This window comes from Agelaius tricolor, unplaced genomic scaffold (genome assembly GCF_023055355.1).
Source record: "Agelaius tricolor isolate 1412-34295 unplaced genomic scaffold, bAgeTri1.0.p SCAF_2, whole genome shotgun sequence".
NCBI classification, from domain to species: domain Eukaryota; kingdom Metazoa; phylum Chordata; class Aves; order Passeriformes; family Icteridae; genus Agelaius; species Agelaius tricolor.
Genome location: NW_027269262.1, coordinates 40,730,450 through 40,874,628, shown reverse-complemented (window position 1 = coordinate 40,874,628; position 144,179 = coordinate 40,730,450). Strand labels below are relative to the sequence as shown.

The 144,179-nt window shown below is 35.4% G+C and overlaps 1 protein-coding gene across 4 annotated transcripts; it reads right to left on the bottom strand.

Annotated features, from left to right (window-relative positions):
* Positions 1-25,944: 25,944 nt before the first annotated feature.
* On the bottom strand, positions 25,945-136,854 carry LOC139605209 (cadherin-19-like). 4 transcript variants are annotated; one of them, XM_071456573.1, is made up of 13 exons: positions 136,714-136,834; positions 134,949-135,038; positions 61,688-61,914; positions 58,093-58,387; positions 51,384-51,503; positions 50,584-50,748; positions 49,428-49,612; positions 48,123-48,376; positions 45,575-45,711; positions 40,194-40,315; positions 31,978-32,095; positions 29,764-30,015; positions 25,945-27,416 (listed from the first exon to the last, which is right to left on the bottom strand). In XM_071456573.1, the coding sequence occupies exons 3-13, from the start codon at positions 61,883-61,885 to the stop codon at positions 26,920-26,922; spliced, it is 2,343 nt and encodes a 780-aa protein (XP_071312674.1). In that variant the 5' UTR covers positions 61,886-61,914; positions 134,949-135,038; positions 136,714-136,834; the 3' UTR covers positions 25,945-26,919. The 4 variants fall into 4 exon arrangements, with proteins under 4 accessions (XP_071312674.1, XP_071312655.1, XP_071312664.1 ...); XM_071456554.1 differs by lacking the exon at positions 134,949-135,038 and having other exon boundaries at positions 136,714-136,854; XM_071456563.1 differs by lacking the exons at positions 134,949-135,038; positions 136,714-136,834 and adding an exon at positions 88,254-88,423.
* Between the last annotated feature and the right edge of the window lie 7,325 nt (positions 136,855-144,179).

The following is a 144,179-nucleotide window of genomic DNA, read 5'->3' as shown; positions in this document are numbered from 1 at the left end:
CCCAGACAAATACTGAAAAAAAATATTTTTGTCTGGATATGTGCACTCATTTTTCTTGTCTTTCTTGCACCAAAATATATGTAAATGTGAATGAAAAAATACAAAATGCAATTCTAGTTTCATCTAAGCTGGTAACAAAACTTTTGATTTTATTTGGGCTGCTTTCTGTGACAAATATAATAAATATAATTTAATGTAGAGCATATTTTATTACAAAAATTATACTGCAACTGCATCAAGTACATTAAAATATAGCCAAAACACACTTCCTTGTCTTCGCTTAAGTTTTAGATGAATTCTGAGACCTTAAAATGCAGTTGTAATTTTCTTCACCATAGCAGCAGATGTCTTTCACATGTCTTGCAGCCTATCCAATCAGTAGTCCAAAGTAAACAGCCTTTGTTTCTGATGCAATTTCTGGGAAAAATCAATTGCCTTGAAACGAAAGAAAATAAGGCCAGTTTCTTTACTCAAAGAGTAATCTGCCATGGACAAATATTTGTAAACAGAAGTAAACCCTAGACAAAGTTAAAAAACAAAGTAGCTCGGGTTATCAAGTAGATACCTAAGCAAACCTGACACACTATGTCCATAGGCCAGGCAGGATGCTTCCACAAAGGATTAGAGAGCTAACTGATGTAATTTCATGGTCACTTTCAATAAGATTTGAATGATCCTAATGAATGGGAGAGGTTCCTAATGAATCAAGGCTCAAGGATATTAATTTGAGTTTTGAGATATCTTAAAAATGCCCCATGAAGCTGGATCATCCAGTGTGCTTAATTTATACACTCAACAGCATATGAGACCTTGTTTATGCTCTTAGTGTCAGTGTTACTTTTATAGTTTAGATAGGCTGGAATGGGATATTTAATTTTAACTTGTTGCTGAGGATTATCAGATCCTGAAAGGTCAGTGTGGATTTCATAAAGCATGCAAATTTATACCAGCTAAGACAATAGCCCATTGGCACTAAAACCCCTGCTTTTCTTGTGTTTCCATATCCTGCTGAGTGAAGAAGGTTAGCTTGTCATTGCCTGGATCATTAACTTTTTGGAGAGAGATTTTTGAATGCTCTCATACATAAATTTACATGGCAAGATGAACTTCTCAACTCCATAAAGTAGACACTTCAGAATCTCGCAAGGACAGCATTTGGAAATCAGCATTTTGATGAGCAAGTGGGTTTTTTTCAGAATGTAATTTTGAAATGGCACTGAAATACTATTACTGAGGTATAGGGATGATGGATGCATGAGGTAAACAGAGAAGAAAAATTCTGTTTTCTTCATGAAAAGGATCACACTCCCCAAAGACAAATTTGTTTAACATGTGTGGAGTGACAGGCTACAAATAGTTGCTACCTTTTTTTTTGAAGTCTGTTTTGAAAGAAAAGTGTAATGGAAAAAAGAATGAAATCCTACCATGACTATTTTGTTTGTATTCAAATAATGTCATAGAAGCTCAATGCAACTGTGTACTGTCATAATTTTCCCACATTTTACCTATTCTATCCTACTGTCCTGTAAACTTCAACAGCACTATGCATCTGCAGCTACGTGCACCAGCTTTTTGACAGCAATTAAACTTGGCATGTAGAGGCATTCTGAGATGAAATCTTATAATTGACAGGCTGAGACACTAGCCAAAGGGGTATTCATTTGGGTAATCCCTGGGCTGAAACACTGCTGGTTTGTCAGCCTCTGAAATTATTGGCAATCTCATAGACTGTATCTAGCAGCTGAGAGGAAGCTGTGCCAACTGGTGGCAGGCTTCAATAGGTTTAGAAACGCCATCAGTGTAATTGTCATCTTTAACACTGAAAAGTGCTTATCTGCCATTGTGATAAGTGTGATAGAAACTGTGTAAATAGAAAAGAGCCAGCAGAGTCTTGGAAAAGGCATTCTGCATTTACTGTCCCCCGCTGCTTTGAGCTGCCTGCAAACAGAAACTTTAAAACAACAGACAAATATCACATCCCATCAAGTACAAAGCATTATGAGAATGACCTCGTTGAATTTCTCTAATGCATTGTGCTGCATGGCAACAGGGGGATGAGGGCAAGAGCTGGCAGTTCTCTGGATCAGACAAATGCAAGATGGGACTGTGTCTCTGTTCCTGACACTGAGAGAGCCAAAAAGCATGGGGGGTGGATAAACACTTGCTGGAGAGTTTTGAGCTATTGTTAGTTTGCTTTATTCAGGGGAGGACAAAAACCCCACCATATTCTCAAAGCTTTAAGTATTTCAGTACGAGGGCCTTTGAACCAGCACAGAAATATTAAAGCTATATCAGTCATGCTACATAGTGTGAGGCTGATAAAATTTTTCAGGTATATTTTGCTGGTTTTCTTTTAACAACAAACCAGTCACTTCTTTCATTGTACAGGATGGTTGTATGTTGATGAATGGAAAACAATCCTATCATCTAAAAGCCTGTAAGTGTTAAGGCATGATGTTAGAAAAAGTATGGATAGTTTTGAACTAATTTCATTGTTAAGTGCCATAGCACTAACAACAATAAAGGCAAGAGAGAAGCAGGTGAAAGTTATTCTAAAGCAAATAATCTGGAAGAGGTTGTCCTTGTGTATTGACTATTTATTTTAAAACAACCAAATTGAAACAAGACTAATTCTGACTTTTTGAAAAAGTGATTTATTTCCTGCTTTTTCTGAATGATGTAACATATGCACACACTTGTACACATGTAGAGGAACGCTATTATCTGTCAAACAGAAATGTGTATAATGCTTTTCAGCTTCTCTTACCCCAGTACTTTACCCGTTGAGAGAACAACACAGCCTGGTTACATGAAATGTCATTTTAGGGAAAATATCTTTACTTTTTCTTGATTTATAGTGTGGGGATTTTTTCAAGCTAAAAGAGAATATTTTGTTTGTTGTGTAAAATGTATTGGTCAGCACAAATATACTATTGGTCAGCACAAATATACTAAGTAAAATCAAATTAAGGGTTTTCTTCTTTTTTTTTTAATATGCTAAAAATAAAATTTATGGGGAATTTTATAAGCATTCTCCTTAGTGGAATCCTTCACCAAGGATTATGGGCCCATTAGGAACCCACTGTGTCACTGTTGGCCTGTTTGTACACAGTCCTCATTCAAGTGTTACATGTCCGTCAAAAAATTAATTTTGAAAAGCATTTGAGTCTTCTGCATGGCATTTTCTGAGGTGCCTGTGTCTCTGTTTCAAGGCAAGCTTGAATTTTTTTATCTCAGGCTCAAGAAGGGGTTTGTTCTTACAAGTGGGTGTGCTGATGGCTGCTGAGTCTGGCCCTATCCAAATTGCAGCAGAAGCTAATGCCTCCTTTCACAGAGAGCTGTTCAAAGAGCCATGGATTATTGGAAGAGGCCTCCAGCCCAGCTGGAGAGAGAGTTATGCTGAATTTGCTACTCTGGCACTTCAAATAGCCTCTAGAGAAGTGTGATAAAAATCAAGGCAAAGGGACCCAACCAGGTAGAAAAAGAGTCCTCAGAATGAAATGAGGTAATTCCATTAAGTAATGCTATAGACATTCCTTAGAATGGAATTAGAATGAGTCAAGGGTGATGCTGCAACTTTTAGAGTAGACTCCTCTATCTGAGGAGCTACAGGGCTGTGTTTGTGTGAGTCTGCTCTTCAAGCCAGCGTGGTTCAGTTGGTGGCACAGCTTGACAATCTAGCTCTGAGACTGGGCTGGCTAACACCATCTTCACATGAGGTCAGGAAAATCCAACCGGAATTTGTATCTAGACAAGGATTCCCCACATGTTAAACCTACACACCTTCAAACCTCCATATCTCTAAGGAGTTAAATATGCTGAAAACCTCCCCAGATCCAAAGGTGGGAGTTCCTCTCCTGATGTGCAAAATAAGAGGGTAAACTGGGACAGTATGTATGTTATTATTTAGGAAAAAATAAAAAAGAAAAGCACATTTTCATATTCACTTGTATGGGAGAATGTCTTTATAAAACTACCTAATAAATCTCTTATAAATTTATGTTGTTAAAATAAAACACATTTTTTAAAAAGTATTTCTTTCCAATGTCTTTTCTGCTCTGCCAAGAGAAGGATGAATAATGAGCATTTGAAGACAAAACATGATCAGCACAGGGCATACACTGAACAGTTAGTAAGATTGCAGATAGCAGAGCCTTTTTAGATCTCTTTGATTAGTAAAGTGAAGCTTTTCCTTTGTACACATAATGTTCCACCATGTATTTACACAATAAATGGAGATGAATCAACATCTTATCTCTAAAGGAGATTAAAGCATCTCATTCATAAAATAACAACTCAGAAGCATCTGCTTACACATCCTTATTTAGACAATATGATGCACAGTTTGGTTGCTTGTAGAAATATAGCACATGTGAAATAGCACCAGTGGCATTCCTGTATTTTACAGACTTGCATAAAATTATAATGGGCTACCACACAATACTGAAATTATTCTAATGCAACTGCAAGTAAATATGGTTTTTTCAGTGTTTCTCTAAGATTATAGTTTTTTTTACACTTCATACAAATAAGGATAATGAGGTTCGCTACTTTAGTAACCTCTTTTTCTAATTTCAGAAATATTTGCCACCAGCCACTTAGTGTAGATTCGCTATTTGGTGAATATGCAAATAGTGCTTTTCCCTTGTATTCACTTTCAGGAAGGACCTGAAATATTTAGGTTTTATTTGTAATGAGTTTCAATTTTCCACAGGAAAAGGCTTTTATAAAATAAACCCACAAATTGCACTGCACTATTCATGGCCAGCCTTGGATGCTTTCGTTTTATTGATATTGGTCAAGTTAAGCACCACTGTTTTGCCCTTAAATATATTCAGTGTAAAGCCAGGGAGCACGTGTAACATTTGAAATTTTTATTTAATGCCTACAGAACAAGCATAATCACCTATAGGTTCAGAGGAAGGCTGTGCTGTAGGTACTCTAACCTGCATACAGAAATGTGCTGTAGGTAGTCTAACCTGCATGTTTTTGTGGCAAGTGAAGATTCATTAACAAAAAAAAAATACATACTCTATTAATTTAAAGATATTCTGACCTTACTATCCTGCTTTTTTTTCTTCAAAGGCAGTTGTTCTTAACTAAGATACTTCTCAGCAGTGTAGATAAGCTCTGATTTTCTAATGAAAATTAGAATTATTTGGAGAATTATTTGGACAATATTTTCTTCTAATGATCTGAAAAGCCCAAAAAAGTGCCATAAAAAGAATAAAATTGTTGAGTGCATTTTATTGTAATTGCCTACCACAGGTTTTCCACTCTTTATTAACTTTTAATAGGCATTTTTTTAAATCCCTAGTAGGATCTACTTAAGAAAAAAATCATTTATTTAGCACAATGAAGCATGTGTCCTTGTGTGTTCTGAATAATGAAATCACAGAATCATATTATAATAGTTTTGGTTGGAAGGGACCTTAAAGACTACTCAGCCAGGGCCAGGGGCTAGATGTCACCTTCCAAGAAAAGGTGGCATGAAGTCTTATCTAACCTGGCCAGTTTCCCTGAGCAACCTCTTCCAGTGTCCCAGCACCCTCACAGTTATGGATTTCTTCCTAATATCTTATCTAAACCAATCCTTTTTCAGTTTGAATCTATTACCTCTTGTCCTGTCCCTGCAAAACATTGCAAAGCATGCCTTTTTTTCTTTTAGGTCCATTTAGGTACTGGAAGATCGCTGTAAAGTCTCTCCAGAGCTTTTTATTCTCCAGGCTGAACAACTCCAACTCTCTCAGCCTGTCATCATAGGAAAAGCACTCCAGCCCTGTGACCATCTTCATGGCTCTTCTCTGGACCCACTCCAACAGGTGGAGTTCCACATCATTCTCATGTTGCAGGTCCCAGAGCTGGATGCAGTACTCTGGTGGGGTTTTACCAGAACAAAGTAAAGGGGCAAAATCACCTCCCTCTTCCTGCTGCCCACACTGCTTTTGATGTAGCGAGGTTACTGTTATAGCTTTCTGGTATGCAAGAACCTGTTGTTGGCTGATATTGGGCTTCTCCTCAACTAAGAAAAATTCCTCTCCTCAGGGCTCTTCTTGATCCATTCTTTCTACAGCCTGTATTTGTACTTAGTAGTGCTTCAAACCAAGCACAGGACTTTAAACTTGGTTTTGCTGAGCCTAATGAGGTTTGCATATGCCTATCTCTCAAGCTTGTCAGGGTCCCTTCTTTGCATGGCACAGCTCAGTGCTGTCAGAAAGAACATACTGAGAGTGCACTCAATTGCACTGTCCATGTCACTGACAAAGATGTTAAACAGCACCAGTACCAATACTGACCCCTGGGGAATCATTCATCACTGGTCCCCACTTGGACATCGACCTGTTTGCTGCAAATATTGAGTGTGACCATCTAGCCAGTTCCTTATCTACTGAGCAGTGCATTCGTCAAAACCATGTCTCTTCAGTTTAGATACAGAGATGATGTGCAGGATAGTGTCAAATTCTCTGCATAAGTCCAGGTAGATGCCATTGGTCACTCCCTCCTCATCCACCAACACCATAATCTCATTGCAGAAGATGTCCAAAATTGACTGGCATGATTTTGCCTTGGTGAAGCCACATCAGCTGTCATTCTCATTTTTTATAGTTTCAAAGATGATCTGCCCCATGATCTTGCCAGGTACCAGTGTGAGACTGACCAAGGTGTGTGGTTTCCCAAGTCCTCCTTATTTCCCTTTTTGAAGATGAGGGTTATGTTTCTCCTTTTCCTGTCAGTAGGAACGTCATTGTATTGTCACGACTTCTCAAATATGATGGATAGTTACTTAGCCACTTCATCCACCAGTGCCTTCTAGATCCATGGATACACCTCATCAACTCCCAAGGATCTGTGCACCTTCAGGTTTTTTAAATTGTCTCAGACCTGATCTTCAGTGGTTACTGGTTTTCCCTGCCTTGCTGTCTGTAACCTGGGCAGTGTGGCTGCAGCAATTGCTGGTGAAGACTGTAGCAAATCTGTCATTGACTACCTCAGCCTTCATCACACACCAGGGTGGTCAGATCTCCCATTTCCTTTCAGAGACAGTCCACATTATCCCTAGTCTTTATTTCATCACCAGTATACCTACAGCAGATTTTATTGCTATCCATGATATCCCTGTCCAAATTTTATTCTGCCTAGGCTTTAGCTTTCCTAATCTGATCCTTGCCTGTTCAGACAACTTCCCTGTATTTCTCCAGGGTTACCTGTACCTCCCACCCTCTGTAGGCTTCTTTTTTGTGCTCTTGAATTTGTCCAGGAGCTTTTTATTCATCCATTCTGGTCTGCCAGAGTTTTTTTTGCCCGACTTCCTCTTTTTTGGGATGCATTGTTCTTGAGCTTGGATAAACTTGAATATTAACTGGCTTTCTGGGGCCTTTCTTCCCTTAATAAGCTTGTTTTCTTCACAAACAAATGAAAGGTATATCATATAATGGATGAAATACCATAGATTACAAAGGTCAGTCATCTCCTCTGAATTCCTAATACCCAAAACCTGTTTGCTATCCATTTTCTCATATGCTGCAGCACAGGTAGTATAAGGACAGTCTTACAAAAATAGATAGAACTGTATCCAAGGAATGTAGAGGAGGACTGTTCAGCTGGTTTTGTAATTTTTTTTAACTTTATATGCTTTTCAGCAGTGACTATTAAGGATTTATCTTTGTAAGATATGCTTTAAGGAAGTAAATGGCTGAATTCAATATGCATTGAAGACCCAGACTTTTCTCAGGCATAGTCTCAGAGTAATGCTAAATAATTTTTTCCCTTGCAAACAGAAAGAAAATCCTAGGAAAATTCAGGAATAATTACCTAACCAAAATATATGCAAAACAACCTAACCAAGAAAAAAAAAGTAAGCCTCTTTTGGAGGCTTTTGGAATTCTTTTGGAATTCAGTTTACTTTGTAAACCCTGCTGTGTTCCATCCTGGAAAGAAAGAGATGGGCAAAATAACCTAAAAGAATCAGATGTCTCAACACAGCTTAGTATTTATCAGAGCAAAAAATAAAATAAATAAGCATGAAAAGGAAATTAGAAGATCAATTTTATGTGAGCAATAAACAGCAATGTTTTTTTGAAATGTCAGCTCAGAAAAGGAAGAATAATAAATAACAAGAGCATTTACATTAACAAGAATAGTGATAAGCCAAAATGATTACAGTATTTTGCAGATTGTTTTGAGGCACTTTCTTCCCTTTATATGTTAGAATAAAACCTATAATCTTTTGCCAGCAAATGAGAAAACAACAATTTTAAGCTATTTGACACAAAACTGGTTGATATAAAAACCAAAAGTGCTGTGAATGGCGATGAGAAGTTTCATGACTGCATTTTATAATGTTGAGGTCATTCAGTGAACACATGTATGTAGCATATATAAGTGGGAGAAAAAAATTCAATGCAGGCACAAAATACAGTCAAAATCTTCTTGTTATTACTGTTATAATTTTCCAAATGAATTCTCTGTTGAATGTTGATCTATGCTGGATCTGGCTGCTTTTAATTTTTTTTTACAATACATAATTAAACATTCCTGATACCAATGCAGCTTGTTAATGAGTATATTATTCTGAACTTTGTGGTAGTTAGGGGCTATGGCAGTCATTTCAGATAAACTAGAAACAAATAATTGAAAGTAATTGACCTTGTTAAAATGGACACTCAGGATGAAGTAAAGTAAATGATTATGAGTTTTGTTGAATAATAAGAGATTGCTGAATCTCTTGGTCTAGGCTTCATCTGCAATGTAAAATTTTGAAGTCATTAAATCAGATTTTATCCATGTCTCATGACTTCCTATCAGCTGAGGGAATGATTATCTATCATGCTTACATTTCTGTTAATGTAAGCATGAAATTAATTATTTAATTAATCTATCATGCTTACATTGCTTTTAATTTCATTCTCACACAAATAAAACATAGTTTGGACAAATTCTTTGCTATCTGGTGTTTCAGGTGGACAATATTGTAAACTATAATTAATTTTGCAATTTTCTTATTATATTCTTATTGCCTCTATTCATGTTGCTTTGCTGTGTGTGGTTGTTTTGTTTTCCTGAGACCTTTACATATTGCCTATCTTAATCACATAGGTTAGAATGTGTCTTTCTTAAAATCAGTTGGCCCAGATTTCATAGTGATGAAGCTAAAAGTGAATTACTGAGTTGAATAAATACATTGTCTTGTATTTCAATCATTCAGGATGGAATAGACTTTTATTAAAAAGTTAGAAGACAGACTGGTTTAATTCCTATGGTACTTTAAAAAAAAACCCAAAAACCCAAGTCAAAATACTTAGTCTAGAGCATTTTTGATTTTGAAAGTGTTCCATTTGGAAAAAAAAGTAATTTATTTGTTTGATTGACAAACTTATCATGAACACAGTGGTCCTGTGAAATTCACTGAGAATTTTTTGAAACTGATAACAACGCTGGTTTCAGGAAGGCTGCTGGAGAAGGCAGGTGAGAGGGGCGAAATCCTGAGGTGGTTCCTACACTTCACATACTCAGTCCCAGTGTCTCACATGTCTGCTGGAGAGTTCAGAGGGTTCTCAAGCACCTTGTACCATAGGAGAAAGATACCTGCAGCTACTGTATGACAAGACATTTTATAACTTTAGAGAAATCTGGGTAATTTATAAATGTTCACAGGATGGATACTTAATTGCAGCTAGGATTGGGCACCTCTCATATGTTAGGGTTTCCTTTTGTTAGAGCTATGATGCTCTGATGTGTTTACCATGTGACATATGAAGTGATTGGCATATTGCAAAACTGAATATTTAGGGGATGGTTGAGTTTGTTTCAGGTTCAGCTGGAAAGTCATTGAATTCAAATTACCAAATATATTCCATCATTTTTAGCTGTTGATATCTTTTAGCTACAAGAAATTGCCTCAGAACATCTGAACTGAATGGAAGATATACAGTCAAGAACCTTAGATTCATTAAAAAATTACATGTTATTGTCTTTAAATTTTCCTATCTCAATGTACATTTTAATATAGGCATGCAAGGCACCTAAGAGCTTACTTTGCATATATCATAAAGTATAGCATAAAACTGCAGGAACTTCAGCACAAGCACTTTAAATAATTTTTCGAAGTTCACCTCACAAACCAGGAAGATCCAGAATCAAAACCTAAATCTGCTTACAAACCTCTTTCTTTTAGTAAGGTAAAAGATTTTTTTTCTGATGTTCTTTCTCAGTGAAGTAACATACTCCTCATTAATTTTAAATAAAAGATAAAATCTTTATGTCTTTTCATACTGTGGTACAAAAGAAAGCATTAAGAAAATACAATCTAGAAGGGAAACATAACATTAGAAGCAATACTTTAGCTACAGGGCCTTCCTTGAGCTTTAACCAAATATTGAACAACATTAGATTAGTTTCCTTCTAATCTTTTACTTCTCCCCCCATTCCTGACCCACCCAACCCCAACCTATTTAAAATTCCAAATTCCAGGAGTGTGGGCATTTGGTCTTTTCAGTCAAACAAAGAGGTACAATGCCATTAATAATACGAAATTTCTAGCCTTTTACTCAAAACTAATTTTAGTCTAGATTTAAGTGTTCCTACCAAAAAGGAAAAAAGGAAACATTCATGCTCTAGAAAAAAAATGTAAGTATATGCTGAAATTTGAAATAAATTTTATAAAACAGCATTTTTTTTTTCCCTGAAGGCTGGATATATGTTACCTTCAAAATATTTTCCAAGCTGAGTTTATCCATTCTGGCTGGACAAAAATAATCCTTAAGAGACAGACTTAGGGAAAATTTCCATACACATTTTGTAGAACACAGAATGATAATTTTGTATAAGACCAAACCCAAAATATAAAAAATACATCATTTAAAAAACAACATAAAAGCAACATAAAGAATGATAAGCAAGGTGGTATCTTTAGAAGGAGAAGTAGTTTCTAAAATGCCAGAAAAAAAATCTCAGTACTGTTGATGCATAATCTGACTAACAGAGCAATCCTTATCAGAGAGACACAATCATTTTCCTTGGCTCACACTGAATTATTTTTAAATTATGAATTGAAACTTGAAATAAGAAAAAAATAGATATTAAATTTACCTAATTTATTTTTCTATCAATTTGGAAAGCCCAAGTTCACATATGTGGCAGTCATGTTGAATTTTAAATTTTCCAGGATTTTTGCAACATAGCTTACTTTCATGGAAAAAGAGTCATATTCTTCTCCTGTTCTGCAATTTTATATATAAAAAAGCAAAGAAGGAAGCCTGTTTTCCAAATTCACTAGCTCTTTCCTTGTTGGTGCTTTGCACCATTTCATTTACCCTAAAAGTGAAATCTAGACCTAAACAAAAGAAAAAGACCCCTCCGAACAGGAAATGTCACCAAAAGGTTCATAAGGTACAACCAACAGTTTGTCTCTCTTCCCTGAAGTCCTTGCATGTAGATAACCCATGTTTCTGGGGTTTTTTTTTATCATTGTTAACCTGTGAAGTCTTTGAAGCAAATAAGATCATTTGGATCACAATTTTTTCACTCCTAAGTGCAAAAGAGACTCATCCATGACTGGCTCTCTAGGAGGTATGATAAGGCATTTAAAAGTACACTTATAAAATTAAATTTAAAATTAAAATTAAAATTAAAATGTATCTCTGCAAATGGATCATAAAACTAGCTCTGCAGAGAACACACTTTCCTACACATGAAGTGTTAGCAGAATGTTGAAAATAATGTCAAATGCAGATTAAAATCCACAGCATTAAAATGCAACACATTTTTTACTTGGAAAGAAAAAAAAAAAGGTGTGTACTCAAGTTTAACATGGTAGGTACCAATTAATTAATTCTGAAAATAAGAAGTTAAAGTTTTCTTATTTATTTTTGACAGTTTATTCCTCAAATAGTTAATGTATTAGCTATTACAGAGTAATTTTAGTGATGCCAATCAAGATATCTTTAGAGTAATAGCTACTATTGCTTACAAGTGTCAGATGTTTTATTGTAAACCAGGAGAGAAAAAAACCCAGCAAACAACAAGCCAACAAGTAACACCCACCAACCACTCATTTCCAGAAAATAAAAATCCTCTCTGCCATCATTATTTGTGATTGTGGATGGACAAAAAAAATGGAGCACTTCAAAATAGACAATTTTAATAGAAGCCACTATTTTATATGAAAAGTGAACACTGACAAGCCTTCCATCAAATTAATTATCTTCCAGAAATTTGTAAATAAATTTCTGGAAGCTTCCCAAGTTCTCTGTAGTTTAGTGATGTCCTTTGGTTCTCATGTTTACAATTCAATGCTTAAAATTTATTGCCAACCTGAATTTGGAAGCTAGCCTATGAAATCAATGCCTTTATAAAAGACTGGAAAGACATTTCAATGAATGACAAGTTCAAGCTAATAATTTTCTGTCTCTGAAATCCCAGATAATTTTCTATGATTCTGTTAAACTTGGAATAATACATTTCACCTGTTTAGAAGCTACAGACAATTGTTTTGTAAATGTACCATTTTTAATGTGTTTTGCATTATTTTAATCTATTCTTGAGTCAAATTGTAAAATAAATTAAGTGATGAAAGATTGAGAAAGAATTTTCACTTGCCTAGATATATTAGAAAAAAAAAGCCACCTGGATTTTACAGAACATTTTAAATTCAGGAGCCAGTTAAAAAAAAAATCTGTTTCATACAAAGCAGTAAAATACTACTTAGTCTATTTTACGAGTAAAAAAATCAATCAAGATTGTCTCAAAGTCACTAATATTCCAGGGGTTTGAACATTGGTTTCATTGAGATTCTGATGCAAGATTGGCACTCAAATGCAGTAGAACATAGGTCATAAACAAAAGGTGAAATCCTAGAATAACTAAATCTGGAAACCATTTCCAGGCACATAATGGACAAGAAGTTGGTTAAAAATGATCAGCAAGGATTTGCAAAGGAGAAGCCATGTTTGACTACATGTGAGAGTCTTCTACAATTGAATGACTCAGTGGGTAGATGTGGGGAGAGCAGTGGACATTGGATACCTCATCCTGTGGAAGGCTTTTGGCTCTGTCTCATGTAAGATCTTAAAAGACAAGTTGCTGAAGTATGGGCTGGATAAGCATGGAGGTGGATTGAAAACTTTTGAGCAGCTGAGCCCAAAACATTGTGATCAGTGGCATAAAGTCTAGTACCAGTCAGTGTATCTCAAGGATACATACTGACTCCAGTCCTCTTCAAGATCTTATTAATGATCTAGGGGAAATTCTGAAAAAATTCACATTCTGTTCCACAAAACAGATATTTGGCTTGTGGAGAGGTAAGAGGGCAAACCTAGGACCCCCTGCCAACGCTAGATATGGCAATGCAGGTCAACGATAACTTGTGTGACTCTCATAAGGAATCATCTACATAATAAATAACTTTCTCAAAAAAAAGTCATTCAAAGAAATAGTAGAGTGAAAAGTTATGACCAGAGAAGCTATTACTGAATGAAAAAAAGTTTCACTACTTTGACAGCTGATTCCTACAGATGGATGTTAATATATAACAGAACAAAAATACATTTTAAAAGCAATTCCAATTGAAACAATAAGACAACAACTGAGGAGGAAGTTAATACTAAAAAGAATGCTTGAGAGATTAGAATGTACAGAAGAGAAACAAAGCAAAACAACCATTTTTATAGACTAAGACAGCCTTGTTTTAGTCTCGGCTCATGCTGGAGTCCCAGCATACCTGACAAACTCAAATCAATGTCATGACATTGCCTCAAAAGTTCATCAGTAATATATATATATTATATATATATCTTTATATATTGTATATATTTATACACACATATATGGAGCTGATAAAATGGTTGTAAAATATCTTACTCCTGAATCTTCTACCAGGAAGTGTAATGAAAAAGAAAAACAGAAGAAATGAAAAAAAGAAAAAAAAAAATCAATGAAACTGAATGAGCAAGTATTATCAGCTGTGATAGCTGGTGTCACATATTGAACAATCAGAATTTGTCATTCTTACTTGGTGCCAACTCTCTTCCCTGGCATCCTCGCCAAGAACTTGATGGTCAATAGAACCTTCATGCAAATTTTATAAAACAAGTTAAGGTGAAATATACCAGCTGCATGGGAGCTTCTATCTGAATTGCCTTTTGTGGCAATTAGGAATATGTGGGAACTTTTTCATGCCCCTTGCACAGACAAAGCGTGTCATGCCTTAGCATAGTTCATTCTAGAACCACGTACCTTCTGGCTTTCAGTTTAACTTTTTGGGTACCTTAGATTTAATCATCAAGCCTAACTTACCATTAGCTGACCATGCTGCTTAGAGTGAGGCGCTTTGTCTAAGTTCTGACCTCATTACCAACGAGGAGGATGAGATGGGTGCCCCTTGCTTTTCCTAAGCTCTGGCTTCTTTAAGGGAATGCTGGTTGTTTCATCAACAGCTCCCTTTCCTGGTCTCCGACTCTCCTACAGAAACCACTGCAGTCCCTGAACAGCAAGAGACCTATCATGGTGGAGAAACAAAGGAAGCTCAGTCCATAAAACATTCTACAATTTCCTTTTTCTATTATTTTATAAGAATTCTTGCTTTATTCTTTTTCTTAGAGATCTTTTCATATAATGCTCTCGCTTGGCCTGATTCTTCAGTATGTGCAGTATTTCAAAGCTTTCATTTAAAGCAATAACATTTCTCCATTGGCAGGTATTGCTTATTTTTCGTTCTTAAAACAATAATAATGTCAAAACAAAACAAACATCTGCTCAACTGCAGTAAATTATCCGGCTTTCCTTTCTCTGTGCAGAGCAAAAATAGCTGAAGTTTATTTCATAAACTGAATGTTTTCAGGCTGTAGCATGCCTGACATGAGTACTGCTCAAAGGCAGAATTTAACCTTTCATATCTGGTTTAAAGTGCTCAACTATTCTCCCATAATTTCCAGCAATTTTTGGCCCTGAGTTTCTATAAGTCTTACATGATCAATTAATTAGAAAACAGAGCATCACATGAAAAAACAAGTGATTTCTAATGGAAGGTCCACTTCTGTAATTTGCAATGTTACTGGACTCTGTTAAAATAGTTAACCCACAAAATACTGATGCCTGTTGCCCTGCGAATCTGCTCTTTTGAATTTGACCCCCACAGTAAAATAAACATCACGCCAAATCCTCATGCCAAAATTAGTCAGGATGAGGCTAATATTAGATCACCTCTTTGCAGAGAAGTGCAGGTGTAGATAGGTCAGGGCAGGCACATGTAAACCTGTTGTGATTTCAGAGCTGCATAGTGGAGCTGCTTTTAGAACAAGTTAGCACAATTTCTTTCTAATAAGGGTTTATTTATGGGCTTGAATGATAATATGGTTTCTATAGCTACAGCTGGCTGGCATCTGGACAGCTCAGGGGATGGTGGGACTATTCACAGTGCTCTTTTTTTTCACACATACAGACACATGAACCAGAGTGACAGGAGCAGAACAACTCCAGTGCAGATCTTCTTTGTGACACCTTTCTTTTGCCACTTTTCCAGCCACATCGCATAAAGCAGAGCATGCTCCATGACTCCATATGCTGCATTGGGTACCACTTTTCACAGCATTTTTGGTGAACCCATCAAGCATTCCTAGTCTCTTGCACAGAAACTCTTATTGTCTGTATGCAGCTAAGTAAATAATTTTGAGCTGTTGAAGGATGGGGATCAAGATCCAGACTAACAATTTGTTTTTATATTTAGATTTACTATGTTTTAGAAATCAGAAGTAAAAAAGTTCATGAGGCAGAAAGATGCTGTACATGAAGAGGCTTAGATAAGAAAATCAAACAAACAAATAAAGGATGCTAGTTTGTATACCTATAATCAAATTAAATTTATGGTTGTTTCTGAGACAAAATATCACTGCATGGAGTATCAGCTGCATGGAATTATATATGTCTTAAGAGCTCTACAATACATACATGCTTATCACAAGAATATCAAATACTTTAGTATTTCTTATACAGAAGAGCAATAAAAATATTTATTATTTTTCTACTCTCCTCTTGGAGCTGAATCCATATAGGTAAGACACAAATAAGCCTGATTTGTTTACCAGTGGATTTTGCATTACCAGTTACATGTTATTTGATAGAAAAATCACTTGGAAAATAAAATAACTGAAATATTAGCATTCAAAAGCCTTGTGTGAATCTATGATGAAGTGAATCCTTTAAGAAAGAATTAGAATTATTTGCAAAATTGGTTTACAAGAAGCTGAAAAAGAGGAAGTAGAATAAAAGCATTTTATGTGGAAATAGTGTATTTCTAACTAAAGTGTTCAACTGATAAGTGACATAAACTTATTAAAACCTAGAATTAAAAATCCCATTCTGTTGCCACTGAAAAGTTAATCACAGTGTGAAGCTAATCCTGGATATCAGGATTTTCCCACCAATAAGCTCCACAGTATATAAAGTAGGCCCTACAGTAGCACATCTATGCTTTACATGCTAAAACTTGAGCCCATACGAACCATCTTAAGTAAAAAAAAAAATAAATAAATGAAAAGAAAGAAAGAAAATGAAAAAGAACCACAATAATCAGCATTTAAGTTAATATAGGAGCATGAAAGGATGTATATAATCATCTACTTAGTGGCAGCTGCTTGTGCAGTAATTCTCAATAAGTACTGGATCTTTGGGTCTTCTGTAAAGCAGAATTGCTTAAATAGAGGAAAAAACTGTTTTCTGCAACCATCAGAAAAATAAACTAAAAAAGCCAGCAGACCTAGCTATATTTCACTAGGATTGTTTCAGTAGCTTTGCAAGATAACTTCAGTTGATGGAAGGTTTTAACACCACAAATACTCTGCTTCAACAACAAAGATGTGTTAGAGTAGTAGTTCATACCTCAGGAGCTTAGTTCTAGTCCTTTACTCAAAATTTTTGCAGTAAGGCGCAGAAACCTAATGAACCAATATTAAGGTACTTAGTGAAGTGTTTAGGCTAGCCGAGAAATTCAGAATACCACTTATATAAAAAGGTTGGGCAAACGTTTTCAGGATTTTTTCAATGGTATAACATTGTATAAAACTTCTCATTGTTAAAGTATATGAGCATAGCCTTAATGAGTCAGAGTGCTTCTACAGGCACCCAGAATTTCCAGCAGGGCAACTGTTTAGTGATCTTCTTCCCATCCATTAGTCTAAGCAAATCTGCATGAAGCATAACCCCAGTAAATGTCTCCACACTTTAAAAAAAAAATCAACACTATACATATCCCCAAAATGACACTATTTTAAGGACTTTTTAAATATGGTTTCTCAGTGTATGGACAATTGATTGTTCCAGCCAAAAATCCTCTCAGTAAAAATAAAAATACCTTCCAAGAAAATCAGTAGACACTGTTTATTTTTTACTTGTTTTATATAAGACTAGGTTAGGACCTCAGAATATCAGTTTCAGGTGGTAGGAATTTAGAAAATGTGTTGTAAATTGGATAGTTTTTTTTTAATTAGCTGTTTTGATGAGGAAGCATGCACAGTCAAAAAAGGCATCTGAGAGCAGAAGAAGAAAGTTTTTGAAAGTTATATTGTCAGATTGAGCTGGACTGCTGCCTGGAATGTACTCGAAGATTAGCCTAAAAGCTCAAAGTGTAAATAGCATTGAAGAAAATAGTTTTTCTGTCAGAAAATTATGTTTTCCTCTCTTTATACTGTTGCCACATATGTACTTGAAAACTCAAAGGGTGGTTCAAGGTACAGTGTCATTTTAAAACAATCACAAAGGAAAGAAAATTGATGTTTCTCTCTCAGGTTCATCTTTAAATCTTGCCTTTTAATGGCTTTTCAAGGTCTGAGTTTTTTCTGATTTCTTTGTTTTTATACTTTGTTATAGAATATGAGTTATGGCTTAATTTTCTTAATTTGATTTTGAGATGCATGGCATTTGTTTTCTTTCTTGTCCTCACACATTCTTCTCTAAGGTACAGGTTGCAGACCTTCCCTTCAACTACTATGAAAGATAGCAGTAAATGCGTAGGAATACAAGAAGGCCTTTGGGTATGCCTAGGTTCAATCTAACATTTTTTGGGGCATGCCAGCTTCTGGAAAATGGCAGGGAATATTAAATTCCCAGGAAGTCAGAATCAATCAAACATATGCAAATTACCTAACTGTGATCAAAGAAAGAAATAAGCAAGAATTGTTGGGATTAAGATGATGTTATTTATCTAAAAAGCCAATATGCTTTCTCTACCTACATAATACGGTTTTCACCTCTTAAAAAAAAAAAAACAAAAAAATACCCAACAGATTTTGGGGTGGTTGAAGTCCCCTTCAAGAACCAATGGAACTTGTCTGATTCTTTCTTGTTTGTTTGTTTTCTTGTTTTGGTTTTTTTTTTATTTTTTAAAGTTTGTTTTGTTTTGTGCAAATTGACATAAAGATATTATTAACTCTTCCTTAAACATTACCTGTAGACAAGGAGCACTCATTCTTGGACTGTTAAACCACCAGACTTCAGAGGTCACCTTTCATACATGAAAAGGTAATAATAATAAAAATCAAAGGAATATGAGATCAGATAGTTTTTGTTTAGTGATCCAGATTACATCTTTGAAATTTTTCCCATTTTCAACTCCCAAGTAAGGATTATAAAAATGCTTCTCACCACACTATCATGAATTTAAAATCTACAGTGAAATATCCATAGTATATCACTCTAAGGCAAAAACATAATGGAAAGCATTTCTAATGTCTTAGGTCTCTGCAATAGAAGGAGTGCTGTTAAGCATCAATAAACATATTTTGCATCCTAAAAAGATAAAAAAAGGCTGAAATTCTTATTTTATTACAGCTAAATACAGTTGTAAAACTCCCAGTAGGTTCCATTTCTGATTGTCTTTCCAACTCCATTCCACAATGACACTTTTACATGCCTGCTGAGGTTTTGGTCCCCTCCTGCTCCTTTTTTTTTTCTCTCTCTTCTTTCTTTTTTTCCTTTTTTTTTTTTCTCCATTTAAAGGTAAGCATTAAAGAAACATCAAGAAAATGCTCAGAGCAAAAAGTGCGCACTTGTCAGAATCCTACAAGCCAGTAAATCAATAAGGAGGAGAGACATGGAAAGCAAAAATTGTTCTGCATGATCTTTGGAGAAAACCAATATACAAATGCAATGTGTATTTTGCAAGGAATGTCAGGAACAGTTAATTTATGTCCTGGATAATGCAAAGGAAAAATTAGAAATATGGTACAAACTGGATTTAATTTTCAGTGCCAAGAAATTGTTTGTTTCCATTTACACTTCTATTTAGTATCAACCCAATATATTAACTACACTAATAGCCTGAAAACATCTGCTTTATCCCTGAGGAATGAAGACTCCAGAGACCTCTGCTGCAACAGCTGTTTGGTGCATTTGGCTGTCCCTACAATGACTTGCATTACAAAGTTCTTTGCTTGGACAGCAGAAAAAGCAAACAGGAAAACATCAGCCAAGTATATTTTTTGAAATTTTGCTGTTCCAAAATCAGCAATCAGTTTGTGGATCTTTTTTACAGGACTGCTCCTCTAATCATTGCGTTCTCCTTGTCTCTGCCACTCTCCAATAATAATGGAAAATAAATATTTCAATCATGTTGCGATAAATCTTGAAAACTGCTTGTGGTTGGTTGCTTGCTTAGTTGGTTGGTTGCTTGGGTTTTTTATTGAATCCAAGCCATCTATCACATAGGAGCAGTGAGACAGCAGAAGACCAACAAATTTTCTGTTGGATGAATTAATAAAAATGTGGAGAACAATTAGGAATTTCATATTACAAATATACTCTGAAGAAATAGCAGGGATGAAACTACATTTCTGACAAATACATACAAATTATAATGTTCTAATATTGTTTACTTTTTCTCTGGTAATGCAGACCAACAGAAAGGTAAGGGAGATCACCTCCTTTCAGGGAAATTCCTCTTCCAGAAATACTTGAAATTTTAGGAGATTAATTCTCAGTTACTTAATGTGTTTTCCCTTTGAAAACATTCCAGTGATTTTAGATGTGTAGGTAGTAACTATGCAGATGTTCGTGTTTGTGAGTGGCTTGGTATTAAGATAACATAGGCCAGCTATTCTCTGGATTTATCTTGGCCTGAGAGAAGAAGTTATGACTTGCTTAAACATAAAGAATTACATAACCATCAGGTAACTATTATCTGATTTGTTTCAGACCTGTTTAGCTTTATGTAATCATATGGTGTAACTATATTTCTGTATTTGTATTTCTGCAGTTTTTTGAAAGAGTTATTTGCTGTAGAATGAACCTATGATCTTAAAATAAAATCCAGACTATAGTAAAGTAATAAAATGAGAAGAGGCCTTGAAAATATTGTTCCAGGATTCTTCCATTGGAATAAGAGGCTACAAGGTGCAAACAGCTTACTAGCGCTTAGTTTCTGATCACTGAATGGATGCAATATTGAAACCTGGTTAAAATGAGCTTTAGAATAAAGAAGTATTCAATCTATGTAGAACAAACCATATAAAACATATTCAGACTTGTAGACCAGCAAATAAAGATTAATGAGTAAAAAATTCTAGCAAACATATAAAATGTCCTCCAGCAAATATTTTGGTCACAAGCCAAACATTTTTTTCCCAGTGACCTACAAAACCAGAACTGACCAACTCAGGTGGATATAGAGTTTTTATATGAAATGTTGTGGTTTAAAACTAGCTGGGAATTAAATTCCAAATGAACTGTGCCCCCTTCGCTGTGCCCCCTTCTGGTAAGAGAGGGACAAAGGCAGAGCCTATGGCTTGAGATAAAAATTTACTGAAAACAAACATTAATGGGATGAGAAATGAACAGTAACAACAATATTAATAACAAAAGTATACAAAAGAGAGGGTGATTTACTCATAAACCAGATGCTCACCACCTTGACTCCACATGGTCACTGAGACAAAGAAAATTGAAGGACAATATTTCAGGATCTACAAGTTTTTTCCAGCTCAGTAGCTAAACAACTACAGGAATCATTTGACCTCTTTTGGACTTGATTTCATGCATCTTTCTCTGTATTTCCTGAAATTTGTGATATCAAAATAACTATTTCCACAAGGAGCTAACTTGGAAACCTTTAGCTGTTAGCAGGAAAATATAAAGCAATAATAATCATTCAAGACTGACAGGAACTATCATCAAAGAAAAAACATGGAGTTTTTAAAAACAAATCCAAATGTACATGAAGGTAAAAGGACTTAGATATGTCCTTATACCACTATCAGTTTGGAGAAAGTAGATGAAGCTTTGGGAGTCATTATCAGTGAGTTAGTGTCCACAGTGAGATGAAGGAAAGGTTTTAGGAGGAATTCTTTGCTGTGGAAGGTCTACTGTGTCTAAGCCTTTCCCATAAGGAAAGATGCCTCTGTTATTTTGAGGTCCTGGAGAGTCCAGCCTGCCTTGAATTTCTATGATGTCTGAGGCAGTGGCAGCACAGGATGGGGAGGAAGTTGAATAACTCCTGATTTTTAGGTGTCTGAGGTTGAGTGAGATGTACCACAGGGGATGCGAGTGCTTATAGAAACTGTCTAGGATGTTTTTACATTCAATGGTGGAAAAGCAGAGCAAGACTTTTGTGATAACAAGATACAGAAAGAACCTGGGAGATGTATTACTTTAGACACTAATCTTTGAGAATTCTTATAAAATAATTGTAAAGTAATTGTACTAATACTTTGAAGTCATAACTGATCTGAGTAAATTGTCATTTGCAACCAATGAAATGAGGTTCATCAGACAACAATGAAAGGTGGGCATATTGAATTAGGCTGTTGAAAGTCTAGAAGGAGATGTTTAAAGATAACTTATTTCATCACCTTTTTAATATATCTTGGACACCTTATCTTGGTTTACCAAAGTGTTTGTACATTTTCAATAAATCATAAATTAGATACTAGATTTTTTGTCCTATGAAAACATTTTATAGTAATATTGGGTCAATTTTTGGCATACTGTTTAAATGAATGGGTGAATTTCAGAAACAATACTAGTGTGGCTGGTCAGAGTCTGAAAAACAGTATGAGCTGTCAAGTAATTAAACAGTGGGGTAGTCTATTATTGATTTAGCTTCATAGTCACCATTTTATATTACCTATTGTATTGTACAGGTGTTGTTCATATTTGATTTTTTTTCTTTTTCTGGAATGAATGTTGTTGTCATTTCATAGTTATTTTAGCCGCTAGACTAACCTTGTCCTGTTTAATTGCCTACTGGATTAGTGCCCAGTATAAGAGCAGATTTTTATTTTTTTGAGTACTATTTCTAGAGCGGATGATATTTATTTTTGTCCATACATTTTACCAATTTTCTGTTTTTCTTTCTTCAGGGTCATCCAATTTTTGTTTATCTCTCAGGTGTCCCCACTATTAATAATGCAGGATATTTTTTGACATTTTTAAGTCCAATTTACTGAATCAGTACATAAAAAATTCCTTTTCCAGCTCCTAAGCTACTAAAATTCGTCGAAGATGTCCTTTTTAAAGTCTTTTCAGAGGAATTTCTAATGACAGAGACTGATTTACTTACAACAGTTTCAGAAGTAATGCGTCATATATTATTTTGTATTTATATATATGTATATATTCCTATGGGTAAGTCTGTATCCTTTTAAACTTTATTGTAATAGCTTTTGTACCATCCATTTGGTCAGATACATGTATGCAGACTTTATTGTCTCTCTACAAATCAAATCTATTTGAATCACCATATGTGGAGCATTACTTAAATTATAAACTTTAATATTATGAAAGTATTATCTAAATAATAATTAAAACATATGGGGAATTAAGATCCTTTGATATCCTGCTTCAGTTTCTGCTATTTGAGAGGTTTTTGAAGCACTGATGTTTTCTAATTCTATTTATTAGGTTTTGCTCTTTGTGCTGTATATCTAACTGCCTTTGCTGGCAAACTTCCTGTTCAGTCCTATACATATTTCTGACAAATGTTATTATCTGTTTGCTGCAGGTAAGGTGTTTCATACTGATGCAAGCAATTTCTCTGTATGCATGTTTTAGCCTTCTCTAGATATCAGAGTTAAATGTTACTGTTCCTTGAACTCCATGTATGATACAGAAGGCTGATATAAGATCATGCATGTAGAATTTGTCTTTTCCCAAAAAAATACAGAAGCAAGCAATTTATTATTTCAAAATGTGTCATTTTTTTAATGAATATTAATTCTCTCACTTTTTCTTTATAAGGCACAGGTTTATCAGTTTTCTGCTAGAAAAATGTTGCGGGCTTTACTAATAGCTACTAGTTTTTTCATATAAATTCTATTCTATTTTTTTTTTTTATCTGGATCAAGGTGAAATACCTTCTTTTCCAGAGTGAAAAATCACATAAACTCCTCCACTTTTACTCCTTAGAGAGCATATAGTAGATCTGATTTTCAAGCATAAAATGTGCACTGTCATTTCAAACAAGTGTTACCCTCATCTGACTGGCTGACCCCTTATAATTCAGAATGATGGTTAAAATAACCAGATTTCCAATGCAGATTTTGAAAGCAAAGCTAGGTGTGTAATGACAATACCTGTGAGAAAAAATGAGGAAGGAAAATTATGTGAATTGAAGACTAAGACTTCCCACAGTAATGTGCACAATTTCTTCCCGGTGTTATGATAATAAAAAAACCTGCATTGGGATGTATGAAGTCAAAACGAAACTGAAACTTTATTTTGGTTTAATTGATAAAAAAATATAGTTTTCTACTCACAGCAATGAGTCTGAAGCTGTAATATGCTATTAAGTGATTTGCATATTTTTTTTTTAGTTTTAGACATCTGAATGCTAATTATTATTAGTATTATATATGCGTCGTGTTTATTTCCTTGTTTTTTGTACGATAAAGCAAAGCCCACAACACTCAGTGGGTTTGGTCTGAATCTTTATGAGTCAGAGTGAAACAGGAAGCCAATCTTTTGTCTGGTATTTCACCAGTTCTTAAACTCTCTTTTGCCAGGTTACAGAAAAAGGCACCTGTAGGAATATCTCTTCAAAGTATTCATACAGAAAAGCAGTCTGTGTGATGCTTCCTTTCACCATAAGGAATCCTCAAGCAATTAAGTCTTCGTTATATTCCCTTGGGCAGGTCATGAACAGCTGAATATTTATTTATCATCTGTCACCCTACCTGCACTCTTCAGTTCAGCCAATAACATAGTGAATTCTAGCTAGTAATCAAATTTTGAAAGATAAAGATAGTGGAAGATTCTATTGGGAAAACCATGCTACAATTTAATAGATTTCATCATCAGAAACTCCAACTTATAACTTATCCTTTATTAATTTCATGTTACTCATGATTGTGATCTCTTATATGATATTTTTTTTAGAATGTTTACTTCTTTCAAATAACAAGAGAATTCTAAAAAATCGTTTTCTACTAATTTTTCAGCAAACTTGAAGAAAGTGTGAAGTTAAAGTGTGAAGTAAGTTCAGTGGTTCTTTTCTCACATGTGAAAATTGACAAGGCTGAGTTAGATTGAATACTAGGAACCTAATAAGATGTGGTCCAGTAACAGCTAGGAATAAATTCTTGTTTCAGAGCAAAACATGCCCTTTGGCTGTTATGTAAACATGATCTAAGGCTTTTTCAGCTAAAAATCATTTAAGATCCTTTACAGGCCATCATTCTTTTTACATAGAAATTACTGACAGTGGCCTACATGGGGTTAAAAAAACTATGTTAGTGGTATGCACTACTTACAAAAATTATTTGTTGTTAAAATAGCTCACAGTAAAGACAGGAAATTATAAACATAATGGTTTAGTGTTGAAGGCTATTTCCCACATAAATGGACAAAATCTCTGGATTGAGAAAGGATCAGACACTGTTATCCTTTTTGTACCAAATACAACCTGAAAGCACAGAGAATTCTCTTAAAGCCACTGGGACCATCTGTGAAATAAAGATTTGTTTAGGGTATAACCCACATAAATCTATAGACCTAATCCTAAACATGTAGTTTTCACTGTTGTCAACAACTAGTGGTGTATAGTCTTTCTCTCTCCATGAAGCAAATTATTAATATGTAAAATATTTTCTCAAATAAAAGTAATTTTGCCACGTGTGTTTGAAAGCCATTGGTGTAAAAGGTTGAAGTCATTAACACAAGGTTTTAACTTTTAAAGCTCGTTTGTAGCTACTCATTCACACTGGCATCCTACCATGAGATTGGGAAGAATCTTTTTTCTTTCTTATGAAAACAGGTGCTGCTTCATCTGCCTCTGGTCAGATGGCCACCCTGTCCCTTACCCCCCTACCCATAATTTTTCAGCTATGAATATAATGACTAATATTTCTGTTCTTACCAGACCTCACACTAGAAATCTCCCCTTATTTTCAAACACCTCCATGTTTTATTTTTAGGTAACAGGAATTTAAACTGCACTAGCACTTTTCCACTTAGCCTACATACCTTGGTTTTCTTCAGTAAATAGCAACTGTAGTAAACATTGCAGAATTTGTTTGTTGGGGCTGGTTTATTTGTTTTCTTCTTCCTTGCATAAGCTTTCCTGAATCTGTAATTCAGTTTCACTTACCTAAAATTTTACTTAGAAAAAGAAAGAAAAAAAAAAGGAAAATTGAAAGAAATATGTTGCATAATTTGGTTTATCATGATGCCAGATTTTAGGTGATTGAATGAGTTGATTGCAGGATATTATTTCTGTAAGATGAGCCCTCAGTGAAAGAGAAGTGAGTAAAATACAGATGGGTTGTTTTTTTTCAGACAGACCATTTTGAAAACATTTGATGACCTCAGTTCCAAAATTGCTGCTGGGTAGTGGTTTCAGTAAAGAATTGTTCTGGGATAGCTATATATTTGTTATGGAATGGTTGGAAAAAAATACAGTGTGAAATGAATTTTGAAATCTTACTTGAGTCTTGCAGAATGATTCAGGATCATTTTCAAAGTGGATTAACATTTAAAGCATTTTATTATCTTATTATCTAATGTCATACATAAAGTTTTATAACCATCAGTTTAGCATTTTAAAGATTCTTAATATTGTTATAATAAAACTGACTACTGCAGCTAATTTTATATTCCATAATAAAAAAATAAATCTGTGCTGGTAAATCAGTCATCCTTTAAACTCTTAATAAAAGGAAAAAATGCCTGTATTTGGACAGCATTTTGTACTAAGTGCAGTAATATATAATGTGGTTGATTGCAGTATTTAAGTTAAATATTGATTCTTTTTCCTATCTTATTTGCTAAATTAAGTATTGGTTTACACATTTTCCAATAGCTTCATTAAAAACTAAAATGGCAGCAAATACTTGCTGATGTCGTAATGTGCTTTAATTTTTCTCATAGGAAAAGACATTTGTTTTAGTTTTATCATCCTAAGAACAATAAATAGATGATCTTGTAAGCACTTTTGACAATGGTATTAGAATATCTAGGGTCTACTTTTTCACAGAATTATATTTATATAATGAAGCATTATACAAATATGTGTGTTTAACTTTGGTTAATGTATGTGTTCAACCGCAACAATATAAGTCTGTCAGCTTTGGAAACCGTTTAAAGCTTATGGATGACAGAATGCTTACAACATCCATTTATGGCTTCTATTCCTCCTTTTATCCTAGCAAGATCCAGATTTTCAGCATCCAGAAGAGGATCTAGATATCCAAAGCAGCAAGGTTTGCATTTAAGCACTTAGATTTCCACAAGGTTTTCAAACTATAACCTCCATCCCTTCATGCAGTAACACCCCTGGTGTGTTTTATCCTTTCAAGAGGTTTCCACATCCAAAACTTTCCATATTAAATCCTTTGGGCTTTTATTTCTCCTGTTTAATGTGGGATGACCTCCTTTTTAAAAATCCACAGTTGCATTTGGTTGCTGAGACTTAGGAAAACAAAAGAACAATTCAGAAAGTGCCTAATCCCCCACAGTTCTGTGGGAAGAATACATGCCTGCAAGCTGCTTAAAGTGAGGTCCCCAGTCTGCAAGGTAGTCATAGCTCTGATCCATGTCTGAGGTGTTTGAACCCAAGGAGCTAAGGGATCCTGCCAAGGAGCCAGTCCCCTCAAACGCGTAGGTCTGAAGTGAGTCATAGGGAGGAACGCTAGGATCCGTATTTGCTTCTTCGAGCTTTTCTGCAATGAATTGCCTGAAGATTGCGCTGTCTGGGCCAACCTGCAGAGACTGTCTGTAGAGGCTCTGGATTTCCGAGGCCATCTTCCTCCGAGGTTTGTGCGTTCGCATGACAGTGCGTGTCCTCAGTGCTGAAATATCAAAGGCTTCTGTGTCCTCCTCGCCCCCTCCTTCATCATCATAACTGACAATGTTCTCTCTGAATTCTTCCATCTTCTCTGAAAAGGGAGGCTTCTTCTGCTGCTGCTGCCGCCTTATGGTTACAATTGCCAAAAAGAACACTGACAAAATAAAAAGAAAAGAGAAGGGACAAGAGAAAAAATTAAGCAGAACTAGATACTATGAATGTGCTTGGAAATATTTAAAAAATCGTTTCTTATCTTAGTATCAAGGCTGTTGAATAGTGAAGCTATCTTAACAAATTTATAGAGCTGTAATTTTTATGCATTTCATGGTTTTGAGATGAGCAATGGGTGTGTTGGAAAATGGCTACAAAGGGATTTATAAAAAAAGCGAATTAAATGGAGCAGTTCTTTTGGTAGATGCAAATTTGAAACTGAAACAGGTTATGCTTTTTGAAAGTGCTTTTTTTATCACATTCATTTTTTTATCACATTCACAGATATCCATTTCACATTCAGAATTTACATTCTTAATCTCTATCAGTCTCTCTGATAAAAGCCCCATCAAGATCAAATGAAAAATGAGACAATGAGCAAGATATCCTCCTCACCTGGTTGAATCATTCAGTTCCACAGACTGTGCTGAATGGTGTTCAACTATTTCTGTTGTGCTGATTTTAAAATTTGAAGACTCACTAAATTCTGCGTCATTTTACTGTCAAGCCTATGAATCCAATGATCTTATTTCTTTAATATGTGAAAAGTTTCTTACATTTTCTGTTAAAGAATTATTTTTTAATCCCACATAATTTCATTTTAACTGAACAATCCCTTTGAATTGGTCTATGACTTTCAAAGAAATTAATTCTTTCACTTTTAACTATATCTTGCTGCTGTTCTATGTAACAAGTATTTTGTGGACTGTAATGTTTTTACTCAGAACATAAAAGGATACAACTATCAAGAAATATAGCATTTTACTTAGAACTTGAGGAACCTGAAGCAGTTCTGTTTCTACCTAGAATAGTTTACAATATATATTCTATTTGCATGGGAGATACCAATACAAGACTTGAAAGCATGGAAAACAAGAATTTTTACTGTGTATTCACAAAACAGGTGGTTTTCCAAATGCTTTGACTGGTGAACTCTTCTGATGGTATACTTTCTACTTGAAAATTAAATTTTCAGATATAAATGGCAAACATTATATAGAGAACATTTTATTATTTAATTTTAAATAATTTCAAAAATACATTCAAAGAATTAAGGAATTTAAAATATATGTATTTGTTAAGAGTGTAGTAGATTAGGTTTTTTCTTCTTTTGGACTAATATATTTATCTATATTCCTGCTTTGACCTTGGTGATATGAATAGGTCCAGTAGATGCCATGGGTTAATCAACCTGGAGACAAAACTTTTCTGCAAGAACCCAAGAAATCATCAATTAATAATTCCCATGATGGCCTGGATAATGCAGCGGTACAATTTGCCTGAGCCATAGATCCTGACCTCAATAGCACAAAGTGAACCTATTCAGATACCCTGCAACCATCAATCAAAACTTGAAATGCACACTGACCTGTAAGCTTAAACTGACCAAAAGACATAAGGCAGATATCTAAGCTCAGATTTAAATAAGACAACTCTGGAGGTGCAGGCAAGCCTAGAAAAAACAAATTCATTGTATGTTCCCACATCTTCAATTGGAAGCCAGGGCATGGATGTAGGAAATATAATGCATCCCTGGGCTTTTCTATGGAGTCAAGAAATGGCTGATGTCTAGAATGGCCAGCCTTGAGTTGTCGGTTTGGCTATGAATGCTGTTTGTCAGCTGTGCACGACCCTTTACAGAGGTACTAGAAAAACTTATGCGTATTTGAACCACTCTCAATCCCAGTTTTCACATCCACAAATTCCCAAATGAATTGGAGGTTAAGCTGGTGTCTCCTGAAAGGAAAAAGGAGATGTCCAACATTTGGAGAAAATGCTGTCTGGAGATGAAACCTTAACTGGGAAAGAAACTCCCTGTGTCTGGAACTTTCTGGCTGATGTCAGATTCCCTGTTTCTTTTATTATTCATAATTGATCTCAGTTCTACATTTGCCATTCCTAAGGCAGAATAAGTAGGGTGCTACTTCTTTTAATATATTCCTACACTAGCAAATTTTCTTGAATAATGCTGTCTTCAGCTTTACCTGTGATCAATACAAACTTTGGGCTCTGAAATCTTTGTTATTTCACTGCCAGGAGAGTTAAGAGGACCATGACTCAACTACACCCAACTTTTAGGAAATTATGTTAGAATTCAAATTTTACTGAAAACTGGGGAAAGGAAGGGAGAAATTATAGTTAAGAAAACAGGAAAGAAATGAAACATTTGCCTTATTTCAGTTTTTACCAATGGCTCAGAACTTCCAGTCTTCGAGTGAAGGGTCCATCTTTGTTACTTAAGCAACCCCTCTGTAATAGGAAGCAAAGTCATTTTTCTTACTTGTACTTACCTAGGAATATTAAGATGCAAGCCAAAACAGCAACTAAAGCCTCTGTGCTGAGGCCCAAGGAATACATGAAAGCTCCGTATCGGCAGTAGAAGGTGTTAACTTCAGTGTCACAGTCGCAGACAGTGACAGTGAGAGTATTTGTGCTCGTCAGCGGTGGGGTTCCATTATCCTGAATTAAGATTGGCAAGTAGAAAAAAAACTGCTCTTGCCTGCTGAAGCCACTTTTTCCTGTGAAAATTCCAGCTGTGTTATCTAGAAGATAAATTATTATGATGATATGCATGTATGTATCTTGTAACCACAACAATAATATTTAGTGCTATCTGACCTATTTAAAAGCAATCATACTCTGCAAAGCTACACATTAGCAAAAGTCAAAAACATAAAAGCAGGCACTGACATTTGGTGCATATTTTGTCAATTGTGAATAAATTGTATTTAGTTTTGATATATTTACTCCAGGGGCAATAATAAAATTTGACTGAGGAGCTCTGGTTTTAATGTTCAGAGCTATAGAAATTAACATCTTCTTCAGTACCTGGCACCTGCTCAGACTGATTAATTGGTTCTTAAAATGGTTCCATGTATCCAGCTGCTACCAAGCCAGAAGTTCACAGATAAAGTACAGACAGTTTGTGAATCAAAAAGGTTAAAAAGTATTTCTAGCAGCACATTGTGAAAACAGGTGGCAAGGGAAAGAAGAAAAAGCAAGAAAAAAGTCCACTAAAATGGTCTTTTATTTAGTTCCCTGGCACATAAAACTCGAGCTAGCTGGACTTTTACTGCCTAAAATAGCAAAAAAAATTAGATGCTTTCAATTTGCTTTGTATTTAAGTATGAGTGTTTAGAAATCTGTTCTGTAAAAAACACAGTAAACAGTTTAAATTCAGGTCCTCCTGCATATCAGTTAGAGTATGTAACTTAGATTGCTGCAAAACAAAATAGTCCTGTCTACATACATGTGTAATGAAAAGAGGAAAAAAGAATCTAGAAATATTTCTATGTCAGAACTTTTTCGCATGGCAGAGTGAAAGACTGCACGTGTGTATATGTAGAAGTAGGGAAAAAAGGGTTTCTACCATTATTTGCACAATACATCTATACAAACAGTCTACTGAAGTTAACCCCCTCACATATAAGTTGTTCTAGGTTTCTATCACAGTTCAGAAAGTAACTCTGAGATAAAATACTAGAGATCTACAGTCTCTTTTTCTCTTCCTTAGGGCTATCAGAATTCAACCAGCCATTTCTGTTGGACGTGGCAGAAAGAGGCAGGATGATATCTTATTGCATCATATTTCAAAAAGTTTTTTTTTCCCCATTAGTAGCCATCAAAAGGAACTGAATGGGTTGCTTTGTGTGAGGGTCTGCTTGGGTTTTGGGCAGAAAGAGGAAAGGTGGGAAAGGCTCATGGCTTGTGCACAATTTCACCTTAATATAATGACTTATCTCTTCCTCGAAGGGAGTGAGAGATGAAGATGGGAACTGAAATTCTTATTGATACATTGACTAACTTTGACGATAATTGAGAAGTAGTTTTGCATTTAATGTATTTGGAGCTCCCCAAAAGTCATTTCCATTGATTTGCTCCCTTAGCCAGAACATTCAAATAATTACCATGGTCAATAAGAACGATGTGCGCTTTAGCTTAGTCCGACAAAGTTTTATTTCGTAGTCTCAGCAGACTGACTATGAATGGTCACCTCCTTGAAATTCCATCAGTTATCACACCTGTGTTTTCATCTCAGTCTGTTTTTGCTTGATATTATATATTATAAATAACATTCCATTCCTAGTTATCTGTTTTTATAATGTTGGTCTTGCTGAATTAATGAAATAACAATCTTCTTATATCAATCTTCTGTTTCTAATGGTCTTATTTTTCAGGAAAATAATTTTAACAAGAAAGTTGGAAATGACCACCATATTCAGCATTAAGAAAAAAATTTTTAAGAAATATCAGTGTATTTTTCATCTCAGCTGTTTTTTCTTTCCCTGAAATAAAACTGCCTTTTGCTGTTTATATTATTCACTTGAAAAAGAAAATGCACTTTTTGATACTATTAAATTATTGTTTTGAAGTGGACCTCAGAACATATTTAATTTTTATGACAAAAATTTGTCTTTAAATGGAAAATTTTAAGAAATTAAGAACCGGTTGGAAGCATGCATCTTCCATAGGAGGGTCTTAAAAAGCTGCATGACTGACACTACCTTGATTGTCTTTGACAGTAAAATGTGAGCTGTTTGAGTCCTCCTGAGCCAATGAGAAATAAAAATGGTGACCTTCTTCTGAGTCATCTTTATCCACTGCACTGATCCTTTGAATTAGCTGGAAAAATAAGAGAACAGAGTTGTTTAGAGTAAAAGAATTTCCTTGTCCTTTAAAGCAATAAAAAGGATATAAAAGATATGTTAAAATTAAACTATTGATGTTGAAGTTGTGATCCGGGAATCTGTGTTGAGTGAATAATATGCAAATATTCACCAAACACCCAAATAGGCTTATTGAGACTTATATTCTGCAAGTACTCTGCTTTAAGTTTTCATCCATTTGAGACAGGCAGGCATTGAAATCTTGAGAAAACTTAAAATGCTTTCCAGATCAAAGGACCAGGAGCAAATGAAGTCTCCATAAATCTAAAAAAATTATATAAAGAATGTTTTGTTCCTTTTTTTTTTTTAATCCAAAGTGAAGAGTACATCATTCTGCATTTGAAGAAATCTTTCTATGCAAAACCCATTCCTTTTGAGTCCACAAACACATTGTCATCATTCAACTGGTATATTGTGGCTCCAGTAAGTTACATACATTGACAAGTTCACATGCTGAATTGTTGATTCTGGATATTATGACAGATTGATTATGGAAATTTTTGGCTGCTTTTTCTCAAGAAAATGAAATAGTCTTCATTTAGAAATCTGTCAAACCAGACAGTCATTGCAAGATAAAATAAAAAGTAACAGCATTCAAAAGAATGTTTTTCATCTCTGTAAATAAACAACCACATAGTTAACATAATTAGCAGTATTTCTTTTTAAAAAGTCTATATTTCTTATATTTATCGGTAAATATTTAATTATCAGCATATATTAGTGAACATCCTTGCTGATCAGGAGGAAAGCAAACTGCTGGAAGTTGACCGATTTTCAGAAAAGAGAGGGTCAAATTTGAACTTTGGCTCAATTTCATCAGTTATTTCATGCTCTGTATGTATTTGAACACAAGAACTTGAACCCTCAACTTTTCCCAAACCACAGATCACCTGAATGATACAAGCAGGGCTTTAAGTCAGTGGAAGTGGCTACTGCTGGTTTCCATCTGTGCCTTTGACAACTCTTTTCTGGTTAGATCCTTTTTCGAAGATCCAGAACTTCAACACACATTCTTTTTCTTTTTAAGCAAGCCAGGTTTGGTGAAATCATCACAGCAGAGTGCAAAATGTGGCTTACACACCAAAAGCTTTGTATTCTTAACACTGTTCCCTCTTCATATGTGAAATTTATTTTAAATCTATTTTCTTTCTATTGAAACATGAGGACCTTTGAGGTTTTTAGGTTTGGTTTGTTTGTTTGTTTTATTGCCATTAGTGTGAGGAATAGCTTCTCAGTGATGCCATGGCATACAAGGGAGAGAGATTCTCGAGGGATTTTTTTTTTCTTTCCTCAGAACTAACAAAATAAGTGAGGTGATGCAAATACAGGTAGAAAAAATTCAGGTCAAGAAATCAGTGAGGATAAACTGACAGCTATCATTTCCTTGACTACCACAGGCATAATTTTTATAAGAAAATGTAATTCCCAGAATATGCTCAACATGAATAGAAATAGGGTACAAAGTTTAATGTCCAGTCTAAATTGCAAAGAAGGACACACTTTATAATATTTTGCCACCTACCTCAAAAAAACTAAGAGACCATACTGGCTTTTCTTGAAAATTTGCTGGTTACATGTCACAGATGAGGATAAATCTCGGTATGAATGTATGCCTGTTCTTAAAATTCAGGGTCTATTAAGATATGTAGAATAAAATAATGATCTACAAAGACATCTTGGCCACATTTAGTTTGTTTTATTTTAAACCAAGATGTTTTGGTTTTAGTTCAGTTACTTGGTAGATAAAAATTACCTACCAAAAACTAAAAAAAAAATGTCATTACCAGGCATTACCAATATCTTTTGAAAACATTTTTAAGAGTATATAATGTGTGAAGATCATAAAGTTACAGCAGTTGTGAATTAGATACTGTTTTGCTATTTCATTATTGACTTCCATATGGTACATATGGAATGTATTTGGCTCTGTACATTTTATCTATATCTGATTCAATCAATAAAATTCTAAGGAGAATGTGGCTAACTGAAAAAAAACCCAAACCACTTTTCCTTGCTTTGATCTGTGCTGTCTCATTCTGCACAAACTTAAGATACCCATGTTTGTTCTAGATATAAATATAGACACTTATAGATACATGCCTTTAAGGATTCACCTTAACAGCAGGGGAAAATTTGGAACATAAGGACAGGACAAATTCTTATTGTTTACTTCTTGCCGTAGCACTTCTACTAAGATTCAACAAAGCTCACATTATGCTACAAAATATGCAGAGAGCAATAAGTACCTCTGATTTTACTGACTCAGAAGGAAAAATCACACAGAGTGAAGGAAATCCCTTTTTTTTCTGATTTCCTAGGTTTTTGTACATCTAACCTAGGAGATTCTAACCTCGTACCAAGGGAACTGGCATCACATTCTGCAATTACTGCTTGTGGGTTGAGGCTTACACTTTATACTTTAGTGTATAAAAAATAAAATATGAATGATTTGTTGCTTTTGCAAGGTTATGTCAGTTGTTGTGTTGATTTGGCTGAAATTTAATTGCTTCAAAAACTCTTATTTCAAGTCTTATTAATGTAGAAGCTTTAAAGATCCATCAGTTCATTTAAAATGGGTATTTCTTTGAAACAGATTGATTCACTTGATTATTTTCAAAAAACTGATTTAAATTTATGATGGCTTTTGAGGACTTAAAGAATGCAGTGAAATATCTCAGTATGCTAGCAAAGAAGAAAGCTTTCATAAGATCAGCCACCAGAAGCATAGATGGGAAACATGAACATGCTCATTTTAGGCCTAAATGGAAGTGAAGGTTTGGAATCTGAACATTGGACAAAATTCCCCTGTGAGAACTTGTCATAACTGTAGAAGGCAACAACAGGAGAATACCAGGAGTGGTAAATCAGTTGTGAGTGATCTATCTGAACAAATATTCCCACCCTGGCAAACTGAAAGAGGAAGAAATTCCTTATACACATGCCAGCATGTCAGCCCAGGTTGTCTGAATGGCATTTTGTAAATAAATTATTTATTATATTTGATTGCATTTATTCATCTTGTAAATAAAAACCTGTGGATTATGGGATAGTTGACTGCCAGGTAAGCTTGATAAAACTTAATTGGAAATGTATTTCCGGAACTCCAAATGGTTTTACTTTATTGGAATTATGGAGAGGTCCAAAAGGAAAGGTCAAATCTTCTTTGTTGCAGTCCTTTCTGCTTCTATTGGCTTTCAAACAAGTTAAATTTAAGACATAAATTGTCTATCTGAACAACAGTACTCCTTATTTTGATGCTAGAGAACTCTGAATGTAGAATTTTGAGTCCTTTATGTGTTAGTCTACCAATCCCATTAGAGAAATGGAGGGAATTAGAAACATTTACCACCTCTCTCTTTCCACTTCAGTTTCTTTGTTTTGTTTTCCACAAAACATCCTTCGATAGGAGTTCTGCTGTGGATTATAAGATGAAGGAGACCTAATCACCCATTTTTTTAGGGAGTACAGAACTGATTTTGCTTAAATTGGCAGACGTCTTATAAGCAGTAAGATATTTCTCAGTCTCATAAAACTTACTGATCATCAGAGTTTAGAGCAGGTAAAAGATTAAAGTGTTGATTACTAGTCAGCGCTACATGTTCCAGGTAGAGCTTTTACCTCAAGAGCCAGGTTCTCCTGTTGACTGCTTCTGTTTTGAAAAGCAAATTGGCACAGTATTCAACTGATTTATCTGGGTCTACTGTAAATGCTTCTGCTCAACTATAAATAAAATTGTGTACTTACCTGCAAAGAATTAACAATTACAAAGCTCATGCCGTGACACTGAGGTGCTTTTTTTATGTTTGCTCACATATGCTAATAAACTTCTCCCACCTGTGCCATTTTGCTAAGAGATAATGTTGTGGAATCATGGTCCACGTAAAGCAGAAAAAGGAATTTTCCATGGGTCAATGTGCCCCCTGTTTCAAAACATCATGTTACACTCAGTGCATCTGCAGGTATAGTTCAGAGTAAGAGTCTGTTATATTATACATTGCTTTCACAGCTTCATCATGTTTTTACACTCTAAAGGATGCATTCATTGTTGAGGATTTTTTAACTTTTTATTTTCTTATCATTATTGCTCAGATTATCATTATTATTATCATTATTATCATTATATGTTTTTTGTAAATGTTGAAGAAAACATGCAATATGAAATAATAAACAGTCTTACCTCTCACTTTCATTTCTCTGCTAGGAAAAACAATTTTGCATCATGATTTGCTAGAAAGTATCTGTTTTAGCAAACTACTCATTTTTAACATTAATCATATGCTCATAGGATTTGTTTAACGATTTCCTCTCTTTTCTTCTGTCAAAATTTCATTATGCAGAGAAGTAATAGCAAATGAGTACTTTTCACTTACACTGTAACTGATTATTATTTTATTATGTGCCAAGTACTGAGTAAATAAATTTAGTTTTTTTCTTATCTCTGACTGAAAGTCAATCACTTCTTTGAATCTAATAAAAATTGCTAAGCAAGCTGTAATATCAAAATCACTTCATATGTGATGCCCAAATTAAAGGAACTCAGAATTTCCAGAATAAATATGCATTAGAGATGACAGATTAATTCAGATTATAGGTAGTTCAGTATAGTTTATCTTCAGCAGAAATCAGCTTTCTCTCTGATAGGAAGAAAGATCAATATTCGCAAAAGGGCTGAAATTACCATGCATAGGTACATTATGGACAGTCAGCTTGCTCACATATAATATAAGGATTTTTATACAGTCTACATCAATCTTTCAAGCTGCATCATCCAGATGAGTTAATTTGTTAATATCTTGGAAATTAGGCTTTTTTTTTGAGATTCATTCTTGATGAGATGTCTCTAGTGCTACCTTTGGGGTGGATTTGGTCATCTTGGTGTTTTGACTATTTGGAAAGCATATTTCCTTGGAAGTTCAAAGGATTGTACTTACTGTACACACCCATAAATGGTAAATATAAACAATTTATAGAACATTGTGGTCATAATTTACAGTGTTTACATGCAGTTATAAAGTCAAAAAGTCTAATCAAAAGGTAATCACAGGTTTGAATGCCTTAATAATTTTGTTCTATTTTATCTGATGATAACTATAGCTGTAGTGGAACAGAAGGCTATTTAACAATGCAACTTTCATGTTCGATTCATTTGGAAAACAGTTTATACAATGGTGGTGGTGCAGTGAAAGTGTTTTTCAATGTTTTACAGAAAACCTGAGTTGTGGTGTAGTATACAGCTGACTTCTGTATTATAGGACAGTAGTAAACGATAACATTAAATGGATAGTGAAAATTCCATTCAAGATGTCTAATAAACACGATGAATGCATTCAGTATGATGCCAAAAACACCTATCTATCCATTTTTTATATCCATTTTTTATTGTCAAATTTGGATTATAGTCCCACAGACTGAAATCTAATCCTTTTGTTTGAATGACTTTTGGAGGCTAAGCTAAACATAGCTGTAACTTGCACAAAAACACTGTGCAGGGGGTTGAAGGTCAGCACTTAGTCGATAAAAGCAGACCAAGAATTTTCATAGTTTTTCAGAAAATCCAAAGCTTCAAAGCAAGCTCTCTCATCTAGACTGAAGTTATTATTAACTGTGTCTGAGTCTGGATAATTAGGACAACAATTATTTTTACTCATGATGTGTTTTATATTCTATATCACAAATCAGCATACTCTTTGGCTATGTAAAAATAACTTAATTGGGATCTCATTCTAAATTACTTTTATAGTAAACCTAGCTGACACCAAGATAAAGTCTAGATTGAATAAGACAATTCATTTTTTGGTGGTATCTTTCCCTCCACAGTGGCTTTCCTTCCTTTTCCCCTAAACATTGTAAACTCGTGCAAACGTGTTTTGGAATTTCCCATGAAATGAGACACAATTCAGCTCAGATCAGGGTAAGAAGTGAATTGCAGAAGTGCAGAATATCTCTGAAAACATCTCTCAGCACAGTGATTCCAGCTAAAATGATAGATAGGTGTTGTGACAGTGTAGCTACACAATCTTTAATCTCAACTTAACACGTAAGCAGATTCCATAGCTGCTTGAAACTGATTGCAGAAATATGGTTAAGATAAAAAGGTATGTAATATCCTGAATAAGTCCTTTAATTGTTTATACTAATTCTTCTGAAATGTAAATTTTCTTATTCATTGGACAACCAGGCCACCTATAAAACACATTTGAATATTTTGTTTTCTTGCTGAGAAAAAAAAAAGGATATTTTTTCTGGGAGTAAAAATTAAAAAAAAAAAATTAACAAGGAAGACACATCAGCTAACAATTTTGTTTTAATCTTAAACGCTGAATAAAATATCATAAACTCTGACAGTGATAATTATGCACTTCAGTAGCATTTTCCTGTTGTTCTTCCTAAGACAATTTGTTAATGAGAAAATTATTTAACATTACTGTCGCAGTCTCAACAGGCTAAACTAAAGATGCCTGTGATTCTCAAAAAACCTATAACAATGAAAACAATGAAAAAAAAAGTAACATTTTTTTGTAAAAAAAAGTAACATTTGCTTTTCTGTAAGGTGAGAAAAACATCACATTCATCCCTCATTCATATATTGCAATGTCAAAGAAGAATTATTCAGTGTACTATAATTAAAGAATTTATTATTACTTTTAATACTGCTATTCTTTGTAGAACAGTTTTATCCAGCGATTCTCAAAATACTTAATATATATATATATATATATATATAATTGACATTAAAAAGTAGCTATTGATAGGTTAGCATACAGATATTATTTATTAGTGGAATACTAAAAACCTTGATAAATAAATCACCTGGGTTTTTATCTTGTAGGCAAGTCTAAGACATGGATAACAAATATCCATGTTATAAGCTTCCATATTTAATTCATGGTGTCTTGAAGCCAAGGTACATAAAGTGCAGCTGATTTCATGCCTGCACTTTAAACTGTCAATGAGATACCCAAAGACCAATAGAAATGGCTTGCTACAAATACCTCCTAAACAGAGGTGGCCTTTGCAGACAGGAAGATTTCCAAATGCAGAACAATGTAGTTTCTGATAGAGAAATATATAAATGGTAATAAAGAAATCATTTGAGCAACAGGAAAAGCTTTATTTAACCGCAGAGTAATTGAGGTCAAAATAAACCAAAATGGCATAAAAAGAGAGATGGTTTGACTGAGAAACCAACACAACAAAACGTTTGAACAGGACCATCATATATATCCTAAAGGTCTTTTTTTTTAATGTCCAAATAATTCTTTAGAGTGGTGGAAAAACATAGAGATGATTTTCTTCTTATAGACCTTTATTTGTTTGGTTGGGTATTTTTGGATGTTGTTTATGTCACATATTTTTCTTTAAAAAAGATCCAAACTGACCAATCAAAAAAAAAAAAAAGCCATTTTTTGAACATCCTGTTTTTTTTTTTTTTTACAGGAGGAAAATGGAAAGACAGCAGTGTAACTGGGAATTGGGGTAGCTGACTGATGATACCCCATTCATGTGGATATCAAGTAGGAAATGGAAAATAACCTCCTGGGAAGGATGTTAAATATAACAATAAATTAAGCTGCCAGCTAGAGAAGGTGTTGTGAGGGCTGTGTCTCAAACATTTTAAGACTTGCACTGAACTAGTCAGGATTTGAATTCAGTTCACAGTAAAAGATTTTTACCTGAAGGACACAATGGATCTGGTTTGAAATTGGTGTAAGCCTGGATCTTATGTTGTTGGTGAAGTTACCAGCCACAGGTTTTTTAACTGTGACCCTAACATGAAAAAAATTTGTGTCCTATATTTTTTTCAGAAGTCTCTGCCTGCACTTTATTGCATTTTTTAAATACAAAAAAGATATACAGATTTTCTTTTAAAGGGGAAAAAATACGCATCACTGTACAGAAATTTAAATTTCATATTATGCATATATCAACAGAACTAACTTTGAAAGAGAAAAAATACCGTCTGTACTCACAGAACTGAAAGAATCAACGCTAAACATCTCAGAACAAATCTTCATTGTAGTGAGAAAAATGATGACTAACTACTTCATGCTCACCTGTCCAGAAACTGCATTTTCACAAACAAATGTTTCATAATTTTTAGGGAATTCTGGTGCATTATCATTAACATCACGAACTTGAACATACACATTTGCTTCTGAAATTTTTTCAGGATTTCCTAATGGTTGAAAAAAGACAGAAATAAAAAAAAAAGTTATGAATAATCTTCCACATATTTCAAAGTAATATAAAGATTAGAAAATTTTAACTATATTCTGCAGGGAAGAAAGTAATTAGAAAGACCTATGGACATATTTTTATACTATTACAAATAATACAGTACCATTATAATTGTATGTCTTGAAATAAGATAGTTCATGTAAAATTTTGGATTCATTCATGCTTTCCTTTACCCAATCAGAAACTGATTTAAATGTAAAAATGAAACCTGATCAGGAAAAATTGAATAATGTTTTGTTGATTAAGAAAAATTTACTGTACAAGCCATATCTAAGGTTATGTGGTAGGAAAGTGTTGACTCTTCTAAGGGCATCTGGTCATTTTCCAGTGAAACAGGAGTTAATAAGACAAAGAGGAAGCCATGAACAACATACTGGATCAAAAACCTGAGGGACAAGTGATAAAAAGAGGGGATGATGAGGACATAACCTGGTCAGTTATACTAATTCATGTGGGCACCTGAAGTGTGACAATGTTTTTTCCATCAGATGAGTGGCCTTAACAATTGATAAACCAGTGGAGAAAAAGGGGAAAACAGACACAAAACCAAGAAACAGACCTGACAAAATAAACACAGAGACTATGATAAGGAACAAACCTAATGATAATTGATGGGTTATCCAGAAAACACAGGACAACAATCCCAGCTAGATCAACTTGGACTTTGTAACTGGCAAGACTTTAAATGAGAGGTAACCCAGATCTGGGGAAGTGGGGACTCAGTTGAGATGTATGGACCCATGGGATACATGCAGAGAGGAACAAAGAGAGTTCAGCTAGAAAAGGGTATAGAAGGGGCTGGTTGTGTGCAAAACAGGGCCAGACAGTGCATTTGTCTGGCTTAGCCTTGCACCTGACCACCAGCCTGTTCTATCAATTTACATCTTCTTAATAAACATTTTCTTAGCCATGTTTCTGCATAATCCCACCCTTTCTCTCTGCATATGTATGTGTGCTGCAAGGACTAAGTTACTGGTGTGACCTGCATATGTGTGAATGAAAATTGGTTCAAGATACTGGAATGGGATGGGGTCTGTGATGCCAGCTACTGACTCAGGAGCACAGGGGACAATTGTCTGTGCCCTCCTCAGACTTGGCATGCATGGGGTTCATGTATGTTTTTACTGACAAACTTTAAACTGGACTCAACAATGGTTAGGGATCCTTGGGTCCAGGAGAAGTGCTTGGGAGGCTCATACTTAGGGAGGACTTGCAAATCTGGGGTGCATGAGGGATTAGTATGTGAGTTCTGTGAGTTTCAAGTAAGCACCAAGGGTGCACTGGCTCGTGAGCTGGGGACCTGTGAATTAGATAAGATGACTTGGGATTCAGGAAGGGGTGTTGGGCAAACAGATACTGAAGGGATCCGTGAGTGTGTTTGTGCTTGTGAATCTGAAGAGTGCTGTGCATGTGGGTATATGTCTGCATTAGTGATCTTCTGCCTTCCCAGAAGAAGAGGGGAGTGGACTGCTTGTGCTTGTAGACAGGGGGAGTCCTGTATCTAAGTGCTGCTGAAGGCAAAGCCTTGTCTGTCAAGGCTTGAAGGCAAAGGGACCTGTATTATTAAATTGAAAATAAAAGCAATGATCATCTCTAGACACAAAACAGAATTCATTATATGCAGGGGATTAAAGAAAGCTTACATTGACATCAGACAAGTGAACATAAACCTTTAATGATAACAATAATACTAGCACTACTACTAACAAAAAATGCTATCTTCATAATTTATGTTTTTATGGCATGACTATCATTTATGCTAAGGCAAATTTCTTTACTTCCTAAAAGAAATGAACCTAAACAGTTTTTTTAAGAAAGGACTATTCCAAAAAGTTAAAAGCTTATCAACAAAAATATATATGTGACCAAGGCAGGGTGACATTCAATTTTAAATTTATATTATCCATACTGAAATTATCACAGAACTTCAGTCCTGTATCCAGGTCTGGAAACCCCCATGAAAGGACACCTTCAAGAATCAGACCTAAAATGACTCTTGTCTGTTTTGAGTTAATTTTGTTGGGACTGACAGTATTAAGTAAAACTGATCACAGAATCATAGATAATTGAGGTTGGAAAAGATTTTTCACTTAATTAAGTCAAAATGTCAACTTAACTCTGCCATGTTCACCACTAAACCATGACCCCAGGTTGTAGCATCCCATGAATTCTCCCCCCTTGGTCAGTCCTCAAGCCCTCAGCCCTGGAAACATTAACTACTTATCATAGAGTCATCCCTCCCAAAGAGAAAAACAGTCTCCCCCATGGTGTCACAACTTCCTTGGATTTCTCCTTCCCTGGTCACTGGCTTGGTACCCCTGGTGGCCACCCTCCTACCCCTGGTGGCCAGACCCCTCTGCCCACCCCTTATCTCCACCCCCCACCCCCTCCCCTTTATAAGCTGCATGCTCCACAGGGTTGATCCTCTTTTCCTGGGTTTGTCTTTCGGTAGCAGTGTTACTCTGCTGGAATAAAACCTTACAAAAGAGCCTTTCTTGCCTCTATCGCTGAGCCAGCTGCCGTGAGTGTTGAGTGGAGGTTTGACTGCATTGCCTGAGTGTTAACTCAGCTTGCCTTTCGACAGGAGAGGCTTGCTGGGGACAAGAGATAGGCAGCTGCACCTACCACTTTAACACCTGCATTTTTACCAGGTATCACATCCACAGGTTTTTTTGAACGCTTCCAGGGAAGGTGATTCATTTACTTCCCTGGGAAACTTATTCCAATGCTAGACAACCCTATTGCAGAAAAAAAAAATCACTAGTATCTAATTAAACTTTCCCTGGTACAGCCTGAGGCCCTTTCCTCTTGTCATCTTACTTGTTACATGACAGAGAAGACTGACCCCTACTTCCCTGCAGCTTTCTTTCAAGTACTTGTAGACAATGTTCCCTCCCAGCCTCCTTTTCTCCAATCCAAACAACCCCAACTCCCTGAGCTGCTTCTCACAGGACTTGTGCTCCAAATCCTTTACTCTCTCTGTTGTTCTCTCCTGGATATGCTCCAGGACCTTCTGGCCACTCTGCTCCTGGCCTGTAGTGCCATGCAGGGTTGTTGTGACCCAAGTGCAGGACCTGGAACTTGTTGGATTTCATACAACTGGCCTTGGTCCATCAATCCAGCCTGCCCACATCTCTCTGAGGAGCTTTTATATCCTTCAACAGAGGAACCTCCCACAGCCCAGCTTGGTGCCATAGCTAAGCTGACTGATAGTGCACTCAGTCCAATCATCCAGATCATTGATAAAGCATATTGAACAGAACTGATCCCAGTACTGAGCTTAGGGAAAACCAGTACTGGCTGTCTGTCAATTGGATAGTAAGGATTTAAAAGTTTCTTGCTGTCAGGCAAAATTAGAATGCCATTGTTTGTGCTTCAGCTTTGTACTTGGTGAAAGTTTCTTACAACCAAGTAAAAACTTATGAAAGGAAACTTGACTTTTCTCGAGCTTTAGGCATAAAGTGTAGAGTCAAAAGATTGCAAGTTCTCCCTGCTCACATTTAAGTTCCCACAAATTAACATTAGGCCCTAATTCTGAATACTTCTAAAACATGCTCCCTCAATGTCATAAGGATAGGATAATCCACATCACAGGTCCAGAATAACAGAGTCAAGCCTCTCTCACTAATCTCTGATCCCTGCAATCGTTGCAATGGACTCAAAAGTCTTGTGTAGTGTACGAATGTCAGGGCATATCAACAGGCTCCTGGGGCCTGTTGTAACACAGTTTCAATACTTGACTAAGGTACAATGAACATCTTATTTGGATGAACTCTAATGACATTTTGACTGTGCTTTGGTGGAGCCACAATGTCATCCACCAAATGTCTCATGCACACAGTACATAAAACTATATTTCAAGGAATAATATACTGCTAGTTCCTGATAAAAATCCTTTCAGATGTGCCCAGACCAAGGTGACCTAACTTCAGACCTTTTGAACATATCGTTATAGACAGTGACCTTATCATCATTAAAGAAATAAAGAATAAGAATTTGAACATAATGGGGTCTCCACTTCTCTATAATAACTTTCATTACCGTGAAAGTCTCACTTTCTTTTGCTGCAAGAGACAGTTATTCATTTGTAACATTTGGTTCTCTCCTGTTTTATTGTTTAACTAAACAAAAAAGTCTAGGCCAAAGTTGTCCTGCTGTGTTTCCATAGAGCTGTTCAAGACATGCCAGAGATCAAATTTGCTAACACCTGTCATCTGCCCAACAACATGAGAATGAAATTCATGCTTAAAATCTCACAGAGAGGCTGAAAAGGAAGATAGTACCATCAATTCCTAAATAAAAGTTAAAGACTTCAATGAAAATTGATACTGAGTATCCTATAGTAGACTTCCAGCAGTAATGTTCTACAGGGAAGTCCCCTTTTTGGCAACACTGAAGTTGAATAATATGTGTTTAAAGTGGTCATAGCAGTAAATGACATTTAACTGAGATTCGGGAGTAAAGAACTGGTGCTAAGATTATATGGCAAAATAGGTCTGATTTATTGATTTTACTCTAGTTTAATATTGTTTTTCTCCTTCCTGAGAATGAATGGGAATAGTTTTTAAATAATATCCCAGTAATATTGTTAAACTGCCTTATAAATGAGGTGCTATTAAATTTCTAGTGCTGTCCCAGATTGAGGAGAACCAGATCACCAAAAACACAAACAGAGGTAATTTGCATTTGACTTTCAAACAAAATTGACAGGTGAAAGCTATATAAAGGGTGCTTCAAGGCTCTAATTGTCCCTGAATAGACGTCTAGATGATTTAGGCCTTAACATTCACAATTAATTTGAGCCACAGGTTTCTGACTGGTGTTAAATTAGACCCTGGCTAATTTCACACTAGTCAAAAATCTGGTGTGAAATTAACCAGGGTCTAATTTAACATAAGATCTTGCATTGCAGGAGGAATTCTTATGCTTCAGTGTAACTTGAAAGCATTACACTCTCGATCCTATTACAATTTCTTTTTTCATAAGGTCATCTTTTATGAAAAAGCACAGGACCTTGGAGCTCAAATACATTCCACTTTTATTTAACTAATCATTTTAATAATGCTCCTTAGTGTAGCAAGCAACAGTAATATAATCAGAAAGAAGAATGTATTCTCCACTTAAAAGAAGGCACATACAGAGGATAATTACAGTTCACAGTATAAGAACCCCAGCGTTCCTTACATTTCTTACTCACTTGTTTCTGTGGCTGTAACAGTTATGTTGTGCCAAGAAGCTATCTCTCGGTCCAGAGGTTCAGTGGTAATGATTGCTCCGTTGTGCTCATTGATGCTGAACAGTCTCTTTAAATGACTGCTGTGGACAATAGAGTACCTGCACCAAAAAAAGGAAAGACATTCTGTAGTACTGAAAAGTTCCATCAGAGGCAAGGATATAGAAAGCTATTGTCAGCTGAGAAAACAGAGCTGTGCATATATGCATATAAATGTGTGCTGCAACAACTCGGAAATCATGAAAAATGTACATGTATAAACATTTAAAATTCACTGCTGCCAAGATCAAAGCTCTTCTTTTTATAAAACTAAATACATCTCAGATCTATATTAATATGAACTGAATCCGAAATGCATTATTCATTCTTACTTCTAAGTCAGTCTCCCAGCAGGTGAATGACTTCATTGAAAAGAAACAGCAAAATTGCCACTTGTGAAATGAATAACACCAACATCTAAGTGGAGGTATAATAGCAAATCTATTTTATCATTGCTGACATGCTCTGATGCCAAGGGAAGGGGCACTATAAAGACAGACAACTATCTGTAATGAGGTGACACTAAGGCAGAGTACAAAATCCTGCTGCGGGAGATTGCAGGAAAGACTCAGTGCTCCTGAGTCTTTTCCAAAAAGGATCTGGATGCTGTGGATATGTGGATATGTACATGTGCACATACATAAACACATGCTGCTCAAGCTGTTAAAGTCTAACGGCTTGTCACAGGACAAAGATGAACTGAAATAGCAACCAAAGATATTGCAATTGAAATGGCAACCAAAGATAATGCAAAATATATTTACTGCTGTTTTTAATGGTCTACAAAGCAAAAGACCATATGATGCAGTTGCTAATAAAGTCTATTTCATGGAAATAAAACCTGTTTGAATAATTGAAAGATTCTTTCCACTCCAATTTGGAATGCCCACATGCAACTTTTCCTTTTTATTGTACCTTTAATTATTCTGGACAAAGCCTTTCTGTTTCCTGTTGACACTTAGGACTCCAGCTCAGACAATGTGTCAGCAGTTAAATGACTCTCTAGTTTGTTATTTATAGCTACATTTTGTCTGTTTTAAAAAACAGTAAGAAAATAAATTGAAGAACCAGCACAATACTATAAGTGAAAGCTCTTATAATTTGAAGCAAAGTTTGGATACTTACAAATTTCTATTTAAGGTATTTATAGTTTTTCTGATATAGTCGTTTTTTCTGGGCAATTTTTTGGTAATCTGATTCTTGATAAAAAAATTTCAGAAAAAATATATTAGGTATTTGTTATTTTTTATTTTTTATTACTAACATAGTGAGGTTTTGTACATCTTTTTTAATTTTTTTGTTTGAAACCTGGAGTCCACAAAGCAACACAAGTTGTTTTCTATATTATAAGTACTGCTGTCATTTATGATAGGAATGGTTTCAAAATTAGATTCATTTTCATGGCACTTAGCAAAAAACCATATCTTTATATAAGAAGTGATATACTCTATTCTAAAATAACTCATTGATGTATCACTGTTTTGGGACTATGTGGACATATTCAATTTGAAGCCAGTTCCTCCAGAACATTTCTGACTAACAAGTTATAGATATGTGTTAATGTTTAATTGTTCCACAGGAGATATTGAAGTCATCTAATCAAATCACCAAATGAGCCCTCTTAAAGGGGGGAACAAAAAAAATCTATGTACATTTTTTTTTCTTATTAGTTTAATCTATTATTAGTCTAATAAATAACAGTAAATTAATGGAAAATCATTACAAATCACCACTTACAGCTCTGAAGCTGTAGCATAATATATATGTATTTCTCGTATTAGAAATCTCTACACCATAAATTATTTTGTGTCTCAACCATTTGTCACTGTATCCTTCTTTGTCTAAATTGCATAGTACACAGTGATGTCAGGCAATTCAAGAAGCTATTTTAATTTTAAATCCCATGGTAAAGATAATTACCTGGTTTCTCCCTTAAGAGACAGCAAAATTATTTATCATGGATAGTATAAAAAGAAGAATCTGCTGTTGTTGGGTTGAGTGGCTAGGTGTCAATTGGCTTGTGGTGAGAAATGGTTTTGGGTCTTTTTGCATGACTGGTTTTTTTTTCCTTGGGGATTTGTTGTAGATTTGGGATTTTCCCATCTCTTATTTTCTTTGATATTATTATTATTATTATTATTATTATCATTATTATTATTATTATTATTATTAATATTATTTCAATAAAATAATAATTAACAACTGTCTTTATTTGAATTGATTTTATTTATGAGTTCTTACAACTTTACGCTTTCATCTCTCTTTTGCATCCCCGTGGCTGTGGGAGAGAGCAAGTGCCTGCGGGGTCCTTACCTGCCGATGTGGGTTAAACCACGACAAACGCAATAACCTTGGCTATTACAGTAAAAGCACAATTAACTGTAATTGTGAGCTGTGGTAAGGAACAGAAATATCCTTTGGAAATACCAACTACATTTGCATTTGAGGCCTGTTCACATTTTAAGACAGGTACCTGACTGGACTCTCATCAGCATCTGGATCTCTGGCAGTTACAACCCCAACAAGTGTGCCCCTCATAGCGCCTTCAACAATCTCCATCACATAGTTCTCCAAGGTGAAAACTGGAGGTTCATCAGCATCTTCCACATTGATTTTGACAATGGTTGTGTCTTCAAATGGTCCTTCTTCCAAAAAACGCTCATCAATGTATCTATTTACAGCTTTTACTTGAATACTGTATCTCCTTTGGCTCTCATAATCCACTCTCTGTTAAGAAAGAAAGTGAGATTTGGAATATTTATTTCTTCATATTTAAATTATATATAGTTCTATAAATGGTGTGAGATTAAAGACAAAGTAGTGTTATACTTCTTTTAAGATTGTTTAAAAAAAAGGTTACGACTAGAAGTTAATTCTAAGGTTTCCTCTTTATGTTAAAAACACTTTCAAATTCAAATGTGCTTGTTTGCTTTCATATTTCATACTGGTTTTAATGCTGCAGTCAAGCAACACTGTAAAAAAGAATTCCCATGGAATGTCACCCCTGATGTCATATTGTTTCACTACAATTTTAGATAGTCTTTTTCTTCTGAATTAATTAAATAAATAAATATATAAACAAAAAAATCTACTAAATAAATATCTTCCCAAACTAAAAAAAAAAAAAAAACCAAACCACAAAACAAACAAAAAAAACTTTCACACTTAAAGCATTCAATTCTTCAGGGGCCTACATTTCACTAGGCTATTGAACTCTATCTTCATTTCAGATGATCCCTGAGATGACTGAGAAATCTTTCTGAGTGATTCCAAAATAAATTGCACAGTATCAAAGAATATTAATTTTCTCTAATTCATAAACTGGTCTTTTTTGATTGTACTTAGTAGCTTTTTAAAACTATGTCCCAACAAAAAATCCACTATCTAATATATTAATAAATTCTTGTTTCAGTTAACAGGAGATGTTGGAAGTGAGGTGAGATTGCTTTCAATTTATTAATAAATATTTTACAGGGAATGCACAGAAGAGATAGAACATTTTCTCACAAGGGAATACACTGTGTGGCACAGTTAGGCATAACATTAAGGTTTATCTGACTGTCACTATTATATCCAGCAGTAATAGGAATGAGTGAAAAATGTCAACAGAAAGAAAAGCATTTTCTTTTTTATCCCTCATAATATTCCAATCAAATCACAAACCCTAAATAAAAAAGAATAAGAGAATCCAAAGCAGGAGGCATTTTTTGCACATCCAGCTTGCTTGAGGATTTTCTTTCAATTATTAGAGATTTTTTTAAAGTTTCTGAGATCTCACCTTTTTTAGTAAGATAATTCCTTCTTGAGTTTCATCATTGGTAATGATGTTAAAAACATCTGAGCTATCTGCTTCAATGAAATAGTCCATGGCTGCATTGTCCCCAATGTCTCTGTCTTCTGCGGAGACTTTGCCTACAGTGGTGCCCACGGGAGCCTCTTCGGAGACACTCATGTAGTAGAGTCCTAAAGAAAAAAAAACTGACAAAATGTATCTTGAGGTTTTCAGAGAGTGGGGAAAAGTCCCAGCTTCTACCGGAGCAATTGATGTGATCTGGCATTGTATAGATTTTGGGTGCAGGGCAGGACAATCTTTTCCCTTGAGAGCCCTTCGCTCTCAGCCCTACTTCATCAGTGTATAGAGCAAAGGACTAAAAAAAAACCAAAACAGCTCATGGTTTTAAACTGAAGGAGGGAAGGGTTAGATTAGATATAAGAAAAGAGTATAAGAGTATAAGAGTTTTTTACTCTGTGGGTAATGAAACACCAACACAAGTTGCCTAAAGACAAGGTGAATGTTCCATTCCTGAAAAATTTTAGGTCACTTTGAATGCAGCTCTGAGCATCCCTGCCCAAGGAGGGTTGGACTAGATGACATTTAAAGATCCATTCCAATACAAACTATTATAGGCTTCTATGACTGAACATGGTGAAAAAACAGCCAAGGACACACTTTCCAACAGTGCAGTTTTTTCCTGATGGCCCAATGAGCAGCTCCCACATCTGCTAGAAACTATCTGGACAGAGAGGTTCACATCATTTGCCAAAAACTCTCTAGCATGTGTCAGAAAAAAATGAAGAGAGGAAAAGAAGAAAGAAGGTGAGTGAAAATGATGCTAAATATCCTGCTTTCCATATGTTAGGCTGAGGTTGTGCAAATTATAGGGAAAGCAGTTAAACTATTTGTCTCCAGAGTCTATTAATAAGTGAAACCAGCAGACTTGAGATTTTTGAAATGATAGATTTTCTTTTCCTCTTGTTTTTTGAGCTTTTGTGAGATCTTTGGGGGTTTTTTTTCCACTATTTTATTTTTTAAAGCTGTATGCTAAAGTCAAAGCACAGCCCTGTTCTAAAAAGACCTACCTGCAAACCTAACAGAGACACAGTAGAGCTAAACTTCCTCAAGACTTCCATTACTGTAATTAGCTTCTACTCACGCTGCTGAAACTCAGGTGGATTGTCATTGACATCAGAGAGATTGATGGTAACAGTGGCTGTTGCAGAAAGTGCTCCTGGTTGCCCAACCATATCTTTGGCTTGAATGATGACCAAATACTGATCTTTTGTTTCTCTATCCATTTGGGAAGCCATTCTAATGACCCCTAAAAATAAAAAGAATAATACAATGGCATATAAGTCTCATTTTTTTCTCAACATCTGACATGGGTTTATAATAAAGTATGCATATAACATGTATCACTGCATCCAGTTATGAATTTTCATTCTAAACTGTGCATTAGCACAACTGTTCTTATACTAGGTATTAGTAGTCCTCATGGTAGCAAGTACACTGTACGTCAAACCCATTCTGTATATTTAGAGTTCTGGGGAGCAGAATACTCCATATATTTCCTCTAACATATAGAAACGTCTCTATTACTCAGAAATTAGGTTTTTGGAGGGATGTCACATATCTGTCGTTTCTCAACATACATAGTAATATCACATGATGTGCCATAGAGGTGTTGATTCAGAATTGTTCCTAGATTAATTTATAAAGTGTGATATTCAGAGTCTAGCTCTAACAAGATAATTTTCTAATAAAGTTTGGATTTGCTAGAGAGAAAGAATTTCATCTTCCTAAGGGAAAGAAAAGTTGATTTTTTTCAGCTCTAGGAGCTATGCAGAGATGTAAGAGTATAGAGTGATGTCAGTTGATCTTTGTTAAAATCAAGAAAGACAGTTTTGCTTGCATCCATTTTATGAGTTTATGAATGTACAAATGCACTTGTAGTACCTGTCTTCGGCTCCACAGAGAAATAAGGCTGTCCCTCAACAAGACTGTAAAGCAGACGAGCACTATTCCCATACGAAGGATCATCAGCATCTGTAGCTGTTACCTGTGTAACCGAAGTACCTCAAGGAAAAATAAAATAGATTATGTTTGTTTTCTTCTTGTATAAATTGTCTCATAATTACAAAATATAAATTCTTTAAAAACCTTTTAATATACCAGTTATACTAATAAACAGTCCTAAAAATTTACAGGAGCAAATGGCATCTATTAAATTTACCATTAAAAAGGGAAAATATTTCCTCAGCAGCTGTTCTTGTTGCATTCAAAATTTCAATTAAAACAAAAATAAACCGTATGTTTTTTCAACACTACATTTATATTGCTTAAAATGCTACATATATCATGCCTATTTTCTAATATGTCAGTGGAGTAAAGCAAATTGTTTCTCCTCCTCTCCTTCAAAGTATTTTACAGAATTTTCCCACAGGAATAAGAAAACACAGTCACTTTATCACCAGTAGGCCCACTGGTGATAAAAAAATTAATTGTTAACAAGCAAAGCAACCAATAAGTATAACAAGGCTCTGATAAAATTTTTTATTCTTGAGTCTTTAATGAGCTTGTCCCAGCTCAAAACTTGTGGCAGAAATCCCAGTGCAAAAACACAGTGGAATCAAACTGCAAAGCTTGGTTTCTTCTTTGATGGGAAGCTGTTCATATCCTAGATAGAAGATTGACAGTAATCTCATGGCACCTTGTCTAATGACTGTCCTTTAAAAAAAATATCCACAGTAACATCATTTTTTAAGGTAATCATTATTTTTATCTTTTTTTCCTCACCTAGATTCTGCATTAGAAAACAAATATCACTTCTTGTGAGGAACAGCAGGAAATCAAGCTACTTTCTAAAAATTTCTGGCATACATTCAGACGGTTGCACCTGCTTATCAATACAGCAGTATAGTTAGGCTGGAGGGGAAAAGAAGAAGAAAAGGTGGAGTGCAAGGAGTTAGACCAGAAACACCATTTTTTAATGACAAAAGCAAATGTGATATTTGTCCCAAATAAAACGAATGTATTCATTGCTGGGTTTTCTAGCAGCTAAATAGTTTTATTTTTAAATAGAAAAGAAAAGAAAAGCTTTCTCATATAAGTGTAGTATATGGTAGAGATAATTCATGCTATATATGTGTATAAAATATTGTAGAATCTAAGATATGTCTGTGACCACCCTGGCTGGGAGCAGAGTCTTATGTTTATTCAATTAGTTCCAGGACAACCTTGAGATAATATCAAGTCTGTTAGCGTATGAAAGAAACCTTCCTGGGCCATGATTACTAGTTTCCTTGGAATGTCTAAATCATTCGTGGGGACCTGCACCTGGGAGGATAACGTCTACCTACTCAAGAACTGGTGTCACTCTGCTACCTACGAATACAGGCTCTGCCGAGGTGCTCAGACATCCCCAAGGCGCTCAGACATCCGTCTGGACACCTGGACCTACCTTTGTCTATTCCTGCACATGTGTGGACCCAGTTCTACATGTGAAGAGACACAAAGAAAGGTTCGGTCATCCCTGCCTCAGGCAGAAAAAGCTGTATATAAGCTAACTGCTTGAAGCATTCGGGGTGAACCACTGGGGAAACACTGGCACTTTGTCAGTCGGATCTCGGTTCACCCAGCGCCTGCACCCGGGGTTGATGCTGTCTTGGCTCTGGTGGTTTTTAGAAATTCCATTTTTTGTTATTGATCTAATAAATCGTTGTTAAATTTTTATTACATATTTGGCTGCCGATTTGCTCATTTACAACTTAAGGAAAGGCTAAAATAAATCATTTGCTTCTTTAAATAAAAAAATATTTTTCATTTTCTCTCAATTTATTGAGCAGCATTTGAAGTGATTCCATAATGCATGTTTTCTTCTCTCAGGCAGAGAGTAAACTAAGCCATTATTAATTCACACCAAATTTTGGACATATTGGTCCTTCATAACTTATCTACAATATCAAATATCTGACATGTGGGTTTAGATGCATAAATATAGATGACTTAGATGTGTGTATAGGTGTATAAATATATAAACAGATCCTATTGCTTTCTAGAAATTTTAAAGTTAAAATTACAAATTCATATTTAATCAGGGCACATATATGCCTCAGAAAACACAGAATTCTTTAATAAGTCTAAAGAGCAAATGGAATCTTCAGCTACATGACTATTAACTTCATATCAGCTGTGATCTATGAAAATTGGTCTCAGAGTTGCAGAAAACTCATCCTCTAAGAACATTTAGCATGGCTAGAACACAGTTGCTTAAAAAAAAATTGCTAGTTAGGAAAGGATCAGGCACTATGGATGACCCAACAGGTTTAGTATGTCATTAATGCCATTTTCTACTAAACAAACTCAAGTGTCCACAACTATGTTTACGAATGCACTTATTTATAGCAACATATTTAGTAAATCAGTGATAAAATACAACATATGTAGGACTTCAAAGTCGTCATCACAGCCTTTGTACTTTTAAAGGTAAATCCATTTTCTGCACAGTTTCTAAGCAGTATAAAGAAATATTGAATCTAAATCAGCATTTCATTCTTCTCTGGGACCCAAACACAATTTTATTCTTGTCTGTTAACTCTTCTAGAGTATTTCAGAACACAGCAGTAAGGCTATCATTTCTCACATGTTTTTAGAACAAAGATTGTGTGATAACTACATGAACCTCTACATTAAGGATGGACTATGTAGCAAGAAGAAGAAAAATGTTATCCTGGCTTTAGAGTACTTTTTAATTTTCCACTTTCTCAGTTTTTAATTCTCCACTTTCATGAAACTTACGTTTCTTTATACATTTAACCATCAGAAAAAAACAATCCACCAAAACAAACTAAACTAAAACTGAAACAAAACCCCAACAACAACAAAAAACAAAACAGAACCCAGAAAAAACGCAAAACCCAACTCAAACCGTTTGCAGAATGGTATCATATTTACCTAATATTTGTATTTGGGTGACTGAAATTGAAATGTTAATATTCCATACTCAAAAACTCCCAAGAGCCATTATTTGTAACTACATGATTGTGAGAAGAATAATTGAACAGATACAAATAATTTATTTTAAAACAATCAATTAACATATTTCACATTGTACACACCCCCCCAAAGTTAAGAAACCACAAAGCCCTAGTCCTGACATTGCAAACATCACATGATATAACTGACAATTGAACTTTTTTATTAGCTTTATTTAAGGCAAAGTGCTACTTTGTATCTCTGCAGCCTTGATTTTACCCTTCTCAGGCGAAATATGGTAGAGTGCCATTTATACACTGCAGCCCATTAGGCATACTGTGGGGCCCTCATATGGCAAATAGCTCTTCATTTTTCTAACTAGAGCTTGAGATCTATAAAGACATTAAATACTGATAGATGATTGCATCTGACTCTTAACCACTCCATCAGATATACTGCATTTGTACAAGTTTAACAGTTTTAAGGAAGACAGTGTAAAATTGTAGCAAATGCCTGAGGGTAAAGCAGAGTCCTGTGTTCTCAGAAGAGAGTCCATTTGCTGACACGCTGTTCATTTACTGTGACACTTGCATATAAAACCCTAATAAAATTTAGTACTGAAGATAAAAGAGAGCTAATAAAGAATTAAAATGTATTCTAATTTGTTGGCACATTTGTATATATATTGGTACTTGTAACTAACATCAGGCACAGTTATTTGCGTCTATTTTCTGGTTTTTCTGTGGTTGTCTGAGGCAAGTGACCAGCTCTGAATTATTATCTACTCGCTTTCTTAGTTCCAGACAAAATGCACAGCAGCAGTGACCTGCTTTTCCAAGTCTTGACCATGCTTCCTAAGAGTGTTTTCTGTGAGGAAATTACCAGGAGACCGAGCATCAGTGAGCTCAACTGAAGCTAGAGAGCACTGAAACAGAGCAAAGAGCAAGCCTCCCTATTGCACTGAATCATTTAAATTAACTCTGTTCTTCACCCCCTATTATGCAAGAGTATGTTTTAGTTTACTGGGAGAAAACCACTAATATAATCAACCACTATGCTACCGATACTGCAAACTTCAGTGGGCTATCCTTCCTCTCTGCTACGAGTTTATAAATTTCCTTGTAAGATTGGTTTAGAATGCACACTGAAACAGGTTCCACCTCAGTAGTGCAGTCCCTGCCTATTGAGGAGCAGGGTAAGTGAGGCCCCAGAAGTGCTCATGGTGTGTGGCTCAGTTGTTTCATGTTTTGGAGCAGACCACTATCAAGTATACACTTCACTTGCATTTTATACTCCAGACATACGCATTAGTATTCCAGTAGTGTCTCCATGGAAGAAGTAGATGAAAGAAAGATCTCTGAAATGGCTATGGTATTAATGCTAGAGAGGTCAAGTGTAGAAGCAGTAATGCAGAAAATATTTCAAGATCCTGAATGACCTGGATTCATCTATCATACACTGGATGATCGTAAATCAGTAAGTTTACTATCTCAGGAAGTTTACTATTTCAGGAGAGAGAAGGCAAATAGGGTTCTTACTTCATTTTTTACCCATTCTGACAAATGGGACATGGCTTTACTTCTGATTTTTAATTTAATTTTTCATTTAATATGTTTCTATATTTCACTGGAATACTTTTTTAATTTATAATATTACAGGAATATCATAAAGTAAATTACATTTTCTGCAGCTTAATTAATTTTATGCTGAAGTGATACCATGTTTTAGGAATGTAAGTATATAATAGATGACACAGGAGAGTGGACAAAGACAGCTGAGCCTTTCATTTTTAGTGTATCTCTTTATAGCAAACTCAAGGCAGTAAAGAGTGAAACTTCTCGATTGTCAACTGCTTGTTGATGGTTTCAGGTAAGAAACAGAAGTATATGGGAAAACTACTACTGTTGTTTTTGGTCTTAAGTACCATCCTACTTGACTATTTTTCTTTTTTTTTTTTCTTTTTTTCTCATATAGCTGTCATAAAGACAGAAAGATAAAATGGAAGAAATTCAGTTGTTCTTACATTTATGTGAGTGGTTACAAATCTCTATGAGTATAAATGAAGACATAATAGATAATCAGCCATTCAAAAAATATTTATAACAGACTAAGGAGTCTATAAACAGTGTTTTACCACAGAGGGAAGAAAAAAAGAAAAAGAAAAAGAAAGGATTTATCAAAGTCCTTAATTTTTGAAAATCCTAGGTAATTCTAGACAATGAATTGTACTCATTTTTACTATAAGCACATAAAAAATGCAAAGGTCTTTGACAAATAACCTATCTCGTCTCCACACTTGAGCAAATGAACAAGATGCAAAAGCTGGAAGAGCCCTCTGAACTAGCAACTGATTATGTTAGAAAAAGTTATTTGAGCAAGAGGTCAGGTGCAGAATTAAGTCTGTCTGCACAGAAGAAAGTGACAATGAAGAAACAATAGAAGTAATTTCCCTGGTGGAAAGTGGTATAAGCAGGTAGCAAGTATCACTAGCAAGTAAATTGATCAAACATGTCTTTTGCAGCTACTGCTGGTAGTGATGATGAACTGCTGCATCCTGGCAGAAATTAGGATACTAACCTCACTTTCAAATAAATAACAGGCATGAATATCCTTTTCTTTAACCTGCTATCCTGGCTGGTAGAAGAAGATAAAGTTTATGGCTTGCTCTCAAATATTCACTGATTCTTCTCTAAAAGTTGAGCAGATAATGCTTAATAGCATCTGATGTTATTACAATAATGACCTCATTGATTCATACTATTTAAAGCACCACAATATTTGAATTTCTTTTCAATATTAGTTGCAATAAAAATAAGCAAAAGAAGTAGGTGTATAAATTTGAAAGATTACTGGAATCTTTTCTGTAAGATTTGAAGAATGTAGTTTCCCTTTGATTTTCAAGATACCTGTTTGGAGATATTACCTATAACATTCCTGTTTACGTTAGCTGTATTAACACTTTGGGGTTTTTGATGGCTTACATGTCCACATATTATGAATGCAGATGTGTATGTAAACATATGTATATACATATACCCATATTTGCCAGATGTTGACTTTGCTTTGCATTTGTTGTATTAAATTTCCAGATACATGACAGATCCTAATACAGGATCATGTAAAAGTGAGGAAGAAGAGGTACAGGGATTAAGTTTTTCCTCTTGACAAGAAAATTACAATTCATGTACTTAAGAAGTCAGAAGGCAGAATGCATTCACTGCACACTATCTAATCCAAACAAGGAGAAGCTGACTGAAAGGAAAGAGGCTTGGTAGTGTAAATAAGTAGGCAACATGCAGACAGTGAAAGTAGCTATCACTTCTTCCCAACTGGCTGCAGTACTCTACCTATTTCTACTGAGAAGGTTATATTTTTAAACAAGTGCAAATTTCAAGGCTGAATCACTGATGGGAAAGACAAATGTCTATAGTCAATCCAGGCATGTATCTAGAATCTGTAAAAGGACTTGGATAGATGTAGGTACCTAAATATTTAAAATCAAGAATGTTAAGTAGAGGTATTTACAACCCTCAAGTTAAGAATATACCTTTGCAAATTTCCAAACCTATAAAACAGTTTCCTTCCTTCTTACTGAGATGCAGTCTGTTAAATACGCTATGAAAATTTTACTTCAACATAGCTGTTTAGAAAAAATCAGGAAATAAAGAGTTTGATTCACAGTATATCATACCTTCAGGCGACATCTCTGGAACAGTGGCCACATATGGTGCATCCAGGAACTGTGGCTCATTGTCATTGATATCTCGAACCTTGATGATAAATTCTGAATCAGGTTCAACAGGAAGCTGAGTGCTCCGGTTAATTGCTTTTGCTGTTAGAATGTAGAAAGGTTTCTTTTCTCGATCCAACTTTTGTTTTACATAAATTTTGCCAGTATATTTATCAATGTAAAAAAAGCTTCCAGCTCCCTCCCCGGCCAAAATGTATTCTAAGTTGCCATCCTCTTTGTCTAAATCTGATTTCAGCTGAAAGTAAAAGGGAGAAAAATAAGTCACAGTTTAGGAAGAATGAAGTTTTGAAATATTCATTTTATGTTTTGTTTTGATTCTACAGTGAACTCTGTTGCTAACGAGCCTTCTTGGACATGATTGTTTCAAAGGAGGTACTGTCACATTTTCAGCCGAACATTTTAATTTTTTTTTTTTTATTTATTTAAAAGTATTGATATAACAGACTATTAAATGTGTGATATACCTGAAAAGAGATGCTCCAGCTACTTTGAAGTGAAGGGAATGCATCTAAGTACCTACTTTAGTTCATGTTTTCAGGTCCCCTACAATTCTGCTGAAAACAATGCAAAGGTCATTAAACATTATCTAATTTTTATTATTGCAGATGATACATGTACTTTTTAAGTTGTTTATTTTTTTTACTCAACAATGCTAAGTGGAAATGTATCCAACAGTGATGTTCTGTTTCTGTTGAAATATTAGAGGGGAAAAGACATTCTGGGTGAAAGTCTGCATTATTTATTCTGTATTATTATATTAATTGATAGACATTTTCCATTTCTATCCAGGATGATCTACATCCTTTGTTGTATTGCTAAGAAGAACTTTATGGTGATGATTCCTTTGATGAAGCTGAGCTTTGGAGACAATTTTAGTCCAGCTGCATTTGTTCATGAAAACCAAATAGTTCTGTTAATATTAGTGATATATAACAGTGCAATATTTTAAGAGCAATAACCTAATTTCCTGACATAGCAAGCATCCACAGTTGAATTTTATGGGAACAAAAATTTCCATTATATCATTAATTCTCTATTTTTTTTTCTCCACTTATTTTGGTTTTAGAACAAAAAATATGAAACTCTCTAAAGAGCTTGGATACTAATTGAAAAATCCAAAGTTAAAAAAAAAATTCAACTTGCTTCTCTTATGAAGAAACATGTTTAAAACGCAAATGATATGCCTAACTGTTGACTTTAATATCTCACTGTTTTGCTTATGTTTATTGAACCTAAAGGTCACTGTAATTGTGAAGCCATAGAATGGGAAAGTAACAGTTCCCTGTTGGATCTCCTCAAATATTTTGTAATAATTTCTGAGGTTGCAAAAATAGTTTTAACTTTTCTTTGGAAGAATGACTATGCCTTTTAAGATTTTCATAATGCATAATTGTCTGCATGCATCAGATGGATAATTGATTCAGAATGTGACTGGGACACAGCTCTGAGATATGAGGAACAGTTTTGAGTTCCTACTCTGAGTTTTGTAAAATTATTTAACACCTAAAATATTCAGAGTTAATTGTCCTTGCCAGTACAAAATACAGATTTTTTTAAGTCTTAGGGAGTTTAGAACCATTTAAGATATGAAGAACTTAAATATTTTCAACATAAGTAGTTGTGTGCTAAACATGGGCCATGTTACCCCCTTTATAAGTGGTCTGGTCAAATTCATTTTAACACCATCCAAATCTGGCATCTCACTAAGGGCAACACAGATTCTTTGTCACCCATAGATCTTGGTTTCCTTTTCACATAAGCCAGGACAGGGGAGAAGTGATTTATATCTAGATCTTCAAACTAACATGGGGCTCAGATGTGACCACAGAGTGCATCAATCCCTTAGGGTCTGGGAGCATGCCTTTGGCTGGCTGCTAAGACATAGCCTGTTTTTAGTAATTTCACTCAGAATCATTTATCCACAAAAGATTTCATGACCTTGAACATGTTAGATGAGAGGTCCCTTACAGATGACATTTGCTGAGAAAGAATAGCAAAGGTTCTAAGTTTACTTGTTTTTTTAGGCTGGGAACAAAATAAATGGTCTTACCATTGTAAATGAGAATTGAGAACAAATATTTTTCTACTTATTCTTGTGTATCTGCCATTGCAGTGCTGATGGACACATTTATTTTTTTCTTAATCTTGACAATGGAAAAGGAGTAATGAGTCTATGTTAAATAAAATATGAAAATTTACTTCTGACTGAAAAAAGATTTTGATATGGAATAGTGGTTTAAAAACAGAGACTGTCTACCTTTGTATTTTCGTTGATGAAGTTTTCTTCAGAGCCTTAATTACTAAAAATTCATGTGTTGATCATAGACTACCACTTCATTTGCTCAAAGCAGCGCATATTCTACTCAATAAAAAGACACAAGTAAATATGTCTTATTAGACAATTGTTTCACTGCAATATATTAACAATAATCTTCAATAAAATCCCCAGTTAACCTGTGAGAAATAAAAAGGTGAGATCATGAAAATACATGACATTTATGTTTTGGTTTTTTTTTCAGGAAGTACTTTTCAAAGTATTGAAAAAGTAATAATAGTTGTTTAAAAAATAGACAGTATTCTGTCTATTCTGTCTTCACTTGTTCTTTCAGAAGTGAGACATCACACTTCCATAGTAACTACTTTGAAAGGGCTGTGAAAAAGTAATTAATGAATTTTGAGCACTTCACCCTTTGGGCCCAATTAAATTTTAGTGCTAGTTAATTAGCAGTTAAAGTTATTTTAGCTCATTCATTTAAAAAGGGCCTTAAAGAAAAGAAAAGCAGATCGCAAGATTAAAATTACTTCTAGCATCCAAAAATAAATAATAATAATAAATAAAATAATAATAATAATGACAAGCAGAGAGAGAAGGGGGTAGATAAACCCTCATTAAGACAATTATCTTAAAGCACATTTTTAAAGGAGGGTGAAAAATAATTGCTCGTTGTACTAAACCTACGTTAATCTAATGAACCATGCAGATTCCTGTAGTTTCTCAGTGGTAAAAGGATTTAGTATTAATCAGCTTCATTAAAAATTAATGAGGGGTAAATCAGCTGCTACTTAGTGTAATAGAAAATCAAACTAAATACTGTTTGTAAACTACACTACACTCAGTATGGCTGCTTTGATGCAGTGCCAAAAATAGCACAAGCAAATTGCCAGATGTTGATAAATGAGTCTTAACTTCCACTCAGAAGGAAGAAAGGAACTTTTCAGCTTTATACCTTCATCTGCTGCACATGGAGCTAGTTTTAGTAACAGCATGTGAAGTTTCCTTGACAGCAGTCCTCAGTGAAGGAAGGTGCTTGGTACTGTTGTGGCCTAAAGCTCTTGGACTTCTCTGACCTTGAGAAAGATCACAGGAAAGGAGAAATGTGGTACTGCCTTATTACAGCTTCCTGAACTCCTCTTTCTGCTTTTCTTGCTATTTCCACGCCACTGGAGATATTTGGCTTTCCAAGTCAGGGTAGAAGCTGCTACTCAGCATGCTAAATGTAACCTTGTGCTGTCCTTGAATCATTACTTATCATACCTGTCCAATATACACAGGATCCGGCGAAATCTGTTCCTCAGTTGCAAAAAGAGGTTCCCACAGCCAGCCACGTTTCACTCTTCGAACTGGTGTGAAAGACTGAACTGTATTTTGAGCGCTGGAGTTCTGTGTGCTGGGAGAGCAAGGCCAAAGCTGAACCAGCATCACCATGAGACATAGCAATACTGAGGAATTCATGCTGAACCGTTCTTTCAATCAGTCTTAATCTGTGAAAAAGGGAAAAGAAAAGTTTTTGACAAAGCATCACTTTTGTCTTTCTACTTCTGTATATTGATTCTGTGCTAATGTAAGAGCTGATTTGCTGTGTTAAAACCTCCTCCTCTCCCCAAAAGTAAAGAGCTGAAATGAAGTCTGTTTCTTATTAAAATTTTAATAAGAGATTTTAAAAAGACCTTTCAGAGTCTTTAATATGAAAGTCAAGTGCTTAACTTTTCTTTATGAATATCCTACACAGGGACTTATTATGCAAAAAAAAAAAAAAAAAGCAAAACAATCCTTCAATTAATTCATCTTTCAAATTAAGCTGGATAATTGTATTGTGTAGCCTAGGAATAATTTGATTGGAATAATTGTACATTTCTGCTTAGATAGGGCTCATTTTGAGCTGCAGTCACAAAACTGCCTGAAGGGTGAATATCTAGCTTTAGTAGCCCTGATGTCTGACAGCTGAAACAGAGTGATGCAGATATTTTTTTAACCTCTTCTTACCCACTTTCCCTGCTCAGCAAAATGCCTGCAAAAATGTTAAAGGTGATAGGGTACCATGAAGAAGCAGCAAAAATTTACAACTTTCTCCTTCCCAGCCAAACAGCAACATGGACAAGGCAGATGTGTTTAATGGATTCTTTGCCTGTGCCTTTGGCATGAATGATGCACCAAGGGGTTCTCACAGCCCTGAGCTGGAGGACCATGACTGCAACAATGATCAACTCCCAGTCGATTCTGAAATTGTCAAGGAACTGCTGCTCAAGCTGGATCCCTAAAAATTTATAGGGCCTTATGGGGTTGATCTGAGAATTCTCAAAGAGCTGCTGATGTCATTGCAAAACATCTATCAATGTTTTTTGAATGGTCCTGGGAATCCAGAGAGATCCCAGATGACTGCAAGCTGGTGAATGCTGTCCCATTTTTCAAGAATGGCACGAATGAGAACCCCAGAGACCACAGGATTGTCAGTTTCACTTCGGTGCCTCCTCAAGTTATAGAGAATGTTATTGAGGAGATATTGAAAAATACCTGGAGGACAACACAGTAATTGGTCACAACCAGCATGGCTTTATGAGAGGAAAGTACTGCTTATCAAATCTGGTTTCCTTTTATAACATGGTATCTCACCTAATTGATCTGTGGAAGCCAGTTGATGTAATCTTTCTGGATTTCAGCAAAGCTTTCAATACTTTCTCTCACAGGATCCTACTAGACACATTTTCAGCACACAGCTGGATAAACACAGCATGGGTTGGTGTTGGCTGAGTAACTTGCTCACAGGTTGGGTGCAACATTACAGTGAATGGGGTGATGTCAAACTGGAAACCTGTCACTAGTGGTATTCCACAGGTCTCCATGGTCAGCCCTGTATTCTTCAACATGTTTATGACTTTCATGCAGAACTGGAAGGAATATCAAGCAAGTATGCAAATGATAGAAAACTGGGAGAAGTCTTTGAAGGCAGGGAGATCTTGCAGAGAAAACTCAAAAAATTAGGGGGCTAGGCAATCACCAATTGTATGAGCTTCAAAAAGGGAAAGTGATGGATTCTGCACCTGGCATGAGGCAACCCTGGATGTATGTACAGAGAGAGATGCTGGAAAGCAGTGCCACAGGAAAGGACCCAGGGGTCCTGGTCAATGGCAAGTTGAGCCTGAATCAGCAGTGCCCTGGCAGCCAGGAGGACAAAATCCTGTCCTGGGGAGCATCAGGTACAGCAGCTGGGCAAAGGAGGGGAATGTCATGCTCTGCTCTGCACTGGGGCAGACTCACCTTGAATATTGTGTGCAGTTTTGGGTGCCACAATACAGGAAAGACATTAAGCTATTTGAGAGCATCTGAAAAAGAGCCATGAGGATGGTGAAGGGCCTTGAGAGGAAGCCCTGTCTGGAGAGAAGGAGGTAATTTGATCTGTTCAGCCTGGAGAAGAGGAGACTAAGAGGAGATCTCAGTGCGGTTAAAAGTTCCTTGTGAGGGGAAGAGGAGGGGCAGGCACTGATCTTTTCTCTGTGGTGACCAGTGACAGGATCCAAAGGAATGGTCTGAAATTCTGTTAGGGGAAGCTGAGGTTGGATATTAAGAAAAGGCTTTTCACCCAGAGAGTGTTTGGAGACTGGAGCAGGCTACCCAGGGAAACGGTCACGGCACCAAACCCATAGACAGGGTTCAAGAAGCATTTGGACAATTATCTCAGATACATGGTGTTACTCTTGGGGATGGTCCTGTTCAGGGCTAAAAGTTGGACTCAGTGATTCTTGTGGGTCCCTTCCAACTCAACATATTCTGTGATTCTGTGAATAGAATTTGTCATAACAGATTTTACCACCTCTCAGATTATTTTCTCCAACTAAACTGACAAAGGGCAAATGTATCTTAAAACCTGTAGCTTTCTGTAGCTAGTTTCATTTCCACTATCTGCACTTTAAGAAAATGAAGGCTCTTCACAAACTGTAAGCTATTACTGGCTTTTCAGTGATTTTTGGCACAATGAAAGAAATTTTAAATATAATTCTATGCTCAGTTAAGAATAGCCATCTTCTGTGAGGCAAAAAGAAAAATTTTGGAAATACCTACCCATTTGGCAATGGCATTAGGCATTCTTTTCAAGGCTTTAGCATTGAAGAATAACATGTCTTATGAAGGAGAAATCTGGTTTCTGAGTTTGTAACACACTAGTCAGTTTGAAAAAACACACTGAAAAAATATATTTGGATTAGTTTATCTTAGACCTGAAAAATCCTTAAGTTTTTTAATTATTAATATTTTAAATACTCATCCTTATCTGTAGCTGCATTTCTCTTCACAGAGAAAAGCAAGGCACAACTTCCCAAGGATATTTCTGGGATTCACATTCTCTGAACCTCAGAGAAAGAAAATAACAATTCTTATCTCATTTACTGCTCCTGTGTTTTGGAACAAGTGGAATGCACTGTGGAAGATTGTTTACCTGGAGGAAATTGGTAATTGGATTCTGGTATGAGTGTTTTGATTCATTGACCAATTGAATCCATGTGTGTGTTGGGACTGTCGGCTGGCAGTCACGAGATTCTGTGCAGTTGAGTGCAGTTGTGTTGAGTTGGGTGCTTGGCAGATTCAGTCTAGATATAGTGTAATATGGTATAGAATAATATGGTATAGTAAAGTAATTAATTATATCCATGGAGTCAGATGCATCATTTCTCCCCTTCGTTGGAGGTCACCATGCTTTTATTGTACTTATTCAAAGAGAAATGCCATAATTGCTTAAATAGACAGACAGATAATAGCAAAAACTATTTATTTCCTTCCAGCATCTTTGTATGATGTAGGACAACAGTTTGTTAAAATGTAACAGAGATGGAAAGAGAGGAGTTCTAATAGGAAAGTCAAATAGAACCACCAAGACTAAAGTGTACATTCCAATTTTTTCCCATTTTATGTTTTTTGACTGTAAAGCTGCAACAGAGCAAGACAAGATTTGAATAGAAGGAATGTGACTTGGGTATCCTCTTTTTCCAGTTTCCTGTAGAAAACTTCTTATTTTCCCATGGCTGCAAGAATAATATTTGTGACATTGAAGAAAAGTCCAACAAAGCTCAGCTTGGCTCTGAAATAAGTCTTGAGTGAGGTTCAGAAGGCCTAAAGACCTTGGAGAGTCTCTATGCTATGAGTGTACTTAATTCTAAGCAGTAATCTGCACACAAAGTAACATTGAAAAGGAGCATTCATTTCATTTCAGCACATTGCGAAGGACAGACTACTCAAAGAACAAAAGCTGAACAGTCAAGGAGACCTTTCTGAGGAATCACAGAAAAATGTATTTCAATCACTGTTTATATCCAAAGAGAGGTGTTCAGTCTCGGCAATAGCAATTTTTTCTGGCTAGGCTTTTTTGTTGTTGTTTTGGATGCTTGTTCTAGCATTTTTCACATTATTCAACAAAATATCTCAGGCTTGTGGGGCAGTATTTCATGCAGAGTGAATATGAAAGAAACAGCCCTTATCAAACTTGTCTGAAGACACTGTGTATTGAAAACAACATAGTGAGGGTGCAGAAGGGCAATGCTGGTCTGCTGTTGGCCACCTTCTTGCAAGGTACTCAGCAGTTACAGCATAAAGCATGCAATGGGTGTTTTGGAGCATTTTGGTGTCTCCTTTTTACTAATTTATGTTAATATCCTGTGTTACTGATGGACTTAAGCATCATGTCTCTGACAAATTGGAACAAATAAATATTTTTTAGATTCTGATATACTGCACACACTCTTAGTGTAAGAAGGCTAACCAGAAAATACAGATGGTAGGCAAATTCTTCTAAAAACAAAGCTATTTAATGGAATTGAGATCTATATGAATCTCTGTTTTTCTCTCCTCTGCTATAGCAAACATTCTGAATTTGCCTTTGCTTTCAGGACCTTTCAAAGCCTATTTGCTTCTAACATCTTCCTACTCATTTGGCATTGAGACACTGCCTCCAGCTTCTGGCCAGCATGTGTTGCCATTTTTTATAGTCCAGTTATAGTCCTTGTGAAACAATCACATTCTTTCTCTTCCACTGGTTGTAGCTCAGTCTCGGAAGTCAGTCTCATAAAATATCCAGAAAGTAGTTTCTTATTCTCTCATCATTTTCTAGTCTTTTCTTTAAAAATCCAAACTTCAGTATTACCTACTTAAAAGAAAAATAAATATAAAAGGGCTCACACTGTTAAGATGATTCTGTGCTGAGACTGCTGCCTATCACTTTGTCTAGTATTGCCTCATTATTCCCTCGTACTTTCCTGTCTTTCCCTATCCATCAGTTGTCTCTTGTTTTACACTCATTTGCTATGGTCTTTGTAAATGAAATGACCTTGTATCTGTGTTATAATTATAGTATGCAGCAGAAGGGAGGATTAGTAAAAGCACTGAGCTTTTGGGCACTGTAGTAATATGCCCTAATAGATAATTTTTTAGTAGAATAGTTTCTCATTGAAAAAAAAAAAAAAAGACAAATATATTTTCAGAGATGAGCAAATGACCTATCTCTAAAAATTTCCCAAGAGGAAGAAAGGAATGGAAACTATTGTTCTGCTCCTGTCCTTTTGGAAGTTTGTCTCCAGTTTTTCTCACATGCAGTGAGTAGCAATAATAAAGTCTCATAGTAAGACCAGAGCAATGAGAATATCCATTGCAATTGTAATAAATGGGCTGCAGCTTTTAAAGCTTATAGAGCAGCATCTTCCTTTCATATCCAAGAGAAACCACAAGTTCCCTGGAGACTAGAAACAGATTTACCTTCTTGGAACAAAGTTGATGAGTCCTTTCAAAAGTTTATTTTGGAATCTTCACCCAGTGACATCCTGTCTCCATTTGAAACTGGATGTTATTTCAGGTGTGCTGGTAGTATGACTTGGTTCTGAGTTCCCTTTGTTTCAAATTTTTTTTTTCAATTATGATTGTGTAACTACATTACAAAATAATACATGCTACTGCCTAGCATTGCAAGAAAAACAATATAAAGAAACAGAGGTCTAAAAAGGACTGCTTCTGGGATACAGTGAAGTTATATATTTGTTGGTGGAGAAAATAAAAGACTAAAGTTACAGACAACAGCTTTCTAAAGCAATAAAAAAAAATCCAAACAGCAGGTTAGAGTGCAAGTGCTGAAAAATTATGTTCCAGTTCTCTAAGTTGAAGAATAAGGAACAACGAGCTTAATTTTGTAACAAAAATCCCATAATTTGATATAAGTAAAGCCTTTTAGTTAGGAGGTAGCAAAACACTGAAATAGGGTAACAAGGGGTGTGGTAGATACTCCTAAGTAGAGACCTTAGGACCATCTCCTATACATGTTTGGTGCTACAATTTTGAAACTGACTCCTGAGAATAGCAAATCTCTCTGTCCTTGAATGTACTCAGCCAAAAAAAAAAATTAAAAATTCAGATTGAAATACATTCCTTTTGTGGAATTTGGTTCTGTCTTTTCTTGAGTTAATAAGGTCAAGCAAACAACGAGAGGAATAATTCATGTAAGGCAATCAAATTCATTAATATGCAACTTCTGAAACATTTCTTATCTCAAGAACAGCCTTAACATGATGTTGTTTCAGTTGCATGTTCTGTTTTATGCCTTGGTGTTATTATGATTGTAGTGAAATCTGTCTCCCTTGTATGTTGCTATCTTTAATTTTGACTTAATAGGATAAAGAAGAAAGGCTATGTTTAACTAACCCCTACAGATTACCATGTTATAAAAAGATTAAAGGAATAGAAACCTTCATATTTCTCCACTACAGACCTGTCCATTTGTTCTATGTCTACTGGCTATTCGTCCCAATTGCATTTAATGGGGTTGAATACTGAGGATCCTAGTGTATTATAATGCTACTGCTCTATCTTTTTGCCAGAAAACACTAGATATGAACTCATTTTCATTGACTAGTTTAGGTCTTGCACAATATGGTAGACACCAAGACTATATTACTTAGGTGATTCTCAGAGAATTAGTAGTAGCTAATAATATATATCTGAACTATTTTAATTAATGTATGTATTTTGTGGGTTCACTAGTTTGTTTTTTGGGTTCATAATCTCTACAGAACAATGATAAAATATTCTGGCATGGGCTTAATCTTATTCTTGCTAGTCCTTACCATTGGTTAATTTCAGATAGCGTATGATAATATTTTTTACAGTTGGCTGTGTTAAAACTCTGCCTTATCTTTTTCATGTATTTCATCTGTGATTTAGTCTTTTGCAATCAGTACCAAGATGTTTTTTAAAGAAGGCTTTCCATTTTTCTTGTATTTTTACTATTTTATTTGGAGACATTAGAAGAAGGCATACTAAACTCCTAAGGAATAAATATGGCATATCTAACTCCAATTATGCTGGAAGTCACTATTTTGACAATAATGTTTAACTAATTTCATAATAAAGCAGCAGTGAAGAGAATACTAAAATTTACAAGAATTTATTTTGCACTTTGAACTTAATTTTTACTAAATACAATCGCAGTTGCCATTTACCATGCATACATATTGTGTGATTGACTGAGTGATTAATTGATTTTTGTGACAGGGTAAAATTGACACCAGTCTTGCTATAGCTTAAGGCACCTTTTCCACAATCCTCTCTGCTTATATTTATCTGCCTGAATGCATTTATTTGTAGTTGTCTAGTTTAGCTATTATTTTTATTGAATCTGAACATTTTAATTTCATCTATTTTGACTTTCTTGTCTTTCACAAATTTTTCTTAAAATAAATTTGGACTTCTATATCTAACAAGTTTTCTGAATTTAATTTTATAGTGCTTATCAGAACAAACATCTAAATGTAATATTCTCTTCAGTCAATTAATCAGAGGTATATCAAAATTTGTCTTTCTAGTCCACTGCAAAACTAGCTTTTTTAAAAGCTGCTACTTAGCCTTGAGAGGTGTTTTCTTTAATGCATATCTTGATGTGACATTTGACCAAAGTATGTTGACTAGTAGTGCATATTAACACAGTATGGCTGCATGTGTCTCCACCAGTCACCCAGAACTTCACTGACATGGAGAGCAGTTACTTAGATCTTATGAATATACTTAAATTTCACTTCATTGTAATTGGCACATTATTTTCTTCATTTTGAAAATACAGCATGGTGCCATTAAGGAAGACCTTCAAACTATGTATTAGAAGTGTCATTATCTGTCATATATCCATGGGCAAAATAGCTTAGAGAAAGGAATTTTTTAGTTGATTAGTGCCTTTAAGGCTGTGTATTTTCATCAGTAGAGAGTAGACTCACTAGAAATCATGTCATTCTTAGTGTTTTATATTTATTAACACAGTATATTAACACATCCCCCATATTTTGCTACAATATCTGTTGCACTGTATGAAAAGCCCAAATGACATTTTGGATGACAAAACCCTGAGTCTTCAAAGCATGACAAGCAGTAGCTAGATTTCTGTCCCTACTAGATATTCAAAACCACTTTTTCAGTGTCAGTTTGTAATATTTATTTCTCAAAATCCTATGTCTTCCATTAAAAACCTATGACAACTCTAGGCAAAGATAGCAGATTTGTTTAAAATGAGGGGATGGCGGGCTAAGGTGAAGGATGAGATTTCTTGTAGTGAGTAAAAATAAAGAGAGGTAGAGCAGTTACTTGTCAAGCTCACAAGTCAAAGGATATTATATAGAGGATGTGGTGACACACTCTATGTTCTACAGCCTCATTCTGCAGTGTCATTGGTGGCTCTCATTTTCTTAGTGGAAATCTCTCTATATTAATCACCAATGGACACCAGTAAACCCATATTGAGAAACAACTCTTTGATTAATTAATTAAAGTTGGTGACTTTGGTAGTATTTTATTCCATCTGAACTTTGGCATGTAAAACTGGCTTCACAGTACTTATTTCCTGATGGCCACGAGCACACATGATGATGTAACCACTCTCTTGCCTTTTTCAACTCTGAACCACCAGTATTTTTAGAACTGATTAATTGATTGCTGACCTGTAAGTTTGCTGAAGATATATATAGCTGGAACTAGCTCAATATTTCTCTGTGTGTGGTGCAGCATTCTTATGTTTGGCTTAGGGGCTTGCTGCCACTCACTGCAATACAGCTAAATGCTACTTCAGTCCAGATGCTTCCTAGCTAAATAAAAATTGAAAAGATTACCTTAGAACTTATGAAAAATTATGTTCATTCTCTGCATTCATTCAATAGCTTCAGACATTTTATTCTGATATAAAAATCGATTTGGTAAACAGATGCTAAGATGTTAAAAGATTCAGTTATGCCAGTACAAGTAGTTGTAGTACACCACACTGTCTACACAAAAAATAAGCAAGCATTTAGTTTTAATTGTAGCTTTCCTTAACTAGGACTATTATTTATTTCTAAGATAGTGTGCACTACAGAAAATTACAACTAATCCCATGCATTTTAACATAAATATTTTGCTTCTTTAAAAAGACTAACACATGTACACAGTAAAAACAGAAATTCTTGCCTTCTGGCATTTGCTTTTTATTGTAGGCAAGTAGCAAATCCAATTACAAGATGTTTGATTCACTGGGCAAATCCTACTGGAACATTTTTGGCTCTGCAGGATACCACTCAGTACTGAAGAACCACTTGTCAGCATAATGATGTAAAGGACTGCATTCCGTGATTCACACTTGAATCTGTTTGCCAAATGATTTTCAGGATGGCACTTCATGAAATGCTCCAAAACTCTCTGTAGGATTTAGGTTCTTTTAATCTCTTTAATTCATAATTATTCTTTGCATACATTTAAGCTAATATTGCAGCGAACTCACCTTTTCCATGGTTTTGGAGGAGATTTAATTCCACCAAACATGAGATAAAATGAAGCTTTGATATTTAAGAGGATGCTCTTTGCTAGAATTTGACTTATGTTTAACTTCTGGGTTTGGTTTTAGAGTGAATTTTCCACATAAGATGAGGCAAATCAGAAACACCCTGAAATTAAAAAGTCCAGTATATATCAATGGAAAAACAGAATGAAATCAGACTTTAATGCTTATATTTGAGGAATCTTACCAGGATGAGTTTGTAAAGTAAATAAATATTGCAGAAAGCAGTCCCTTAGAAGCAGTTAAGGAAAACATATCTTTACATTAGGGAAAAAAAAATAAGGAGAAGAACAAAGGCCATTTATTTTTTTTTTAACACTCTTTGTTCTCTGTTTATTGATAAAACACATAAGATAAATAGAGCAAGGAATAATTACTTTTAATGGTATGCATTTTCTTGCATTATAAGCAAGAAAATCTGCTCTGATATGTAATCCAGCTATTCAATTTAAAGGTATCATTTAAATTCATGGACAGCAAAAGTCTGTCCACCACCACTGTGGAAGTCAGTTGGAAAAATGCTGAAAGAATGCACCTGCCTCAGAGCGTCTGCAGTTGCATCAGATAGGAAAGGGTAGAATTTGTCTGATTTTTGAAAGAGACAACACATTGAAGGTTATGCATATTTTTCAGAATAATGAGAAATAGAGATAGAAAATATCTAACTGACAAAATTCCGAAAAATATAATATATTTCCTTGCCTTTTTATTCTCTTAATCTAGTAATCTGTTGATGAATCTTCCCTTATCTCCTGCAATGAAATAAACTCTGTTTCTGTTTTGCCTAGGTCTCAATGATCAGTGGCTTGTTTCTCCCTTACCTCTGATTTCAATATTTCACTGTTCTGCTTTACTACTAAGAATGTATCTTTTCTTCACTCATTCTATGACTTACATTGAAGGCTGATATATTTTTCGAACCTCTAATATATCAAAAATATTTTAATTCAATAAGGTCGTTATTTGATTCAATGAAACTAAGCATTTTCCAGCACTGAGTTAGTCAGAACAGTATAGGAGCAGAGTAGTAGGTCATCCAGGCAACACAAAGTGTGTTGTACAATAAGTTTCATGTAAAAATATTTCAAAAAGCTTTTCTTTTCTGTCATCTTTTAAGGTGTGGAATAAAATTTTTCAGATAGGGTCCAACAAACACCATCAGATTTGCAAACTGCTTTTTTTTAATGAAATAATATTTTATTAGAGTTATAAATAAAAAAAAAGTGAAAATGGAAGGAAGTTTCTAGCTATTGATATTGAATTCTCTAAAAATTATTTACTTAAAAGCTATTTTTAAAGGATATGTGTGAATTTAGATTTCTGACATCCCTATAATCTGACATAACATCAAGATATACTATCAGGTTAAACAAAAATAAAATTTACTGTGCATAATATCTGGGACTTCACTCTCCAGAGTCAAGTTGCCTTGTGATATCTCAGCATAATTTTTATCTATTACTTGCATGCTGACCCATAGAATTTCTTATTGCCTTGCTACTTGGTACATGCAACTCTTCCTATAAAGACGGGGGGAAATGCTGTTTATACTTCCATTGTCATTCACCATAGTCCTTACAATGAAACAAAATAGGATATCTTTGGATATTATTATTAATTATTAATTTGCTTTGACTAAAAATCCACTCATAATGAAGTCATGAGCATCAATGAGTATGTGTTGAAATTTGCCTTTTGAAAAGGAATTGTTCAGGTTTCATTCTGGTTTTGGGTGAGTTCTGTAAGGTACCTATGTAGGACAGAGGCTTTGAAAAATTTCTGTTATTATTTTTGTGCCTGAATACCTACATATGCTGCCTTTTCAACACACTTTTATCACAGGTCCTTACATTCTGGTCACTCTTCAAGATTTATGTTGTTTCAGAGGGGAAAAATAAAAAAAAAAAAACAAACATTGCAATAGCTGTGGAAAAATGGATTAAAAATTCAATATGGCTAAAGACTTCAGAGTAACCCCCAAAACTCAGATGATATTAATTCAGTTAAGTGTTATTGTTAGTTGTCAACATTACTTAGGTTCTGGACTAGTTCCCCTGATAGAAGAAAGCCAGACACCCAGATTGCTTTGAATCTGGAAAAAATATTGGTTTTTATATCTCCATATTTTTTGTTCTGTTTTTTTAAACTTTTCATTGATTTCTTTCCTTTTACAACCATTTTTTACCTTACTAAAACATAATTCTTCCTCTTTCTAGCCTGCATTGAAAACTCCTTTCTCACTGAGAAGCCGAGGCACTGAATGTTCCACCTCACTTTTTTTCCCTCTCTTCATTTAAAAAATGTTTCCTGTTTGCACCTCAGATTAATTAATTACCTATTCACCTGTCACTTCTGTCCCCGCTGCTGTAGGTCATCTGCAATAACAATTTATTGCATCCTTTTCCCTCTTTATAATCTTTGTGTGCCATTCTCCCCTTGTTACCTGTGTGACCCTCTGTTGCTTCTCTGCTCAATGTTATCTCTCAAACAGACCTCTCAGTGCAGATTTCTTTTGATATATTCTTTTATAGAAGCCTATTATAAAAAATTATATTGTTGAGCCAAAGTCCCCATGCATCATTCAGAGGACAATTTTGCCAATTTCAGGAGCTCTTATGTACTTTGTAGCCTTAGCTTTTGTATCTCCAACTGAGCAGGTATCATCAGGACTTTATGTATTATCAGAGTATTGGAATGCACAATCAGACAGAAAATTTTTACATTTCATCACCTACTTTTTCTTTCGATTTAAGAAGCTTCCTAAGCCAAGAAGCAGGTGGAGGAGACAGGTAGAAGCACAAGCAAAGTAATTCCCATCTAGGATGACTTTAATAGGGTAGGAATCATGGTAAATGGTGACAAGAAGTGAAAAGTAAGGTGTTTGAAATGCAAGACTTCATTCTCACACAGTGATTAGGCAAGAGAGGAGCTATACATGAGCTAAGGCCTGCATCAGAAAGGGTAACCAAGTGTGCTGAGCTGGGGTATTTTCAGTCCTCATGAGACATTTAGAGGACAACTTCCCACCTGGTCAGTACACAGCTCTGTTGAGCAGGGCTTTGGAAAAGAGCAGACAAGTCCTTTGCATGTTCCAGTTTTCTCCACAGTTTTAAAAACCATACTAATCTGAAATCTATAGATATGTCCAGTATAGCTCAACTGAAGTTATTCAGAAATATTACTCATGGGATGGTTTTGTGTCCTTTCATCTGACGTATTTATCAGATGTTTAAATTCAATGAAAGAAACATGTCTGGGAGAAGTCAGCAGAGCACTCTGTTAAGTATGAAGTACTCTCAGTTGTTTCAAAAGAATATTGAAACCAACAAAGGCTGGTGGTGGTGCTGTGACAACAATGTGGTGCACTGTGTGGTCAAAGTAGTGTCTCCAGAACAAAGGAGGTAAGAGAAAGGATTAAGAAAACTATAGAAATTATTGTTATCAGACCTTGGTAATGAAGTGGCCCAAGACATACTACCTGAAGAAGTTGTGCAGTCAAGAAAGGAGCAGAGTTTGTGGAAAGCAGATGTAATCTGAGAAGATTTCAAAGAGCCATGAAGAACTGTATTGACATGCAGGAGGCAGGGGGCTTGGGAGTTGAATTAAGTTGCGAATAGCCAGTTTGTTAAAAAAATGATGCATGTTAAAGGAGGCTAACAGGATAAGAATGAGTAAAGGTGAAATATTAATTTCCTGGAAAAAAGTTCTGGATAAAGAAACAAAGTAACAATGTAGAATTTTTTTTTAAAAGGTAACAATGTAAACATTAAAAAAAACCCTTAAAAACTAAAACAAAAAAAATGGGAAACCTACCAATACCAAACTAAATGAAATTTAAAACTATATTAAGGGTAAAATTGACTTTATACAACTAATTCATACCATTATCTGTAGTGATTTTCTTAAGTAGAAGAGACTGTATAATAAGCAATGATTCACCTTGGAAACTTGTCTATAAAAATTAGAGATTTATGGTTCTAAGTTGGCAAAATATGACCAGCACTATTTCTGCCATGACAGTTACCACTTTTCATTTGTAACTATTATATGACTCTGCAAATTAAAACAGCAACTCATGAAGAAGAGCAGAAAGAAAAAGCATGGATTGTTATTCCCATCTCTCACTGATTTAATTACTAGATTTATGAGACACATGGGGGAATTTCCCCCTGGGAAGTAATGTTTTAATAAAATCTCAAGACAGGAGATAGGACACCTCTTCATCGATGCACATGTATATTTCAAAAGTGATGTGCAAGGCTTTGGGTACTTCTTTTAAAATTAATCCCTTCACAGTGGTGCATGGAAATTAGTATTGAAGAAATAGCACTTCAGGGTTCATTAATGAGTGGATATTTTTCAAGCCACTTGAAAACCACTTGTTGGCCCTGGACATGGGCATCAACACTCCCACTTTGTAGAGTTTTCCTTTCCTTCATCAGGCTATGGAACTTTATTTGATACCTGTGGAAAAAGCTGGATAACTTCAATGCATATAAATGCATGAATATGCAGGAGCTTTCAGAGACATCATGATTCACCAAATCATAATTTGCCCCCAAAATAAGTTCATACAAAAGAAATTACTGTTATAGGTTTTTATGGATAGCTCGCTATTTTAAAGCAACTTCATCCACATAATACCCCTTTTTTCAGGAGCCTGTCTGAGTTTCTGACTTTAATTCATTGCAAGCCAACAGAAACTGGGAAGTCCATGAAGTTGCCATAGTAACTCAATGGACAAAGACTTAATTCCCTAGTTTATATAAGACAGAACTCATATCCTGCAGATAGTAATGGGCTTAAATTATTTAGGTCTAAAAAGTCAATGGATTATATATATTTAATAAATAAGTGTCAGTTCCTTAATTAGTGAAAAATGAGCTTTTATTGCCCCATGCTGTCTCAAAAGTATCTGTGTGTGAGATAGTAAGCCAATCAAAAAGCCATGGGGAATAAAAAGGAAGAGGAACCTGGGTATGCTGAAAGTTAAGAGAGGCTATGAGCTCTGCAATTAACTTATTAAGAATTTCTTTTGAAAAAAAATTCCTCAAACTGAGCTGTTAAGGTCCATAAAGGCCATGTGGATTTTACAGAAAAAGAGGATTGCACACCTGGAATTTTGCAATCTAGTGAAAACAATGGGACAGGTGTGAATTGTTGTTTATGGTTCACAGATATAATTTGCAGTAACAGTGCTGAGGTAAAAAAATGCGGTACAGCAAAACTAAAGAAGTCTATTGAAAGATGTGTTATGAACCACATAATTTTGTCATGGGCAGCAAGTTTTACTGAGGGGCACTACATAATTTTTGATTAAGAGTGTGGCATAATCAACAATTGGGCTGGGTTGTGTCAAGATGAATGTGACAAAAATAATGAAAGAAAATATATATTTTCTTATTCCAGAGAATTTCTCATTTCTCAACTTCTTGATCACAAACTGAAAATCTTTTACCTAGAATTGATTTGAGATCACCCACTAACAGAACAATAACAGTTTTCTTTTTTCGACTGTTTAATTTTGCCCTCCTTCCCCACACCTTCTGCTTTATGTCATATGTAGCAACTGGGTAGAGTGAAATCATAAACCAGGCCTGCTGCAATGCAACTTGCCTAAATAGCACTGGTAAATATAAGTATAATAAACATTCTTTGGAAACATTGTACTAGTAAATGTATAGGGACATTTTAATCATTAAATCTACCAATAACTTCAAGCATCTTAAAAAAAAGTCTATATAATTTAATTCCCTCGAGTAATGAATTCTGTAGGTCTTTTTCATGATGTTCCTGAGGACATGAGTTGTTTATTTTAATCTCGTAAGTGCAAGAAGAACAGCTCATAGGGGAATTACCACCACAGTTTTATTGTATTTTATGTTGTTTTTTTAATTATTTTCTGATATTTTAATTTATGTTCCAGATTTCAATAAGATATTGAGCCTGAAAATTTCCCATGCACATTTAATTTGAAGAACAGGCTGACATCTGTATTTCTTATGGGATACGAGGGAATCATGCAATCAAATTTTATCCTTGTATTTACATTTTTTTTCATTCCAGCTATCTCCTATCATTCCAGTGTTTTGGGTCCTTTCATAGTTTCCTGCTCATGACTTGTAAACTGTAGTTAAATGGCATGAAATGCAACAGGACATGAAAGCCTATTCAGACAAATAAAAAAGACTGTTACTTGCAATCAAAGAAAACAGGGAGCAGTTAGATATGCCACTATCATAAATTTCTTTGTTGCTTCATATGATAACAGAAGGCTTGGGGTTTCTTGTGATGTTAGGTAAGTTTTGCTTTGTTCAGGAAGTTCCCATAACTTGTGAGATGCCATAGGCAGCTGCCTTAATGATAAGTTTTCTTTCATCTCCCTTTTCTAACCTCCACTGCTATTCAGCACACTCTCGAATTTTTAGGGGTTTCTTACAGAAAACATCCTCTAATTCTGAACCTTTTATATATTTATATGTATACATATATGCATATGAGTTTGGGTTTCCTTTAGTCATGTGTTTTTGGTATTTTTTTCTCTCAAAAAATATTTTTTTCTGTTACAGAAGACATGAAATTTGTATTTTATGTGCTATAGCCTTGTAAGGCTTCCACTGTAAGCATTAATTTTAATGAAATTATCTGTCCTCTGGACACTCAGAATTAGAAGACCAATCGGGAACCAGTGTCTAATTCATTACTTTCACAAAGGCCATCAAAAATGCCAGTGTAATAAATGGAGGGTATTTGCAAAATACAGATATTTGCTTACTTAATTTTGTTGAAACTTCATTTATTAGTGCTTCATAATTTCACTAGGTCTTTTTTTAAACAAAATTAATTAGGTTAAAGTACCTAGGCTGAAAATTCAAGTAGAGACAAACTGGGATTACTCCTTGGTCTCATGGTTTTGCTACAGGGAAACATGTAAACAAAAGGGCAATAACAATATTTTAGTCCTGAGTTTTTGCTGTTATTGCCAATTCCTGTCAGCCAGGAAAGCAAATTCTGTACATTTTCACTCTCATTTTCCTTCAAATTACTTTTGTGACCTCCTTGGCCCTAACTGAAATATGACTCCAAATATACATCGCTAATGCTGATTATGTTATTGCACTATTTCACCTTCGCTGTGCAGTATCAAAGGAGCAGAAACAGGGACAGGGTATTGGCACAGTGCTATGGAATGTTAAACACAGCACAGAAATCCCCCTCTTTGGGAAAGGGCCAGGGCCATTATCCATGCTAAGAGAGCCAGCATAGCAATGTGAAAACAAAACAAAAAATCCCCACTGGATATAAAGTGTCATTTTCCAAACAAATAAATACAAGGGTTTCAAGTTTTCTTAGTAGAACATTAAAATAAGCTCTACTCTGTAGAGTAATGAAGAAATCCAGTGTGTTGATTCTACCCATTGCTAAAAAAGTGTCAGGAAGGATTGGGTAAAACTAAAGGAGACAAATGTATGAAGCATTCACACACAACCTCCAAGAGAAAAGAGGCAACATGCCAGCTAGAACAGGGAATAAATAAAGGATTTTAGATCACCTGAACTTTTCTTTTGGGATGTCTTGCCATTCCTTCACTTGATATCCAATGAGTTTTGCAGAATGCAAACAGCAATATTTAAAATTAGACAATATGGAAGTACTATAGTACTATATATACAATACTTAAAATTGAAATATGCTTGAACAAAATGTTTTACCTTGAGAAAATGATTGAACTCTGAGCTATTTCAAAGTTGAAAGTTTCCAAGTTAATCAAATTATCTGAAATTTTTCAATAGATTTTTTTTCTCTGTGGAAGAGAATAAGCAGGGGAAAAAAAATCTCATAAAAATCCAGTTAGTTCATATTAGGAGAAAAAGAGGGCAGGCATTTTTTTATGTGGATCACACCACTTGATTTTTTTTCAAATACTGGTGTCAAACTGGATGCTGAACTATTTGCAGCTAGGATCAAGTAGATACTCAGTAGGCTTTGTGAAAAGGTAACCTTAAAGTAAAATATGTTCTATTATCAGGATTCTTTCAGTACAGTCTATTTGGATTTATAATCTTTGTGGAAACAGCAACTGATTCAATATACAGGGCACATAATTCATCTGTAATGAAAGCACTTCACCTTGAAGAGCACTTCCACTGGCTCTCAGTAGAACATTGTTCTATATTAAGAATTCAGGGGGGGAATTGTGCTTAATGGTAAATGAATTGTAAGAGTTCTCTTTTTATCCCAACAGAGGACTATGCTGCTCTTCTGCAATCTTCTTAAAGAATAGTTTGCAGTTTATAGCTTATAGTTTAACAGCTGTTTTCAGAAGTCTGCCTTTTCCCTCTCTTATTACTTTTGCTGGTCAGCCCCTCTTGTACTTCGAGTAGAGAAATTCTATGCTGTGAGTTGAACAAACGATAAGAAAAAAAAAAGCAAAACAAAACAAAACAAACTAAAAAGATTTTTTTTGCCAGTTTACTACTTGTACAACAGAAGAGAAGGTTTGAAGGAAGAAAATGCCTGATAAGGTAAGAGAGTGACTGTCATGCTTAGAGCATGTTTTACGGCTTCAACTCCTTCATAAAGATGGTTTCTTTTGAAGGCTAAGGTTAATCTCTTGTCACAGGACTTTTTCCTGTACAGTGTTGAGTTTGTTGAGCATTTTAATACAAGGTCTAAGAACTACTTCCAGCATCACTACATATAAATCCAAATGCTCATTCCTCCTCAGAATGCCTGTACAATATCACCGAAACTATGGGATTTATTTCTGCTGAGGAAGCAGAGGGATTAGAAGAACTGAAAGAAAATTATTATTTCAAGGTAACATATATTTTTAATATTTTAGCACATTTTCCTAAGTGAAATACAACTGTCACAAAGTAGTAAGTACTTGGAGTTTAAGTCCTTTATCCATCTGATAACCAAGATCCTTCCTGATTTTCTTTCTTTATAGAAAGAGGTCTTTGATTTGGTTGAGTTCAATGGAATCAATTGAGGTCTCTAAGTTATATTCACTGCACTCAGAAAATGACAAACTAATCTGAACCCATGCCAAAAAATTCCCCTGCTGTAATTGTAACCTGTTTTCTTTATTGCAGATGTAGAAATGGGAGAGTTAGAGTGCATTATAACTATTGGAAAAAAAACATGAACATATAAACATCTATACAGAAATATTCTAAATTTTATAAACAGTTTAGAAGTTCAAAGCAGAAAATAGCTTCCAACACTAGAAGTGATGTTTTTTAGCACACCATTAACATCTCTGGTGGACTGTTTATGTACATACAGGTTGTAGCCCTTAAAACCCCAAAACCAACTCCAATTTGTCTTTGTAAACTGAGGAGCTTGTATGTGATGTAATAGAAATGCTATCAATTTGCTTTTCTTTAATACATTTATACATAATTATTTTTAAATGGTAAATAGTGGTAAACTATTATTATGTATCAATAACTAGCTGCCGAATGGGGTAGACCTGAATACCTAAAAAAATTACTGTTGAGGTATGCCTTCTTAAAGTCTTTAAGGTTTGGGTCCTCAGTGCCAGATACTTGAATTAATACTTTTTAATGCAGTAAATTGTTTCAATGGTATTTTATGACCAATTTTATAAATATCTTGCTATTCAAAAATAAAAATTGTGGGTTTTCTATATGAAAACCATGTAGTTTAGCATCTCAGATTTTCAAAACTTGCTTTCTTCAACTTAATTTCCTCTCTTGAGAGAGAGATGTGACAACAAACAAATTGAAATTTCATTTTTTAATTTTTTTTTTATTTGACTGATCTTTCATTAATTGCGAAGTAATTTCAAACTAACCTTTAACTAACTCCTAGGATCATGAAGCAAGGGCAAGACGGAGCAGGCTGTGCCTGCTAACCCCCATCCCCGCGGTTTGTCAGCAGCACTGCTGTGGGCTGAGTGCCTGAGCTCGGCGGTGTGACTGGCAGCAGGGCTGGGCTGGCTCAGCATCCCGGTTATCCCTGGTAATCTCCTTCCCCCAGCTCTGTCACCCACGGTTCAGCCTCGCATCGAGCAATCGATGTGTCTGATGGGCGAATACCTCGCAGCGTCTTTTACACAGATGAACTTGCTGCCACTTGACAGAGTTCCAACCTTTTACACCTATTAAGGAAGGAAACAATAATGCTGTCCTCTTCTCCCCAGGGTTTTCTATATGCTGCCCCTGACTGTGTCCTAAATGAATCAAGAAATCAATTTGCAGCCTCTCAGCCTCAGTTAAATCAAACTTATTCACAGTTTCTGCTGAGTGAAAAACATCCCATGCCTCTCTTCAGTACCCACTGTCATTTTAACAAGATCTAGCAGAGCCTTGGCCAAAGCTACACTGTCCAAAATGTTTCATTTTGCCTTTTCCCCCTCTTTTTATCTTTCCTTATTACCTTTTCATTATTTTATTACTTTACCTTTATTAGTATTATTCGTGGAAATTATTTCTTCTCCTAGAAACATTGTCTGCTAAATACAGCTGCCAAATGAGGTATAAAATTGATTTTATCACCAGAAGAATGGAACATAATATGGAATAAATCTCTTTTATTGAAAAATAGTTACTACAAGATGAAATATTACAGTGTTTATTGTGATCTTATAGATAATATAGGCCTGCTAATAACCCAAGAGTTTATCTAATTTTTTCATGTGAGTGTTTACTCTTTATGGCATAGATAACATTTTTGCTTTTAATAATACAGAGCCTGAGGGTCTCATGTTGTCTTGAGATGGCATTTATTAGTGTAAACACCTGAAAGTTAAAGACTTAGTGTAATATCCAATGCAGCCTCCCTAAATAGTCAATGGAAAGAGAAAACTATCTGTGCTTTACAGCATTGTAAGAAAGGCAAGCAGCATACTGAGTCTAAAACACCATCTTTCTGTCCAGAGAGAATCTTGGCAATTAACCTAATGTAATAAGTTACTTAAAGACATCTACAGGCAGCTCACAAGTTCGCCTATTAGGAATGTTTTCCTTTCAGGTAGCAAAAGATGATTCTAGTAAAGGAAATTAGACCAGAATAAATATGTTTCATAGATAAACTAGTTTAAAATAATGTTTAAAATTCTTAAATAATATGCTATTTATCTTCTTGGTACAAACTACTCTGAATTAAAATATAAGCCCTTATTTTTTAACCCATTTTTTTCTAGATTGAACAAAAGGAATAATGTTATCCAAAGAAGTTGACATTTCTTCTTTTTTTTCCAGTATATTTTTTAAAAAGATAAAGAAAAAACTTCAGAAAACTTTTTCTCACATATTTTAATCCCTCCTTAATGCAGCTGATTGCCGGAATGCTTTTTCTCCATATGATTACTAAGATTTATGATCAATATATCATAATATCATAGAATTGTGGTATCATATTAACATATAAATCCTAACCAAAATGTCATGTAGAAAGAAAAAAAAGAGAATATCTCTTTAGGATATGAGAAAACATCAAAACAAAATAAAGTCTTATTACCTCACTTTATAGTGATTTTGTCACACATACATGTAGATTATCTCATTTTTCATGCATTAGAGGTAAATATAAGTTCAGTCTTTCACTGACATTAATTCATTCTCCAATAAGTTCTGCTATATCAGCCCATAGGATCACCTCATTTCCCTGGTATGGCTACAGTGAACATTGCTCCAACAAAGCCAGACATAAAAAAGAAAGCCTACAGGCAACAATTATGAATTCCTAGAAATCTAAAGTTGCTGCCAGTAGAAGACCACTGAAATAGTTCCAAGAGAGTTTATCTTCTGATATTCTCCTGAAATAGTGTGCTTTTTACTCCTTTTGACATTTATGATTAGTAATACTCAGGAATACACTCTATCATTTTTATGATGTAACAGTTTTTGGTGTGCTGTCTAGTTTTCATTTGAAACAAAATAGGCTGAATCAGTTTGTAGTAGTTCAGACCCAAGCAGTATTTCTCCACTTGGAAATCAGCTATTATTCTGAAGAGGCTATCAATCAGAAAAAAAAAAAAAAAGAGAAGAAAAGAAAAAAGGAATAAACAGGCAAGCTACACTGCAAAAACCCAATGGAGGAAAAAGCTAAAATCCATGATTTATGACAACAGTTATTCGCATCTCTGAATTATTTACTTTTGCAGTTTGTGTAATATAGGTAGCAAATGTAAATATAAATTTTTATTTCAGAGTTTCTTTGAATGTTTCATGCATGCAACAATATTGTGCTTGTAGACACTACACTTGGGAGTAAGTTCTTGCTTTAAATTTTCTTCTCTTCTGAGACAATAATTTCATTTTGGGAGGAAATAAGCAATATTATCTGCTGAAAATAACTTTTTTAAAAATATTTAATTATTTGGAGGGGGTTTAGGTTTACTAATCTCAGGTTTGCTCTTTAAGGACTCGATGTAATGGAAACTTGGTTTTTGTGTTAGTACTGGGTTGCTAAGAGCACTGGGTTGCTAAGTTACACATCAGGGTCCTTCAGATGGTGGTGGTGGAACTAGCTCTGCCCATCAGATGAGGATCCTTCATGATCCAGTCTTGGACTGTCACCTGAGAGTGGCTCAGGCTCCCATTGTAAGCAGTTTGTGGTGCTGCTCTGCAGGAGCCACCAGCAGAGGAGAAAAGCTCTGAAAAACCAGGACACAGCCACAGTCATGGGTTGGTGTAGAGTGCTGAGTGCTGGAATGGGGAATCCCTGCCAGATATCCACCCATGGGAACAGTAGTTGATGGGGCTGGGGTTGCTCAGAGGGTTATATGGGGGAGGCACCCCACAGTATGTGAAGAGAGAAACTCTGTGTGCATGTGGGAGGACTCAAAGAGGGAATCAGAGAGACCCATCCAGTGCTGTGCAACATGTGGTGGAGACTGCTCTGTTGATCTGCCCAAAGTTCTTCCTGGAGAGCAGCGACACTGCCACTGCCCCAGGCTGCAGGCTAGAGTGGTAGCGTCATCCATAATATTTCATATAGCTCTGATTAAAATTTTCAGGTAACTGGTCCCATTTATTCTGTACACTGTGAAATTGGCCTTATGCTGTGACAGTTTTTGAGTCTAGGCTCTGTTTTCCTGTTACCTTTAAGTGGAAAAATTTTTCCTTAATACGATCACTTAACAAAATAGTTGAGATAAAGAACTGAGTAGAAGAAAATTACAAGTGAGGCACCAGAAAATGGGTCTAATTTTGTAACATTTGCACACCCCTGAAAGAGTGCATATGAAAAGCTGAGCAATCATCACAGTTTATCTCTATGTGACATTTCCAAATGCTATTTATACATTTTCTGGGTCAGTCTTTTATGAAAATAGCCATGTATGCCAGCTATCTAATGACCTGGCATTTGAAACCAATTCAATTTATATGTTAAATTTGATGTTAGGGGAAAACCAATACACTTACCACATTTTCGTTCTGTGAGACTAGTTGTCGTCTTAATTTGTCTGGAAACATCTTTTTATTTTCCAGGAGTATCTCATGAGATATAAAGTAACATAAATCATTCTAGCTCTTCTACTACTGGGAATTACTGTTAAGGGTAAATTTTGGCCTAGTCAATATACATCACAATGATACATAAAAACAGCACCAGCAATGCCCTTAATATTCTCCAACAACTACCCGCATCTCATAGAGGAGTGAGAAATCAGCTGTTCAATGTTGAACTGGGCAGTAACTGAATGCATCATTTTTTTCTAATTTGTTAGCAAAGATGGAAGGTTTACATCCTATTCACCATTCTGAAAAGGTTCTCTATAGGGAAAGGACTGTGTAACCACAGTCTTTATCATTTAACTGGCGTGGTCTCTTTAAATCCCTTTTAATTTTTGTAATCTTGGTAGTTAGAGAAAACTCATCATTTTGACTAGACCATCCAAACGCTAACAATGAAAAGCTTCAAACCTTCTTTATGCTGCATGACAATGAGCACAGGGCATTTGAAATATTTTTTAACATAACAATATGGTCTATTATTGCTTAATATGCTTGTAAACCCAGTCTTTAACCAAAAATTTTTAAGCAAAACAAAACTTCAAGAACTTTAATTTTCTGCTTTATTCAAGACCATCTAAAAGATCTGTAAAATACTGAAACATTCTGTAGACCTATTTTGCAGACCTGGTTAGATTTTAATAACATTATATACTAAAGATAATATTCAGTCACAGAATTCAGTTATTCTTTTGTTACTCATATTTTATAATTTATGCTACCAGAGTGTCTTTTGGCTTCCAAGGTGTCAAAATTATGTGTAAAAAGTGAAATGTTCAATGACATCTTACACTTCCTCTAATGTTTAGTTAATGATTTTAAAGTTGTAACAACTGTCGTTCCCTAGTTATAAAAAAATTACATACAGTGCCAACGTAAAAAATAGTTTTCCCTCCAAAAATTGAACATTGTATCAGAGTACATGTGTTAGAGTTCTCCCTCAAGATAATCTTAGCAATCTTTAGGTATCGTATTTTTAATTCCAGTACTGTATTTGCAGATACAAAGTCTTTTACTGAGGTTTTACTTTCCTTTCTTTTTTTTTTTTAATGGTTTTATTGTAATTAAATATCCCTTTTTCCTTAATTATGTTTTCTTAAATGAAGTTTACTTTAACAGTTAGGTCAGTGGCCTGAGACTGAAAGATTCTAATTTAATACCAAAGTCTTTGCTATGTTTGTGTCTCTAATAGAAAGCCTGGGAGAAATGTTCTTTTGCAAACATTGTTAGCAGTTATATCTTGTTAGCAGCAGCAACTGCAATTTCTTTTGTGCTACAGGCAATGCACATGCAGAGAAGAGACCTTGACCTGTGTATCCAAAGCAGAATTATGTCCCCTGCTCTGTCCCATGTGGTCCTGAGCCACATCAGCTTCCTCTGTAATGGATGTGTACCACGTCTGCCTAGCAGGGTCTGTAATGGATAACCAGGATAACCAGGATAGCTGAGATGACCACAGACACTCTCTTGCCTTTTGACTCATCCGTTTGCAGAAACGAATATGTTTTTGGATAAAGAAAATTGGAAGGACAGATAGGAAGACCACTGTGACACATCTCACTCCCTTTAGCATCAAAGGGGATGGAACACAGTTGAAATTGAAAAAAACTTAAGGGACTGTGGTGGAACCTACCTCTATGTGACTTACAAAGTAAAAGGAAAATAATGGTTTTTACCTAAAAAGGATCTAATATTTTAAATCAGTATTATCTATTGTATTGTTAAATGTGTTGGCAAAATTACCTTATAAATTAAACTCATTTGAGAAATAGTCAAAAATTTCTCATTAAGTTAAGAAGAAGATTCCAAGGATTTTTTTAGAAAACATGATGCAAAGACTACACAATGGAAATTTCATCCAAAAGTATATACATATAATGTATCAAATCAAATAAACCAAAGAACAATGATGAAAAGCAACAAGTAAATTAAGCCAAAGACATCATTAAAATATGCCAGTACAGCATATAATATATTCTTTTCTTTTTTCAATATCAAATTGTGCTGATACAGTCTGAAAATTACTTCATATCAGTAATGGGAAAACATTATGACATATGAAAGAAGTATATAGACTTCATTTTTAGGATACTATAAATTTTTCAGTTTTGAATATAAAGTGTGCATTATAATTCCATAGATTACCTTACACTGGGTAAAAGAAGTTAAACTGTACTTTGATTTATGTGTGGCTTTCTGTAGTAGATTTTTGCCTTTGTTCTTTAATTTTAAACTACTTTTCTTAGAGTATTTTGTGAGCAAGGCCCTCTCTCATCCTCTCTCCACTACCTAAAAGTAAGTCCAAGAATAGGTTTTTGTTGTCTAGTTCTTTCTCTGATGCATTTTTTAGTCTGTAAAATGCAAAAATCTGAACTCCAGCCCTATATTCTTTTTATGTAAGTGCTTGGTTCAACACTTCCAACAGAAAAATGCTGAACATTGAAATGTATCTTCATAAGTCCTAAAACTGAGTCCATAGATCAATTTTTGTACCATAGTGCAAATTCATCCAGGTATAAAATAAAAGTAGTTTATCTGAGGTGCTTTTGCAGCCATAACTGAGTCTAAGTAACAGTCTATTAAAAATAATATTATAATCCAAAAGCTGTGTAATTCCCACCAGTTTCATAGCGGAATAATTTTCAGAAATGAACAAGTTGACAGACACTCAGTATTTTAATAACAAATCAACAACTATTAAATATCTCTGGGCTATATTCTACTGGATGCTTTTTGGCTACAGTCTATTTGAAAAGTCTGAGCTTTAAAAATCAATTTTAACTATACCTCCCAATAGAAGTGTTACAAAAGAAACATGCAATGTAAATATTTTGCCAGTGTATGGAATGCACTGTTCTTTGAAAAACTCATATTAAGAAATTGCCATTTCACACTCAAGATCTGACTAAAATAGAGGGACACATTTTTTGTGGTCTGAAAGACATTGCAATTTCTGGCTGGGAGATTATAAAGAGAAATGGAAACAGAAATGTGAATGAAAACAAAAAAAAAATTCTGTTTCTGGAGTGAAGAGAAACAAAACAAGGAGTATTTCCTATTGTTCCTTTAAAACAGGAAAATTTTCACTCTTGATGCCACCCTCAGAAATTGTAGGCACACATTCATGACAATCACTTGCATAAGTGCAGTTGAAACTACATTTATAAATATTCTGTCAGAGCTGGGGGTCTTGCAAAAAATAGATTGATAGCATGAAAATTGTAATGTGTAATGTGTGAAAATTGTAATGTGTAAGTTGAACACAAAAAAAGCATAGTGAATATTTCTCCTGGTAAATCCAATTTAGACATTTGGAATTTCACAGATACAGAAGTTAGACAGTGGACTCTGAAGAAACAAAAGCAGACCTCTCTTTCTAGAGGTTTTGAGGGGCTTCTGGGTTTTTCTTCGCCTTTTGTGTCTTTTGCACTGGAGGCACCCAGATAAATGTTTAAAGTTTGATTTTAGAATATAATAAATAAAATAAAAAAGTAGAGATATATCTTACCTGTGTAATTTCAGGGCCTTCTAGAGGAAAAAAGGAATGGATATTGCCAAAGTTTCATGAAACATGGATGCAGAGAAGTAAGCAGTCTTGTTTTACTTCACAAATCCTCAGAAAGGTCTAGGAGTTACAGCTTCCTGCCAGTATAAGTCAGTTCTGCTTTTACTTTTGAAAACTCACAGTACGACACTGCTTACTGCATGCTATTTTGGGTGCCCTGAGTAAAACTATGAACACAGGCACTTTTGTGCAAAACATCATAAAGCCTCTCTGATGTCCATTCAGAGTCCAGAATTAAAATGCAGAAGGCTCTAGCAAGCAAAATACAAGCTGATTTTCTTCTTCCTGGTGGAAAAATAAAGTACTCTCTGGCAAGTAACCAGGGTGGTGGGAAGGTAATTTATTTTGTGTGAGAGCATTTTGCAAGTGAAAGGGATATGCCTTCTGTTTAGAGATTAGTCAGGGAAAAAAAGTGGTCAGTTTAGAGCAGTCACAAAAGTTAGTCAAAGAAAAGAGTTTCTATAGTCTGGGTTTTACCCTCTGGCCATTTTTTTTTTCTACGTAATAATTTAGTTTCAAGAATCATACAATCTTCACACTGAGTAAAAAACAAATATGCCCAACATATTGGTTTATCTCCTAACATGTTTTTAGGGACATTAAATGAATGTCTTTTCTTTTGTTATAATTCTCTGTGAAAATTGAATATTATACACTAGCTAGTGTTGGGGTTTCATATGAAAAAATATAATAAAAATAATACAATTAACAAAACACAAAAATCACCTAAAATATTGTGGAATAATTATGCAACGGGTAATAATCTTCCATAGACATCATCTTTTATCTTAAGTGAATTCAGCAAATTTTGAGGATTAATTTAAATATTCATTGTGCCTTTAAAAAAAAAAGAGTATATTTGGTGAGAAAACAAGAACTGTGTATTGCAGTAACACTTTAGCAATTATTATGGAAGGCATGTTATGGTGGGATAACTTAAAGCCTAGTCTTACATCAATTATAACTCCAGGCCAAGAAGATTTCTGAACAGTCCTAAATGGGAAAAAAAAAAAAAAAAGAATATATTTTTTAAGACATAATGTGCCCTGCTAATGATAAAACTAAAACTAAAAAAAAGCTCCAAGCCACTATCCTCAAGAAAAATCGCTCTTCCATTTTCTTCTTCCTCATACAGTTTCAGAAAATTTCTATGTGGAGCTAGAAAACTTCTTTTCTGTGCTTCTGTCACATTCATTGTACCTTTTTTTTTTTTTTTTTTAATAAGTTAAGGACAGCTATGCAGATCTTAGTCAGATGTTCAGGAATTTCATGGGCAGAACACAAGAGATGGCAAAATGGCAAATGAGGAAATATGATTCTAGAATGGATAATGCTGTCAAACAACATGGTGAGATCATGGTCTGCAAAGATAACAGTTCTGGTTGATGCAGATGTGAAGTCTTGTACGTTGGCTATTGCTGAATCCCTGTTTAATTTATTTACATCTAGATGTCAAAGTCAAATTGACTTCTACCAAATAAATGCAAGCACCCCTAATATCACAGACTTTAAAACTTGAATTGAATGGGCTTGAAGTAATACAGGAAAATTGTCCACCCATCATGCCCATCCTGACAGAGTCAGAACGACTTGTTCTCTATAGGAAAGTATGGTATAAATAATCTGAGTAGCTGGATTTTTGTAAGATTATTCAGAATCACTTGTGAGTCTTTTGAGGATGATTTCCTGAAAACTTCTTGAATACTTTCTCATTCTAATGACTTTAGTATAAGTAACATAATTTCAGTATCAGACTGGAAATGAATGCAGTTTATAAACTTATATACACTTTTAGCTTTAACAAGTAGATAGATCAGCTAATGTTTTTGGTTTTTTTTTTTCTCAAATCAAAGCAAACATAATGTTATACAGCTTAAGGTTCTTTGACAACACTGTATTTATAGTACACATTATTTAATTATTCATAAAATTATATATTAAAAACAAGCTGACAGAGATTTATTTCTGCTGGTCTTACCTCAAGCATTTTTTTGTCTGCCCTAGAAAAAACTTGATTTGTCTAAATCTTGACATTAGATTTGAGTAAGGGAATCAAAAATGAACTAAGATCATATTTGCATATCTTCTACACATTTTATCAAGCTTCATTTTTTGTTTGCATGTTATAAGAAACAGGAATGTTTGGTGAGAACTGCTATTTAGTGAGAATGGTTACTTCTTACTGTTTATTCATGGTCTGACATCAGTTCTGTACAGATTGAGGTAGAGCAAACCAGAAGAATGTGAAGAGGAGACAGACGATCTCCTAAGCTCTGAGGAAACTGAAGAAGTGTAATTGGAATTCAGAGATATGTTGCTATCTACCACCTGGAAAAAACTGCTTTTTTGTGAACGATACTTCTCAATGACTTTCTACTAATAAAGAAGAGGTGATAGTTCATTCACCAAGGCGGAATTAACTAGACACAGATGTAACAAAGGGCCAAACCTGTTGTTGGCAGATGTCCCGTCAACATCCTCATTTACTGAAATGAGGATATCCTCATTTACTGAAAATGCTGGATCTTGTCACAGGATATAATCTAAGCAAGATGTGCCATGTGAAACAAACATAAATGAGCCCTAGAAAGCAAACAAAAATAGAAATTTCTTGGAAATGCTTGTTGAAGAGCTGATGAAGAGGGCTGGGCAGAACAATCACCAGGTTTTTGACAAGGTGAAGACAGGATGCAGCTATAAGGAAAAAGCTAAAGCTAGTTGTACAGGCTGCACCTTAAAAAAGTAGTCAAATGAAGGCTAATTCACACAATTATGAGAAAATTTTCTATCTCAGAAGAAAGCACATACTTAATCTCAGTACAATGTTCTCATGTGATCAACAGTCTCTGCTTCTATTTGTGTAGGCACCTTTTAATGATCGATCAGCAGGCTTTTTGATATTAACATAGAGATGAAATAATTTGGACTGCCATCCATGAAGGAAAACTTTTACCTTGTTAGCTCTTTCCTGATTTCACAGACCATATTTCCTCTAGAGAAGGACCTCAGCTAAATGGGAGAGTTCAGCAGAATAACTCTACTCATCACCTGAACAAAATTTTCAGGAGGTTTGGAGGAGTTGAGTGAATTTTTATTCTCTAATAATTAAACAAATGAATGAGTTTTTACAGAGAAAACAAGAACTAAAAAATAGGAATTTTATCCGTCCAAAACATGGAGCTTAAATAAGGTATTTGCTTAGACTTAAGAGCATAATAAATTTGGAATTAAAAAATATATATAATTTAAAGCTTGGTTACTGGTCAGCCAATTAAAACATGATATTTATTAACTTCATTTAAATATAAACCTGAAATATAGTGTTCAATCATACTTTATGGATATATGTGTACATGCCATAACAACTTGAAGAGATATTCTTAAGAATTCAGTAGAGTTAATTGCCTTTTATTTTCTCTTTTTTAAAGAAAATATATTCCATTTTCCAGAAACTGAACAAAAATAAAGATGGAGAAATTCAAGAGAATTGTTTGTTTTTCTAAAAAACAAAGAACACTGTAAATTTTTTAAAGGGGTCATTTTTCATTCAAGAAGATGCGTACTTTGACATTTACCTAATTGGACAGATGTAATAAGATTTCACTCTCTTGGGTTCAGTCAGTTAGCTGATATCAGAATAAGTTGAATTTATCCAGTGAAGGAAAGGAAGTATGGTGGGGAGAGGGACAGAATTTCCATGATTTCAAGGGGGATGATTCTCCCATACTACCTCTGTCCAGATCATGGCCTCTTGGAATTTGCATTTCAAATTTTCATCAAGATAAAAAAGAATTAGTCCAGGATAGGTAAATAGCCAGCACAACACTTGTGGAAAATGGAAGTGCTGGGAAAATAGAAGGAGTTTCATTGCTCACAATAGCAGGGAAGCCTTTCATATCTGTATCTCTGGAGACTCAATACTGAATTGGTGGGATTTGTGTTATTTGTTTTGTTTTGTTTTGTTTTCTTGTTGTTGAGATCTTTGCCATTTCTAGAAGGAGTTTTTAAGAGGGATTTTGATATGCAACTTTTTCTAAAGCTAGTCTTACTCATAACCACTTCAGGGAGGTATAGTTTCAAGAGGATCCAAGTGGAACCAAGAGAGAACAGAAGTGAGGCCTGGAGGGCTTCATAGGCTGAAATACAATCACTTTTTTCTTCACTCCTGAGAAGTCTCCTGTCACTATTCAAAATAAATATACGACCCTGAATGATTTTTTTTAATGTATCTTTTTTCCCCTCCCTTTCATCTTTAATAATTTTGCAACGAGAATTCCATTTCCACTAAAATATCTTACAAGTCACAGCTTCTGGAAGAGAAAATAGAAGTTACACATGAGTCACTGTAAATACAAAAATGCATGGATTGATCTATTATACTAATGAGATTCTTTTTAATTGAATTATCTGGAATCTATTTTAAAATAATTTTCTGTATTTTCTAATATTATTTTAATATTATTTAATGATAATCTTGTGCATTTTTTTGTTTTCTGTGTAATGACTTTTTTTTCCCAGAGGGAAAAAGGTTTAATGAATTGCAACAAAATATAATTACTTATGACTCACTTATTGGCTTGTTTGAAAAGTCTGTGGAAATGGTGCATAACCAATCATTAAAAGACTCTGAATATCTCACTGTAATCAGATCTTTCCAATGATATTTCCTTTCTCTTTTACTTTTCTTTACCCTTCCCTTTTCCTTTCCCAGTGAATATTGTTATGATAGAATACACTGTGTTTGGAAAATAATATTCAGATACTGATTATCATTTTCCCCTCTGTTTCTATTCCCACCATAAGATAGAACCAAATAAGAATGAATTATAAGAATTCAGAGCAGGTAAATCTTCTAGATGATCCCCTGAAAGAATGGAGTTTTCTTATTGTCTTACTATTAAACAGTGTTTAGATATAAATTGAATGAAATAGGACATGTCATCTCTTCTATATCTTTAGCCTGAGGACTCATGCTGATGATCAGATCCTAAGAGCCTGAATTGGGCTGGTGTCTGTAGGTAACTCTTCTCCTGCAGAGAAGACAGTGCCTATCATGAGATACAGCTCATATGTAGTGCAAGGCAGAATTCAGCTGTGAATAAAAAAATGTGTTGAAGAATAGCAAGACAAATATTTTTCCCATTTTTTTACATAACCCTCATACACTTTTTCACATACATGATCAGTTGCCTACAAATGTTAGAGCCTTTCTACTTCAATGTAAGTAGCAATATGTCTTAGTACACCCATTTACATGTAGAAAAAAATTAAGCATGAAAAAAGAAATATTAGAAATATCAAATGTATGTTTATGAAGAAAAAATATAACTGTGTCTGATCAGCCCCGTATCTTGCTGCATTATAATGTCCCAATTTGGAAATAAGTGTAAAAATTAGTACAAGAACTGGAATGGGACTACAAATCTGGGACATTTATGGAACAGACACTTATGTACAAATTTCAGTGGCAGAAAAGTAACTGTGCTGGATTAGTTCAGAAAAACTAAATTAAATTTTCCAATTTCAGAAATGTCAATGTGCTTTGGTTTGTTTGTTTTATTTTGTTTAATTAAGCCTTATGACATTTCAATTCTGAAAAATGAATGAAATCAAATAGAACAAAATAAAATGAAGGATTCTCACCTGAAGAATTCCATAATGTCAACACTTCTTCCCATATGCCACCAGCTAAGCTTAAATGATAGCTTGGAAGACAATTGTGTAAATTTTAAATCCTATGAGATGAGCTGCTGAGTAAGGATCCAACGTTTATCACTTTTGCCATGAGGAAGATGAAAATAGAATGCCAAATATTTTTTTTTTTTTAATGGGTGCTAAAAAGATTACATAGGACAAGATACCCTCAGTCTATGCTCAGTGAACCATCCTAGACCTCTACCTTGTTTTGATTTCTAGGGCATAGAGGAAAGAAGTAGAGATTTTTTTTTTTTGAGTTGTCTGATTTCTTAGAATGAAAAAATTGGGCTTTTGTATTACACCCTGAGAAAAAGTTTTTCAGCCAGCAAAAATGAAAGACGAACCATGCTTTGTTTAACACCAATGCCACCTCCCATTTTGTTTGGTTTTGGGTTCATTGGTTTTTTTGTTCTTGGTTTTGTTTTTTTTCCCCTAAGAATCCCCCTCCTTCTATGTCTTTTTCTAATTCAGAGAGAAAAATGTTTTCTTTTTTTTCTACATTGAGATTCAGAGGTAGATGCTTAACAAAAGAGAATTCAATAGAGTTTACAGTTGTATTCTGGACACAACAATTATACTAACTTGTTCTCTTTCATTTTTACCTAGAGGAACCCATGACTGGGTCTGTACCATCTGCCCTGTGTGGTGGGCCAATGCCTCCACCCAAACAGAGCTGTTGAAGGGGGAGTGTCCACTGCAAACCTCAGACTGCAGCATTTCCCAATTCTTTCTTTTAGGGTAGCAATGGGCAGCAAGGAGGGGTAATGGTTTTGAAGTAAAAGAGGGTGGATTTAGATGAAATATCAGGATGAAATTATTTGAAGGTGTTGAGACACTGGAACGGGTTGCCCAGAAAAGTATGCCTGCCCCATCCCCAGAAATATTTAAGACAAGGTTCGGTGTGGGCCTGGTTTAGCCCAAGGTGTCCCTGCCCGTGTTGGGGAGCTGGAACTGGATGACCCTAAAGTTCCCTTCCAGCTCAGATCACTGTGAGATTCTTTTCTATGATTCTATGATCTTTAAATATCAAAGACATGAAAGATAGCGCTGAGTAACTGCTCTTTGCAAAATGTTCCTATTTGATCTACGAGCAGGACAGGCAAATGCAAATGTACCTCGCTTCATTGGCCGCTGTGTACAGTCTGCCAATTAGACCAGCTGATGCCCTGATGTGAAGTCTACATGAGTAACAGCATGGAAATGCATTGACCTCGAAGAGTCAGAGTCAAGCAACAAGCAAGGCCTTGCGTGACAAAATCTGGGGAGAAAAATGAGCCGGTTAAATGAGATATTTCATGGTAAACTGAAAATATTCACAAAGACTCGTCCTTTTAAAAATGTTATCTCTTCATGTGTTTTACTCTTTGGTACCAAAGATTTTTTTTAATATGTAATTATTTCTATGAATTTGTGTTGTAAATATCTTTACCCACTGGAGAGGGAGGAATGAATATATATGCACCTAGTTGATAGTGATGTATCAAAAGGAAATTTAAAATATAGTACAAATATTAAATAGAGATTTTTAAGCTGTTCTATTTTTTGGAAGAGGGGGTTGTTTTCACAAAACAGCAGAGAATAAGTAGGAAAGTTGTGTAAGATGCTGAAATGATCTTGTGAGGGACAATTTCACAGAATTTAGGAAGCTTTCTGCTACTGGAGGACCCACAAGAATCAAATAAATAAAAAATCTGAGGAGGAGGTGCAGGGGAGGAAGCCACATCTCCTCTCCACAGTTATGAAGAAGTCCAGCCAAAATTAAATATGTGTAGATGATGTAAGCAAGCTGTGGAGAGAAGGTAGGAAGAGATCGACTGTTCTAAATTAAAATATCCAGTTCATCTTTCCAAGAATAAACCAGATGGAGAAACTGTGACTGGATTGGTCTGGACACTAGCCAGATGGAGGACCAGTTACTCTGGCAGCCAGGAGAAAGGGGAGAGCAACCTATGAGAAGCACAGCAAGGTTCCAGACAGATGAAGATGTGAGTAGCCCAGGAGCAAGGTCAGCCCTGCCTTGGGTGCTGGCCAGCTCACCCGCAGAAGATGGGGAACAGCTTGTGCAGTGGTCAAGCTGCTGCCTTCAGGAGCCAACCCACCTCCCGTGTCAATGGCAAGGCTGTGGGGCTTCACACAGGGAAGGACGTTGATAGCAAAAGCAGCTATTGTTGTCACTGGATGACTCTGTTCTTTAGGGAAGGTTAAGGGAATCAGGAAGCTCAATCTAGCAAGGATGAAATGGAATGCTTGGATTCTGTTGTTTCATGCACAATACTTAAGATCTACTTTTTTTACTTTTCACCATGGCCAGATAACATGCTTTCTGAAGTGGAAATTCAAATTTCCCAGTATTTTCAAGGTCAGCAGTAACATGTATTTTATGTCTAGTCTCAAATTTGGCCATTTTGACAAAAGTTTTCTTTGTATCAGGTGTTTGTAGGTGAATATTTTATAAGCTGTAAAGGCAAAGTCTTCCTTTCTCCTTAACAAAATTCCATGTCTGTTTGCAAATGCAGATTTGAAATCTGAAAGTTTGCACCATAAAACTCTGAAAAAATGCATGTGACAAAGGAAAACTGAGTTAGTAATCTGGAAACTAAGATACATGAATAATTGTTGTAGTGCGTTCTTATATTTTGTAATACCTTAAAGTAGTTGGTTTTGTATTCCCATGTTTTTCCCAAATGGCTTATCTCAGACTGTACCCCCCCCCCCTCCTTTTCCCTGTACTTGGGCTATCCCTTCCCTGGGATAAGGTCTCCAAAACCCCCACCCTGGCTCTCTGCCAGTCACCTCGACATCCCAGCCCCCTACCTAGAAGTTTCGGTCCAAGTTGTCGAGTGATTAGCCAGGGGCCAAGGGTCAACCCCCCAAGTCCTGCCCCATACGCTGTTTTGTATGTCTGTCCCCCCAGCACCCATCCCCCAGAGATACCTATTGGTCAGTAGGATTTTATCTATGTTAGTTTCCTCCCCCCTTTAAATGTAAGCTTCGAACATCCCCCAGCGCTCTCGGCAGGAGGACCCCCTGAGGTATAGGAGCTCCCTCGGGACTCCTTAATAAAACCTTGGAATATCCCCTGCTGGGAGTCGGCCCCTTTCCTCTTCCACCGACGTCTCGGTCGTCTCTGCTGCAACGAAGGCAACCAGCCTGAGTGCCCTCAGCACCCTCGGGGCACGGAGAGTGTCTCCCTGCAGTCGGCCGTGGTGGGGTCACCCCCCCCACTCTCTGCCGACCCGGGTAAGGCCCAGGGACTCGAGAGGCTTGCAGAGAGACTGGGACAAATAATATATATACATGTAACTTCTTTCATAGGTACCAGTATACTAAAAGTACCTAAAAGCAGCGTTTATCTGCTTGGTTACACTTCTGATTTTCTGTGATTATATGTAACCTCATAAAATAGATCTGCTTTTCAATAAAATGACACACACTGAAGTAGAGATGAGTATAGCTCTTTATTTTATCTCTCATCTTAATTGCAGGTATTATATGTGCCAGAAAACTACACGTCTTGGTATGCAGGGCCCATATGTACTGTGGAGCATTCTCATAGTTATGGCAGCTACCTGGTCAGAGTATGTAAGATCACTGAAACTGGTATGAAAAGGAATATCAGGGCTAAATTTAACAAAGAGTGTAGCCACAGCTATGTAGTTCTGCACTGCATTATATGGACTTGACAATTTTTTCCTTCAGCCATTGTATCTCCATTTTACTACCTCTTAGAACTGCAGTTTCCCAATAAACTTCTGAATCTAAACAGTATTTCAGGTCTCTGTCACCATAAGTCGGGACTGTATGAAGAAAGTAGGAGTTTCAAGATTTACAGCTTGTTAGTTTAAACTATGTTACAGAAAACAAAATCAAATCGCATGTGCCATTGCAAGCTCTGTATTAAAAGTATGCTCCAGGCCTGACCTGCAGAGAATAATTGCTCCATAGTCTCTCACACGGCTCTATAATAACTAAAAAAAGAAAAAAAATCTACTATGCCTACGTCTAACAAGACAATCAGTTTATCAGATTTATCAGATTTCCATTACCAATGACTCAGTGCCTGACTTTCAGTCAGTGAGTGATTACATAAATGCCTTATAAATGGACTATATCCTAGGACCTCCTTTTTCAAGAAAGCAAACTCAGCCTTTGAGCTGTGCAGAATAAGATCATTGCTAGTTATGGGCTACAGGTTTTGTGGTGAGGAAACATCACATGCTCTAGGATTTACCATGCTTTGCCTGGATTCATGTCTGAAAACCTTTTTTTTTAGCTTATTTAACAATAAAAGAGGTTATCCAATGATCAGTTTAATAATTATCTGACTTTGTTTTCTCTTTCTTTGGGTTGTAAAATTGTGTAGCTGTGTATAGACATGCATTTTTGTGTATAGCTCTACACACTTTGATAGCTGCTTGATATCCATATTCAGCAGCTGTGTTTGGTGCAGACTGAACTCTCTATGACCCCGGAGTGAAATGCTGCATGGAAAAGGAGAGACACAGCATAAGAGAAGAAACCTTAAAATTATGGGCAGGGGATGGTGCCAGAGCTGCTTATGAGGAGGATGCAACCGGTGACATGCCGATGTTTATGAGGAGGATGTAACCTGGTGACCTGGGTAAACATGTAAAACATGCATAGATAGTGCGCTTGGATCAGACATGGTCCTGCAGACCAATGAAGAAAGTTCAAGATACTACAAATGGGGAAAAAAAATAAAAGAAAAAGCACCTCAAGCAGTGAGGGGGAAGATGTTAACCATCCCAAGAGTCAGGTACTTACAGAGAAAGGCTTCAGATGCTGATGCTTCAATGCAAAATTTCCTTTAACCCTCGCTGAAGCTACTGACCTTAGCACACAGCAGGCCACTAGAAATGATGATCACTTCACCAGAAAAATTAAGTGAACATACCAGGAAATTTGAGCACAGTAATTTTAATTGTCCATATTTTGAACTATGACTTATTAATATGGTTATTGTGATGATATTAGTTATTTTTTCATTTTACTCTTGAGACTATAATTTGAAAAAAAAGTTCTTGATTTTTAAGAGAATATGTTTGTTGCCCTTTGTTTATAACAAGGTTTGAGACTGATTAATTCCAAAGGCATTTACGCAGCCCATTCTACAAATCAGGTGCACCAAACAATCTGGTAGCACAAGTATGCATTTACCACAGTGTTTTTGAATTTGAGATTCTCTGTTACTCAAAAGATAATATTTTCCCTACAGCACAAAGATTTTGAAGCAGTTAAGGAAAAAAGGTAAATGCTTATAAGTAGATATTTATATGTCTTTGCTCAGCATTCTGAACATAGGAAAAACTTAGTTCACACACAGGAAAACCCAATACAATAATAAAAGAAAAAGTGTTGCCTTCTCATTTCAGCTAAGAGATTCAAGAGGAAGATTTAGGAGGGTGTTTATAACTTTAGATTTGCAATCTCTTCCTAGGTCGAAGCATATATTCTGCATGTTTAATTATTGCTATGAATAAAGTAATTTTCATTAATTTAATACCTTCAATTTTATAATTATAAGCAGTAAACTGAGTTCATAAAAAAATGATATGCAAACAACATATCACATCAATTGGATGATGTATAAACTGATAGCTTCTCCTGCATCATAAAACTTTCTGGAACCTACATTTCTAGGAACATTAGCATTCAAACGTTTCTTCTTCAATGCAATAAATAAATTTTGTTTTCAGTCTAGTAATGATATTTCCAGAGGAAGTTATTTCATTACATATCACAGATTATTTTTTCTCAATTAATTTATCTGACTAACCAGATACAATAGGTTTATAAAATATTATATGCCATTAGGAATTTTCCAAAAGATCATATTCAGCAAAAGTAGAAACAAAGTATACAGAATAATACCCTAATATTCATCAAACAAAGCAATAAGTCTTTCTCATCTTCCTTTTTCAATGTGACCTAATACTTACAGATTATAGCATTGTAATTTTTATACATAAACTTTTACAATCATTCTTAAAATAAGAAATATAGAAAGGGAATGCAGAGAGGTTCAAAATGTAATTTGTGGCTAATAAAATTAACACAGGAATATTACAAGAAATAATATTCATTCTCTAGAGGTCAATGATACAGCATTTCATTTTTAGTTGTATTCGACTTTCTGCCCTTTTTGCTTCAAATGCAAATATATTGTCATAAACTAATTCACTCTTTCATGTTAGATCTTTACCATTTGATTTAATTTCATAAAACCTTCAAACTACTAGAAATGCAATTCTGTAAAAAAAATAAGGGTACTGCTCAAGAAATAAATTTATTCTGAAGTGTTACCCCAGAAGGTTAACAATATTATTAGTTTTTCCTAGTATGAACAGTAATGTCAAAGAGACTCTAAGAAATAGTATTTTCACTGTGTTAAGTATCATAGCCAAAGACAAAAAAGTTCCTTCATGCAAAAAGATATATATCCTAAATATTTTAATTAAAAATCAGAGGTTCTGATGATCTTTTTAAAGGTTGTCTGATATTCATAAATTAAAGACAAGAACTCATCATCTGTATTTGATCTGTTTATTTTGAGAATAATCAGGGAAATGCAAAAAAAAAGATATTGTTTCAACAACAACAACAACAACAACAACAAAAAACGTAAAAAACCAAACAATTTTAAAAAAAATATCCAAAAATAAAAAATCTTGGATAAATTTGTATGTCCATAACACAGCACTTCCAGTACAGAGAAATTACCATCTTTGAATTTACCAAAGATGAGTCTGTGAGTCTGAAAATCTAAAGATTTTCTAAGAGCTTATGGATGCATAAGAGTTTGAATATTCTGTTTAGTGACTGTAGCAGGTCAGGAACAGGTAGAAAATGTTCTGAGACCTCAGCTTCTGTGTACTGCCATTCAGGAAGCATAGCTACAAGCACAAATGAAAACTATATATTCATAGATATTTTTAAAAGTAAAAAATTTGTGTACCTTTGCTTTCTTTGTACTCAGTTCTCGATTAATTCAAATTACTTTCTTGTCTTAAGGGAAAACAAGTACTCCTGGTGTTTTGTACAGGTAAAATGCATCTTAGCTGTGCTTATACTGGTGACTTAAATCAATTTCATACCAGAATTTTGCACCAACCTATTGTATCAATATTTGCAAGGTACATTCTTCCTATTCACTTAATGCGATATCCACCTCCACCCTTCTTTATCTATAATAAAAGTGACAGGGATAACTACTTACAATAATCTTTAAAAATATTTTTGCAGACCATGCATTCTTCTGAGAATATTTATGACCATGAATTCCAAGGGTACTTAAAATCTCTTTAGCAGAAAGTTATAATAAATGCAGTACCAGGACAGAGGTAATTGCAATTCAACATTGGAATAGCCACCTTGGATGAGGCTGAGGTCTAGCTAGAGTAGGAGCCAGTTTTCAACAGTTTGTAATGTTAACTGATCCAGAAAGTTATCAAAATGAGGTAGCTAGGCATTATGAGGTAACATGATTCTCTCTTCTTTTTCTGAATTATTCTCATTAATAGCCTGATCAAATCCTTAGGCAGCTTTAGGTTTCTTCAACACCTTTATCTTGAAGACAAAAAAGGTAAAAAACATTTCCAACAGAGCAGAGTAGATGTGGAAGAGAGGACAGGTTTTTCAAAAGGTGATAATACTTCAGAATGGCCCAAATAACTGTGGCCTTTCCACAGAGTAAGTAAATTGAAAATATGTGTCATAATTCCTTCCACTACGGTGGGAAAAGGACTCTGCACAAGGCACAAGGACTGGTTAAGGTGTGTTTCTTGAAAAAATAAAGAGCAAGTTAGCATCTGACAAATAACACCAATAAAGTCCTTATATGTAAACACTCATAAGTAAAAATCTACCATCTCACCCATAACACTGAAGATTTGGGCTCATATTTGTTCTATTTCTTGTTTTTGGAGAAGGTGAATTAGCAGTCCAGGGGCTGGAATGATTTCCCATATGAGTATCATAAAGGTGTTTGGCCCAAAACACAAAGTCTTCCAAAGTATAGCATGATAAATAAATAAATAAATAAATAAATAAATAAATAAATACTCAGATCCATGTGAAAAGTATTTACTAGAAAGAAACAACACTGCTAGGTATTACATATCAGTAGAGGTGTCTCCAGGTTGTAGCACATTTAAATTCTTGCTGAGGAAAAAAATGGGGAAATTGGTAAAATGGTTGTGATGATTTTTTTGGGGTTTTTTACCAGGCTTGAAATAAAGCAGCCAATGGAACAAGAAAACAAGGAGTGCTATTCGCATCATCAAATATATCCAACATGAGAAAAACAGCAATCTGTTATAAGCTAAAGCTCAACTATATAACAAAGGAAGCAAAATCAGCTGTGTAGTAAAATACATAGAAATGAAATATGACTTGACATTAAATTGGAAGGGTAAAAGCTGGTAATTATTTTTAAATATGGCACCAAATTAAGAAACAGTTGGTATTTGCAAAGAACAGATGTTAAAGATCATTATTATAACCACTGGCAATATTGTATCTTATAATATGCAATATACCAGCACATAATAGCATATAAGGAAAGAAAATCTCTGTTGAAAATACAGTTTTATGAGCAAAAAACTGTCCTGGTTATTATTAATTGAGATCCTAAAAATATAGTACATGCTTTAAGTAATCTAAGAGTCACACTTTGCTTATAAAAAGATAAAGTAGAAAAAAAGTTCTTCAATCTCTGTGAATAAATAAAGAAGCATAAAGACCTTTAAGAGTGACACCTCATGTAGTGATAAGTGGAAAAGAGCTTTTCACATCTGCAATGGAGCAGATGACAAACATCATTACTGTGAACATCCATATCAGCATCTAAGTTACACGCACATTTGAACAGTGCAAATGTACTACTCCCAAAGGGAGATGTTACTGCCTGCTTCCAGCCATGGGAAAGAACAATGTTTCTTGTACCCTGTTGTAAATATACTGGTTTGGAGTCCATGGGACATTCAGTTGAGACATTAAAGGAAAAATATAAAAATGTAAACCAGTATACTATCTAGCTCACAGCTTAGGCAGCTAATATACGAAACAGGAAGAAATTACTTGACAGAAATCAAATATGCATGCAAAACCTCCAGAAGAATTTCCAGGAAAAAAAAAAAAAACCACAACCTTTTTAAACACAGAATGTGTCCTAGCCTCAGTAATACCAGGGTAGATTGTAGGGTGGAGAGGTTTGGTTTTGTTTTGTTTTGGTCTTTTTTTTTCCTGGACTAAAAGGACTGTCAAAAGGTAAAAGACTAGATGAGCTTTGAGAAAGACGTTCTGGTAATTTTCCACCTTGATACTCTCTTCTATTTTTTGCTGCTTTGTCTCCCTAACATGGGTATAAAAAGGAGAGATTCTCTTGAGAAAGTATGCGCCTTCTTTTTGTTAAGGATGGCAGCAATAACTTCAGTACACACATTAGGAAAACAGATAAATGAAAAGCCAGGGATTTTCAGGCACTGAAAATACCTTCTACAGCTTGAACTTGACTTGGTAGTCCCAAGTTGTGCTTTAATGTTGCTGCTTATTATACTTATATTTTATTTGCTCCTTTCCTACCATCTAATAAGGAAACTGAAACTGCAAGGATAAAAAAGACAGAGAGGGAAAGACATACATAATGCAATTCATACAAAAGTGCTCTAAGTGGCTCATTTAGATATAGTTTTGACATATGGGCTAAATTAAGACTTTAAATAGTGCAATACATCTTTTAATGCAAAAGAAATAGTATAAATGGGACTCAATTAATGAGCGGAAAATGTAAAAGACATTCTGGAAAAGCTATAAATTGCTTACTAAAATAAACCAGCAAAATTAATACATAATGACTCTTGCAGCTCACTGTCATGTCCTCTTAACCACAACATCCATCAGAAAAAAAACATGCTTAGACCCAGTTATTTTACTTATTGAAGCTGCATGATTGAACACTTCGATGAGGATAATTGAAAGTCTCCTAAACTGCCAGCACAGAGCTAAAGCAGGACTGCAGATACAAAAAAAAAAAAGTTAATCCTTCCAAGCCCCATGTGTTGACACCTGTCCCTGCTTCTGAAGTAAAAACAGAGGCCTCTATCAGCAAGGCATGAATCCTCAGGGTGAGGAGGTGGTTTCTGGTGTGTGCTCCAAGCAGGGCCTGCCTGGCTCCCAGGCTGCTGCTCCTGCAGATGGATGGCAGAGCAATGGCCCAGCGGGCAGCCCTGTGGGAAAGGGAAAGGCGGAGAGAGGCGGGCAAGGGGCACATCCCTGCCTCACCCACTGGCACTGCTGTGTCAGTTTTCCTTCCAGGGAGGAGGGGAACAAGGCAGCGGGGCACAGTGCTGTGTGTCTCACCACAAAATGATTAAGACAACAGAAGTTTTTATTTCCTTTCCTGTAACTGTTGACGTTACCGCTATTGCCATCTTCTGAGATAAATTATTCATTTCAGGCTTCAGCAGTTTTATTTCATGCTCACAGAGGAAAAACTGATGAGGTGTTGTGATTATTTATATTACTGCTGGGGATGGTGACTTTAACTCTGACATTCAAAACCGATGTATAGTTCTGCTTTACAAAAGGTACATGTGACAGTTACCATGTCATCTTTGATTAGTGAACTACCATTTAGCTCCTCAAAGAACAGTGATTATTATCTTTTTGTTTTATTAGACAAATATGAATAATGCAAAATATTAAGATTATTTATGTTCTTTGATCTACTTGTAGGAAGACTTTTTCTTGTTACGGTATTTTTAATTACTTTTAAGACGATCTAGCCAAGCATGTTCTACCACTCTTAGCAGTGCCCTAGACTCCAATGAAGTTTTGTGTGTTTTTACTTAATTTATCTGGTGTCTCCCATAACTACAGTTCTAGGGCTGTTTTTCTTTTTTTGTCCTTTTCCTTCTTGATACTTATCATACACATGGTACTCTCTGATTATTAAGTTATATGTCATTTACAATAAAACTCTTTCTGAGGTTCCTAGAATGCTCTCATTTATTGTTTAACTTCTCTGTGTCTTCAAGTATTTATAATTTTACCCATTATTTTTTCATTTCTCTTTTGCACACAGTTGGGATTGGTCATCTTTCTGATATTTAAAAGATCGGAAGCAGAAATGAGTAACTATATGGGAAATTATTACGGAAAGCAGAAAAGAGCACTAAACCAGGCACAATATACCCTGATTTCAGAGTACTTTTGTGAATCAAAAGATCCTTAGTCTGAAACTTGGCAAATGATACAAGAAGCTGCTTTGGAGAAAGAAGGTGGGCCATGACCTTCAGTAACTTCCAATGACAATATACCTTGATATCTGTCTTCAAAGCCCTTCAGATTTGACAAACTCATCTTTTCACTAAAATTTATCAGATTTGACAAACTCATCTTTTCACAAAATATTCACATTATTTCTAGTCATCTTGTAAGCCATTCAGCTTGCAGTGGGCATAGCTGGTGTTTTAGAGTGATGGTGTCTGACAGGGACCTCAAGAGATGTTGGGGGAGGGAGGGATGGAGGGCAGGATTTTTGCAGTGATTCTGGAGAAAGTTTAGAAATTTAGAGAGACATGACAAGCATGACAAGTTATAAGTATGTGATGACATGCTTAGATATATTATCATCTGGAGACAGAACTGTCAAAAATTAAGCACTCATGATAAGCCATGAAAACATGGGCATATGGAGGTCTTCATGTATACATCCTGTTTCTGTGAGCTATAGATATGTTTCTCCAGAGGATAGATGAGGTCACATATGCATACTTGCTTTCTTGTAGCATAACACATGCATAGACCTGAACCTTTTTATCTGTAGTTTATCATAGCAAGTTTAGTTGCATCATTTTGCTTTGGTTACACTAATAATTTCACATATAAAGCAAATGTGTTTTTCTGTTTTTTTGGGGAGCTTCATCAAACTAACTAACATCAATATTAATTTTGGTCATTTACACAATCCCAGGGATTGCGTAAATGCAATTATTTAGACATAAGTTGGCATAGTGGCAAAATATGATTGAGAGCAAATATTGGAATCAGACTCCTGAATGGAGAGAAAATGCAAGCTTTTTTAAGGAAATTTAAAGATCAAAATGAAAGTAAGATTTCAAACAAATTAATAGAGATGCTTACAGATCATTACATCTGAATGCTTTCAAACACTCCAGGTAATAAGATTATGCTGTGGATTAGGCTATAGGTCCACAGAACTGAGGAAAATCTCACCATGCAGAACATTTTGAAAAGCCTACACAGTTATTGTGGTGTTTAATAAAGAAGAGTGTAATTGTGAAAAGGCAGTCTATTGCAATATATGACTTTTTTGAAATACTGAAATCTGCTAAGAACATAGGAAAAAAAGAGAAGCAATAAATGAAGGAGTAGGATAAAATATGCACTGTGATTTTCATAGGAAGACAATAATGAATGTCATTCTATATGAGACAGCATGAGGATAGGTATCATGGGAATAAATCTAGCAGTGAGAACAGGTAAGTTATTTCTTGGTTATAAACTGGTAGGCATTGAGTTAGGGATGATTTATACAGGAATTTACAATGTGATGTAGCAAAAAAAAAATTGATGGTGGTGGAGGTCTGGATGCAGGAGGAAAGATACATGATAACATTTGGCTTTTAGGCCAAACTATTGAAACATCTGTCAGCAATGTTTCAAGTTCAGATGATTCAGCCTTTTGAAAAAGGAAAGACCTAATGATGCCCTAAGGTCCAGCCCAGTTTGTTTTTTCTATGATACCAGGGGCCTGGGATATAAGGTTATCTTAAAATTATGTCTTTACATGTCAAAAGGCTGCAGTAGCAATTTGGTCCAAAAAGTCAGTTTTCAACAATGTAATAATTGTCCTCGGCCAAATTTTCTACCAGTTATCCAAGAAGTAGAGACTGATTTATACTGCATGGGTGAGCATGTTTTTAAGGTCCAGTAATTCTTAAACCCATTGAATGAAATGTGGAAGGAAGGATCTTTTCTTTCAAAATTTATTTCTCTATACTTCTCTGAAATATTTTAAATCTTCTTATGTCATTTGCCTTAGACTGTGCCTTTTTTCCCCCGTACTTGTGCCACTGTAAGCTCTTATCAACATCAGATAACCTGGCACCAGAACTGGTATGAAGACAGTGATTTTGATTTGCACTAGTGTCTACAGCAGCTGGACCTCATATGAAACTCTGTTCCCATTCTGACTTGATTATAAAATGGGTAAAAACATAACATTTTCAGTTCTTGCTAGATAACGAAGAGAGTCTAGTGAGGGCTGCCCTCAAGTTTTATGTTTACATCCAATCTTTATTTCTGAAAATCAGTGAAATAGAAGAATCATCAATTTTTCTTCCTTCAGAGAATTTGATTCAGTTCTGGATTAATATTAATTTAAAAACATTCCTGAGGCTTCAGACACTGGGCCGTCAGATAGAAATTACAGTTTTAGAAATCTGCCAATGCATGTGCCATTCACATCTACACAGAATAAAGTAACTATGTCAAGTCAACCAAACAAAAGAAAAAGGTGGGAAATTTACTTCACATATTTACAAAAATACATCTATTTTTACACCACCAAATATTTGAGAGTAGAGAAGTGATGTCGGAGCATGAGGCTGATTTTTAATATGCAAGTAAGTTCATCCATTTTAAACAAAAAAACTTTGCACTACTCCCAAATGCTTTTTCTGCTCGAAGATAAATAGCCTAATGGCACTTATGGAATATCCTAAAGTGCTTTACATCAACAAAAGTTACTATCATAGGTATTTGAGTGAATTTTTACTTCACATTGAATTATTATTTATGTCATCCCCTGCAGATATATGACTCCTCTACAACGTATTTTCATAAAGATTTAATAGGTTATTCCTAATGAGTTGGCTTCCTTCTTTCTTTGCAGCTTTTTCCCATAGTAAAACTTGTTACTGGAAAAAAACACATTTTTAAAACAGTATACCTCAGCGATAAGTTTTTTAGTGAAGAGTGTGTTTCTGAACTGTTAGCAGAGCAATACTTAGGAGATAATATCTCATAAAGGTTGGAGTGCTCTCTATTTTTCATGTGGTAGTATAATAAGAAACCACATGACAGGCTGGGAGGAAGAACCTTGAAGTGATAGCTACCTGAATAGAAATGAGAAATGGGGGGAAAGAAGTTGCGTGACCTTGCTCTGTCATATGTGTGTCATACTCCAGGAGCAACAATCAATTCTAGTAGGACACAGGCACTTGCCTTAGTGACCTCAAATTGCTAGTGCTGGTGGGAGTCAGTTACTGCTGCAAAGAACAGAAAAAGAGGTGGACTGATGATAAATAACAGAGAAAGGAGGATGAAAAAAGAAAACAGCTGGATAGAAATCTCCAGACAGCATGAATCCTTGGAGAAGGATGGTTGGCCCAGTAAGTGTCATATTTCCTGACACTTTCACTTTTTTTTTCTTTCTTTCTTTCTTTCTTTCTTTCTTTCTTTCTTTCTTTCTTTCTTTCTTTCTTTCTTTCTTTCTTTCTTTCTCTTTCTTTCTTTCTTTCTTTCTTTCTTTCCTTCTTTCTTTCTTTCTTTCTTTCTTTCTTTCTTTCTTTCTTTCTTTCTTTCTTTCTTTCTTTCTTTCTTTCTTTCTTTCCTTCTTTCTTCCTTCCTTCCTTCCTTCCTTCCTTCCTTCCTTCCTTCCTTCCTTCCTTCCTTCCTTCCTTCCTTCCTTTTATGAGGCTTTGGTTTTGTTTTTTTTTTTTTAATAAGAATATTTCACATTTATGTACAACCTACTATTCTTTATTAATTGTAAAAATAAGAATTATTCCGATGAAAGAACAATTGAATTCAGCACTTACATGTCTCTAACACAAAACTCGAACAAAGAAGTAGCTTAGCAATGTACCACAATGCTCTGCAAAGAAAAGGAATCTTGCTTTGCAAATGGAGTAAAGATCATATCAGATACACAATGAAATAACAAAACTCTTATTCTGGGTTTCAGTAGACTGTGAGTCTTTTTGAACTCCAGCATGGTCTGGCAGATAAGTGAATAATAAACTTGTCTCAATTTTCTACACTGTCTAATCTGTCCATTGTGGGCTTGATTCAAAGTAGAAACCTCATAAATTAACATACTTTTTACATGAATTCCATTTTAAAGCAAGAACAGAAACCAAGGAACAATTCAGTATTTGAATATTTAATGGCTTCTTGTGTGTAATTTGAAAGCAACCTGAAAAGGAGTGATCTAGCCCAATGAAGAATACTGTGAAGATAAAATTTAATAAAAATGTTATTCATAAAGATAGTGACAAAGACATAATGAATAAAGATATGAAGATAGACATAAATGTATAAAAATAAATATAAAAATAGACACACTTCATAGGAGAGAGTTTTCTTCTCCCATATGTATCCTACAAGAAATATCATGGGGAAAATCCTTAACAATATTTTAATGTCCAAGACATGTTCTAATGTTAATTTTCAAAATCCTTTATATTTTCAGCCTGCTTTACCTTTAGTCTCTAATGCTTACTTGCTTTCTGCTCTCTTGAACATGATGCTCAAAAAGAATATTTTATTTCAGCGTAACAAATGGTTTCCCACTTTAATTCTTTATATTGAACAAAATATGTATCCACATAATTCTGCTTCCTGAAAATATTCATGAATTACTGCACATGCTTTTTGGGTTTCTGTAATTGAGAAAATATGAATTTGCATGAGCAAGGGCTACAGTCTTCTTCTAAAATGTTCTTATGGGTGATTTGTACACTACATCTTTGACTGTCACTTGGTCTTGTCTTTTGTAGTTATTCCCTATTTTTCTGCGCTCATTAAATAGAGACAGCTTCATGTAGCACTGGGAGACTATGCCCTCTGCCAAGCAGCATGTCTCTGCCCTGGAGGATGCTGAATAGTACATCTGAGGCAGTTAGGAGGACAGATCAAAATCTATGCTCTTGTTGGGTTGCCAAGGGTACTTACACTCTCACCAAGCAGAGTAGGGTTTTGAATATGTTCTCTTATTTTTTTTTAATGACCCTTTCTCTGCCTATGAAAACTGCAACTATATCATGCTCTGCATCTAGTTTTGTGGCAGAGCTATGTTAAGGCTTATTTAAAAAACCAGTTATGGCAATAAAGTAAGTGACAACGCCTTGGAAATATATAGGCACACACAAATCACACTTGTGCATACACATATGCAGACATATTTGCACACAAAATCAGCAATGCTAAGATTTATTACTTCCTCCTGTAAACAGGGAAATTGAACACACACATTTGTTCTTTAACACGGCGAATATTAGTTAACAAAATATATGGATTAAAGGCAAAGATGCATGAATCATGTTGCCTGCCTGAATCATGTAAGTGGGCTCTTATCAATATGAGCAGGCATCTATCTGTATTCATTTGGAATTACTCTGATGACCTTTTTTTGTCAAGACAAATAGAGTGGTAAGTGCAATAAAATTAATTTTTATTGTTTGAGAAGAGAAATAGTATCAGGGTCTTGCTGAAGAAGTAAAAACCTGATAAGATAGAGTTTTCATCTCTCCTAAAAGACGGACTCCAGAAACAGAAGGAAAATCACAAAAGTTTCTGAAAAAAAGAAACAGAAAAAAGGTACAGGGATGGGGGGAGAAGATCAGCCCTGCTGAAGTGAAGGTTCATTTTCCCCAAAAAAAAGCAGCTCAGAAAACTGTGGCAGATGTCACCCTGACAGGGAAAGTGGCAAGCGGCCATCTCAGCTCTGCTTGTAACTTCTTTCACAAGACTCAAGCTGTTTTTTCCACTCCATTCAGCATGTTTGTGAGTGCTGGGTTTGTTCAGAAGACAAAAAAGGGCAAGAGCTCTAGAATTCAATAGAAGGTCAGAATGGCAATCTTTTTTGCGGGGCCGGGCTTCCTTTTATACTGTGACATCTGGAGCCATTACCAGAACAAATTAGACCAATTCAAACCACCAGCAGGAAAAAGTGGGTTTTCTGTTTTCCATACAGCAGAGCTACAAATTTGAGAGCAGCAACTGGGGCTCCCAACAACTCAGCATAGAAATAGATTTGCTATACTTGTTTTACAGATTCATATGGCAACAAATGTAATCAGTGATTATGTTAAAGATGTCCACCCTTCAGCAAAGCCTCCACAAAAGGAAGAGAAGAAATAATTACACTGATGAGTTTGCACTTCATTTTCAGCCTGTTAAAGCATGAAGTACTAATAGTTCCTAGGAGGCATGCAGCAGAATAAAGAGCACACCTCCTCTGCCTGTCTGGCATTTTAATATCAGTGACTAATGTAATTTTTTAATTCCATATTCCAGTAAATAATAATGAATATTTTACTTGTAGGTACAGATGTAGACTAGATTATTTAGAACATTAAGTCAGTTACTAATGTTAAATATTTTGAGTATCTGGCTGACTTTAAACTTTAGTGCTCAAATTCTTTTCCGTTTTACCCTATACTTAAATAGAAACTCTTTCTACTGCCTGTAAATAGGAGAGTTACACAGTTAATTCATCTTCTAGGTACATTAGCTGCAGGCAAAACCAGGTCTTCCACATGTAATCTATACTTGTTAGTGGGACTCTGTTCAAGAGTAAAACAATTTATTGTGTCAGATTGGACTGACTCTCACTTTCAGGAGACTTTCACAGCTTTTATTGTTAAAATCTTTCCCCTGTCAGAATTCGATTTTCATTCTGATGATATAAGCTTTTTTTTTTACAAAACATATCTTGCTGTGATTCAAGCAGAAAAAAATGCATCTTGATGAGGTTGAGCAGAATTGTATGTGCAATACCAAGGTCCCTGGTCTATTAATAGGAAATATCAGAATATCAAAGATATTATGCTCTGTTAACCCAACATTTGTAAAAATGTTACCTTCAGGCACCAATCTCAGTTTCAGGCTGAGAGCCTGTTCTGACATGTCTCTGATGTCTTGATATTGGGCTGATGACCAGCAGATAATGCCTTTTACTTGTAGTGCTGAGGGGACCTGGGGGACTCATACTCACAGAATGGTTTGGTTTTGAAAGGACCTTAAAGACAGTCTAGTTCCAACCCCCTGCTATGGGCAGAGACAGTTTCCAATAGATCAGGTTTCTCAGAGCCTCATTCAGTCTGGCCTTGAACACTTCCAGGGACTGTGCAACTTCTCTGGGTGAATTATTGCAGTGTCTCACCACCACCACAGTAAAAAATTTCTTCCTAATATCTAATCCAAAGCTACCCTCTTCCATTTAGGAGTCATTCTCCCTTGTTCTATCACTACATGCTCTGGTAAAAAGCTCTTCTCTTTGTTTTTTGGGGTTTTTTTTAAGATTTTTTTAAGTACTGGAAGGTCACAATCAGGTCCCCCTAGTGTCTTCTCCAGGCAGAGCTGCCCCAACTCTTTCAGCCTGTCTTCATGGAAGAGGTATTCCAAGCCTCTGATCATCTTCACAGCCCTCCTCTTTGATGAACTGCTTGTCTCAAACTGCAGATTATTTGACTGGCTACTATATGTACAGAGGGTTCCTGAATAGATATATAATATAAAAAGCAAGCAACTGAAAGTACATATTTTAGAACACCACGGGCACCCTCTAAATAGTGAGAATCCATTTGTTCATACATTGTTATTAGGAGGAACTGCATTCAATGCAGATTGAGGACTGAAACATCTAAAACTTGAGTTTCGGTGGCACTAAAATTCATTGTGGAGTAAGTCTTATAACTCAACCAATAATAGCAACTTTTTTTTTCCTGCCTTTTATATCCTCACTTGCAATTTTTAATTTTGCCAGAATTGTGATCTCATGGAAATAACATGTGTTACTGTCTTAGTTCATAGGGGCATGGTGCAAAGTTTTCACCCTGCTGTGTATTACTTCTTATCTGCCAGTGTTTTCCCATTACATCATCTTCAAGAAGACATGTGGTTTTCTCAACAGAACCCTTGATACTGAAGGACATCAGTCATCCAACAGATCAAAATAATTTTCAAAAACTGTCAGGAAACTGGTAAATGCTTTCCTATTATCTAGTTTTGTAGAATAATAAAAAAAAAAACCAAACACATTTTTCACTACTGGTTATCCAGAAGACTTCAAACCTCCCTTTAAGATGAAGACCTCTTTACTCAGAGATGGTCCACAGTTATCAACAATCAAAACAAGATGTCTGTCTTGTTTATGGAGTGTCTCGTGTTCAGTAGGACCCCTAAGTGTGAGATTAGCACTGGATAAAACAAGTTTTTGTCTCTATAAAAGGTAGGCTACTCTTCTGAGGAGCAGGGAGTTGGATTCAATGTTCCTTTTAGGTTCTTTCCAACCAGAGATACCCTGTGATTCTAGGAAGATGTTATACTTTGTATAACTTGCACGGTGAATCACTCTAACCAGCTTCTGTTTGCTCTAGAAGGACAAATTCAAGTATTTTCTGATGGAATTTTACTATAAATCTACTATTGTACATGTTAATCCATTAAAAAAAAAAACTACAAGACCTGATATTTGAGACCTAGCTAACAAGAAGTACAGCCCTTCTTTTCTCACAAAAATCATAGCAGAAAAGACAAACCAAGAGTTTCACCATTAGGTATCATCTAATATTCACTTGCCAGAATAAGTCAAGCTGACCATAGGGTAGTAAATATAAAAACTGAATTTACACAGATGTGATCAGTTTATCCATTCATCCTATGTAAAATATGTTACTATGTCACTAGGTTTCTAAGATTAATTTACAAGCCAATATATGGCTTTGTTTGGTCCTTGGCAGCACACAGGATTACCATGATGAGCCACCCGAATTATCAAAAGGAGTCTATGAATATTAATTTTTCAGAATCTGGCAAGCAAATAATGGATTTTAAAATGCCATTGTCCCACTGAAAAGGACTTGAGCTGAGTAAAACAGTCACCAAGTTGAGAAGTTTACATTTTATTTAGTACATTCTGTGGCATAACTTATTTATAGAAACCAAAAGTTTTAGTGTCAGGTAAACCATAAAGGAAAACTCCATGTCCTATGCTCAGCTTAACCTAACTAAAAAACATCTTAAGATGGTAGATATGCCATATTACTTATTTACTGGTGTATACTTTATCTCTTTGGAAGTACTCAGGAAAACACAGTTTAGGATCTGTGGCAGCACAAACGTAATAGGACTTTGAGAGAGCTGCATTTCACAGAGCATATTTTTACCTACAGGCATTTACTTAATGAAACTATTTATTTCAGACTGAATATTCCTTGCCTTTATTGTTTCATAGGAACATACAGATTCCTGCAAATAATTAATATCAGTGAGCCCTGAGGAAAGAAGCAAAACTATCTAGAGTCTCCTTGACACTAAATCACTTCATGACTTTTGACAGTGACAACTTCCTTAGAGAAATTATGTTTCAGGATACTTGCTTTACGTATTTGTTTCACATTCAAAATGACATTCATTCTAGTTTTGCTGCAAAGGAACCTACACATCCTGAGTATGCTGACAGAATGTGAATCATATTCAAGGTTGATAACACACTTTGCTGTTCAAAATACATGCCAACCAAAATAGAACTTTATTAAGTTCTTTCATCAAGCCTTCCTCCCAGCTATTCACCTTTAAACAGATGACTTTTAAATGCTCTGTAATTAATGTTAAGCTGGTCTAGTTAAAGCAGAGGAAGAGATCCTGACATGATCGATATCAAAACACTCTATTCTCCAAAGTTGAATCAAATGACCTGTGAAAAGTACTTTCTATTTTTATAGCCTTACACCTTCATATCTGAAGACAGTGAGCAGAAAGTATAACCTGGATCTAAAATGAAATGGCCTGTCCATCAATTTCCAAAACTAAGATTCCCAATCTGAGTAGTTATTACAACAGGTAAAACAGAAATACAACTCAACAGATTAATCACTCAGATGATAACGCTAAAATGCAGGGATTGAAAGGAATGCATAAATTGTATTATGCATTCCTTTCAATTTTTTTATGCATATAAAAAAATATTTTAAATTACCTTCTACATTAATCTCTTACTCATGTTACTAGAACACTGTGCTGCAGAGCTTGTTGAGGTATGGAATCATAAGATGTTTTCAGGTATATGATTATTTCATTGCTTATTACTAGAAATACTGCTAAAAGTGTTTGCCATGTCGTTTTCCTCTTTCCCACTCCCCCATTATGTACTCTGTGTGCATTTTTTCTCTTGAGGAATACCCAAGCTGTATGCCTTTACATGCAGAAAGAATTTTTTATTCACCAGGGTGGATAGCAATGATAATTGTATGTGCAAAGGTAAAGGCTTGTATAAAAACAGGGCAGCAAATCTCAGCTGAGATATTCTGGGGCAGGTCACCTTCCAAGGGTAGAAATAACTCCCCTCAGTACACAGAGAGTCAAGGTTTCCCTTCTCTAATACATGAGAAACACATCTGCCTGAACACAAGGTTTTTTTACTGATTTTTTATAGAAAATCACAATAATGGTCATTAAGCTGACTCTCACAGAGAAAAGTAAATCTGTAATTCTTTGTTCTGTATGTGCAGTGCAGCAGTCTTACACTGTCCTGATAACAGTAGCCTGGCACAAAACCAGCCTAGTTTCCCTCTGGGCTTACAGTCAAACATTTTGTACAGGCTAACAATAGAAAATGATTTCATAGGCACAGGGTCTGCCCTGAGCTCACCCAGAGGCTTAAAGTCATTCACGCAAGCTCCCTCTTCCACTCTGTCCTTTTCCCCTTGTGCCCTTCATTGACATCCAGAACACAAACCATCCTGACTGAATTTGATATTCATATGAAGTTTTCTCTTGCCCGAAACTGAGAGATTTTCAGTGCTTTTCAGTACCTTGCTGAAACCTCAGTACAAATAATTGAAACTCTGAGGCCCAACGCACATAATGAAGTTGTATACTAGAATAAAAATTTGGTAGCTTCTTCAAAATATTTTCTGTGTACCAGAGCATACTTCTTTTATATGAGGTTTAGCCTTCGGATTGTAGCTTTAGATGGTAGTGTTGGTGTTGGGTGCCATGAAGAACCCTCCTAAACTTCAGTTCTCACCTTACAACACCTGTACATTGGTGCAATGGTGAGTCACACAGGTCCCACTTCTCAGACATGACTGGGAGTTGTTACTGAAAGAGACTCTCTTTCTTCACTTCAAGAAAAGTAAAATAAAAGTGGGATTTTCCAGCTCTTAAAGAACTAGCAAAGGACTCAGGCACTCATTCTTCTAATGTGACACTTGCTAGAAACTGCCTCGTTTATGTGTCTCAGAAGCGTTCTTCACTGATCCTTAAATCTAGGAGCTGTGTACTGCCTGGCTGGAGTCATGGGGCTAGGGAAAGCTTCTCATGGTTTTCTTTGGGATCCAGACAGCCACTGATTATATGCAGCAGGTTGATACATCTAAAGAAAAATAAGAATCCTTTTCCATCATGATCCCTTGAAAATGCATTTCTCTATTTTAATTTCATTTTTCAGAACTGGAGAAGTAGTGCACCATTTACATTTTATACTGTCAGGGGTGAAGTGAAAATCTCAAATGCAGAAATAGAGGGCAATGCAAACCTTTTTGAGATTGGCTATCAGATCCAATGGGAACCTAATAAAGCTTTTCATCAAAGTGTTTGGCTGTTGGAGGGTTGTTTCCATCTCTTGGGTGGTTTAGCTATTTTTATACAAATCTGCCCATCCCAAGAGTGCTGGATAACTCAGAAGTATGACAGCTTCTCCTTTAAGGAACAGCTTCAGCCTCCCAAAATAGTTTTTGTTTTAGCAGATAGGGGTATAACTTTCATAATAATATTTCATAGATAGTATTTTCTCCCCAGTTTCTTTAGGTCTATATAAAAAAGAGGTATTTAGCTAGGAACTGTGTCGCAGTGTTTGACAGCTAGATGCTTCCTGCCTGGCTTGGTGACAAAGACTGAAATGATTAGATGTCTCAAATGTGTTTCTAACACAGATTTGAGATTAGTCTTAATAAGTGGGTACATTTTATCTCCTCAGGTTTGTAGAAGAAAACTGTAGTGCTTAGCTGGAGATTTTTTTGCACTCTCCCTTTCTTTTTTCTTTATATTTCATTTAGAAAAAGAATAAATGCAAACTTTACTAGCACATTAACACCTTTCCTTTGTAAGTTTTCATTTTAGCATGCTTTTTGGTTTTCTCTATTCTAATTTTCAGTATTTATTTAGCTTTACCTCTATGAGAACTCAACTTCAAGGGCAGAAATGAGTGAATTGGTGTTTATAGTTTGTTTTGCATCCCACTAGTTCTCTTCTGGTTTTAATTATCCAACAAGTTTTTTGCATATTCATATGGCCTTTTACACAGCACTGGTACAGTAATTCAAACATATTTGTAATATTTGCCAAACCATTTTCCGTAACGGCGTCTATTTATAGTCACTGTTGATGCTAAGTCTTTGGAATTACTGTGAAACAAAATGTTCTTATATTTGGGGTTTTTTTCTGAGCATTACTTGAAATGATGTCTATTTTCCACACAAACTGGAACATCTAAATGTGCTTTCAGATAGGATGTCCCAGTTTTCTTCACTCACATTGCAACTATCAAGAGGCATCAGTAATGGAGACATAAATTAGAAGGTAAAAACTCTGCTAATTTGCTTTGTGGACTGAGAAATACTTTGTAAAGTTGTGGAATCACACTTGTGGTACATCTAGAGGAGAGAAGATTCCAAGGAAAGTGAAAAAGGAGAGATATATGTAGGTGTGTTTTAAGACCACATGATACATGTGGTGAAAAAAAAGAGGAATACATATGTTTTATTATATTTACAATCAGAATATAAATTTTATTAGAATGCGTATAATCTCTAAGTTTTGTCCAAGTTCTCAAGTGTGAATGGTACAAACTCAGCACATAGAAAAAAATATGGCATAGATATAATGGAACACCCTTGCTTGAAAACTGCAGAATTGCTGTGCGAGCTTTTGTCAGCCTTGAATCCCATAAGTCTTGAGTTTTCTGGTTCTGTTTATGGACATTCTCTGCCTCTGCCTGCAGTACATTAGATATGAGCTTCCCCTAGTACTCTGATAATCCTTTGGCACCAAAGTGCCCAGAATGACTGGGTCTTGGAAATAAAGTTTGCCTTCCCCAGACACCTCCAGCAGCTCTGACTGAAGATTAAATTCTTCTTTTACAATAAATGTTTTAAAGAATTTGTGACAGGTGTGAGTATTACACATATGGGCATTTTGCTCATACCTGAAAGCAAATTGCTGTCAGACTATATGTCAGACTACATTAGAAGAACCAGACAAAACCAATAAACAACAAAACACTCTTCCCTGACTTAATGGTCTCATTGCTCTGAAGTATTCTGGGATACCTCTGAGAGCATACTCTTACTTATCCTCTGCATTTCATGGATTCTCTAAAATAAAATGTCTTCTGTGCTTCATAGAATCATACAATCACACAATGTTAAGGGGTTGAAATGAACCTTAAAGATCTTGTAGTCTTAATCTCTTGCTATGGGCTGGGACATCTCCCACTAGACCAGGTTGTTCAAGACTTTCTCCAGCCTAGCTTTTGACAGGGTTGGGGCATCCACAGCTTCTCTGCGTGACCTGTTCTAGTGTCTAAATACCCTTACAGTGAAAAATTTCTTCCTAATATCTACCCTAAATTTTCCTTTTTTTAATTTGCACACATTACTCCCTGTCCCATCACTACAGTTCCTGATGGAAAGCCCCCTCCATCTTTGCTGTGGTCTCCTTCAGATACTGGAAAGTTGCTGTGAGGTCTCCATATAACCTTCTCTTCCCCAGGTTGAACAACTCCAACTTTCTCAGCCCAGTTCTCTTATCAACTTCGGGGCCCTTCTCCTGACTTTCTCCAGCAGTTCCATCTCCTTCTTAGCCTGGGGACACCAGAACTGGATACAGTACTCCATGTGGGATCTCACAAGCGCAGAGTAGAGGAGAAGAATCACCTCCTTCAATGTGCTGGCCATGCTCCTTTGGATGCAACCCAGGATTCCATTGGCTTTTTGGGCTATGGGTACATTCTGCCAGCTCATGGTGAGTTTTTCTTCAACCATCACACTCAAATCTCTCCCTACAGAACAGCTCTCAGTCACCTCTTTGGCCATTTTTTTCTCTTGTCACATTGGTCCTATAATTAAACCAGATAATCATTCTACTTCTTCTCTGCCTTAAGAGGATAATTTCCCAAACGCAAGAAATCAATAATTTTATTTTCTTTCCAAAGCATTCTCTGTGAATTTGTAGATTTGACCCATTTTTTCTCATTTCCCCAGTAATCTGTTTCTGCCATACTATGTCCTACAAGTTTTCTCTGCTCAAGTTCTAGTCTCACAAAAGTTACATTCCCTCTGAGACAGATAGTGTAATAATTCCTTTGAGAGCACACTGACTCCCTAGGGCATCACCACTGCATGATAAGAACACAGGCCTGATGATGTCTTTGTTCCCAATCCCAGAAAGATTTGTTTCAGCTTCTCTTTGCCAACAGGAACTTCCACACTTCCTGAAACATTCAGTCATACAACAGGAAAAACATAAATGAATGAAACTTCACAGCCTTTATCTGATCTAATAAACTGTGCTGGCATATACTGCTTTTATTTGCTTTGCAGGGGAAACTGAGGGTTATTTCAAGTTTTGATTGCTGGCTGCTTTGTTCTCTTAGATGTTTGGGTTGCATGGAATTCATTGCCTCAAAATATGGCATCAGGGGCATATTTCTAGCTCATTTCTAGCCATCCAAAGCACAAACTATGCAGCTTGATTTTTTAGTTGTTGTTTTTAGAGGAGTTTCAATTTATTTGTGCTTATTATGCAATCCACTAGCCAGGGGAGGAAAGTTCATGCTAGAATTCAGTCTTAGTTTTCACACTAAACACTGAAATCCTTTCATCAATATGCTGTTGAGCTGTGCCTCTGCAAGTCTTTAATATTAGACTAAGAACCTTTCTAAAAAACAAAATTTGTCTACCAGATGTTATCTATGCTCATGTACTGAAATAGTATGTAAAAATGTAAAGCCTTAAGATAGATACAAGAACTATGGGATAAAATCTGTCACCTGAAAAGGTTAAATTAGGTGACCAAAATGTCCATCCCTGTGACTGGAAATTGATTAAAGAATAAGGGTGCCTTGGCATCTCTTTTCTACCTGGTCAGTCTTACCTTTGAAGAGAAATGTAAAAGAGATTGCAGAAGCTGCACTCCACACCATAAAAATAATCCTTTATTTGGATTCACTCTGAGTCTCTATTGAGATTGACCTTAGAAGAGCTTTTCAGCAAGAGTGAATAACTGCAATGCTAGGAAAACATTATTGAAAATATGGTATCTAGAAGAAGGAACATTTTAAATTCATCCAGCTTTCTTCTCCCTATTGATTTTTAACTAGAAACATTTTGAGTTGTGTACATTTATTTTAGTCCTCCCTGACTTCCATAAGTATCAAATTTTAAGTTCCTGAACAGATATTTCTTCTCTTGGGAAAACTTCAACATCACAATCTTCTGTGTGTGCATGTGTGTGTGTGTGTGTGTGCGCACGCTCATTTGTGCCTAACAGTGGTTACATGCTACACTAATTTAAAATTAAATTCCTTTCTAAAGAAGAAATTTTGTATAAAAGAAAAACATTTTAAAAGGATGATCAATTTTTTCCTTAGTTCTTCTACCATTCCTCTTTTTGTCTATGAGGTATTGTTTTTTCTCTGCATGAAGGATAAAGGACCTCAGAAAGATTTCAAGAAACCACTTAGATACAGAAGACCTTTAGGGATTCAGACACCCCAAAACTTGAGGAAAACAATTGTTAAAGTGAACATTGCCTTTCAGGACAGTAAAATTAAAACACTTGGAAAATAGAATAGAATCACAGAATCATAGATTTGTTCTGATTAGAAAAGATTTGAAGGCCACTGTGTCCAACCATTAACCTAACACTGCCAAGCCCACCATTAAACCATGCCCCAGCTGTCACTTCTACGTATACATTAAATGCCTACAGGGATTGGCCTTGGCACATCAATCCAGTCTGTTCAAATCCCTCTGCAGAGCCTCCCTATACTCCATCTCCATCAGGGAGGTCAGCACTCCCATCCTGTTTAGTGTAATCTACAAATTGTCTGAGGATGCACTCAGTCCCTTCATCCAGACTATAGATACAAGATGTTAACACAGGACCAGCCTCAACACTGAGTTCAGGGGAAACCCTCTCATGATCAGCCACCACATGAATGTAACTCCATTCACCACCACTCTCTGGGCCTGGCCAGATAGCCATATTTTTAATTAGTAAATTTTTTTACCTATGCTGTTTAGAGAGCAGAATATGGTTGGTTGGAAATCCGGTCCTTAATAGTTGCTATGATTCAGCTGCTGCTGATTCAATTCAAAATCCAAACATCTCACCTCATATAATGACAAAAGTATATTAGAACAATAGGGTATGCTCATGTACTTAAAGGAAAATACAAGATATCCCAAAGCTGATTTGGTATTATTATAAATATTAAACAAGTAGAAGGGAAAAACAAGAGAGTAGCAGATGCAGTTACAATGTCAAAAGAGAATGCAAATCTGTTTCTTATATTACTAATTTAATTTGTATTCAGGATTTAGAATTTACTGATGAATATTTTTGTCACATCATCCATCATAGCCTGGCATTAGAGAGAAGGAAGATAGAAAAATTAAAAACTTGCTTGTTACTGTAAACTAAAGAGCATGAACAACATCCATCAAAGACAGACAGATAGAAGATAAAAGCGATTGCCAAAGCCAAGTGATCTATGCTGATTTTCTTTTAAACATTTATTAAAACGCTCTAAATGTAGATCCACTTTCCTTTGGTAAATATTTATTGTTATTTCTTTTGCCATGGACTGGAAACTGTGAACAGTGATAAATTAGTTGTAGAGGTCTGTAATTTACTCTTGTTTTTAAAAATATGTTTACATCTTCTACTGAAGTGCTGTTTTTTATCTCTGATTAACAAGGATGCATTCTATGCCAGCTGTTAAGTAAGATGCTCTTTTTGTTGCTGAGAGAGTCACAGAACAAGGCATGGGACAATAGTAGAGGACAGATACTGCACAAGGGACCTTCTACAAAGTTAGCTGCTGCCAGTGGAAGTGTTTTCGTTGACTCAGTAGGCTTTAGATTAAACTAGAGAGCAACTCCTTTGTATCCTCAAACCATAAATTTTTGAGCTTTAACTTACACAGAAATACATGCATTTTTCTCTTAAGAGGTGCTCTGAATGCCAGTCTATTTCCAAACTGGAGTTAATGCAATTGTACCCTCAGATTGGACAGTATCAAAATGTATACAATGGCTTGCCTTTTAGAAAAAATTGCAAGGTATAACATTCCTGATAGTAGTGCTACTGCGTCTTGGACAGCAAGTGCGAGGATGGTGTGAGAGTGTAAAAACTGTGTTCTGACACACAATGCACAATTGTTTCCTTTGTTTTCTCCTAACAAAGGAAAACCAAATGCATTCAAAACAAAATTCAAAGGGTCTTACTGAGAGACAGCTCAAGTAGCTTTACCCAACAACTGCACCAACAAACTAAGGGTAGCTCAAAAAGAGGAGCTCTTTTGACTACAGACAACAGAAGAGAGAAATGTGGTTTTTTTAATACAATTAAAGCAGAGATAAAAAACAATTAGGAGGGCGATAGAAGTCAAAGAAACTGACATGAGCATAGCCCATGCTCATGTTAATGAAAAGCAGAGGGACAATGAAAAAAAAAAAATGAAGCCACTTGACAGGAAATTATATTCATTGTCATCTAGAGAAGTGTAATGCACCTAGCAAGGAGGAAAGAAAATCCATACAAATTAATAGATTTAGAATTTGTTTTAATCTAAGAGGAATAAGATCTATGTGTCAACACAGGCAGCATATTGAACTTGGTTTCTGAATGCAAATAAGTGCTCAGAAAAGCTAACAATTTTTTATTTAATTATGAGAGGGTAGAGAATAATATGAGAAAGTGTGTTGAAAAAAGCTGACACTCATTTTCAGAACAAGACTGATTTGTACTACATTATCCAAACTCTGTGTCACGAAAGCTCCATTAAATCCCGTGCTGCCACAGAGTACAGAGTACAGAGTACAGCTGGCTGCATCACATTTTGTTTGCAGTTCATCTCTCAGCAAAAACGTGTTGGTTGCTGCCATAACATTCTCTGTAAGAGACTCCTGCCTCTGCAGCTGTTTGCCCTACAAGGTCAAAAATAATTTCTTCAGCTTCTTCATAGCCTACAAAACATGGGCTCTGGGAGAAACTTTGAGATTCCTGTTTCTCCACTGGGCCCTCAGGGCTGTGCTAGGATGAATATTTATGTCTTAACCTCATTTAACATTGGGCAACTGATTTAGAAGTCAACAGGCTCTTAGATTCTTTGCTGAATGTTGAATCATTCTTCAAAAAAATTGTTAACACATTTGAAGGCAAAATCAAATTTTCAGTCTTTTAAGGTAGTTTTATAAAGTCTGGCCATAAGCTAGGTATTTGTGTGGCAATACCACATCAAATTTACCTGTTATCCTTTCCAAACTATCATATCCTAGTGGTGCAGTTATGTAGAAACCTGAGATGATTTAGGAGCTTTCTACATTCAAATGAAAAGAACAATATTTTCTTTGAAGAGAACACTCCTCCAACTCTGCTGCTTCACCACTTCATACTGTACAACCCTTCCCAACCTTGAGCCACCAAAACACTGTCTGTGTGGTAAACCAATTCAATAAACTAAATCTGGCTGAAAAAAAACCCCAACAACAAACCACAAAACATAAACTCCCCCAGCAAAAACAAGGGAGTATTGTTATGACAAGTAGGTTTGTCAACCTATTGCTTTCACAGACTCTTATGTACATTTGCCTTCAAAATCAGATGTGTCACAGTGGACACAAGAGAAGTGAGATTGCTGCACAGAGATGAATGCAAATATGAAGTGAAACTGAAGGAGCTGGAGAAGAGAGAGGAATGATTGGACCAGGAAGAAGATGGAGGTAACTGAACCCCTTGAAGTAGCTATGTTAGTGGCTACATCCAAAGAAGAGATTAAATCTTATTTTATGCCATATGTATTTTCACACACTTTCAGCTTTAAATGTGCGGTAATTTTGATTAAATTACTACATAAGTAACACATCATAATTACTATGTAAGTTCCCATTCCCCAATTTTCAAGGCACTTATCTACCTATAGAAGGAAGTCTGAATAGCGCTTATGCTTAGTCACTAATTCAAAACAGAACGTAAATATAAACAACTCCACTGCCTCCTGGAAAGGATGGCATTTGCTGATTTTCTTGAAAACATTTTATTTGTGCTGCTTGGGTTAGAGGAACTACACTGCAGTAAAAGATTCGTAACCCAGGAAGACTGACACAGAGATAAATCTGTATCAAACATATTAATATAGCAATAAAATAATAGAAACATTCTAATTTTACCTGCCTAAACATGCTTCCATTCTCCATGTAAGATTTGCTTTGTTCATTTCCCTTGGGAATTTAAAATGTAAACAGTAAAAAATTCCAAGTGCCTCTTTCCCTGCTGAAGAGTAAACTTAAGCTTTAGCTTTCATTTACATCTAACTTCATTCATATTCAAAGCAGGAGACTTCTCCCTAGAGCTAATAAGCGCCTTAAATTTGAGCTAGCCTGCCAGTGTGTTATTCTGGGTTCAAAACCAAGAGCTCAGTAATGTGCTGACATTGTGAACACTGAGCAGTGACTTTGCAAAGGAGTTCACCTAAGTGTTGAAAACCTGAGTTAGCATCAATGTGGAAACAAACCAAGAGTTTGGATAAAGAGCTGACGCCGAGATCACCCTAAACTCTATCAGGGCCTCAAAAACCAGTAGAGAACTTCACCAAAATGCCTTAGAACAGAAATAAGTCTAACCCCGGAAGAAAATTATATTTCCAAATGCCTTTAATTCTCAGTCACTTTGATGAAGTTCCCAAAGAATGCCAGTTCTGATGATAAATTTCCTGATGGACACTTGCCTCCCAGGAAAAGAGCTGCTACAGGTACTGCAGTGATTTTTACAGGTGCTATGGAAAAGATACTGAACTTCAAAATGTAACCATCTCTTTATTTGAGTTAGGTAAGCATCCATGAACTACAGATTAAAATAGTTTCCCATACTGGAGCCAAATGGAATTTTCAATCAAACAAAATTAAGCTTTTGTAAAAAATTGTAAAAGCATTTTAAAAGACTAGGCAATGAGTTCCAATACTGCATACAACCAATAAACTCTTGTGTATTCTCTTTATAGAGAGATAAAAATCTGTGTAGGGTGGAAAAGAAAAATCAACCAGTTTAATGTTTATGGTTTGGGGTTTTTTTCTGATTTGATTATGTGGTTAAAAACGTAGATCTATGGGAATATAGCTAAGAAAATATTTCCTCTTATAAAACATTATACATATCTGGTCAAAACACGTATGTATAATATAGAGAACATTCTTCAGATTTCAAGAGTTGAATCAAAAGCCTTTCTATTTGAGAAAGAAACTGATAGCTGTTGGTGACAAATTTTGAATCCGAAGAATATTTTGTAATATTAAGGATTTAGGAGTAAATAGAAAATTAAAGCAGGACTTAAAATAATAAAGCCATAGAACAAGTGTAAAGGTTCAAGAAAAGAGTATAAATGAGTTGAAGAGATTCCTAGGGTATAATTGTTTCTCAACAAGGAAGAAATTGATGGATATGATGAAAAGGTGAGAAGTTGAATTCTGGGAATAAGATAAACCTAGGGGGAAAAATACACATGCTGAGTTGCTTGGGCGCTTTGTAGTTCAAAAGTGTTTCATGTTCACTAACCTCTGACAGAATTCTTTATCAGTTTGATTTGATTGTACTTCAGGGTGCACTGTGGCAGACTTTTGCCAGAGCTGCCCATTGCTTCAGCAAGAGCTGTTAGCTAGAAAGTGCAGTGCTGTCTAATTATTTCTCTTGAAATATGAAGCCCTATTGTATGTATTGTGTATTATTTTTAATACAATTCAAGCCTTTGAGAGAGCCACGAGTGGCCAAGTTTTCTGAGGCAGTCCTAGGTTTTTGTATGCTCTTTTAGGGAATGTGCTCTCCTTTTTACAGGAAGATAAATGTGATTTGGTTGTCATTTTGTCAGTCAGGCTGCCCAGGATTTTGCAATTGTTACATGTTTGTTCAAGTCATACCATCACCTTGGTAAATACTGTTGCACAGTCCATTTTCACCACCTGAGTTGTTGTGACAGTTACTGTTTGAAGACAAACTTGCAGGTTTACCCAAAGATTTGGCAACCTGGACTGATAATAATAAAAGAAAAATTGGTGACAACCCTTTTTTGTGCCCATCAAGAATAGGTGAGTGGTGGAAGTATATACATGATAGGTTCTTTCTCTTACTTGCCTCACTTTTTGAAAGACCAGTATGGTTCATCTGACTTTTTTCAGTAGGCTCCAGTGCTTTAACCAGGTCCCCTTTACACTGACAGGAGCCAAGGGGAGTTCAAAACATGTATACCAAATGACAAAGTTAATAATCTTTAGATATATATTGCTGAAAAGCACAGGTTTGCTTTTGCTTTTTGAAATATTCTTTGTTTCCTAAGTGTACTTTCATGCTGTTTTCATCTGGAACAGCATCAGACCCATAAGAATGTTACTTGCCTCTAATTATATAGCCTGTATTGTCTGATTTCAATTGATGTGTATTCTGTGAGGGTGTTCACATATGCTTAAACTTAGAGACTTCTTGTTCTTTTCAATTACAGAATTAAGAGAGGCCAATCAGGAGACAAATTTGGCAAAAGATAAAAAGGAACATTGTTCGCCTCTATCTCTACTCTTTCACTCAATTTCTGCTGCTTTATCTATATCCCAGTCCATGCTCAGTCATTACGTGACATGAAAAAAAATTAATATCTGAGCCTGGGAAAATCAAAGCTTGTTTTTTGTTTGTTGCTTTGCCTGTTTGTTTGAACACAAGGACTCCAAGATTTATTAATCATCCCACCCTTCTGAATCTTTTCAGTCTGGTTATCATATGAACTTCTTTTCCTAAAAAGAAATTTTTTATGTATTTTGTGAAGTCTCACTTGAAACAGAGAGGAAAATGCTCCTCTCAGACTGGATTTGTATTCACTCCGTACTGAGCACTGTGGCTGTGATCCAGCAAAGCATTTAAGGTTAGTTTATCTTTAAGCATAATCCCATTGAAGTTACTGGCATGATCCATGTACTTAAATTTAAACACATAGCTGAGTGCTTTGCTGGATCACAGCCAGAGTACTCAGTACCTTACAGGATTGAACACTCTCTTTTCCTTGACACTGGCCTGGGGCAAGATATACAGACATGTGTGAATATATGTTCCTTATAGTATAGAGGTTAAACACAGTGTTATTCTCAGATTCTTTCATATTCCATTCAATAGAAGATATTCTCCAGTTTCTTAAAACTCTTGCCAGTTGTACTGAAAGTGGAAACATTACAATTCCAAAAGAATCTAACCTAGACTGTCCCTTTTCTTTCTCTTTTTTTGATCATGCTGAATTTTGTAGCTCAGGAGATTCAGGTCAAGTTGGTGTTCTGAATGAAGGTAATTTGTTAACACACGTTTAAATCCCTGCAATGTTCTGCTGACAAAGGCTAACTTAATACGCAACAGATTCAACACCTCTCCGGTGGTGGTATGTGCTTTAAATGAAAGTGCTTTTTACAGCTTGGCTCACTAACTTGAGCCATTTGGGGCTGATTGAATGTCAAGCACTTCAGGCAGCTGAAGTTAAATGTTTCTATACAAGTTTGTTTAAGCCTGGTTTGGATAGTAAGACCTACAGTTCTTATTGAAATGGGGAGATATCTTGAACATTTGTAAGTAATAAAATATACAGTCCTAGAGAAACAGTGTTTCCATCAGATTAAATTATGCATATAAATAAAATTATACTGTTACAGATTTTTTTTTCTTTTTATTGGCTGCATCTCAGCATATTTAAAGGTGATTTCAAATCTGATTAATGGGAATAAGTTTGGACTCAAACATGGATTCACTTGGAAGGTGTTTTTCCTCTCCTTCTTCTTAATGCTTTCTTTTTTTCCCCACTCTTAAGCACCCTTGTACAATTCAAAGTCCATGTTCCTTATCTGAATATCAGCCAATCAGACTTTGTATCTGTACAGACTAATGATACATTCCAAGTATTATTTGCTTGATTATAAAGCCTGGTTTGATGGGATACAATCACTTTTCTGTTCTCAATGACCCACTGAATGATGACATTACTCAGAATTCCATTTAGATGATGCAAATGACCTAATCAACTTGTCTTCTGCCATGGCACTAACTGAACTCAAATGTCAAAGAAAACTTAGTAAACAAAATCTTCCTTTTATGTAACTGAAGTTATGCTATGGAAACCTTATGAATATTAGCTATAGAAATTGTTTTGTTTTTTTCATTTACATAACATAGGTGTACAGGTCCATACTCTTAAATACACTCAGAATTTTGTTTCTAAACAAAGAAAGAAAAAATACAGAGAAAAAAGTAAAATTACATTATATGAAAACTGCAACACGGTTATTTTGTTTCACTTTCCATAATAAGCTATAAACTATGTCTTAATTCAAATTTTACACCAAGTTCTCAATGGAGTTAATATTCCTCTTCTGCATTTTCAAGTACTGATCATAGTTGCTCTGTTTCCTCTGTTTCTTTCTTTACCATTAAAAAAAGCCTCAGTCATGCAAGCTATGAAATATCCTAAGTATTGTACTGGTAGAATAACCACAGTAGCTCAAGGTTACTTGTTTCAAACACTGTCATATGGGTCACACATATGTCACACATATGACACATCAAAATTAAACTGCATATCTTGGTAGCAGTCTAGTTTCCACAGCACTGAGATTTCTGGAAAACAGCCGCTTGTTTTTGCTTTGCAGGCCTATGTAGCTGAGTTTGCTGTTTTAGCTGCTTTTTGCATGACCTGCTCTCATGTCTTGGTTGCAACATGTGCTTCCACAAAATTGTCACCTAAAAACAATGGAGATAGTCTTCTAGACTGCCTCAGACACACAGAAGAGCTTTTCCACAAGCAAATGTTTGAAAGTCCAATCCAGTCCTTGCACATTAATTTGGCAACATCAGGGCAAAAATCTTAATCGCTAATGTTAAAATGTTGCCAACTAGTTTTCCAGCTATTTCACTTCTTTCTCAATATCATACTCAGTTAACTGTAAAATGATATTTGATTGTTTTGAGGGAGTTCTTACACTGAAGAAATGTTAATTACTGTCTTTCTGCAAGAGAGAATTCAAAGTCACTATCAGTGGTAACAGTGGTTCATTGCAAGTGATCCCACCTTCCAGGCTGTCTGTTCTTTTGATTTTAGGCCGATTTGCACATGCCAGAGGCCATAGTGATCTTTCCATAATAAGATTATGTTCCTGAGGTATTACATGTCTTCCTTTAAACTGAAGATCAAGACTGAAGTTTGATAGTCTGCAATCAAAGTCACACTTTACATTCCTTGGGGAAAATCGAGAGTATTTGACCCATTACATTTAAAGCATGGGTATGATAGATAATTTTCTTCTTTTTTTCTGGATACTAAACATACACACATCAGCATCTGTAAGAGATGTTATAGATTTGTGATGAAAACATTCACTGTTAGTCTGTGGCTCAGTGATGCAGTGCTCTCTTCATGTCAACAAAAATAAGGTTATTTTTATGTAACCAGTGTCTGACAACAGAGAGACTCATATAGACATCATGTTATCTACTACACCAAACTATATTAGTCTAACATCGAGATAGAAAGTTCAAATTTGAATTTTTTGAACCAAGTCAATGAACTATGCTCTTATTTCTACGTTCACCAAACTTGGAGATTTTCTTCAAGATATAAGATCACAGCAATTAGAGGAATAAATAGTGAATATAGGTAACCCTAATAAAATTTAAAGTAGAACTATATTGACTGTGACTATTTTTACATCTCAGTTGTAATGTTTAAACTCCATTTTTTCATACAGTTATAAACATCAAATAATACATACTGAAGGGTGAATAGACTGTTGCATTATTTTGGTGTAATATCTATCACCAAAAAAGGCATATGAAAAATATTTTTTACGCTGTGGAACTAACCCATAATTTTAGAAGTTGTATACTAACTTAAGCACTATTTTATTTTTACCTTTGATCTGACATATCTTCCATTTAGAGTTTTCAGTCCAGTTCATTAACTTCTAGTTATGGTCAGCAGCCCAAATTCATAAAAAATATTTTATTGTTATGTATAAGTATGTTAATACATGCACACATATGAAATAATATTTATCTTTAGTATAAAAAGTCACCCAGAAATGTTCTGAAAAATTCAAAGCATGATAAAATCTATTTAATATAATTACCTTTAAATGCATTGTACAGTTTAAGGATTAACATCAGCCTCACAATTGTTTATTTCATCTGTGGTCTTCAAACATATTTTATTTCTTCCCCCTTTTTTTCTCTCAATTTTGTTTGAAATAGGAGTAATTAAATTTAAAATCCCAGTGAGTCTACCACAACATTCATGAGAATGAAATAATAAATGTCCTACAGCAGCCAAGGCAAGTCATCAACATTGTTTTACAGCAGCTTGATGTTTTTTGCCATAAAGATTATTGTGCTTCACACACAAAAAGTTCTGTTGACTATCAATCTTAGAAGCATGAAATTTTTGTTTCACCTTTTTCTTCTTCTGTAATACTCCTTGCCTTCAATTGAATATTGTCTGATTCCTTGGTATTATGATTTAAAAAAAAAAGCAGCAAAATGTTCAAAGCCTTGAGCTCAAGAAGAAAAAAATATGTTAGTTTTTTATATTCACAAGAATTTATAGTTGGATTTTAAATAACTTTATTTATCATGAGTGTTTGGACTCCATCTGTCACCACTTTGGGTTGTTCATTTCATATTTGCAAATTATAAGGTGGAGACACTGAGTGTATAAAGAACATCTTTTCCTTACTGAAACAATCAAATATAAGTATCCTTAAGGCTATTCTTTTCCCTGAATTTGCTAAGTAAGTGGTGTGTGACAAATTAAATCATGATGAGATAAATTATCTACCCGATGTTACAAAGACCACACAAATCAAGAGCTCCTCTGAAATCCAGAATCTAAGAAAATTCTCAGTAAGAGTCTGCTTTACTCATTATCAAGGTCTGTGCTGGATATTCCAAACCTTGACATCTCACTTTTTTGTTTAGCTTAGGGATTTTGCTTTTGTGTTTTCTGACAAACTTCATGAATTTTATGAAAAAACCCTCCAATAATATACATTTTTCTTGTAGCCTAATGAGAGATGCTTAGATAACATTGTTAGCTCAAAAATTAAAATCTGAAAGAATTAAACAAGTTTGGAGGAGTAGGTGTACCATTCTTTCCCCTACATCACGAGTCCAAACACTATTTCTGTTTGGACACTATTTCTGTGTGTGAGTAGGGCTGATAAAACTAAAGAATATGAGCACATACCCCCATATATACACACATATTTCAACTCAGTGTTTAGAAAAACAAACAAAACCTATGTTCCCTAAAAATTATTTCATAGAACACAATGAAAGTGTACTATGAATGGGTTTCAATAAAGTAGCATATATTTCAATAAAGGAGATAATTCAAGAAATTTGGACTACTAGTTATCTGGGATAAGATGCTTTGTTCTATTACAACAAAATCTTTCAGATCTTCTGGTTTTTGGGGTTTTTTTGGTTGGATGTCTCACATCACTTCCATAGGTCTATGAATTTAGAATGAACTAGAAAGGTCTGAATAAGTTACATACCAGGAAATGGAATATGCAAAATTTCTTTCCAAGAAGAACACCACTTCTAATACAGAAATATGATTTTACAGTAATCTTCAAATGATGACTGAAAGTTTACAGAGTTAAATACTTCAAATGTTTCAGTTAAGATTTGTTGTCACTTTCTAAAAGGTAAATCATAATTTTTTATTTTTCTTTTAATGTGGAAAGATATAATCACACAAGGCCTATAGTTTATATTTGTTTAAGCACCTTTTCATTTCCCTGTTGCAGCCCAGAAGCAGGGTACAGCTGTGGGAGAATGGAAGAACGGTACTATTGCACTGGAAACCTTTTGGCAGACTTGAAGAAAAGGCCTGAATAGTTCTCCTTTGCTTTGTTCTTCTGTTTGAGTGTTTCCTTTTTTTAAATATAACTTTAATTAAGAGAGTTGTCATTAATGTTTTAATCAAAATCCCCAAGAACTTCTCATTGTTATACTAATCTGATGTGGATATACTCATGAACTTTTGTAAATGTAGACAATTATACCAAAGAAATACCAGATTTCACTTTACTGACTTCTACTATCAGGAAGTGATCTTCACTGTCCCAGCTAGGTTACTGCACAGCAGAACAACAGCCACAGCCAAACTTAACGAAATTCAGTATGATCTCACCTAAGAGTTTTCTTCTTCTCTCATGTGACGTGATTATCCTCAGTTAAACTCAGACAAATATGTTGTGCAAGCATAAGATCTGATTTGTAGTAAGTCACTGAAAGTAAAGTAAAGTAAAACTTTACCTATAAAGTTGGTAAAAATACATTTGCTATTTAAATTTTTCTGTATATTTGGCATAATTCAATATCTCCTTTAGAGCTGCACTGGTATATTAATTCTGGGTTTGCATATGAGAAAGTCCTGAAGAAATGGATTTATAATGAGAAAAAAAAGCAAAACACGAGAAGACCAGTGCACATACAAATCTTCAAAATGAGCTTTATTTTTATCTACACAGAAGACAAAAGTAACAGATCTCCAATCTATTCTAATTCTTGGCATAAAGGCTTATTTATTTGTAGATCATTGATCTGACAAACTGAAAAGACAATGACTTCTATTTCTTTTGGTGGCTTATACCAGTCTATTGCAAGGAAAATAGACAAAGAATTCAGATTTGTGTGCGGTGGCATCAATTTGAACTCTTCTGCTAATGTCTGTGGTTGCCTTCTCAAGGAAGACCATCCAATGTGTGCACTGTTGCTTGCTGAATGAGTTGTTTATAAAAGCATGTGTAGAAGAAGTTGTATGATTTTTGAGTACTGTAATATACTGAAGTTTCTGGGCAAATAAGCTTTACAGTGGAGCAGGAAAGCCCTCTTGTTCTTTAACAAATTGATAAAGGGGAATGTGGGTATTTCTTTACACTCCTGAAGAGACACAAGGAATTAATTTTTGTGGTTAGTATGTGTCTCATAAACAAGTAAATTGAGTCATCCAATGCAAGCATGGGTAAGCAGGTAGTGTGAAGAAAAACATTTTTTCAAACTCAGTTTGCTTCCATGGGACAGATAACTCTGGGTTCAGGATACAGAAGAGAACTGCTGGACTGTGAAACATAGGTTTCATTAATTATTCTGCTAGATTTGTAATTTCATAGCACAGTCCATAGGAGAATATCCAAACAATCTTTCCCACCTCATGCTGTCTGCATACAAAGATTTCATCCTTCACACCAGCCATAAAACTTTCACTCATTTTCTGATATTCTTTAGGATATAATAAACAATTACTGTAATGATGTAGACTTTGTACCCCCATTGTGGAAGAAAAGAGTTAAATGTATCCCAGAATCAAAAAAATCTGCTCAAAAAAATTCTAGCTCTGTGGGATGCAAGGATAAAAGTATGATCCCACTGTAAGGAAGAGAAACACCAGACATGGATACTGATTACGCTTCCCAGCTTCCTTCGTGTTCTTTTTCTGGGGAAAGAGGAGATTTTACTCCTTTCTTTTACATTTTAAAACACTACCCTTCTTGCAGCAGGCCAGGTTAGGAGAGTTAATTGGACCAAGATGTCTATCTTGTCATGACCCAAACCCAAAATTCAAAGTCCCTTTGTTTAGTTAGCTTTACTTCTTCTGAAGGGAAAGAAGGAAATGGGTAAACACCTGAGTCATTTCTTGATCTTAGCATGCATTAGAGGAGCAAAAATTATTATAAAACTAGCGTGACATTTGGCAAAGAGGCCTATAATTATTGATAGAACTGAACTGAAAACCATACTTCTATTTGTGGCTTCTCAGGAGTGAAAGAAAATTCATTAATCATTCAGTACCACAGTCTGCTGTAATATTACACCTTCCATTGAACAAATGGATCTATGATTAATCGGGTTAATTGATTTTGTTGCTTAAATCCAGACTACTTTGGCCATGGAATAATTTTAGGCTCTAAAACTAATTCTGAGAGAATAAATAGGGCTAAAAGAATACGTTATCATCTGATGATTAATATTGTCCTTCCAGTGACCAGCCAAATTACTTTCTGATCAGTTTGTGCCTATTTAATCTTGTTTTGAACCGAATATGGTGATAATGATCAAGGGAGGCATGACATGATTTGCAAAATTTTCTGTGTTCATATTATGAAGTAGAACTGAGAAATAAAGTCTATGAAAAAAAAAAAAGGGAAAAGTTTTGCTTAATTTATTCACTTTTCCATTCCTAGCTGTAAACCATTATATATATATATATATATTTATATATATTTATATAGTTTCCCTGGCCTTTAAGATTTCTGAATTAAATGAAAATAAAAATGAAGCAAAAAAGATAATAACTTAATAACTTGTTAATCTCCAGCATTTTTATCTCATCAAATAATAATTATTTTTAAAATTGGTATCGTTTTTTTCCTAAAATGAAATAAATTTCAAAATGGAAAGTCATTTCAATCAAATAACTACAAATTGGACAAGCAATTCAAACTTTTAAATGGTAAGGCATAATACTTTGTTAAATTAAAAGTCTTTTTTTCCTTTCCTGTGTAAGAAAAAGCAATTTGTGACTACTTACATTTCTTCACTTATATTGCATGTAACAATTTTTTTTCAAAAATTAAAATTTCATTAGAAAATTCCCTCATATACGTCAGCAATTGCCTAAAGAGACACAAATTTTAAAGAAAACATTTTAGCATCAACAGCAAATTAAAACAAGCAATTTTTAAACGTTTTGAAATCTATATATCCGCATGGTTGCTGGATCATACCACTTCAAGTGGATCTACAATTACCTACACTGAGGTAAGTTTAAAATGTCCTCATGACCCCTGAATCAGTGTCAGTGAGTCACACTTTAATACTCAGCACTGTTTGGTTCTGAACCTAAGAGCTGAGTGGATAAAAGTCTGTGGTTTCTTTTAAAAACTCTCCTATTATTGCTGGAAGTAGATGAGAGCCTGGTATAATATATTGCAAATTCTTTGATTTCTACTTTCAAACACCAGTGTTTCTGAGAAATTTATGCTATTCCATTAAATATGTGCCACACCACAGTCACCATAGACTGTAATTTTTATATTTCCCCATAAATAGGATCTGACATAATGCAGAGCCAAAACTCAAAGTGTTCTTTATCTTCCAGATCTTACACAAGCTACTGAGCTTATAGGTCAGGATTTGAAGGTGGTTTCAAAACCAGATATTGAAGAATAGATAGAGCCAAGATTCATAATTGAAAGATAATGACTGAGGCATTCATCTGTGCAGTTTATGTGTGTTTTCAATTAGTTGCAAATGTTCTTTACACAGTTTAATATATGAGACAGGTTAGAATGGTGTCATGGTTTAACCCCAGCTTGAATTGAAGCTCCACACAGACACTCACTCACTCCCCTCCCCACCAGTGGGACAGGGAAAAAAACTGGAGGGGTGAAAACTGGAAAATTCAGGGGTTGAGATGAGGACAGTTTAGTAGGGAAAGCAAAAGCCAAGCACACAAGCAAAGTAAAACAAGGAATTAATTCACTGCTTCCCATGGGCAGGCAGAAGTTCAGCAATCCCCAGGAGAGCAGGGTGCCATCACATGTAATGGTGAGAGGGGAAGACAAACTCCATCACTCCAAACCTCACCTCCTTCCTCTTTATTCCCACACTTTATGTACAGGACATGATGCCATATGGTCTAGAATATCCCTTCAGTCAGTTGGGCTCACCCGTCCTGGCTGTGTCTGCTCCCAGCCTCCCATGCACCCCCAACACCCTCACGAGGGTGTCAGTACAAAAAGAAGAAAGGACTTTGGCTCTGTGCAATCCCTGCTCAGCAATAACAAAAACACCTCTGTATTATCAACCCCCTTTTCACCACAAACCCAAAACACTGACCCATACCAACTACTGTGAAGAAAATTAACTAAACTTCAGCCAAAACCAGGAAATCTAGAAAAACCTGTACAACCTTTGAAACAATAGAGATGTTCTTTAGGACAACTCAAACATTTTGAAACTGGGAATAAAAACATGAAAAATCAAAGTGAAAGGAGGAAAATTAGGAACCCCTTATCCATTTTTGGGGAGTAAGAGTAAGGCATATTGAATCACAGAGCCCCTTTTAAGTTTGAACACTGCTTTCTCAGAAGAGCAAAACACCTTTCAAGACCTCCCTCCTTTAGATGCTCTTGATCGCATCTATACCTATATAAACCCATCCTAGGAACAAAGAAATAAAGGTTTTCCTGTCATGACCAAGATTCTGTCCTAAAACAGACCATGCAAACAAGTCCTGAGTTTAAGAGAGAAGGAAAAGAGATGTGCAAAGGAAAAATAAATGCTATACCTGCTCTCTTCGTTTAATGAGTTGCCTCTTTCTGTGAAGGAATTCCTCCTGGATACCCTTTTCTCTGCTTGGCTGTGTCTCAGCATTCACTCCTGTTGTACATCATTTATCAGTACCAGCTCTGGGAGATAACCAGCATCTGTGAGATGTGTAGTATGTTTTGGATGAAAGCTGTCCCTGTTGCCTTTAACAATGCCAATTGTTCTACATCCCCAGTGTTCTGCACTTGTCTTCTGTGGTTAGAAACAGCATTCCCAGCTGCAGAGGGAAAGGGTTTTGAATAAATATTAAGCAGACAGCAATCATGCTACATGTAAGTTTTTCATGAATGGTATTTAAACTGGGAGTAACAGTAGGTTTTAAATTTTTTTATGAGTGTCTTAATTAGAGGCTTATTTTTTTTTAATTATCAGAAAGGAAAAAACATTATTGCCCTATGTTTTTCAGTGAATAAAAAGAGTCCGGCATTTCTGATTCAAGATATTGGATTCAGACTTGAGATCCCAGACTCTGGAGGCTCTCACATGCCTGACAGCAATTCCAACCACACTATACTTTGGTAGAAACAATTTTTTCCTTCAAAAATATCTGCAGAATTTTATGTCATGATATGATAGCTCCTCTGGTACAAACCACCCTATCTGCATCATTCAGTCCAGTCTTCAGAAGCGTTGGGCATGAGGAAACTTTCTGCTGCACGGAGAGGTCTGACTCATCTCTCACCATGGTGTCCAAGCAAGCTGTCTGAGGCTGCTGTGATAGCAAGAAAAACAGCTGAGATCTGTAAGAAGGAGACTGCCTCAGGGTGTCTGTGTTCCCTATTTAGAAGTCACATGGATCCAAATTTAAGAAGATGGGATAATTCCTCAATTTCTATTCTAACCTTGACATGGGGAGTTTCTGGAGGTATCCTCCAGATGGGAAATTACAAATCTACATTTTGGCACACAAGGTCACAGAAGTATTGTGTTCACCTTTACCTTTTCAGTAGTAGACAGGACTGGACAACATGCAGTGGTGGGACCCCATGACTCCTCAAATATACCTGCTTACATGAATGATTTGGATAATAAGATGTCTTGGTTTGAAAGGACAGGTGTCTGCCAAGGAAGGCAGGAGCCTCTCTTGAAATGGAAAATGTAAATCCCCTCCCTCCAAATTATTATAATTTTGAAATTAAGGGGAATTCAGACAAAGATATGGGAGTAGGAATTACAGTTCTTTATTAGGAAAAGTAAAAACAAAAATGCATTAATACAAAACAACACTGACAGAACACAACCTGACACCCTGTGGGTCAGAGTGTTGGTAGCAGTCCAATTAAATGGTGGCTGCTGTCCTCCTGCAGTGACATGTGGGGCTCTGTTGGAGCAGTGATCCTGTAGAAGGGTATAGTTTTCTTCAGAAGGTTCAGTGGTAGTGTAGATGGGCCTGGTCTTCTGGGAATCTAGAGAGAAAAGGCTACTCCTCTTGGGAGTCCAATGAGAAAAGGCTGCATGCAGTGTTCTAAATCTCAGATTATATCCAGGTGGGAATGCTTAGCTCCTCCCCCTGGGTGGAGTATCTCACAATGGGATGATGGAATTTTATAAGTCATGCAGTGAGACTCAATGGCCCATTAACAGAAGATATTTTCTGGAGGGAGGACTCCCTCCTGGTTTTAACAGGTGACCCAATTAACAGCAGATAACTGCCCCACCTCTAACAGAAGGCAATAGAATACACACCCCCAGTCACATCTTGCATTTGCAACTTGAGACTAAGTAATATAATGAAAATAAAGGTAGGATGGTATCACAAAAAAATTGTATTGCAGCATCTAATTTAAGGGTTTATAATCTGACTTGTTTTTGAGCAACTTACCATTTTTCATTAACACTCTGGAGCTTATTATTGGCTTCATAGATGAGATGACGGGAACCTGACATACTGGCTGACTTCACTGTTGTTCAAAGACACTTCCACTGCAGAAGAATTGTCCAAAACCAGGGACAGCTTTACTCTTTCTATTAATCTGAAAGTTTGAAAGTCAATGAGAAGACAATACCAATGCTTGCAAGTCCATGGAAATTAGTCCTTTTTCCTTAAATTATGATTCCAGTTTTACTATGCTGTTAAAATACTTGCTACAAATTTGTTCTTATTAGTTGATTTTGTTATTGCCTTGGACTTCAATAGCTATCCTGCAATCACAAAAATGGAGGTTGTCAAGGAGAACTGATTTTCTGCTTAACTTCAGGCTATTTATCATTCTTGCCCTGTATCTCTGTGTATTTGCTGAGACATAGGTACATCAGTCATCTGTCATGTGCTGGTTTGCAGCTAGATCTGGATTGTCCCTTTTTATTTTCATTCCATGCACAAGGATGAAAGGACAAGGCAGTAGTGACTTTAGCTTTGCCCTGAGGTGTTGCCAGGGCACAATTCAGAAGTAATACCAAGTTCTGCAACGCAGTAAAATTTCCATGTCCTCCACTTCTGAGCTATGTGCTTTGTCTTAAGTTTTGGCAGGCTAGTTAAGGTTTAAGGTTCATTTAAAATTTGATTTATTTCAGGCACTCTCAAGAGTTTTATTAATACTAAGTGCAGTGGGAAGCCCTGTGATTATCATTTATATGATCAGAAGAGATAAATAATAGGCAGGTAGGGGTTTATGCAGGGATAGGAGGAAATACTGCTTAAATAAGGTGCTTACAATCACATCATCATCATAGACATTAAGAAGTTATTCACATTTGCAATATTTCAAACACATTGCACAGAAATGAATTTTGGTGACCAGTAGTATAATTAAAATGTAGAATGAAACACTGTGAAAATGAAAACTGTGAAAATATCTATGAGCTTTCACCTGTCTATATTATTTCTACCTTTTATTTATTAAGTTTTATTCATCTGCTTCCATTAATCCTATTGGCCCTTACACTGCTTCATAAGGCACCGATTTTTTGCACAGTCAAATAACTTCTTTGACTTGATGTGGATTGAAAGTGAACAAGTGGCTGTTGCAAAACTGAAACAGTGACAAAAAGAGGAGGAGTATCTGTAACCAACTAAGCTTCACCATGATGTTTCCTAATGTATTTAACAGTAGTTTTAACTAGACTTTTCCAGTTGTTTATAATGTCAGATGCTGCAGCTTGCTGAGTGGCAATCTTAGTCTTCTTCACTGAAAAAAAAAATACAACACAAAACAAACAAACCTTGCAAGCCTATTTTATGCTCTGCTATGTCTCAAAGAAGCTGTCAGGTAATAGCATGGAAAGTTTCTGATCATTGAACCTCTGGGAATCTGGGTATTGACATGAATACTATTTTCAATATCATCCTGGAAGACAAATTATTATTTGCCTGATTTTGCTGGATGAACGGGTTAATTTTTTTTAGACATAAAATTGTACTCCAAAACATTTAGAAAAAAAAAACAGCAAGCACAGCCTTAGCAAAACTAAGATATGATTTCCCTCACTTACTTCTTTAATAGACACATCAATCTCTCTTGTCATGGTTTTGTTGCTATACATATAGAGCAAACCTCTTTTTTATTCAGACTGATTTACTTTTATTCTAGATTGAGGAAACCAACAAACAAGAAAACAGCAAAAGAGGAATTGCTATATGTTTCTTCCCAGCTGAAATGCTAACTGGGAGCTCTTTCAGCAGGGAGCATGCTATGCTTAAAGGTACAGGAAATCCTGAGTATTTGTTTTCTTGTGCTATTTATAAGCTCCTCACTCCTAATTTTTTTTCAATTCCATCTAGTATATGAAGAATTACCACAGTCTTCCATTCTATATAACATATTGTCTGTGAGTCCTGCACCTACAGCCACTTCAATATCCTGATAAACTAAGGAGCAGCCAAGAGTTATCCCAGATAATGCTGCTCTGGACATAGATATATGACTTGAGAGTAATTATGGTTTTATTCTGTGCATTTTGGCTCTAGTCTTTCACCTTTTCTCTGGATTTAATAGCTCACAGAGCCTTTTCCCCCCTTATTTGATCTCTCCTTCAGAGAACCCAGAGAACCTGCTGCTATACAATGCTAATACAAAATAATGGCTTCTTGGAAACTCCTGCTTTGTGCTTCTCATGCCCCATTGCTTCTGACTTACTTTTTACACCTTTCGCATCAAGGGACCACTCTGATGGCTCTTAAAATTAATGGGAACCTATAGAAATCTGCCCAAGTCCTATCAAAATGCTGATATTTATTTTTAACCCACCCAAATAAATTTAGAAATTAATGCTAGTTATGTAGGAATGTATGTATGAAGTAGAAAATATGATAAAGCAGTTAATCTTCCTAAATGTCTGCATCTGTCTAGCACTTACATATGAAAATAAAATTTTAAAGGTGTTTCTTTCTCTTTTTATAGTGATTAATGTGATATGATATTTTATAGTGATTTAATGGCATAATGGCCACTGTAGGCAAGTTTATCAACATGCTCAAAATTAAAAACAAGTATTACTGCAGTGCATTTTACATAGTAAGTATTTTCACAAAATTCTTCATATTTTTCCTTCTTCCTAATTTATCCCAAGTATACAAAGCCATTTTAAGCTTTAACTAACTATACTGCAGCCAATATTGGAAAAAAATAAAAAAAAAAGAGCAATTTAATTTTAGCCTGATGTAATGAATTTCTAATCTTTAAAATTTTGTGCATGTATTAACTATGCAAAATTATTGTCCAGAACAGTATTTTCAGGCTAAACATGGGAATTTTTCTTCAGAAAGAAATCATAGAAATTTCAGTGTGAGTACTTCAAATTCTGGTTTGTGCGCATTAGAAAAGGCAAATAATATTGATTTCTGAACACAGGAAATTTCACTGCCTTTCACAATAATGATAATAGAATCAACAGACAGGAAGGACTGTGACTTATTTCCTGGATGTCTCTGAAAATTCTCTGATCCAGCCTTTTCAGTTATGATTCTTCCATGCTTCATAACTGACACTTCAACACTCAGTTAAATTTTGATATATAGTGAGCAAAACACACAGACAAACACACACATGTATATATAAACCCACAGGAATCTCGACTGGTTTTGTTATTTAGAAGGAAAATATACTGCTTTTCTCCACCAACATCTCAGGATATGTCAAGGTAGATGCATTACTGTGGCATAAACAGGTGTAAGGATCTTAATAAAGATATTTTTCAAGATTGGTCTTCCAAAGCAGTTAAATATGCCAGCTTTTAGAGAGTATAACTTCTTGTTGCCCTAAAATCTACAGCTTTAGTAAGATACTGTCTAAAGAAAGTTTCAGATTAAGAAAAAAATTGAGAAAATCTTCTTGCCTTCATTCTATGAAATGGTGTGCCATTCTATTTAACAGTTAAACTTACAGGCTTTAACTCAACTTCTGCCTTTTTTTTTTTTTTTAACTTGCCTTCAGCATATAAATCACAGTTCAGTGCCTGAAGTTCTGAGAAGACATCAGTTTTTCATAATGTCTCCCACAGACTGTGCACATTGGGTGCTTCAAACTCTGCTTAAATAATTGCAAAAGTCCCTGGATTGAGATTTGGAGAACAGTAGCTTGCCCTACTGCTGTTGTCATGAGGATTTCCGTCCATTAGCAAACACAGAGGAGGGATAGGAAGAGAACTAACAAAATGCCAACTTGCTTCCTGTGATATTTAATGTCATATTCAAAGGGCAGCAGATTTCTTGTCTGCACACGAACTGTGGTAAAGCTGCTACAAAAAGCAGATATTAAGATTCAAATTTCATAGTGATGCAGACACCTGTCAGTCATTCTGCAATTCTGATTTTTTGCTGTGATTTTCCTAGGTCTGCTCGTGTTAACCCTTAAGAATAATAATAAATTTTAAAAATCCTTGGCTAACAATAAATTTAAAAAAAATTCCACGAGATTACATATATTAATATGTTCTTCCCAAAATAATAATATTCTATGAATTTAAAAATTTTCTGAAAGACCTAAAGATTTCATCACTGTAAAATACTAATTCCTACCTAAAGTTTTCATACAGTAATTTTTGTCGCTGCTCTTTGTGTTTAGGGGTTTTTGTCTGATGTAAATTTATTTTTTATTAGATTATCCCGTTCCTTATAAATTCAAATGAAGGAAACCAGTGATAAACCATTGGCAGCACTATGCAATATGTTTTATACTGCTTTGGAATTTCGCTGCTTCTTATATTTAACCTTCCTGACTTTGTAACACTAATTTGACAGCAGACACATTCTTTCAGGAAATGATGCACCACTGCCATGATGAGAATTCCACAGAAATCTTTCTTGCTACAAGCTGAAAAAAAATTAAATGCTTATATACAGTAAACTTTTACAGAGCTCCCTAGTGAAGCTGAAAGCAGCATGATTCTGAGGCTGTACACCCTTTGCACGGAAAATGCAAAACTGAGAGTGTTCAGAGAGAGTTGCTACAATGTATTGTACTGTGTTCTGATTTTCCTACAGAACACATTTCATTTTATTTCATTTTGTTTTGTTGTATGCCTTTCCCCTTTCTTTTGTCACTTCTCTTGTTTAATGCTAATGCATTTGCAACTTCACTAACCCTGGTTATTAGCCACCACTCAGAGCAGTACAAGACAGAGATGTATCAAGCAAGATAGCTTGGTCCCCAGTTGTTGCTGTTGTTTATAAATAATGCTGTCAGACTGCCTAGACACCCCAGTCATTTATATGGATTCCACAGAACTGCCTAAATCTACTTAAAAAAACGTCATTAACCATAAGTGTAGTACAACAAATTTTCTTCACTTTTTTTTTTTCTGATTTCATTATAAATTATAGAAAATAAGGCTGTGTGCATCGTTAAAGATATGTGCACTGTTTGAGAATAAAGTTTCTGACCTTAATGCTCAAAATCTTAGTGTATATTTTATCTTGCAAAAATAATATTCTATTTACTCTAATTTTATTTTCTTGCAGTTCACAAGTGTTATCACTTTCTGGATCTACACCCCTCCACACCAGTTCCATGTGTCAGGAGTCACTAGAAGTGTAACAGTCTCACAGTTGGTTCTCTATCCTCTACTGTTAATATCTTCCTGTATTTCCAGAAACACTTCCACACCACTTTATTTTCCCCCCCACATATCACATATTCCATTGTTTCTTCCTTTCTCTCAGCTTCTTGAACTTTAGGTCCTTGCTTACTAAATGAAAAATGCCTCATTTTTCTTGCATTGCTCACACATTGGTTCAGAACTTAAGTGTCAACAACAAAGTAGAGAAGAAAACAAATTGGTTTTCAGTTCTGGATGACCTTATTTTCTGGTCATTCTGTTTCCTGACAGCAAATGAGGCTGACATCACTTACAGTAAAAGAACTTATGATTCTGATTTTCTGTACAAGTAATCTTGGTTCCATAGGCAGATAGAATCTGGTTCTGGAAACTAAAGGCTTGAAAGAAAGAATAGGTTTTGATTTTTAGGATTATTTTTCTAATTGTGAT

Excerpts from the sequence above, each read along its gene's own strand:
- LOC139605209 (XM_071456554.1), bottom strand. The coding sequence starts at position 61,885 with ATGAATTCCTCAGTATTGCTATGTCTCATGGTGATGCTGGTTCAGCTT. Across the intron at positions 58,388-61,687 it reads ATCCTGTGTATATTGGACAG|CTGAAATCAGATTTAGACAA; the intron begins GTATGATAAGTA and ends TTTTACTTTCAG. Across the intron at positions 51,504-58,092 it reads TCCAGAGATGTCGCCTGAAG|GTACTTCGGTTACACAGGTA; the intron begins GTATGATATACT and ends TTTTTCCTTGAG.